Below are 138,758 nucleotides of genomic sequence, written 5' to 3' on the forward strand. Positions count from 1 at the left end.
TGCATGGGCTTCGGTCACATTCGTGGTCCTTTGGCAGCTGCTTCCCTTGAGTGTCGAAGGCATGGATGGGATGAATGGTTCCGGAGCTCAGGCAGCCCTCACTGAAGAATAAATACATCGGAGGAAACTGCAGCCTGATAGCAGACATTTCATAAACAGCAAAAGCGGCTCAATTTGTCAGCTTGATGCTCGGCTCTCTGAGGGATAAAAGAAGATCTGTTTGCTTGGGGGGGTTAGTTGTCTTTGGGAGGTGTGTTCCTTGGACCTGGCCATTAACAGAGGGATTATCAGACATGCCACATGCCTGGGTAAGACCTGAGAGGTAGAGCAGCGAATGTGCAGGAGCTCATTACAGGCTGGTGCAAAGCCCTACATGCACCTCCACACATGGCTCTTTCTTATCATGCAAGACACAGAGGGAATCACAGGGATTGGGCCAGAGGTTGATCCCAGTTACACCAGTGTGAATCCAGAGAAACTCCATTAGCCAGTTATCCCAGACGGACACCGGTACAGCTGCCAGGAGGGCCTGGCCGACTGTTGCCCCTACCTGTGTACTGTCACTGTGTGTGTGTATGTGTGTGTGTGTGTGTGTGTGTGATCCACCATGCAATATTACTGTGTGCATGTGTGCGTGATCCACTGTGCAATGTCACTGTGTACGTGTATGATCCACCATGCAATAACACTGTGCGTGTGTGTGCGTGATCCACTGTGCAATGTCACTGTGTGTGTGTGTGTGTGAGTGATCCACCATGCAATGTCACTGTGTGTGTTCACGTGATCCACTGTGCAATGTCACTGTGTGCGTGTATGATCCACCATGCAATAACACTGTGTGTGTCTGTGTGCATGATCCACTGTGCAATGTCACTGTGTGTGTGTGTGTGTGTGTGTGTGTGTGTGTGAGTGATCCACCATGCAATGTCACTGTGTGTGTGCACATGATCCACTGTGCAATGTCACTGTGTGTGTGTGTGTGTGTGTGTGTGTGTGTGTGTGTGATCCACCATGCAATGTCACTCTGGGTATGTCTACACTACCCCGCTAGTTCGAACTAGCGGGGTAGTGTAGACATACTCTCAGTGTGTGCGTTATTTGGGCGTGTGTGTAAATCCCACAGGAGTCCTGTCCTTTGGGTTATTATTGGAACAGCTCAGAGCATGAGCTAGAGTCCCCGTTCTTGTACCCTGGTCCTTTCTTTACTCCTCTTTCTTCCCAGTTCTCATTTCCTCTCTTTTCCCCATGCCCTCCCTCTCCCTCCACCTCTCCCTATGCCCCTCTCCTATTCATATGCCAAAGCCTTTTTTTAATAGAATGATGAAAAATAAAGCCCTTGTTCTGAGCGGCAGCGCGCCGGCTGCCCGAGAGGGGCCTTATTCATTAAAGTAATGGTCTCATATGCATTTGGGTCTCTTATCAGTAACACTCCAAAGGGAAATGGGCTACTTAAACCTATTATATCACTTCTTTATTCACCATGTGCTGCCATTTACTCCCACATGGCACTGGGCTCTAATAGCACCCGCTCGGAGAAACCCTACCCATTAGCCACAAGCAGCTCACTAATCCACTGGTTTTATTCTTGGGAAAATAGACTCCAACTGCACGAAAGCTCGGGCACCAAGTGCTCAGCTGGAAAAGAAATGCTTCCCTGTGCCAGAATATCCCAGTGCAGCCCTCTTCCCTCCCTGCATGGCACACAGGACGGAGGGTGCAGAGACCTAGGGTTGCCGGGTGTCCGGGTTTGAACCGCACTGTCCAATATTGGAGCTTTCTGTTCGGGAAACAAATTGAGAAAATAGCAATGCCCGGTATTTTCTAAATAAGATGTCGTGTCGATGGTGATGTCATGTCAAGTGTGTCCAGTATTTGTGTTGAAACCCTCTGGCAACCCTATAAGAATGAAAGAGATAGACGCTCGGGCAGCTTAGGAGGTGCAGGTTTGAACCTGGACCTGCAATGAGCGAGGCCCTACACAAACATAGGACAAAGAGAGGCTCTGCCCATATCTGTGACCCCCCCCACATTTCCTGGCTCAGTGCCACCCCACCCCCCTTTTACCATAGGACAGCTGTATCGGAGGCCTGGCGTTTAGAATGGGTCCCTTCCAAAGAGGGACAAACCTACCCTGGCCATGCTAAGGCCCAGCCGGGGAGCCCCAGCTGGTATTGGCAGAGCACTGTCCCTACAGGTTCAACGGTTGGGGAAAAGTGCATACTGGGAAACGCTGCTGTAGCTGCAGTTTGCACGGAGAGGGGCCCTCACTGTCTACAGGGGGCCGTGGCGGCAGCTCCTGTGCCTGGCACCAACATTGCCAGCTCCCTGGGGGGGGGGTGTACGTCCCGGAGACTTCAAGCCTTGCTCTCCCCACACCCACCACTCGCTTCCCACGCAGGTGAGGAGACCCTGCCGGCTGCAAAGGTCTCTGCCTGCTACTGCACCCCGCTCTGCTGTGTGTTTCCCAGTCGTAAACTGGGGGGCCAGGCGGCGGGATCGTCAGCTCGACGGATCGCAAGGGAGTGGCGCGGATTTACACCCGCTGAGGATCGGGCCCAGCAACGCGACTCCCGGGTAACCACGATTCGGCGCCGGCAGAGGCTGTTTGATGCAAAAAAGCTGGCCACCTTTTTTATCCCACGGCCCAGACTGAGACAGGCACAGGCCTCCCCTCCTCCCATCTCCCATAAGCGCCCCTGCTGGGGGTTACGAGCACTTGATCAGACAGAGAATTGAATGTTTCGATGATGGCAGAATTAATTCCAGGCAGGTACAATGAGCCCTTCCTGGAGAGCCCTTGAAGGAAATGAAAGGCCCCTCAGCCCAGCTCCGAGCCACAAACCTGTACGCGCTGCCACTTCTTTTCAAACACACACAGCCGCTCCAGCCTGAAAAAGCAGCCGCATCTGCTTCATCAAAGAGAAGGACTCCGCTGAGAGCCCCGGCTCCCTCGCCCGTCATTCTCCTGCCTGCGCCATGCCAAGAATGCCGCCATGCTCCTGGTGTGGGGCGCTCCCAGTCCCCGGCCTGGCTCCCCGACTCGGGGACGTGGCGTACTCTGGAGAGCATGCGAGCAGCTGTGTTCTGCCCTGGATTGCCAGCTCCTGCAAACCAGCCCCTTTGGATGCTCCTGCAAGGGAACTAGCCTGCAGCCAACAGCCGTCCAACCTTGGGGAACCTTTACACCCCTCTCCTCCGAAAAGACACTGACTCAAGACGAGCCCGGTCTAGCCAGAGAGAGGACCGCACTGGCTTTTAGGAGAGCTGGCAGCCTACTCTTGACTCTGCCACTGGCGTGCTGTCTGGCCTTGAGCAAGTCACTCATCCACTTGCCCTTTGCCCGTGTCTGTTTGGATTAGGAGCCGTTTCTGACAATGGTGCCTCGTATGGGAGGTGGCTGTCTAAGAAGGAGTCTTGCTGACAGAGATCTAGGGGTCGCAGTGGACCACAGTTTAAACATGAGTCAGCAGTGTGATGCTGTTGCAAAAAAAGCAAACATGATTCTGGGAGGCATGAACAGGAGCGTTGGGAGCACGACAGGAGAAGTCTCTTGTGCTCTACTCTGCGCTGATTAGGCCTCAACTGGAATAGTGTGTCCAGTTCTGGGCACCACATTTCAAGAAAGATGTGGAGAAATTGGAGCAGGTCTAGAGAAGAGCAACAAAAATGATGAAAAGGTCTAGAGAACATGAGCTATGAGGGCAGACTGAAAGAAATGGGCTTGTTTAGTTTAGAAAAGAGAAGACTGAGAGGGGACATGAGAGCGGTTTTCAAGTATCTAAAAGGATCTTACAAGGAGGAAAGAGAAAATTGTTCTCCTTGGCCTCTGAGGATAGGACAAGAAGCAATGGGCTTAAATTGCAGCAAGAGAGATTTAGGTTGGACATTAGGAAAAACTTCCTGTCGGGGTGGTTAAGCCCGGGAATAAATTGCTCCAGGAGGTTGTGGAATCTCCATCTCTGGAGATATTTAAGAGCAGGTTAGACAGACACCTGTCAGGGATGGTACCTGGTCCTGCCATGAGGGAAGGGGACTGGACTCGATGACCTTTCGAGGTCCCTTCCAGTTCTAGGATTCTATATACCATGCCTCTGTGCAGCGCCTGGCACAATGGGGCTTGGTTAGGATCACTAGCCGCTACTAATGCACATGGTGATGAGATATGGCTAAGCCAGGACCTGCCTCAGCGTTTGGTTGGTTCTTCTCCAGATCTGGATACTGGGCAAATGGCTCCCATGCCTCAAGGCTCAGCGACACCCAGCAAAACTCGGCCTGACGTGCATGATGCCACAGAGACTCGTCTACAACGTCAAATGCCACCATGCACTCTCCCTCCCCCGCTCTAAAGAGCAGCAAGTGTCAGAATAACCGAGGGTGACCGTATTTCCCATAGGGAGAATGGGACATAATACGGGGCTGTCCCAAGCCCCCTGCATGGGTCTGGCATCACTGCTCCTCCCTCCGCATTTCCCAACGCATGCCCCTCTTTGACCACAGTGGGCATTTGTCTGCTCTTGATCTCGTCAGCAGGAGCAAAAGGGGCAAATGCCGTTTTGCCAAAAAAGTCGGGACGGAGTTTAAAAAAGGGGCTATCCTGGCCCAACTGGTCACATTAGGCTTTGACACACGGCTGGGCCCCTTCCACTCAAAGCACTCTCCGGGCTGTTTCCCTTTCGCAGAGGGAAACAGAGACACAGAGAGGGCAGTCCTGGGCCATAGGCTCTGTGGCACAGCTGCAGCAGAATGCAGGACTCGGTGTAGCCCTTGTGCTAACCGCGAATGCTCCCTCTGCTCGTCTGCTCTGAACATGATCTCCAGCATCAGTGCTCCAGCTGTCCCTTCCCCTTTCTCCAGGAGCTGCGTGGAGAGAACAACCCGCTGCAGGTGCTTGCTATGGGGGCCTGGCATGTCCTGGGACCACCTGTGCCCATCTCCTGGCCACGGCAGTGCCCTGGCCTTGGAAAGACGGGCAGAGACGTTGAAAGCAAACAGGGAGGTTGGGTGTGGGACCCTCCCAGGATTAAACCCGAGAGGCTTCCTTTTTTGTTTCTGTAGTGACAGTGAGTGGTTTCTCCCCTCCCACCTCCAACCTGAATTCTGGCTGGTGCATCTGGCTAGCCAGCAAAAATGCCATCCATGACCTGCCTGCCAGATGTGCACGGCTGCATGCGTGCCTTGCATAAGCCTGCTGGAGCACCTCTAGTGCTGTGTGCCCATTGCGTTCCGGGGCGTGGCTGAACGAGCAAGTCCAAGCGTGTGCGGGAGGAGGGGAGCAGGGCGTGAGCCCAGTTCTCTGCAGCGATGGGGAGAGAGAGCGGGGGGGTGACCCACGGGAAGGCCCCGGAGATTTACCTCCTCGCGGCACATTGCATCTCTGCTTTCCAAAGGAAAGAGGCCATCACCTTCATAGAATCATACAATCATAGGACTGGAAGGGACCTCAAGAGGTCATCGAGTCCAGCCCCCCGCCCTCAAGGCAGGACCAAGCTCCGTCTACACCATCCCTGACAGATGTCTATCTAACCTGTTCTTAAATATCTCCAGAGAGGGAGATTCCACCACCTCCCTTGGCAATTTATTCCAATATTTGATCACCCTGACAGTTAGGAATTTTTTCCTAATGTCCAATCTAAACCTCCCCTGCTGCACTTTAAGCCCATTACTCCTTGTCCTGTCCTCAGAAACCAAGAGGAACAAATTTTCTCCTTCCTCCTTGTGACACCCTTTTAGATATTTAAAAACCGCTATCATGTCCCCCCTTAATCTTCTTTTTTCCAAACTAAACAAGCCCAGTTCATGAAGCCTGGCTTCATAGGTCATGTTCTCTAGACCTTTAATCATTCTTGTCGCTCTTCTCTGTACCCTTTCAAATTTCTCCACATCTTTCTTGAAATGTGGCGCCCAGAACTGGACACAGTACTCCAGCTGAGGCCTAACTAGTGCAGAGTAGAGCGGCACAATGACTTCACGAGTTTTGCTTACAACACACCTGGGCTGTGTCCAGACTCCATGCCTCCGTCGACGGAGGCATGTAGATTAGCCAGCTCGGAAGAGGGAAATGAAGCCGCGATTAAAATAATCGCGGCTTCATTTAAATTTAAATGGCTGCCCCGATCTGCCGATCAGCTGTTTGTCGGCAGATCGGGAGAGTCTGGACGCGATGCCCCGACAAAGAAGCCTTTCTTCATCGACACAGGTAAGCCTCGTGAAACCAGGTTTACCTGTGTCGATGAAGAAAGGCTTCTTTGTCGGGGCATCGCGTCCAGACTCTCCCGATCTGCCGACAAACAGCTGATCGGCAGATCGGGGCAGCCATTTAAATTTAAATGAAGCCGCGATTATTTTAATCGCGGCTTCATTTCCCTCTTCCGAGCTGGCTAATCTACATGCCTCCGTCGACGGAGGCATGGAGTCTGGACACAGCCCTGTTGATACAGCCTAGAATCGTATTTGCTTTTTTTGCAGCAGCATCACACTGTTGACTCATATTCAACTTGTGGTCCACTATGACCCCTAGATCCCTTTCCGCCATGCTCCTTCCTAGACAGTCGCTTCCCATCTTGTATGTATGGAACTGATTGTTCCTTCCTAAGTGGAGCACTTTGCATTTCTCTTTATTAAACTTAATCCTGTTTACCTCTGACCATTTCTCTAACTTGCTAAGGTCATTTTGAATTATGTCCCTATCCTCCAAAGAAGTTGCAACCCCACCCAGTTTGGTATCATCTGCAAACTTAATAAGCGTACTCTCTATCCCAATATCTACATCATTGATGAAGATATTGAACAGTACGGGTCCCAAAACAGACCCTTGCGGAACTCCACTTGTTATCCCTTTCCAGCAGGATTTAGCACCGTTAACAACAACTCTCTGACTACGGTTATCCAGCCAATTATGCACCCACCTTATCGTGGCCCTATCTAAGTTATATTTGCCTAGTTTATCAATAAGAATATCATGTGAGACCGTATCAAATGCCTTACTAAAGTCTAAGTATATGACATCCACCGCTTCTCCCTTATCCACAAGACTCGTTATCCTATCAAAGAAAGCTATCAGATTAGTTTGGCATGACTTGTTCTTCACAAACCCATGCTGGCTATTCCCTATCACTTTATTACCTTCCAAGTGATTGCATATGATTTCCTTAATTACCTGCTCCATTATCTTCCCTGGGACAGACGTTAAACTGACCGGTCTGTAGTTTCCTGGGTTGTTCTTATTCCCCTTTTTATAGATGGGCACAATATTTGCCCTTTTCCAGTCTTGCCTAACACCTTGCAAGGGCCAGAATAAATCCAGGCCGGGGAGGTGAGCGGAGCCCAGCAGCCGCACTGCACAAGCTGCCCAGGGAGACCAGGGCTGATACAGAGCCTGCTGCAGGAAGGAAAAACTGTTACCGGCCTCATCCTGCTTCCAACCCTTCCTTTTGCATCTAAACAGAGCAGGTGCACGGCCAAAAGGCTTGGATTGCACCCTCGCTGGGGGCATGTTCTCACCTGACCTCCAGCCAGCGCCTAACATCAACCGATTATTACTGCAGAATAATTGTTTCACCTCCGGGTGCCTGGCATGTTCTCCTGCTGGACCATGTCACGCTGGGCGTACGTGCGTGGGGAGGGAGGTCGTCACTGCTCCGCTGGGACCGGCTATCTTATAGCCGCATGGCTGCGCCCGCCCATCTCAGGCAAGAAGGCCTGTAAAGCCACCCTGCCCCATTACAGCATCCTCCGTTCTCTTCCCCTTGGCTCTCAAGTTTGCCCCTAGGCCTGTATTAAAGCCGAGGTATAAATGCCCCCCCCCCCCCCCCAGCTCCCTGTGGTGTCTAATTTCTCGGTCCCACCTGAGGCTTGTTTTCTCGTCCGATGCCTCTAATGACACTAAGTGGCTGCCACTTGAAAGTTTCCGTTTCCAGCCTCAGGGCTGATTGCTGTTGGACTGGCAGCGGCAGCTTCCCAGGCCCTGACCCCTGTGGAGGGCGACCCCCGGGGAAGGGGAGAAGCTAGTGATCCGTGCCCTCTGCTTACCAAGGGCCATTAGAGCACCGCCGGTCTGACCTAGGGGCCTAGGAGAAAGGGGGCTCGGAGGCCCGGCGCCTGGGGCCAGGGCTTAGGGGAAGCATGCGCTAGCGCACGGATGCATGATCTCCTTTGACAGCCTGCACGGCCCCGCTGCTGCGCCTGGGCCAAAGACGAAGCAGGGTTGCTTTGCCGGCTGTGCACTTTGCCAAGGGGGGACTCGTCTCTCTGCTGTTTGTGTGCTCGTGTCGCCCGGCTGCAGCCCTCTGGTTATCCAGCACGTTGGTGCAGAAGGGGCAGCTGCAGGGTGAGAGCTCGCTGCTTCCCTCCCACCCCCAACCGCCCTCCTCACATGCACCTTGGCCTGGAAGGACACGCTGCCTGCGGGAGAGACGCGTCCAGCAACCCTGGCCTAAGATGACTCGCAAGGAGGCGAGGACAGTCAGTGCCTCAGCGGCACTGGGTTTTGATTGCAGCCAGCCAGGTTGTAGTGGGGGGGGGGGGGGCATCGGTCCACCAGAGGGTGAACTGAGATGCTCCTTTTGTGCAACCCACCAAGCCAGCTGTCAGTGGCAGATCCCCTGGGGAGCTGCATCCACGAGGGATGGTTGCTAAGGGACGGAGGTGCCGTTTGCTCTGTTTGCCCCGGCCAGACGGGGTCAGACTCAGAGCGAAGGTCCATCTAGCCCCCTGTCCTCTCTCCCCACCGAGGCCAACGCCAGGTGCCCCAGAGGGGATGAACAGAACAGGCAACTGTGAAGTGACTGGTCCCCTAGGACCCATTCCCAGGTACCGGCACAATAGGGTGGCAGGTGCCTCTTGCCAAGGCTGAAGAGAAAGAGGAGGCAAGTCCGGGCCAAGGGCATCAAGGCAGAGGGAGCGAGAAGTGAAAGGCCAAAGAGAGAAACACGCACCCGTGATTATATCTAGCTGGTGGCGCGGGAAGATTTTGAGTAGTGGGGGTGCTGGAAGCGTCCTGTCCACCTTCCCCTGCTGGGCCTGGGAGCAGGGCTCGGTCGAGGAGAACCCAGGCAGGAGTAAGGGGCAGGCGTGTGGTCAGGAGCTGGGACCCCATGTGCAGGGCCAAAAGCCAGGAGGAACCGGCCGGGAGGGGGATGGGGCCAGCCAGGAGGAAGGGGGGTGGGAGGTAGGGCTGGGGGGGGGTAGTGGGGCTGACCGGGAGGAAGGGGAGTGGGAGGCAGAGCTGGGGAGATTGGGGGTCGGGGGAGGCTGGATGGGAGGAAGGGGGTGGGAGGCAGGGCTGGTGGGGGGGGGCCGCGGGGATGGCCGGGAGGAAGGGGGGTGGGAGGCGGGGCTGACGGGGGGAGTTGAGGGCCACAGGGCTGGCCGGGAGCAAGGGGGGGCGGGAAGCAGAGCTGGCGGGGGGGGGGGGGGTGCAGCCACTGGCTGCAGCCAGAGTCCAACAGGCCGCGCCCCCGGCAGGCACTCCCTCTAGTTGCTAGTAGAAGCCGGGCGGGGGCGGGGGCGGGGGCGGGGCTGAGAGCCACTCCCCCTGCCTGGCTTCTGCACCAACCAGAGGCTCCCAGCTGGGAGGCGGGGCCGCGATTGGCCTGCCCCTTACTCCTGCCTGGGTTCTCCCAGTCGCTCCCCTGCCCCCGCCAGGCTTCCGTCCGGCGCCCAGCCGGGAATTCAGAAAATACCAGAATTTGCACAGTGCACATTGCACGTGTCTGGTATTTTCTGAATTTTTCTACCGGACAGAGGGTGCAAAAACCGGACTGTCCAGTAGAATACCGGACACCTGGCAACCCATCACCTGTAGAGGGGTGGGCCCTGATTGTGGGGCAAGGGTTCAGCCATGGGACCGGCAGCTGAGCCCCGAGCCCCGGATACAGTGAGGGGTGGAGGATCTGAGTGTGGCTGTAGGGCCAGGAGCGGGGCATAGGCAGCTTTCCTGTGCTGAGCCAGTAGCTAGGGAGCTGGGTGCGGGGCCAGCAGCCCTGCATAAAACCCAGGAGAGCTGCAGCACCCTCCCCCCACACTTCTACTTTCCGCTTCGATGTAGCTAGCGCTGGTAGGGGTTTTATCATCACCACAGAGAACCCCGGGGCCTTCCAAAGGAAATGCCGACCAATAGCCAAGCCCTGGGGAGCTCTGCGTAATCTCTGGCACGTCTCCCGCTGCTGGGGGGGAGGATCAGATCCCTGCTTGGGGGGCAGGGGAGAGCCTCATTTCCATGGCGAGGTTTTATTCGTTCCCTTGACTTGGATTCATCCTTGTTGGCTGGGGAGTCGGGGGAGAGGGAGGGGCAGCATGGGGGCAGTGTGGGGGATCCACTGGCTAGCAGGGTGGCACTGCAGGGGACTTAGTGGTTAGCACGGGCAGTGTGGGGGCTCACTGGCTAATGGGGTAGTGCGGGGAACTCACTGGCTAGTGGGGGGCAGTACGGAGGACTCAGTGGCTAACAGGGGCAGTGTGGGGCACTCACTGTCTAGCAGAGGCAATGCAGGGGACTCGCTAGTGGGGGAGCAGTGCAGGGGACTCACTGGCTAGCAGGGGCAGTGCGGGGGACTCACTGGATAGCAGGGGCAGTGCGGGGGACTCACTGGCTAGAGGGAACAGTGCGGGGGACTCACTGGCTAGCAGGGGCAGTGCGGAGGACTCACTGGCTAGCAGGGGCAGTGCGGGGGACTCACTGGCTAGCAGGGGCAGTGTGGGGGACTCACTGGCTAGAGGGAACAGTGTGGGGGACTCACTGGCTAGCAGGGGCAGTGTGGGGGACTCACTGGCTAGAGGGAACAGTGTGGGGGACTCACTGGCTAGCAGGGGCAGTGTGGGGGACTCACTGGCTAGAGGGAACAGTGTGGGGGACTCACTGGCTAGCAGGGGCAGTGCGGGGGACTCACTGGCTAGCAGGGGCAGTGTGGGGGACTCACTGGCTAGAGGGAACAGTGTGGGGGACTCACTGGCTAGCAGGGGCAGTGTGGGGGACTCACTGGCTAGAGGGAACAGTGTGGGGGACTCACTGGCTAGCAGGGACAGTGCGGGGGACTCTGGCTAGCAGGGGCAGAGCGGGGGACTCACTGGCTAGAGGGAACAGTGCGGGGGACTCACTGGCTAGCAGGGACAGTGCGGGGGACTCACTGGCTAGGGGGCAGTGTGGGGGACTCACTGGCTGGGGGGCAGTGCTGGGGACTCACTGGCTGGGGGGCAGTGCGGGGGACTCATTGGCTAGGGGGCAGTGCGGGGGACTCACTGGCTGGGGGGGCAGTGCGGGGGACTCACTGGCTGGGGGGCAGTGCGGGGGACTCACTGGCTGGGGGGCAGTGCGGGGGACTCACTGGCTAGTGGCGGCGGGGTGGGGGAGAGCGTCACTGTGGTGTCATTCTGATGGCAGCAAGGTTCTTCCAAAGCAGAAGGTTTTGCAGCCTCCCCGAGGATGCCCAGAGTCTGGATTGTGCAGGGCCAAATTCAGCCCCAAATTCAGCAGCAGGGATGAGCTTGGCCCGTGGTTTTCAATTCCCTTTTCGCCAGCTCAGCACTGCTGGACAGTGACGCTCTATGAGATTATCGGCCTAGGTGTAAGTCAGGCCAGATTCACTGACCTCGGATTTAAACCCATCGGGGATTTGGCCCAAAGAGCCTCTCTTCATCAGCCTTTATTGGGGGAGGGGTCTGCAAGGGGCCTGGCTCCATAAGAGTTTTTCCATTGCCTTGGTGTGAGGTAGTGGGGGCTGTCTGCCCTGTAACCCGGGGTTCCCCTGCGCTGTGAGGTGATTCCCACGGACTCACCCACCTGTGGATTGGCCCAGACACCTAGTCCCAGCCTGAGCAGATGACGAGGCTCTTCCCAGGGGGAGAGACACAGGAAGGGAGACGGGCACGTGGCTGGGGGCAGGGCCTGGGAGCTGGGCAGTGTTGGCTGGAACAAATGAAAGGAAGAGACTAAGCTGAGTACCGAGGGTTCAGGGGCCCGTGGACCCCCACCCTAAGGGGTTTGAGGCAGCCTGGCCCTGACTCCTGTTACCACATCACGTCTGTGCTGTGCTGTATCCTGGAGAAGCAATAACCCCCCTCGATTCTACTGGCTGGCGGAGTCTCATCGTGCGGTGGACGGGGGTGCAGGATTGGGGGGTACCCAACGTGCTGCCACACTGGCCTAGGGCAGGATTCCCCCCGAGGGCTCTGGGAGCAAAGGCCCTTTTCCTAAGTGGCCACTAATTCTCCCTTTCAGGTTGTCCAGACATCATAGGCCGGATTCTGAGAGGGGCTCCAGATGAAATCACCTGACATGGTGGGTGCCTGGCACGTTCTGAAATCCAGCCCTCCAGGCCTCAGGCGGCTTCTGTCAGCTGCTGGCCTGTCTCCCCGTGTCCGGACTGAACACAGGCCTCATCCAGAATCTCTTCCAGCCTTTTCCTCCCGGCCTATAGATCAGTGGCACCAACCGTCTTCAGCAAAACTCTCCCGAAATCCAGCTGCAGAACAATTTCCTGGAGCCAGTGGCAGATTTAGAGTTACTAGGGCCCTGGGTACCCCTTCATTTTAGGGGCCCTTTCCTTGGGACCCAGCCTCTCTCATCTCCCCCCACTGTTTTTATTATATTTCTCTTCACCCTCCTCCTATAATATAAGTAAGTAATAGGAAATCAATGAAAATAAAGTGAGGGTATGTCTACACTACCCCGCTAGTTCGAACTAGGAGGGTAATGTAGGCATACCGCACTTGCAAATGAAGCCCGGGATTTGAATTTCCCGGGCTTCATTTGCATAAGCGGGGAGCCGCCATTTTTAAAACACCGCTGGTTCGAACTCCGTACAGCGCGGCTACACGGGGCTCGAACTAGGTAGTTTGAACTAGGCTTCCTGTTCCGAACTACCGGTACACCTCGTTCCACGAGGAGTACAGCTAGTTCGGATTAGGAAGCCTAATCCAAACTAGCTACTCCGTGCCGCGTGTAGCCGCGCGGCACGGGGTTCGAACTGCCGGCATTTAAAAATGGCACCGGCCGGCTTCATGCAAATGAAGCCCGGGAAATTCAAATCCCGGGCTTCATTTGCAAGTGCGGTATGCCTACATTACCCTCCTAGTTCGAATTAGGAGGGTAGTGTAGACATACCCTCTAGGATTAAACTCACAACCCTGGGATTAGCAGGCCAATGCTCAAACCACTGAGTTATCCCTTCCCCTCAGGGGCTATAGGGACATGCCGGATGCTTCCGGGAGCAGCATGGTACAGAGGCAGTGAGGCACAACAGGCTGGGAGCCGCCTTAGCCCTGCTTGCAAGGAAGGAGGGCAGCGAGTCTCCAGGCACTGCTGCCACCATAAGACAACGCTGTCTCTGGATCCGCTTTAGACCCAACTAGACTCTCCTTAAGATGGGGAGGTTGGGGGCGGGGGATGCACTAGAGCTCTCCGCTTAATTAGTAGCAATAGCTGAAGCACTTGAGAGACAAAGGCTCATCTCTCTCTGCCCCAATTTCACCAGCACTTGGGAGTCAGGGGTGGGGAGCAAAACGGCTCGGCAGCCAGAAAGCGCCCTGGATTCCGTCACCATGGCTGCACAAACAGCCTCCCTTATCTGCCGAGCGAGGAACAAAACCCTCCTCCCGCCCCCTTCCTGTCTCAGCTGCAGCTGATAAAAGAAAGAGAAATAAACTAAAACATCAGGAAACAAACACGCAGGGAATAAATCAGCCTTGTTCAACGCACGTCCTATTTACATGAAGGGCCTTGGACCCACTGGGCGTGCCTGATGCAGGCTGTCTAGCCAGACTTGCCAGTCACTGGCATTTCAACAGGCTGCAGCCAGCCCCCCCCCAAAATCATGAAATTGGCGTAAACTCAGGAGGGTTTTTAAAAAATACATATATGGGGTCATTTTTATTTGATGTCCAGTTTTGCAACCTTTGGGGTTCACATTTGTCTCCACAACCCCAAGGGATAGAAACGTGCTTGAAAAGCAAAAATGAGATTTTTGGTGAATTCATGTGACACCAGGGCTCCAAGAAAATCTCCAAATATTGCCTGGCTGGAGATAAAGCCGTGAAAACCAGCAACATTAGGGGGCTGGAGCATGTGACCTACGAGGAGAGGCTGAGGGAGTTGGGTCTATTTAGTCTGCAGAAGAGAAGAGTGAAGGGGGATTTGGTAGCAGCCTTCAACTTCCTGAAGGGAGGTTCCAAAAAGGCTGGAGAAAGGCTGTTCTCAGTAGTGACAGATGGCAGAACAAGGAGCAATGGTCTCAAGTTGTGGTGGGAGAGGTCCAGGTTGGATATTAGGAAAAACTATTTCCCTAGGAGGGTGGTGAAGCACTGGAATGGGTTCCCTAGGGAAGTAGTGGAGTCTCCATCCCTAGAGGTGTTTAAGTCTCAGCTTGACAAAGCCCTGGCCCGGTTGATTTAATTGGGATTGGTCCTGCCTTGGGCAGGGGGCTGGACTTGATGGCCTTCTAAGGTCTCTTCCAGCTCTACGGTTCTATGACTCTATGACACAGTTGCATCCAGTAACTCATGCTCCAAATTTAGCTTCTGGTTGAACTTAATCTAGCGCAGCTTTTAGTCTAGTCTCAAGAATTTGAGTGATGCAGGATCCACCAAATCCCAATGGCTTTCTTATGTTTAGTCTGTATGTCCTGACTCCGCCTAGGTATATTGACTCGTACTTCCATTACCTACCCTGAACGTCTAGCTATGAGATCCTTGCACATGTTAGACACCAGGATCGAGCCTTCCTGGGGTGAGAAGCCCCCTCCCTCCATGCGCACCTTCCCTTGGCTCAGCTAGTAATGCAACTTTTACCTCTGCTGTTCCAATCTGGGGCATGAGAGGCATCTCCTGGGAGATGTATTAATAGAGGTCACACGGGAGTGAGTGCATGGCTCTTCAAACTCCCCACTAGGAAGTGGACTCACCTACCTGCACTTGTTTAGTTTGCAGATTTCAGATCACGATAGCAGCTCCCCCAGGCCAGGCAGCCTTCACGGATCAGGTTCTTGTAAATATCTCTGACTGCCTTGATATTACCACAGAAACGGCCCCATTCTCTACCACCGGATAAACAGCCACAAAGGCATGGAACCACTAATAACACTCATTATTTGGGAACCGTGTCCAAGGCTGGAACCAAATTTCCAAGGCCCAAAAGCTGGATTCATGAGGCTATTTCAGGCCCATACATGGGGGGGAAGGGGTGCGAACCCCCTCCGCCATAGTCCCCTAAGTAAGCATGCTCCGTCAGGCCAGGGGAAGGCAGGAGCAGTGTGCTGCCTGAGCCTCTGTTCCTCATGCTGAGCCAGCCGGTGGAAGGCTGTGGCTGATTCCCCCGCTTACTTGGGGGACCATGGAGGTGCATTCACACCCTTGTGGTCCACATTTACAAAAAAGCAACCCCCCCCCCAAATTCCTGTGTATGGGCCTGTATTTTCACTGGATTGCTGATTCTCTCCAATGTCAGATGAGGTGGAAGACATCCCTGTACAGCGGGACCAGAACAAGATCTATCTATGGTCCAGATCCTCAAAGGCACCTCGCTCTCCCTGTTTTCAAAACACCTCTGAGGACCTGTCTGCTTGATTCATGGGAGACATGTACTTTGGTGCTTTTCTCCATACCACAACCATCTGCCAGTCAAGGCTGCACTGTGTGGCCATCTGTAGAGACTCAAAAGGTCCAGAGGGGAAGCCAAGTTATTCTGTAACTGGAAAAACTTAAAAAACAATGAATAGCCTAGCACAGTGGTTCCCAAACTTTTCGGCATCATGGCCCCTTTTTGATTTTTGAGAAACTTGTTGAGCAAAAAAAAAAAAAAAAAATTGCCCTTTTAAGAGCGGAGCAGGCATTGCCCTTTTAAGTTGGCCATTTTGAAGTCTGCCCAGGCTGCTCCATCCTCTCCTCCACCCCAGCCAGCCTGAGCTGCAGGGACGGGGCTCTTTCTTGGGCAGGGGATTGACTGGGGGGGGAGCTGGGTTGCCTTGTACCCCCCTGGAATTTCTTAATGCCACCCCAGGAGGGTGCGCCCTCCAGTTTGCGAATCTATGGTCTAGCAGCACCGTAAAGGCTAACAAAACATGTAGATGCCATCATGAACTTTCGTGGGCACAACCCACTTAGAATCATAGAATCATAGAACCATAGAGCTGGAAGAGACCTCAGAAGGTCACTTCTTCAGATGAATGGCACATTAAAAGTCTAGATGCAAGAATAAATAAGGGAAGGCGGGGGGAGAAGGGGGAAAATTAAAAAAATAAATAAAAAAGAGTGAATTAGATTGTTCAATTAGATTCTATTGACTCAGTTAGTCCTTGGCTACGCATGGGGAGGCGTGGGGTTGGCTTATCAAGGCACAGGGTGTATTTCTCACTAGCCTGTTTTGCGCAGTCCATGAAACCCCTTTTCTTCCTGTTAGAATGGTTTTTTTTATTTCAGTATCTCCCCCACGAACCTCCTGCCCCTTGCCGCTTGCCGGGTCTTCTTCCCTTTGCCTGCCCCTCTGTGGTTGCGCATCTGCTTCTGGGCAGCCCCTGCCACTCAAAAGCCAGCCTGACCTAATTGGAATCAGGGCTGTTGAATCTTTTCTTGCTTTATCTCCCTGCACAAGGGATGTGCTCTCTGTTCCAGGGGCAGGCCGAATGAATGGCTAATGGGGGGTATTGTGAAGACAGCTTTGTCTTTCAGCCCCGGCTGTCAACATCTCTGCTTGATGGGGCTCTGAGCTCCCCTGAATGTCTCTCCACTCTCTTGTCACAAATCATGTTAGGAGTGTTGGGGAGGGCAGCGATTTTGGACCCATTAGGGTTTGTCACCTAAACAAAGCAGAGCATGACACCCCTCATTTCAAAAAGCCAATTTAGAAGGGGGTAATTCAGTCCCTGCAGTGACTGGAGCAATACACGGGGTCATTACCCCTCACACTTAGCCCCTGCCTGCTCTTTTACTGTTGTTTATGCAACATTGAGAGGCTTGCAATATAAACAGGCCAAAGGCGGAGGGGGAACCACCTGCCCATGGTCACAGACAGCTGGAATAGATTCTAGGTCCCCTGATTGCCACGCCAATGCCCTAACCACTGGGCAGCACCACCCTCTCTATCTTACTCTTTACCGCCTAAGTTGTGAAACTGACCAGAGCGAAGCCTCTTTATGGAATGTGGCAACAATGTGGTGTTGGTCTTTGTGGTCATCTTGTGCTACTCTGGGGTTTTGCGGGGGGAGGGAGGGCCTGATTCTGGTCTTACGACTGCTGCCGGGGTCCACTTGCACCCTGCTGTTATCCGGGCTGCGTGAAGCGCAGCACAGACTCCGCCGTGTCCCTCCTCCAAAGTGTTCATTTATTCGTGGTGTTAATAGGGCTTTGGCGGTCAGGTCACAATTCTCCACCTGTGGTCTAGTGCTGTTGCGGCTGTGCTGGGGCGGGCAATGGGGGGAACACTCATGTAGACCGGTCTCTGGTTTTTCACCCCAAGGGACATGTCTACACTGGGGATTTACTTCGAAATAACAAGCGGAGCCTCCACACTGCCAAGCCCGTTATTTCGAAATAGTAACTCCTGCTTGTGAAGACGAAGAAGCTTATTTTGAAATAGTTATTTGGGGAGTTATTATTTCGAAATATCCTGGAAATGTAGAGGTAGCCTAGATGGGCTACGCCAGAGACACCTGACACCCATGGGGGTTCTGTGTGCGGATCAGATTCCGCTGCTTTCTGTCCACCAGAGGCGTAGCGAAGGTGTTATGCGCCCGGGGGCAAAAGCAAAATTTGTGCCCCCTCCCTGCCGCTGCTGTCAGATGGTGGGGCCCCGAACCCGGCGCACGGCTGAGCCCCACCCTTGGGAGGAGAGGGAGAGCTTATACCGTGTCTTCCTCCTCCCCCTCCAGTTTGGGGTCAGGTCCCCACACGCACTAACCTGTGGTGGAGGTGGAGGAGGGTGGGGTTGGAGAAGAGGCTCCAGCCAGCGGCGGAGGGCAGAGGAGGAGCAGCCAAGCCAAGAGACGACAAGGGCAGCAGAGGGGGTCTAAATTGGTGCCCCCCAGCGTGGCACCCGGGGGCAAAATTTGCGCCTCCCCCCGTCCCCTCCTCGCTACACCCCTGCTGTTCACGCAGGTTTTCCTACCGGATTTGGTAAAGTGACACGCACGTTAAGCAAGGGCATGTGAAGGGAGGTGCGTGCTGATTGCTCACAACATGGACTGTGAGGGCCGGGCTCCGCCTCCGCAGCCAATCAAAGTGCCGCTGCGGTGCAATCGGCCACCCCTGCATGCGCAGTGGGCAAAACTACTCTCCCCCGGGAGAGTATCTTGGTTACGATGGCCTAGCAGCTCATTGAGAGGGAGGAGGGCTGTTCCTGCCACCCACTCACTAGCCTAGGTTGCCCATCGCTGGCCCGCACTGTCGCTCTGACTGCTGTTTGCCCGGGAGGGAGGGGAGGGGGAGGCTATGCAGGCAGAGCAGTGGAATGCTGGGGCATTTTAACAACGATGCCAATGCAGACAAGATCCCATGACTTGAATTGAAGATTGAGAGCACACTGCAGCTATCCGCCAACCCCCGTCCCTCCCAGATGTAGGGAACGCTGTAATCTATCAGCTCTGTGTTCTTGGGGAACCAGGGTTTAGTATCCAAAGCTTGTCTGATTCATGAAAGACCCTCCCCCCCACATACACCTCCCTCAGCCTCTACCTGAACCAAAGTCAAAGCAATGCAAAGGCAGGGGAAGACACATGTAAACCCTCCGGACACGGGTGATAGGGTTAAGGAAACACCCCCTAGCTTCATCTGCATCAAAGACGGGACAGGGCGGAATTTCCATTAACGGAGGTTCCAAGAACCGCACTGAACTCTGGGACACAGAAAGCAGGAAAGCACTGCCTGATGGGAAATCTCTGTTCCTGATGGTAATGAGTCCATGCCTGCCTACCCCCAGATCAGTAATTATCAGGCCAATGCTTGTAATTTATCCTCGGTTGGTATGTAAAATACTACAACAGCCTAATTGCTTTATGAGCTCCCTGGAAGGAACACTGCCCATAGCCAGCAATGATCAGTCTCTACTGTCTAGCCTAAACAAAACAACTTTGAAATAGTCTCTTGAACCATTGGTTTACCCATAAACCAGTCCAGTGTCCCCTCTTTCCCAAACCATTGTGGCTTCCTTACAAAACACCCTACCCATGCTCAGGTGTTCTGGTTTTTGTTTGGCTTTCCCCTGGCATGGTTACTCTCTGGAAGTAAATTCCTTTCCCAGTTAAGCTGACGGCGTCTCTCTCTCTCAGCCCCCTTTGGGGGTGTTGTTTGTTGGCTTCCCCATTCGCTCTGCAACAACGTTCCTTGCACCTAAGCTAAAGGTCCCTGTAGCACCCAGAAATCCTGTGGGGTTTGCTCATGAAGCGGTCACTGGCAGAGCGGTTGTGGGGTGGAAGGGGGGATAGGGAGGTGCTGAACTTGGGCTGGCAGCTTAAAGTGCTGTTTAAACCCAGCCTACTGAGTCCAGAGCAGGCCTGCCGATGGGGGGAGGAGGGAACAGCCTGGGGGCCCAGTGATCCAAAGTGGCCCAGGACTCCCGGCCGTTGCTGCTACTGTGGCAATGGCGGAAGCCCAGGGCTCTTTAAATCGCTCCTGGAACACTACGCGATCTGGGGGAGTGGGGGAGGAGCCACAGTGAGGGACTGAGAGCTGACTGCTCAGGCTCCACCCTTTCTGCTTAAGGCTCCGCCCCTTTTGGGAGTGCATTGCTCCTCCCCCCCCCATACATCATGCTCAAGAGCCTGCGGAGGCTGTTGACACCCCTGAGGGGGATCAGCTTGAGAGTGCTGATAACTGGTCCTCTCAGCTCGTGAGTGCTGATAACCGGTCCTCTCAGATGTGCTCTGGGAATGAGTGTGAGCGTGTCTGTGTTCTTCTGATGCTAGGATGGGAAGAGCCCTGGGGAACCTACATCCTGCAGGAGAGCTCCATTGGGCTCTTTGGATTTCCCTTGGGATACGCTTGCCTGCCATTTGCAGCTTTTCTCAGCAGCCACCAGGGCGAGAAACGTAACTTTTTTTTTTTTTAACAGGGAAGCCAAGATCCTTATGTAACCCCAGGGCTCCAGGAGCGGAGGCGGCAAGAAAACCTCCAAATATGTGGTGAGACTCACCGTGAACTCATGAGAGCTGGTAAGGCTGGGTGTGTCACCGGCTCAGGGACCACGCCGGGTGACTGAGCTCCAGGACAAAGTCGTATTTATTGCCAGGTCCTTAGAGAACGGAGCTTTCTTCAGAAAAGTTGTTCAGGACAATGTTTGGGAGGGCAGCCCTGATGGCGGCACAGGCTCTGGTTTGGCCCTGGGCAGAGCTAGTCATTTGGCCTCAGACCCAGCCAGGAACATAAGGCATATTCAGCACATGACTAACCCCCCCTCAACTCCTAGGGGACTGCCTGCATGTTTGGAGTCATGCAAGTGTAAGTGTGTCCCTGGATCAGGGGGACTGAGGTGACTGTATGAGCCCAGGTACCATGGTGCCAGGTGAGACAGAAAAGCCTTGATAGACACATGGACATGTGAGTCTCTCTGATGAGTCACTTTCCAGCATATGGTTTTCTTTTCTAAAACCGTGCTGGCACTGGCTTCCTGCGCACATCGGAACATGTCCTTGAGGCGCAGAAAGCACAGAGACTGCCTGAGCTCCCATCTCACCCAGACCTCCCTGAATAGCTGTCCCTGGAGCTGGGTTCACGTTGAGATTACTGCTGGAAGGTGTTCAGATCTCCCGACTGCTCTGCAGGAAGAGCTGCACTTCCCTGCAGAGACACAGACCCCCTTCCTCCCCCAGTCTTACAACAAGAGCTGGGTTCCTTGTCTTGCCATAACTGTGTCCGCCTGCCGACTGTGTGTGTGCCCCGCATCACTTAGGGGTGCGGGTGTATGCTGCACATGCAGTGCGCTGTTTTGTGCACTCGCTGACTTCCAGCAGCAGGGATAGTTCTTGCGATGGATTGAGAGTCCAGAAGAGATCAAACTGACCGTGATGGGGTTGTGCCTACTTACACCCCGCACTGCGGCTGGTCCTTTGAACTATCAGCATTGATGGAGGTCGGAGTGGGCTGGATCTCAGCAATTCAGTGAGCTATTACTTTTCCTGGGATGGGGCTTCCCCTGGTGCACCAGAATCCAAGCTTAAATTATTATTAATAGCTTAATAATTAAAACTAATATATTGGAAGGGCTAGCTCAGTGGTTTGAGCACTGGTCTGCTGAACTGATGGTTATGAACTTAATCTTTGAGGTGGCCATTTAGGGATCTGGGGCAAATCTCTCAGGAATGGTACTTGGTCCTGCTGGGAGGGCAGGGGACTGGACGCGATGACTTCTCAAGGTCCCTTCCAGCTCTCTGAGTTAGGGATATCTCCATATATTATAAGGGACCTCTCCCAACTTGGTATCATCCACAGCCTCGCCCAGCTTGGTATCATCCACCTGCCTCAAAATAAGCTGGGCAAATTGAGCTACGTCAACTGTGCATCTTATTTCAAAATAGCTTATTTTGAAATCGGGCTTGTCTACACAGCACTTATTTCGAAATCGAGCTCTCTTCCGCCGACTTCCCTTACTCCTCGTACAATGAGGGTTACAGGCGTCGGAGTAAGAAGTCCTCCAGCTTGACAGTATTTCAACATTATTTCGAAATAACGGCCTGCTGTGTAGATGCAGACTAAGTTATTTCGAAACAACGTTTCTGTGTAGACGTACCCATAGCGTTCTCTTGATGCCATTGTCTAAATCAGTGGTTCCCAATCTTTTTTATATCGCAGACTGGCAAACCCATTCACAAACTTTTGGCGGACCGGTAGCATTTTATGTGCATATTTGCATATTCATTATGTAATAATGAATATGCAAACATGCACATCAAATGTTACCGGTCCACCAAGGGGCCACCGTGAACAGCCGTGAATTTGGTGGGGCCCTCGTTATGAAGAATGAATGACCTCTTGTTTTGGCCAGTTGAGTGGGCAGAGTTGGGCTGTGGGCGGAGCTTGGGAAAACACCTCCCCTTAGCACATGTTCGACGCTCAGTACTGCTAACTCCTTTAAACATGGATCCCCTTCCCCGCCCGACTAGAAGCATGAGGATTGACTTGAAAATAAATCATGAGATTTAAAAATTAAAATAACCTAAACAGTTGGAGTCCTTTAATTTCTCTTCAGATTTCTGAGCCTTTAGTTTCTGCAAGGGTGGTGATTTTGTTGTCAAGTAGCTAGCACACTAGTCTGGGATGCAGAGCCATGGTTCTTTTCTTGGCTTAACAGGGTGACCTTGGGTAAGTGATTGCCCTTCTCTGCCTCAGTTTCCCTATCTGTAAAACGTGGATAATGATGCCAAGCTGCTTGATGCTGCAATTTGAGATCTACTGATAGAAGGCACTATAGAAGAGCAAAGTTCAGTTTTTATTATTCACACTTTTCTTTGCAGCCATGAGGGCTAGGAACATCGTTTTGTTTATATATGGAAGTTGAGAGTCTCATATAGTTACATGATTCCAGCAGCTGGGGCTTTAATAGAAACATCAATTATCGTGAGACATGGTAAATGAATATGACAAGAGAGCTGGCAACGTTACACGTGCAACCCTGGGTGTACGAATAACCTGTTGGGTGACCTCTCTCAGCCTCAGTCTTCCCATCTGTAGAATGGGGATAGTGACAGTGACAAAAGCGCTTTGAGAACTACTGCTTGTGCTGAGGATCCCCCTTGTGGTGCTGTGTGGTGGCCACAGAGAGCAGATTCCCCCCCCCCCCCCCAAACACACACACCTGGTGTATCACAGCAGTTCTTGCCTGCAGGCAGGGACTTCTGCCTAAGAGTCTTGGAGCAGGCAAAGGACTTGGCTCAGCCCTCACTTTGATGCTCATGCCTGCTGAGTCTCAGATCTGGGGCACCACCTCCCCTATTCACCCCTCTGCAAGTCTTGCTCGGAAGTCCACGCCCAGCTCTCTTGTTGCTGCTGCTGTCCCTTGCTTGGAACACTCGTTCCTGGGCAACAGGGTCCCTGCTGTGCAAGGGGAGGCAGGAGGCCTGGCCTTATTTCTGCTCTTCTGCTGACACCTGGTGGCAGCTGCAACCACACTAGCCACGGCTTGGAGACAGACGGCTGGGGTAGCACCCAGGAGCTATACAGAATGCAAGTCAATCAAAGGCAATGCAAAGCTGAGACCCGCACCTCCCTCGGGCTGTCAGGCAAATTAATCCAGCTGCTGGAATAACATGATGGTCACCTCTTCTCGGGATGTTCACTCTCTCCTGACTGGCTCAGTGTGCGACTCCCAGGCCTAAGGCAAGGAGCTGGGGCCGATAGCGGAGTGGAGGATATGCATGGAAGATGCCTACTCCGGCCAAATTTACAAAGTGACCACTTACCCTCATTTTCAGAGGAGCCCAGCACGACGCAGCTCCCGGTTGCTTCCGTTGGAGCTTCTTTATTCTCAGCCATTCTGAAAATCGGGAGTCCCAGTGGGTGACTAGGGCTGAGGAGGCAAGCCGCCAGCCCCGTCCTGTGGCCTGAGGCCCCCCCCGGAGTCAAATCTCCCCCACACTGTAGGGACAGGCCACCCACTGGTGGGAGGCATGTGGCCCTAGCCCTCCCTGGCCCCAAGAGAAGAATATGCAGACCCAGTCTTCCCCGGCCCTGGGAGCACAGGGAGGGTGTGCGATCCCAACCTTCCCGGCCCTGGGAGCGAGGGAAGGAGGGCGGCATGCGGCCCCAGGCTCCCTGGCTCCAGGAGAACTAGCAGCACAGCCCCAGCCTTGACAGAGCTAGGAGGCTGCGGGAGCCACACTGAAGGGGGAGTCTGGGGGCAGAGTGTGGGCAGAGCCAGGCAGGCTGTTTGGGAAGGCATTACCTTCCCCTTCCTCTTATATCCGCCACCCATGGGTGGGACACCACAAATATGGAAGCACACCAAATCATTGTCCTCTGTCACTGGCCTCCAGGAGGGGGACAGACGCCTCTCTTCCTCCGCAGGTCAGCCTCCTCCCTTTAGGGTTAGTCACAAAAGGCCAAGAGGGAGATAGGCTGCCTTTGATCTGTGCATGGATCTGCAGATAACCGGCATTTTAACTCTTCTGCAACTGAGCAGTATTGGGTATTGAAAACTCCTGTGTAAACGTACGATCTGCCAATACCATGGGATGGATCCTGCAACACGTTGGTTTCCATTGATGTCAATGGGGATGGAATCCACACTGCACAAGGATATATTGCACTTTGTATTTGTTACTAACCTTTAATAGATGATACTACTAATTAATTGAGATGTAATTACGATGGCCCTGATTCAGCCAAACACTTACCCAAGTGCCTAGTGTTAAGCACGTGCTGTGTTGCCCACCATTGCAATTTTATCATGAGTCTTTGCAGTATTTGGTGGTGCTTATTTTTAAAGCACCCCCAGGTCCGGAAGACTCTTCGTTTTCATTTGAAAAAAATATAAGTTTCTAGCTTTCCTGATTGCAAAGGAAATCTGGAAACGTGAAGCAAGAACTCCCTAAAGGTTCTGAAATAAGAAGAAAATAACACCCGCCCCCAAGTTTTTTACTTTCTCTTTTTAATCTCATGATTTTGAGAGCCTATCTCATACATTTTCAGTGCTTAGGGTTGGCAAACAAGTGACATGAATCCGATACATGAATTAATACATGACTGGAAGGCCCTCAGGCCCAGATCCTTAAAAGTATTGAAGCTCATAACTGCCACTGAACATAGAAGCACCCATGGAGTAGAATAAGAATGAACAGAAAATACACTGAAATTCATCCCTTGGCCCTGATCCTGCAATTTTATATATATATATATATATATATATATATATATATGGACATAATTAAATTCATTATTTTAGTAAATTCACACTCTTGAAATTAAAACACAAACATTAGTGTTTGCTGGATTAGGGTTTCTTTTTCAGCAAACCAATATGAGATAAGCACATGCTTATGCTTAAGTACATGCTTAAGTACTTTGCAACATTGGTTCCAATAATACTTAGCACTTGGACTTCACTTTATAATATGTTCAAAGTGTTTTACTAACACTGACTAACAACCAAGCTAAGAGTGTAGTTTAATTGTTACTGATAATTAAAATTTATTTTAATAATCAGTAATGAATTTATAAACTTAATATTTAGGAGCCATGAAATTTCATTGCAGTGTTGAGATATTGTATTACTTTTAGTTATTTCCAAAGTGATTTGTGAATTTTTTACATACTATATTAACAGATTCACAGTTTTTGTATTTTATACAATTCATAATGAACATATTTTGGAATCAATCACAAATCTATACTATTTAGCATTGATATTACATCCTGTTTTCATTTTGTGAACTTAAACTTACGGTAAAAACATTAATACTAATGTGGTGTTAATTAATAACAAACCAACCATTAATTACTAAATTAAAAATAATTAGGGCTTACATTGCACATCACATTCCTAAAGTGATGCTGGCTTGTTCTTCTGTGTTTGCTCTGAGCAAAATAAATATCAAAACAACCTGTAAATTCTAATATTTGTATTAAATCTTATTAGTAAAAAAAAACAAAAAAAACCCCATTTGATACAACTTGTTATAGAAATATATTTATGTAAACTCTTACTGAGATAGGTTTCCGTAGTGTAGCGGTTATCACGTTCGCCTCACACGCGAAAGGTCCCCGGTTCGATCCCGGGCGGGAACAACATGGCTTTTTGAATTTAATATTCATCACATTTTATTAATCTATAAAAAAGTTGATTTTCATTTAAAATTAAATGCCATGACTCTGCAGAGAGAGATTCCTACCGGCTGCCCCTAGTGTTAAGCATTATTCATTCTTATTCGACTAAGGGTAGATGATTTAAAACAATTTACTAAAACAAATAATACAATTAAAAGGAATTTTAAAAATTAGCCAGACAGCTGCGTTGGCCGGGAATCGAACCCGGGTCAACTGCTTGGAAGGCAGCTATGCTAACCACTATACCACCAACGCGCTTGTGTGTACAAAATTCTCAGATCCCTATAGGAGAGTTCCAGGGAGGTGGGACTGTACCATTTCTCGACAATTAGAAGGGGGTACTTCCTACGAAAGGTATTCTGAGATGTAAACCAGTGTCAGTGTTGGAGAGAGGGAGGGCTGGTAGAGAGATCACCCAAGCTCCAGGAAGAGGACAGAACCCTCTCTTTCTCCGTGGCTCACCCTCCTCTCATTAGGGTTAATTCCCTTCATGGACCCTCCCTTTCCCTGTCGAATGGTTCCTTCCCTTCTGGGATAGCGACTACCCCTTCCCGACCGTGCAGTAGTTCCTCCCACGCCCCCCTATCCTCGAGAGTGGTTCCTCCTCAGCTCTTCTCCCTGATGCCCCTGCCGCGGTCGGGCTGGTCCTCTCGCCCAGACCGGGCACTTCCGCCTCCGGGTTAAAGGTCGCGCGCGAGCAGGCTGCCCCCCCTTTCCCCCTCCCCGTTTCCGGGGCTGCTGTCTGAGTGTCCGGGACATGGAAGCAGCCGCTGCCCCCCCTCCCCGCTGAGGAGCCGCCCCGGCCGGGGGAGGACGCCGAGCCCCGGGGTGAGTGGGGGGAGCCCCTTCCCCAGCCTGAGGCAGCGGGGGGGGCAACACCCCTGTGAGGGGCGGGGTCACGTCCCCTCCCGCAGGGACCCATGGCGCGCGGGGGGGGGAGGGGGAGCATCTCTGGCGCGAGCCTGGGTCCCCACCGCCCGGGGGGGGCGGCGGCTCCCCCTCCCCGAATGTCCCCGGGGTGATGGGGAGCCGCGACCCAGTCGCCTTGCGGTGGGGGAGGGGGGACATGTCGCTGCCCCCCCCCATTCTGCAGGGAGGGGGAGTCAGCTCCCCTGGGCTGCGGGTGGGGTGGGGGCGCCAGGGAGGGGCCGGAGTCGGCTCACGCTGCTGGCAGCCGGGGCGGAGGTTACGGCGACACACGCTGGGGCTTGGCATCGCCTGGGAGGCAGCCGGCTCCCTCTGACACAGGCCAACAGCCGCCTCCTGGGCCTTGCCCGTGACAGGCGCTCGGGCAGGGCTGCTCCCCCTCTGCGCTCAGGCCGGTGGCGGCTGCCAAACCGCTTCTCTCTCTGCACCAATTCTTACTGATTTGCCTGTTTGGGGGAGACGGGTCTGGGAGCTTCCAGCTCACGGCAGGTTAACATTTAAGGCTGTTGGGCCCGGAGGTGACTGCATCCTTGTGGGGCTTGTAAGCACAGCGGTAGTTGAGGATCTTGCTGACAGGACTAGAATTGTCCATGTCCTCCGCCTCTCAGTCAGGTTTCTGATTCCTTAGGTGCCATTAGTTTGGGTCATCTCCATGGGCACAGCTGTGTTTCTTCTGCATAGAATTTGGCCCTCTAAGGCAGTGATGTTCAGACTGCGGCTTGTAAGTAGCAAGTGGCTCTTTAAATGCCTCTCCTGCAGCTTTTTGCAGCAAAACATTGTATGGTTTAATTATTAACCAATCAGGATGCTTTTACTGTGTTATTAATCAGTTACGGTATCAAGTTTTTAATTTATTTGCTGTGAAAATTCTATAGCTATATGACCTAAGCATTTCCTCTTCAATAATGCTGTTAGAAATGAAACAATGAATTCACGCTACTGTGACTTTTTTGGGTAATGTTGATCCCTAATTTGGCTTTTGAAGCATGGAGGTCTGAGCATCACTGCCCTAAGAAATTGTAAAGGGGTATCCCTTAGGTCATTACCCAACGCCAATCATGGGGCGGTTCATGTGCACATCTAAAATTGTCACAAAATTACTGGATGTTTCTGCCTAGCCCCACTTTTGAGTTTTCGAGAACTGAGGGAACATTACTGCCTGCAGCTCTCCCTGATAGAGGGGGCAAATGAAATAGCCTTGGTACCTACTCTCCCCTGATGTACTGTTGGGTGGATAAATGGTGGTTGTTTGGATGGGCTCAGGGGTCTGTTAATGAAGGCTATTAATGCTCCAGATGTGGGGTGTGTCCACAATCCAAAGCTCTCTGAGGGCATGGGAAATGAGGGAGGTCCCACTGCACTTTGAGGATTTTGAGTGTAAGAGGAGTTAGGCATCAAGGACACATTCCACCTTATGGTCTTAAGGAACAAGAACATCTTGTAAAGGCCAGTGACCCTGGCCGTTCTGTCATCTCAGAAATCTGGGCATTAAAGATTGAGATCCCTCAGAAGAATTTAACTGGAAATTTGGCAGAAGAAAAAGCTACCGATTACCTGCATGGTTCACTGAGCTTCAGTGCTGAGGAACTAGGAAATCCACCTCTTAAAAATACCTTGATATGAATGTTCCCATATGTTAATTGGGGATGGAACTGGGCTGCTCAATAGGTCCCAGGCTGTGCTGGCAATATGATTGATGGAGGACTCTTAATGCCCATGGCTGGGGAAACTGTGGTTACATGAGGTCTGTTTTTTCTCTCTCCTCCTCTAGTTTTCTGTCCTGCCCAAGGTTTGCTGAGCAGTTAATGCAGAAGATAAAGAGGGTTCGTCTGGAAAACGAGACTGCAGGAAGTTGGAGAAGGTAACTTTCCTAGTCTCTATCTTGGCACATACGGCCTTTGGGGCTGAGTAATCAGAGGGCCACAATCAACATTATGAATGAGTGATGGTTGTGATAAACCAACACCTGTTAATTCTGCCCATGAAGTCCTAAATCCAGCTGTATCCATAGAGCCTGAAACACTGGAAGAAAACTAGCTCTTTGCTACTGAATTTAGATTCCAGGCTTTTAAATGCCTTTCTGTCTGCATTTTTTAAAATCCTAAATCCTTTTTGCTTCCGACCATTGCTGTCCTCTTCAGCCTAAATCTATTACATTTCCCTGCCCTTCCCAAAACCTGCAGCCATGTAACCTTGTCAGATGTAGTGGACTAGGCATGATGGTAAAAGAACATCTGGACATCTTCAGAGTTTTCTGTGTTGTGGTTGCAAAATTCTGAATGCAAGATTAAAGGTGGCCTGTTCTGCTTCTACTGTCATCATTTTGGACCATGTCTGTACAGCAGGGACTAGAGTAGGGATGTAACTGGTTAACCAGTACCTGGGAGCAGCCTGTGGCTTGCCACAGGTGGAAAGCTGCTCAGCCCCAGGATGAGGGCCAGCAGCACTGCGCACAAGGAGTAGAGGAGTAGGAGTGAGAGCCTGCTTAATCAGTTAACCAGTTAAACAGATTAACTGGGATTTTACATCCCTAGAGCAACGTATCTATGGTGCCATTCCATTGCCAGTTTAACCTCATTGTGTAGACACGTTCTGCGGTGATGGAAGGGTATTTCCTTTGCTGTGGGAAAACCACATTCCCCCAGTGACTGTAGTGAGTTTGACAGATACATTCTTCCATGGATCTAGCTGCAGCTATGCCAGGGGTTTGCTGTGGTTCTTGGGAATCTGGATTTTTCTTACCCCCGAATAGTATAGCTATGTCAACCTAAATTTTAAGTGTAGACCAGGCTGCAATCACTGTGTGTTCTCCAGACAAGATTCATCAGGCAGCAGATAAACCCAGGATCTTTTTGAGTGTCTTTTTCTACCCTCCTATTGTTAGCAGTGGTTTACTGTGGGTAGGGTGGCTGCAAATATGTATTTTCTGGGTGTGAATGGACTGTCCTGAATTTAGGTCACTGAAATCTGATCTGGCCTTGAAAGCCCTTCTTGTGAGGAGCAGTATTGTTTGAAGGATCATGTCACTAACCTTGAAGAGATTTCACCAATTGGATGGGAATTAGCTAAAGGGTGGAATGTGTTCAGTTGCATGGAAGTTGTTTCATTTTTCTAGCTGAATAAACTCTTAAGACCCAAGCTGCAGTGAGATTTGGGAAGGAAGGAGTGGGCCCAAATCACTGCTCTTTCTGGTTTTATATCCTGTGATGTGTTTTTGATAGGCAGCTGTTTGCCTTGAAACACAGTATTAGTTGTTTTGAAGGAGAAGGACATTAGACTGAATTTAATTCCTCCTGCCTGGTCCTGGGTGCATACACTGGATGGACTCAAGATCATTGACACATTGCAAAGTCTTAGGAGAATGTTCCTCAAATCTCGTTCCAATGTTTATGTGCTCCGCTGTCTCTGCTTCTGTGGCTTTCCTTGGGCTGCCTGCCGTGGTCTGATTGGAATGTACTTTTCTCTGTTTAATTTTCAAGCTGTGGTTTGTTTTGTTGTTTGGCTTCTGGAGCATGGATCTTAGGAGTCTTGGGAAGAGCTTTATTTTGAGACCCCCTTTCTGTAGCCTCTACGTTGTATTTTATGTTCTCTGCACTACTGAGAAACTCAGGAATTAGAAGCAGCCATTATATGCTCTATAGCTGTAACTAAAGGGAGCCATGCTGTATTTTAGTTCAGTTTTTGTGGCCTCATGTACTGTGGCCTGGTTTGGTAGTTATGCAGAGTCCATTCCACCCACTGGATCTCATGTTGCAGATTCTGTGTTACGTTTGGATTGTTACTTGCCTAATCTCAGGTCTGAGGATGAAATGAGGAAAATAACATTGGAGGAAGAACTGTGAAGACTCTTTCCCTTTGGTTACAGGAAAAGAGGTTTCTGTGTTTGACATCACGAGGTATTGTATTCACAAAGAAGGGAACTTGAGTTCTCATTGTGCTTCACCGTTGAAAGGCATAATTCTCTAGGATAGAATACATGTTTAATTGATGGATGAGATATCAAGACATAGGAAAGAGAACATTCTGAAAAGGCTATTGGTAGGTGTCAGGGAATTCTCCAGGTGTGTGTAGAGATTTCCTGGCAGATTCATTTGAGAGAGACATTGGATTGAGATGAAATGATCTAACACTGGTTTATACATTAACCACCCAACTGCTGCTGGAATCAAACTGAGAGAAGGGGCTTTTTGCAGTTCTGTATGGTACTAAAGCTGCACGGTCAGAGATTTAGTGTCTATTTCATGCAAATTAAATATTCCAGTCTGACAGGCATGTCTGTTCCGTCTGCATTCTGACAGCAGATCTCTAAATGGAAAGCTGCATTCATTCATTTAGAAACATGACTTTAAAATTGAAGCCTTGGTTAACTCAGGGGCCTCATTCTTTAATCCTATATAGACCTTATTTGCTACATTGCTATATTGATACAGAGTCCAAGATGGGGATTCTCTCAAGGTGATGAGATCCCTCTGGTTTCATTTATTTTCCAGCAAACTGAAATGTCCCAGAGGAGGAGCCGTAACTCCGTAAGATGACCATGAAGAAGAATGGTCCAGCGGTTAGGTTGCTAGGGGCTAGTGCTGCAGTGACTTGAGGGAGCCATTACAAGAATGTCAGCTTTTAGAAGAAAAACTCATCTTGCAAATTAACTTACTCTTGGCTCACCTGGATCTGTGCTCCCTGGGCCCGGGTTCCACTGAGAGTAAAGTCCCAACTCAAACTTGTGGGCCTTTGCCTCATCTGGAATAAGTCTGATCCAGGGTAGTGCAGTCTCCTTCATATACCAATGTTGGACTCATATGTTGTATACTTCATATTCAAACAGGCTGTGTGTTGTGGCTGTGCAGTTTTCCATTAGCCAACTCAGTGGCACTGGCATCTTCTTAATTTGTCATCTGTGCCACTTCACTCCTGGTTACTGCAGCACTTCCAGCAAGCCATGTCATGCCTTTACTTAGCCTGTTTAAGATGCTGATCTGATCTGTTTGCAAGACAGAAAGGAGACTTTGCTTCTGTATTCCCACAGGTCAGAAGTTTTTCCATGTGCTCACCTATACATTTGTTACCTTTGAATCAGCACCTATCCTATCTAAATGCCTGGAGTGTGTTTCAGTTAGATTAAATGATTAAGTAACTTGCTACAACAGATGTTCTCCTGCCCTGATTGATTCTAACACTTGGTCTTTTTTCTGGAAGAAGTCCTGGAGGTAAGTTTTGGGCTCAGCATCCTTTACTGAGCTGGGTGTTGTGGATGAAGTATTGCTTTCCATCTTGTACTGCTTATGTTTAATTCATAACCTTTATGAATGTGTTGGTAGCTTTAGGATCTGTGCATTCTCAAAGGGCTCTTGTCCTTAGACATCAGCTAACTGCTCAGAGCTCCCTGCGAGCAGCTGGAATGTGCCTAATCAGATCCCCCACATTAATTCACCTCCCCCACTTTCTTTCCCAGTTTCTTGACCAGTTCCGAGGGGGAAGAGAGGATGACTGCAGTGGACGAGCAGTCGGACAACACGGAAGTGATCGAGATGGAGGACGTGCCTTCCCAGTTCCTGGTGGAGAAGCATTCCTGGGATGGGCTGCGTGACATTATTCACAGCAGCAGGAAGTATTCAGGCATGATAGTGAATAAGGCTCCCCACGACTTCCAATTTGTCCAGAAAACAGAAGAGTCCAGTCCACATTCTCATCGCCTTTACTATCTGGGTAAGCCTTGCTTTAGTCAGCCACCTTGCTTAGTGGGTCACCTTGGTAGGCTTGGCTGTGCCAAAGAACTGTCTTTGTGGCAGTAGTATAATCTTTGTTCACTGATGTCTTTGTTGATCACTAGGTATCTAGGTGCCGGAGAAGAAGTGAAAAAGAAAGGATACTCTTGTGGCTAACGTGCTAGCTTGGGACTCAGGGGGTCTGGGTTCAGTTCCTGGCTCTAGCATGGGCTTCTTATATGATCTTGGCTTAGTTACTTAATTTCTTTGTTTCCTGGGTGTTAAATGGAGATAATCCTGCCTCTCTCCTACTTTTTTGGTTTTGGTTTATTTAGACTGGAAGTTATTCAGGGCAAGGAGTGTCTGACCCAAGAGGGCCCCATCTCAGAATCTTTGAGTGCCACTGTGATGCAAATAATCATCACAGAACACTAGAACTGAAAGGGACCAGAAGAGGTCATCAAGTCCTAGTCCCCTGCCCTCATGGTAGGGCCAAGCACCATATGGATCATCCCTGACAGGTGTCTGTCTAACCTCCTCTTAAATATCTCCAATGCTGGAGATTCCACAACCTTCCTAGGCAATTTATTCAAGTGCTTAACCACCCTGATGGTTAGGATCTTTTTCCTAGTATAGCAAGGGAGGTTTAGATGGGACAACTTAAGCCCATTGTTTCTTGTCCTATTATCAGAGGTTGAGGAGAATATTTTTTTCTCCCTCTGCCTTGTGACACACTTTTAGGTGCTTGAAGGATTCTATCACGTCCCCTTTCAGCCTTCTGTTTTCCAAACCAAACAAATTGAATTCTTGCAGTCTTCCCTGATAGGTCTAGAGAACATGACCTTTCATCATTTTTGTTGCTCTTCTCTGGACCCTCTCCAATTTCTCCACATCTTTGCTGAAATGTGGTGCCCAGAACTGGATACACTACTCCAGTTGAGGTCTAATCAACACAGAGTAGAGGAGAAGAATTACTTTTCATGTCTTACTCACAACATTCCTATTAATGCACCCCAGATTAATGTGTGTTTTTTCGTTGTTGGTGGGTTTTTTTGCAACAGTATCAAACTATTGACTCTCATTTAGCTTGTGGTCCACTATGACCCCTAGATCCCTTTCTGCAGTACTTCGTCCTAGACAGTCATTTCCTATTTTGTATGTGTGCAACTGATTGTTCCTTTATAAGTGGAGAACTTTGCCTTTGTTCTTATTGAACTTATTTACCTCAGATCCTTTCTCTAGTTTGTCCGGATTGTTTTGAATTGTGACCCTATCCTGCAAAGCATTTGCAAAACCTCCCAGCTTGGTATCATCTGCAAACTTAATGGCATAGGGAGTATGCTTATTATCTAAATTGTTGATGAAGATATTAAACAGAACCATTCCCAGAACTGACCCTTGCGGAACCCCACTTGTTATGCCCTTTTAGTGTGACTGTGAACCATTCATAACTACTCTCTGAGAATGATTATCCAACAGGTTATTCACCTACTTTATAGTAGCCCCATCTACATTGTGTTTCCCTAGTTTATTGATAAAGTAAAGTGAGACTGTATCATGCTTTACTAAAGTCTAGGTATATCACATCTACCTCTTCCCCCTTCACCACAAACCTTGTTATCTTGTCAAAGAAAGCTATCAGGTTGGTTTGACATGATTTGTTCTTGACAAATCCATGCTGACTGTTACTTATCACCTTATCACTTATCTTTCAAATGTTTGCAGATGGATTCCTTAACTATTTCTCCATTGTCTTTCCTGGCACAGAAGTTAAGCTCGCTGGTGTGTACTTTCCTGAGTTGTCCTTGTTTCCCTATTTATAGATGGGCACTAGATTTGCCCTTTTCCAGTCTTCTGGCGACTCCTATCTTCCATAACTTTTCAGAGATGCCTCCTTAGTCAGCTCCTTGAGTATTCTAGGAGGCATTTCATCAGGTCCTGGTAACTTGAAGATCTCTAACTTTTCCTAAGTAATTTTTAACTTGTTCTTTTCGTATTTTAACTTCTGAATCTACCCCATATTCACTGTGTTAGGTGCAAGGGATGTAAAATCCTGTTGAATTATTAACCAGTTAAACATTAAGTTTAACTGATTTACTGATTAAATGGGGGAAGGGGGAGCACTCCAGCCAGGCTGCTCTCGGCCCCTTGCAAGGCTGCCAGCTCCCGGCCGCATACGCAGGGAGCCAGCAGCCCCGCGGAAGGGCCCGGTGTTGCTGAAGCAGCCCTCCAGGTACTGGTTAACCATTGCCCCATAAGCATCACCTGTTAAGGTTCCCTATTAACCTCCCTATTAGGCATCCAATTGCCATCAACCTTCTTGGTGAAAACCGACAAAGTTTAAGCATCTCTGCCATTTCCACGCTTTCTGTTGTTTTTCCTTCACTGAGCAATGGCCCTAACCTGTCCTTGGTCTTCCTCTTGCTTCTAATGTATTTGTAGAATGTTTTATTTTATCACTTATGCCTGTAGCTAGATTGAGCTTGTTTTGTGCCTTTTCCTTTCTAATTTTGTCCCCTAAATACTTGTGGTGTTTATGTTCATCCTTTTTGCTTTGACCCAGTTTCCATTTTTATAGGATTCCATTTTGATTTTTAGATCATTCAAAATCTCCTGGCTAAGCCAAGGTGGTCTCTTCCTACCTTTTCTATGCGATGGATTGGTGTGCTCTTGAGCCCTTCATGCCTCTTTGAAAAACTGCCAACTATCTTCAATTGTTTTTCCTCTTAGTCTTGCTTCCCATGGGACCTTACCTACCAGCTCCCTGAGTTTACTAAAGTCTGCTTCCTTGAAATCCATTGTCTTTATTTTGCTGTTCTCTCTTCTACCATTCCTTAGAATCATGAACTCTATGATTTCATGATCGCTTTCACTCAAGCTGCCTTCCACTTTCAAACGCTCAGGCAGTTCCTCCCTATTTGCTAAAATCAAATCTAGAACAGCTTTCCCCCCTCCCCCAGTAGCTTTCTTCACCTTCTGAAGTAAAAAATTCTCCAGTACATACCAAAAACTTGTTGAATAATCTGTGTCCTGCTGTGTTGTTTTCCCCAACATATGTCTGGATAATGGAAGTCCCACATCATCACCAAGTCCTGTGCTTTGGATGATTTTGTTAGTTGGTTAAAAAAAAGCTTCATCCACCTCTTCTGCCTGACTAGGTGGTCTGTAGTAGACCCCTAGCATAACATCACCCTTGTTTTTACCCCTTTTAACTTTACCCAGAGACTCTCAACAAGTCTCCTATGTCCATCTCTATCTCAATCCAAGTATATACATTTTAATATATAAGGCAACACCTCCTCTCTGTTTTCCCTGCCTATCCTTCCTGAGCAAGCTGTACCCTTCTATGCCAATATTCCAATCATGTGTATTATCCCACCAAGTCTCTGCGATACTGTCATGGTTGTGTTTGTTTATTAGCACTTCAAGTTCTTTCTGCTTATTCCCCTTACTGCTTGCATTTGTATACAGACAAATAAGATATTGAATTGATTTTGCCCCCCAGTTCTGCTTTGTCTCCCCTTTATCCCTGCCATTATAACCCATGCTCCCCCCAGTTTCTGATCCATCTCCTTTACCTGTGGACTTTGATCACCAGTCTGCATCAAACCTAGTTTAAAGCCCTCCCCACTAGGTGAGCCAGTTTGTATCCAAATACTCTCTTCCCCTTCTTCAATAGGTGGACCCCATCTCTGTTTAGCAGCCCTTCTTCCAAGAGGAGCATCCTGTGGTGAAGGAAGCCAAAGATCTACTGGCAACACCATCTTTGCAGCCAGGCATTCACCTCCAGGATGCATCTGTCTCTGCCTGGGCCCCCTCTACCTTTTGACTGGAAGGATCAAAGAGAGCCCCACCAAAGCCCTAAGCTACCTCACCCACACTCCCAGAGCCCTGTAGTCACTTTTGATCTGCTCAGGGTCACACCTTGTAGTTTCATGAGTGCCCACATTGGGGAATAGAATAGCATGGGCAGTCGTCAGAGGGCTGGATAATCCTTGACAATCCCTTCATAATGTCTTGGATACTGGCCCCTGGCAGGCAGCATGCCTCCTGGGATGTTGTGTAAGTGTGACAGATGGGTGCCTCTGTCCCCCTCAGAGATTTTCCTATCACCACTACCCTATGTTTCCTCTTCACCGTGGTGGCTGCAGACCTCCTAGTATTGGGGGTACATGGCTCCTCCCCCTTAGAGGGTGATTCCTGATCTCTCGTATCCAGGGCAGCATAACTGTTCTCCAAAACTGTGGTGGGTGGGTTGGGAGCAGGGGTGGAGTACTGTCTGCTGCCAGAAGTAACCACCTTCCAGTGTGGTTCTTCCCCCCTCCTCCCCCCAAATCTCTCGTGTGGACTTGGTTGAGTCAGGTCTCCTATCTGGAGTATTACCTCAAAAAGAGCGGATGATTTGGTTCTTTTAAGGGACCTGATGATTCTACTTATGGTTATTCTATCCTTGCAAGCCCAATGCATATGATTGATTGGCCAGGTGAACAAATTTTTTTCACGGAGCAGCACATCAGTGAACTTTAAAAAAACACGTGTTGCTGTTTTTCCCAATAAACTGGAAGAGTCTTACCTCAATGCAGGTTGTGAGGATACTTGTAAAAAGAAAACAGTACTTGTAAATACTTTGCCAAGGGGAAAAATAACTGGATAAGTGTTGGGTATTAATGATTAACGATGGTTCCTAGAGAAATATTCTCTTCCTTGCTGAAGACATGAGAGAAGGCCAATTTTTGTGTTGTACCAGTTTATAGTTATAGACAGAACCGTGATGTCACTAGTAAGCAACAGTTAAATATAGTGGCTGGGTTTTAGAAGGGCTGGATAATTTTATGGTCAGTAATACTTAGCTGTACATACTGTGAAAGGGAACTATGTCCTGCACCAAGGCAAAGGCTGATCATTGCAGGATTTATTAAAGAAATTCCCTGTGTATGATATGCCACACAGCTGGCTGGGTTTCCTGCAGTGACCCCTTTTTCTTTTTAACCATTGGATATTGGGTTTGATGTGCTCTTTTGTGCCGGTCACTGCTATTTATTGGAGAAAGTAATGCACCAGATGTGTTTGGGGGTAGGGGAGAGGAAAGTATGTGGGTTCCTTAATGAGAGCATATGGACCATAATGGTTCTTCATTAATGAAGCTTGTCCATGTATGGAGCAGAATAGACAAGTTAGACCCCTTTGGTGTAAGTGATAAAAGGTAGCCAGATATTTATGTACAATAGAATCTCAGAGTTATGAATACAGGAGTTCTGGACTAACCAATGAACCATGCATTTCACTTGGCTTAGGAAGTACACAATCAGGCAGCGGCACGTGCACACACGACATACACGCACACAACACACAGTACAGTACTATGTTAAATGTGTAAACTACTTTAAAAATGGGAAGGTTTAAATATTTTTGACAAGCTAAGCAAACTTTCTGTACTTTCATTTAAGTGGCTAAAAGCAGCATTTTTGTTCTGTTTATTGAAGATTCAAAGTTGTTTTAAGTCAGTGTTCAAATGTAAACTTTTTTTGAAATAACAACCATGCCATTTGATTCAGAGTTATGAACAGTTTAGGGAAAACGAGAGTTCCTGTAGCACTTTAGAGACCAACATATTTATTGGAGCATAAGCAAATAAATTATAGTCTCTAAGGTGCCACAGGACTCCTCATTGTTCTTGCAGATACAGACTGACATAGCTACCCTTTTGGAACATTTTAGAGTTATGAATAACCTCCATTCCCAAGGTGTTTGTAAACCTAGGTTCTAGTATGAGGAGACTCTGATTCATCTTCCTGGTAGGGATGTTAAAGTGTTTGGGTTTTTTGTTTGTTTTGCACATGCGTAACTGCTGACATTTTCAGTGGTTACACGTTTACACACGGGGTGAGGAGGTGGCTCCCACGCCCGCAGCCGCTGCTGCCTCTCATGCAATCCACTTGCATGTAACTGGCGGTTAATGGATGAGTCTAGGATCATCTGTTAACCATTTAATTGTGTCCCCTATCACATCCCTACTTCCTAGCTGAAGTTATGCAGTAGAATGACAATGACTTGTCAGATGATGTTGAGCTTTTATTGCTCCAACAAAATGTGTGGAACACAGAGGCAGATAATAGTTGGTGTTGTCTATTAATAATATTCCTAATCCATTACAGCCCCATTAAGCTGGTGTTGAGTTGCCCCTTCAGTTGTGAAGAATTTGGTTCTCAGTTCAGGAATGTGCCTGATGATGTTTCACTTACATGCTTAAAAGCAGCGTGCCAGTTTTTTCCCAAGTTTTAAGTATTGCTTTCCAAGCTTCGATGTGGATCTTCTAGGTAGAGCCCTGTGTGGATACAAAATTTTGTATTCACATCCACAACTGTATACACAAAAATGAGTTGCAATGCACAAATACAAATATCCACAAATTTGCAGATTTCTAGGTGTGAAATTTGTATCCGCATCTGTATCAGCAAAAATGAGCTGTGAATATCTGCATCTTCAGATATGGACATCCTTGGTATAAAGTGGATATCTGCAAATTTGCAGGGCTCTACTTTTAGAGAGAGGGGAGAGAGAGTACTTTTTTTTTTTCTTAACCTTTCAAAATCTTTGATAGCAGATTTTGGGCATTTTTTCTACTTCACTTAGGGACCAAAATATAAAGTACTGAAAACCGGGGGACAATTCTTTTGCAGCTAGTTGTCATAGGCAATACGAGTACAGTACAAGACTATCCGTAGATGGATTATTGTAATCATGGCCTTAAGACTACATCTGTAGTAACATCTGTGTGTCTGACTGTAGCCTGTTTGTGTTTTGAACATGTTAGATCTTTCCTGGGCTGTTCTCATTGACTCTCATGTATCATGGCAGATGCTGCTTATATAAAACACCACATGCTCACCATTTCGTTGTCTCTGCGTCTCTGAAAATTGTATGCTTATATGTTGCTTTGATTCTTGAGTACTTATAAATACATTTAAATGTTAATTGTAGTAAAGTGAATTTGATAGGTTAACAGGCTTGGAGATGGAAGACTTTTTTTCCTGCACAGAATACATGAAAGAGGGGCAGTAGCATGGTCAGCCCCTCCCCCCGACACTCCATCCCATCAACGTACTGCAGCCTTGATCTAGAGCGCTCCTGCCAGCAAGGGTGAAAGACAAGTTCATTGTCTTGGGTACTTCTGCTGAATCTGCCAACAAACTTGCCTGCTGTGTTGGGGTTTTGATGTTACTACTGGAAACTGGACTGGCAGCAATAACTCATTTTACCACGGCCACTGAACAGCCATCCTGTAGCAATGCCTTTGGCCACCGTTAAACTTAGTCACATTCAAACCTGGTCTCTCGCACCAAAGACTTTGCATCCCTCCTAGTAGACTTACCGGCGTTCCCTGGTCCTTCCCCTTCTGCCCATTCCCCCACCCACCTAGAGCCATTTCTCTCTCTCTCCCCTAGCCTTGTTCTCTCCCCTCCCCCGCCCCCATCCTCCAGGCTAACAGCCCACTTGGGGCCTATTCTTGCCCCCCTGCCATCCCACTTGGACCTGTTCTCTCCCCCATTTCGGCGCTGTGGCCAGGGTTCGGGTAGGGGGCAGGTTTTGAGGCAGGAGGGGCTATTAGTGTGCTGGCAGGCAGGAAGCAGAGCCCCAGCCCTGCTGGGCACCCCTTGGTGGTACGAGTGCCCCAGTGGATAATCCGCAGGATGGCTCTCCCCTGCAGGCTCACTGCCTCTGACGGCCATCTCATAATGCGTCCCTCGGAACAGGAGCCCCTCGCTTTGCATGTTCTGGAAAACTGTCCCTTTCCCGGGGCTTCCGGTTCTCCTGGCACAACTGAACTTGCTTTAATTTAGGAGAAGAGGACACTGCTTACCAAATTTGGTGGCCCTAGCTCTTATGTTTAGGAGGTGTTCTTGAACAAATGGACTTGCAGTCGGACGCATTCTAGTACATATAGGTGTGTGTGTGTGTGTGTGTGTGTGTGTGTGTGTGTTGGAATGCACTATCTTGTTAGCAATGCTGCTAATGCAATCGTATGCTTCTACAGGGATCAGTTCTCTGGAGTGTGGCTCTAGGGTGGGGGCTGAGCAGAGTGTTTGAGGGACCCTAGGAGCAGCCAAATGTGGAGAAAGCTCGAGTACATCTTAATCCTGTTGAAAAATGTTGATGTTAATAAAATTCAAGTGTTTGGAGTAGGTGGATGGACTGTGTGAGTAGGTTGAGAAGCACCCTTAAAACGCCCCTGAGCCATTTAGTCTTCCTGAATAGTTAATAAATGGCCTTATCTGCCTTTACCTGGATTAGTCCTGGCTGATTGGCAGAGGCCCTGGAGGTTTTTTGCCTTCCTCTGTAGCATGGGGCACAGATCACAGCTGGAGGATTCTCTGCATCTTGGGGCCTTCAAAGTATTTGAAGGCTTCAATATCTGAGATATAGGTGAGAGGATTATTCTAAGAGGGGTGGGTGAGATTCTGTGGCCTGCACTGTGCAGGGGGTCAGACTAGATGATTATAATGGTCCCTTCTGACTTTAAAGTCTATGAGACTTCTCTGAAATTGCCATTTTTTTTGGCTTTGTTTTTCCAACAGGGATGCCGTATGGTAGCCGGGAGAATTCCCTTCTTTACTCAGAGATTCCCAAAAAGGTACGGAAAGAGGCCCTGCTACTCTTGTCATGGAAGCAGATGCTGGATCATTTTCAGGTGAGGAGAAGCAACATACCCTTTGCTGTGGTGATGCTTGGGGTCCCAGACTGACAGTCAGATGTTGGAGTGGTTGCTGGTATGTTGACTGCCACTCTGGGCTGTTGTAGAGGGGTGACGTGGCATGTAAGGCAGGAAAGTTGTGCCATGCTCATGGCACTGATGGAATAGCCATGTAGGGAGATCTCTTTGAAAGCAGCTGCCAAGTATGGTGGGGCACTGAGTATCAACCAACAGCTGATGGGGCAGGAACAGGTTTCACTGTACATAAATGTTCTGTAGCCGACAGTCGACCTCCAGGTATAAAAGAGTAAAATTAAACTGTTGTGGTCAGACTCCCTTTCCTCTCCCCCCCTCTCTGCCCTCCTTCCATTTATACCTTGATTACCATGTTTATTTTTGATAACTTTGTTTTTATCACGTGTGGAATATGGATCGATCTGCTGCCTACATTGCCAGTTACTTTCATAAACCGGATGGAATTAGGAAGAGGAACAGATTTCCCCCTTCCCTTTTTTCATAGTAGGTTGGTGTTCCGGTGCCATTAAGAATTAGCCAGCCTCAGCAACAAGAGGATGGAGGGTATTGGACTGACTTGTCACATCCCAGACCTTCTGTTAAGCAGATTTCAAGAGCTTGGAAGTACGCTTGGATCCTCTGAGTCCCTTTGAAACAAGCTCAAGATCCCTGGAATAGCAGTTGTTTGTGCTATCTGACTTGTAAGCTGTATGTGAAAAGACATGGATAATGTCATTAGGTTAATTGGCATATGCGTGTGGCAGTTGTTCCTCAGTTTTAAGATGGAGGTGCCATTTATAGACGATAGGTCCAAGCCTTTGGCTCCGATCTCATTGGGGGCAGTGCAGTTGGTCACAGGTCTTCGGGGCTACGCTTTCGCACTAAGAGGATGGTGGCTGCATTTGGCCAGTGCATTACATTCTGGTCAGTCCTGTATTAGCTGGTGTCATTTGTCGCCGTTCCTTCAGATATGCAGATTGTGTCTCTGTGTCCTTCACCACCAGGCTACGCCTCACCATGGGATGTACTCTAGGGAAGAGGAGCTCCTGAGGGAACGCAAGCGTCTTGGGGTCTTTGGAATCACGTCCTATGATTTTCACAGTGAGAGCGGCCTCTTTCTTTTCCAGGCCAGCAACAGCCTTTTCCACTGTCGAGATGGGGGCAAGAATGGCTTCATGGTAGGTCTGCTGGTGGCTCTGTGGGAGGTGTGTGTGTTTGGGGGGTGGGGGTCTCCAGCTGTGTGTGATGTTCGCATAGCAAAAGGCTTCATGTTTGATACTGTTTCATGCTTCTTGAGTTGGACCTTAGCAGTGGTCTGCCAATAAGTCCTGTTTGCTTGGGCTTGATTCCCTTGTGTGTGGGCTGGTTCCATTGAGAACTATGTGGCTTCGATTAGCAGGAAGTTGAAAACAGAATAGGGGGCACATAATGGGCTTTATTTCCCCAGGTCTCTCCAATGAAGCCGCTAGAGATCAAGACCCAGTGCACAGGACCTCGAATGGATCCCAAAATCTGTCCTGCTGATCCCTCCGTTTTTTCATTCATCAATAACAATGATCTGTGGGTAGCGAATATCGAGACAGGAGAGGAGAGACGGATGACTTATTGCCATAAAGGTAACCAGAGTTGCTCCTTCACATCTGGAGGAGACTCCTCTTACAGCTAGAGTCTGACCCGAAGGATTTACTCCTGTGTTGCTCTTCTCCCTCTCCCACCCCCCGCCCCATCTGAGTCTCATTCCCTTTCTGGATCAGCCTTTGCAGCAACTTCAACCGTTCTCTGCTCTCTTTCCTCTTCAGGTTTATCCAACGTGTTAGATGATCCCAAATCGGCAGGTGTAGCCACGTTTGTCATTCAGGAGGAGTTTGATCGATTCACAGGGTACTGGTGGTGCCCCACAGCCACCCTAGATGGTTAGTGTTCTGCTTGGCCATGCTGTGTTGTAACATAATTATTGGCCCCTTTAGGATGCTGAGTTCCAGGTTATTCATTAGGGGATGTGAGCTGCGTGCTGGTGAATATTTGTGTGAATGGTTAGGAGGTGCTGCCGGCCCTTAAAGGAAATGTGGAAAACTAGTCGGCCCATTATGTGCTGCTGAGGTGGTCCTGGCAGGCTGATACAGTTGGGAAACAGCGTGCTGGCAAACCTACCTACCATGTCTTGTCCTAGGGTCAGAGGGTTGGAAAACGCTGCGGATCTTGTATGAGGAAGTGGACGAGTCCAAAGTGGAGATAATTCATGTTCCTTCACCTGCCCTGGAGGAGAGAAAAACGGATTCCTATCGGTACCCCAGGACAGGTCAGTGAGGTGCAAGGGAGTGACCTAAATGTAGCTGCTGCCTCATGCAGGCTGAAGCAGCATCTGGTCACCATCGGCTTTACATTTTTAATCTAGACACGTCCCAGGATTTAGGAGAAGGTCCATAAATATTCAGGGCAATTTCAGAATCTGTTGGCACCAAGTTGATTGCAGGAAGACTGTCCAAAGTCACAAATTAAACCCCAGAAAGGCCAATACAGGTCTGTAGGAAGATGAAGGCCTAAAACATAAGCCAACTCAGCACAGGCCTGTCAGACCGACGGACCAACAAGCCCAGTATCCTGTCTTCTGACAGTGGCTAGTGCCAGGTGCCTCGGGGGGATGAACAGACCAGGTGATCATCAAGTGATTCATCCTCTGCTGCTCATTCCCAGCTTCTGGCAAACAGAGGCTAACCTTATGGAAGGGATTGCTGTTGTGAAATGGAGAAAGAGTAGCCCTTTGACACATTGCTCAATACGCTCGGAATCCCACCTTCTCCATGCTGGAAATGCTTGCACATGCATAGAGCCCTGCCCAAATACAGAGTTTGTATCGGCACCAGCACGGTTGTGGATGTCCAGTGGATAGCCACGAATTTGCAGAGCTCTACACCTGCATTCATTTGCATGGGCGAACCTATTTCCCCACCCATTGAATCTCTTGCATCCACGCCACCAACCTCTTCATTGCCATTCCACAGATCGCAGCAGGCTCAGACTCTGGTTCTTTGCAAATGTGGGAAGCACAGACCACTTGCCATCTGATAATGGCATTTTCTCTCTCTCTCTCTGCTGTTTCCTCTGCAGGTAGCAAAAATCCCAAAATCTCGTTAAAACTGGCAGAGTTTAAAATGGACAGCCAGGGAAAGGTGAGTATTGATCACTATAACGCCATGACTGCAGTAGGAGAGTTCTCCCCTGGGCATAAGTCATCCACCTCCCCACCGGGCAGTAGCTAGGTCAACAGAATTCTTCTTTCGTGAACCTAACTCTTGCCTAAACCCAGCATGTGTTTGGCATAACTCGGGGATGTGGGGTTTTCACACCCCAAGAGACATGGCTGTGCTGATACCAATTTTCATTGTAGGCCAGCCCACAGTGTTGGAACATCCTGGGTTTTTAAAATTCTCTTTTGGTCTTTGATTGCAGATTGTGTGCGCTCAGGACAAGGAGCTGGTACAGCCTTTTTCCTCATTGTTCCCTACGGTGGAGTACATCGCACGTGCTGGTTGGACCAGAGATGGCAAATAGTACATAGGTTTTTCTACCTTGCCTCACCCCCACCTAACCTGCCAGTTTACGGAGCTATTGCAGCCACTAAATGAAGCCCCACACTTTTCACAGTAGAGGCCTGGCTTTAAACTGAACAAAAGCCAGAAGTCTTGGCTGCACATGACTCAGCCCCTGCAGTAATACGACCTTATATAGCACATCTAGTAATTGCCCAAGTGGAGTACAGAGCAAGGGGCTTCACCTTTTCTGTCTTTTTTTGTGACTTTTGAGCAGCGTTCCCTCCAACTTTTTTATGTCCATGTACGGAAGGACTTTCATTATGTGCACCAATACGAAGGGAATGTAACATATAACAAGTCATCCTGCACATGAACATTGTGTGGTGGTGCTGAGAGGTTGGGGTGCAGGATGGAGCTCAGGGCAGGGGTAGAGGGTTGGGAATGAGAGGTTTGGGGTGCAAGCTGTCCCAGGGAGAGTGCTGTTTCTAGATCCCTCTCTCAGCAGCAGCTTGAGGACTAGGTGAGAGGCACTTCTCCGTGGCCGTCACAACTCCAGCAAGCACAGCCAGGGGGAGGTCCAGGCTGGGCTGGGGAAGGGACGCCTGTCCCCTGGCAGCAGCAGCTCCAGATTGGGCACTGTGGCTATGGGGGAGGTGCTCTCCTCCAGCCCTGGCATGGAGCTACTGCAGCTGTGGGAATAGGCGTCCCTTTCCTGGCTGTTGCCCAGCCTAGTTTGGACCTCCTCCCTGGCTGTGCTCGCTAGCCCTGTGGCAGCCATGGAGTGATGCCTCTCACTCGATCCTGACTAGGTGCAGTATGGGAGCTTTCCACCTTCCTCTATTGCATCCAGCATTGGTCAGAGGCAGGACAAATCCAGCCCCGGCGCAGAGCAGCTTAGCGGGCACGCAGGTTTTGAGCCAGAACCATGACGCTGCTGCAGTGTAAATGACATTGGTGCATGAAATGTATTTCCTCTCCCTCGGGGAATTCAATTAAAATGCACTGACTAGGACAGCCGGCCCCTGGGCACATGGACAAGACACTCCTGATAGGAAATGAAGACTTGATACAAGCTTACGCTGTTCAATGGAACAGTGATTTGCCCTGACCCGTCTGCGCCCAATGCCAGATGCATTAGAGGAAGATGGAAAATTCCCACAATAGTTTTGTGTGCGTTCTGTACATCGGGAGAATCCCGTTGTCCCCGTGGGGGCCCGGCAGCCACCTTCGGAACTTGAAGAGCTATAGAAGTTATTAATGATGGTCATAGCAGCCAGCTCTGAAGGACTGAGTGAATCCGCATTGGAGACCTTGTTGCTTGGCTCAGTGTAAGGGGCTCCTCTGCTAGGGTGTGTGCGTTTTCCATGGGATGCATGGTGGACTTAGCTACATGGTCCCTGACATGCGTTCCCTTGACAGTATATCTTTGTTTCCAAGGACAGCAGAAAAATCGTCCAGAGACCTTGGAGGGGAAGGTCCCAGCTTAGTGATTTGCTTTTCCAAGTACAAGAACCACGTCATGTTCATTTCCCCTTCCTTCACGCAAACCTGGATGATTCTCAGATGCGTTTTGATTTTTTTTTCTTTAAAATTGTTACAGGACCCCAAAATAGCTTCTGAAAAATCTTTCCTACTAAAATCTCTTTATTTGTGCTTGAAAAGCTTATTACGATTTTGGCAGGCATCAGTCCAGAGCATTTCTGTTTTGACTGTTGATAAATTGTTTCCAGAAGACCTAATTTTGTGGCTGATCAGTAAGTGGACTATGATGCTGCACTTTTCTTTGGGCCCGAGCACTGGGTTTACCCAGCTTTACATAGGATCCACAAGGCAGCCGTCCATTTAATGACACAACTGCCATGCATGAAGGCTCATGTAGGTAGATAGCATGTTCCATGTAAGCTGAGCACTTGTGTGGCCACCCAGGAGAGAGAAAAATGTCACCCAACAGAGCTCCCATGGCACCCATTGCCGGCAGCTTGTGTTTCTATGGGGTGGTGCATATCCGTCCATGCATCTGTGCACATAACAAAATTTATTCTGCATGTGAATGGAAAAAGTTAGAGGGAACATTGGGAGACAAAGCTCATTAGTTTATGAAATCAGGTCATGGTCGGCAGCATATTGGGTGTGTGTGTCCTGCTTCTTCAAGTTTCCTGGTTTTATAAACCTCTTCTGCTATGTGCACTGTCCTGAGGGGTGTCCAGACCACGCCGTGGTAACTTGCTTCCTCTGTAGCCAGGAGAGTTGCAATAGGGCACCACTCCTGATGAATCAGGTGTCTCCCTTGAGGGACATGAAGCTGAGACTGGAGCGACTCCTTCAGTTTGTGCTGATCTTGGGCCTTTTCCATTCCCCAATAGTCAGGCAACAAGGAACCTGCAAAGTGGCCATTTCAATTTCTTTTGTTTTAGGAGCTCGTAATGAAACAATTGGCCCTTGCTACCCGAGGAGAGGGCCTGCCCAATGAAAAGTAACATTCTAAAAGGCGAGCTCTGCTAATTGCGTGTATCTTTGTAAATGGCTGTTCTAGCAAATCTCCCAAGCAACCCGCCTGTATGTTACCCATGTACGTAGCATGGATGCCTTGGGACATATTTATTGGAAAGACTCCATGCAAGTATGAAAGGCAAGGATGGGGGAGAGGGGTCTAAATCCCTTCTTCAGCAGAGGGAAAGCAAGGATATTCTTGGCACAAGGAACCTTCTGTCTGCCATGCTGTCAGTTTCACCTTTGCTAACTTTCTTTTTTTCCCAGTGCCTGGGCCATGTTCCTAGACAGACCTCAGCAACGGCTCCAGCTAGTCCTCCTGCCTCCCGCACTCTTTATCCCAGCACCAGAAAGTGAGGAGCAACGTATCGAATTTGCCAAAGCCGTGCCAGAAAACATCCAGCCATATGTGATCTATGAAGAAGTCACAGATGTGTGGATAAATGTAAGGCCATGGAGCCGTCCAAAGTTAGGAACAGGACTCTGGGTTTTTCCCCATTTTCTTGAGTGTGGCTTGTGTATCTAGGTTGGCCTGTGGAGAAGCAGGTTGCCTAGGAGACGGTTAATGTCCATGGTTACTTTGGTGAGAGGACTGGTAGTGGAATCATCACAAACTTTTTCTTCTGGGTTACTGGTTTGAGCCTAGTTTGGAAGAGACATTTCGTGGCAATTCAGTGGTCAGAGTGAAATGAGTTAGTGGGTGTGAATAGGGACCCTTCCATGGAGCTGGAGCAGGGGGGAACCGGCTTTTAAGACGGTTCTGCCCAGGACCCCCTCTTCTCCCCCCCCCCCGCCTCATTGTGATAGTCGGTAAGGGGGGGAAAACAACTAGTCGACTAGCCTTTCCTTTTGCATTTGCTTATCGGATAGTCAATTAGTCACTTACACCCCTAGGTCTGAATCTTAGTAGACACAGCTCCAAGGTGGGTGCCTTAACTGTAGTGCTAATTGACTTCCTCGTGATGGCCTGAGCAGAGGGGTCAAGCAGTGAATGGATCTTGGAACATTAATTGTCCTCAGCCCTAGACTTGGTTCCCCTCTCAGGGTTTCGATAGTTGATGGACAGAGTTTGCTCTACCTGTGCTATGCTTGGTCTGTGGATAAACAGGACTTCAGTCCCTGCGGCTGCTGGTCTGATGCATCTTGGTTCCAAAAATGATGTGGGAGTCGTCTGGACATGGGCATTGTATGTTCACTTGTGTCCTGTGCTCTGTGGTTGGACGAAAAAGCTTCTGTGCCTGTTTTTTTTGAGCACTCTGGGCTTTCTTTGGTGAAACTGATAAGCAAGGACCGGGCTTTTCTCCATCTCTCATTTAGATTTCCCATGAAATCACGTGAGTTAGTGTTGACCCCCTAAGCTATGTCTCTGCTGCTCCAGCATTGATTGGCATACGGGCCTTGCAGGGGCGCTGCCTTGCTCATGGTGCTTTTGTCCGTCTCTTTCTGCTAGGTCCATGATATTTTTTATCCTTTTGCCCAACGGGCGGGTGAGGAAGAAGAGTTCTGCTTCATCCGAGCCAACGAATGCAAGACCGGTTTCTGTCACTTGTACAGAGTCACAGCCGTCCTAGGGCAGAGCAGCTACGACTGGACTCAGCCATATGTCTTTAGCGAGGGTGAGTGCAATCCCCTCCCGACTCTGAGGAATGTTCCCTGCCCTTTCTGCCTCACCCTGGTTAGGAGGGCATTTCTGAGTGTACTAGTCTTGTACGCTGTCGGATCGGTGTCTCATCCTTGCACTCCCCCTTTTCTAGAAGATTTCAAATGTCCTATCAAAGAGGAGGTCGCCCTGACCAGTGGGGAATGGGAAGTGTTGGCGAGGCATGGATCCAAGGTACTGGCTACTTTTATTGTCTCTTTATTGCTCTGCTTCTGTACTTTCTGTCCACAGTCCTGGCATGTACCTTGTGCTACAGGCTCTTGGGACCAGCTAAAACCACTTAGGCTTCATTTTATTTCTAGTTTCTTATTTTATTGCTGCCTTCGCTTTCCCCAGGAGCATTGTAGCTGGTTGCACAGGCAGCCGATTGCCTTCAGACGGGTCTCATATTGCTCCTTTCTGGGAAACCACGTGGGGCAGGCCATAAAAAGGTCTGAGTCTGAGGTGCCGTAGCCACAAGAAGACCTTCTGTGCCAACCCAAGAGGCATTTGAGAATCGGGGACATGACCTCGTGCTTGGAATGATCTGCTTCCGTCCAGCTCTAGCTGATCCCTCTGCAGTGTCTGAGGGGTAGACGTGTTAGGCTGTAAATTCAAAAACTGCCACGTGTTTAGAACCATTCTCGGCCTGGGCGTCATGAGCGATCAACCTTCACCTCCAGTGTTTATCAACTTACAATGTCTATCTTTATAAGAGGGGGTGTCCCCCTCCATGGCTTGCTCTGTGAAAGGGGTCACCGAAACAAAAATGTGAGAACCCACGTTTAGAGGTACTGTCTGGGGGATTTAGCGTAATGGGAACGTGGGGAGGAGGGACCTGTGGATCGCTTGCCAACAGAACAGCCAAAGCGTGGTGGTGGTAGCCTGCTATGGACTTGTAGCTGCCCAGTCCCTTTCTGCTTTAAGAATGAGGTGCCCTCAGCCTAATTTCTCTCACTTTGTCTGTTTCGGTGTTAATAACGAGCCCCTCTGCTCGGCTCCAATTAACTTGCATTTTCTCTCACCTCCAACTCTTGAGGGCAAGCAGCTTTTCTCCACTTGGGACTCAATCTTCTGTCCATCCCATGTGGATTCTCTGTTTGGCCACAGTACTGCTCCATCAAGCTATGGTTCACATTGTATTCGCGGCAATTATGTGCATGCATTTGTTACTCTGCAAGGTTCTATGCCGTTGTCTTGGCCAGTGTATGGGGATTTATTCTTTCCTGAGAGCCATGCTGGTCAAACTCAGCTGCAGACCCCCAACTACCGGGCTAGGAGCATCATTCACAGTTGAGGAATCTTCCATTCCACATGAAGTTTCTAAAACTGGCTAGCTAAGCTCTGCAGAACTACGCTTAAAAGTCCTATTCTGTCTAGTGTTACAGCTCTAACGTGGTGTGACCTCATCCATGCTGGCTGGCCCTGGAGAGTTTAAAAACTGCTTGAGCTGAACCTATGTTTAAACAGAGAGCTGCAGTTGAGTGGAATTTGGGACTCTGTCATGGGGTAGTGGCTATAGTCTCCCCTCCCCCTCTGAGTCCAGAGCATGAATGTTTGCATGGTTGTTAGAGATGTGTGTGGCCTCTCATCAGGGAAGCAGTATTGGAATGGGGGAGATGCATCTGTGGTTTTTGCTATAATGAACAGAGCCAGAATATCCTTTGTCTTGGCTTTATGCTCCTTAGCCAGCAGTCTAGTCTGTGCCTACGTGCTGTCTCCTCCAGCGGGAAGGGCTTGGCTTTGTCCTGCCCTTAACACACCAGATCAACAGACGTTGTATCTAAAAACCACAAGCACTTTGACGCGCTCCAACCTTTTTAAGCACAAGATCACCTTTTGAATTTGTCAGTCCAGGATCTACATCAAACCCAAATACCCTTGCGCCACCCCTTCGCTGAGGCCTTGCCCGCCTCACTCTGTGAAGATGGGATACAGGAGAGGGACAGACACATCAGTGCCCCCCTTTCTCTGCCTCCCCCATCCTGCAAAACAAGCAGGAGGCTCCCAGGAGCAGCTCTAAGGCTCTGGGCAGGAGCCAGCATGGCAGTGTGGAGAGGGGCAGATGAAGTGCCAGCACTTGACAACCTCCCAGCCAAACCAGTCAGGATCCCCTGTCAGAGGCTCCAAGATCTACCGGTAGATCCTGATCGACTGGTTGGTACCACTGATCTAAGCTGACTTTGCCTGGTGACAGATGGTTGGAGTGGGGGGAGGGAGCAGTCAGCTGTTTTCCTTTGGCACCGAGCCTTCTGTTCTCCTGGCAGATCTGGGTGAGCGAGGAGACGAAGCTGGTGTACTTCCAAGGCACGAAGGACACCCCATTGGAGCACCACCTCTATGTGGTCAGTTACGAGGCCCCTGGCGAGATTGTACGGCTCACCACACTGGGCTTCTCTCACAGCTGCTCGATGAGCCAGGTCTGTTTGCCCCGTCCATGTGGGCTTCCGACTAGTACGGGTCCCGTCAAGTAATGGTCCAGGAGGGCTCCCTTAGATGTCATGGCTACTGGGAACTCTGCTCTGCTGGACTCTGTGAGCCCTGAGGGGAGTGATCTAGTGCCTGCTGGAATCTCCTGATGGGAATCCAGAGGTGCCATCATGGGGAGTTGAGATCCAGGGCTGGGTGCATCGGGACGGCTTTGCAATGCACTTACTGCTCTGGAGGAGTAGTGTGATGTTAACAGGCTCCAGAGAGCCGTCCTGTCTGGCTCATGTGGCAGGGTGGGGACTGGACCATGAAGGTTTTGGAGCGAGGGGGTTTGGGATGGGGGGGAATAAGGCTTGGTTAGTTCTCAAGGCCCTGATAGAGATACAGAGCCCCCGCTGAAGCAGCTTGAGGGACTAGCCCTCTTCACGTACCCACGTCATCTGTTTCTTGCCTCTAGAACTTTGACATGTTCATCAGCCACTACAGCAGCGTCAGCACCCCGCCCTGCGTGCACGTCTATAAACTCAATGGCTCGGACGACGACCCACTCCACAAACAGCCCAAGTTCTGGGCCAGCATGATGGAGGCAGCCAGTAAGTCTTTCTCAGTCCCCTCTGAGCCAGGCGAGCGAGCCAAGAGAGCATCGCACGTGCCAGTAACTGCCCGGGATGGAAGGGGCAAGGTGAAGACCATCAGACAGCAAATGGCTGAATTCCACCCTGCTTGGTGAAGTTGCGAAGTCCTTGGGGGGGATCTCTTCAGTGGGTTGCATGTTTTAGTGGGATTCTTTACTGCGCTGGTCTGCAGAGATGGGATGGGTGGGGATTCACTGACCACTTCACCCAAGGAATGTGCAGCTCCTGCTTTGGGTGCCCATAAGGAATTATTTTCAGCCAGCAGCTGTAGCACCCTGCTGGGAAGGCTTTCTGCCTCCTCTTCCCTAGCAGGGTCGCACTAGAGTGACAGCGGGCTGTACATTGCACAAGGCGCTTGGCATGCAACTTGGTGGGGTTTTAGTGAGCTGTGGGAGGCTCAGTTCCCACGTAGCTTCTAGCGAGAGGGGCTCCTGTAGAGGAGAGTTTGCTGAGATCTAGGTTGGTCCCTGTATCCTGGGAAGGAAGGAAGGGAGGGAGGAACTGCAGGGCTGAGTCAGGGCTGTGGCTGGAGGGATTATGAAAGCATGTTGTCCTTAGCTTGGTAGCGAGCGTCTGAACTCGTTTCTCCCTCAGGCTGCCCTGCAGATTACATCCCCCCTGAGATCTTTCACTTCCAGACCCAGTCGGACATTGAGCTCTACGGGATGGTCTACAAACCTCATCACGTCCAGCCGGGGAAGAAACACCCCACGGTGCTGTTTGTCTACGGAGGCCCTCAGGTAACAGCCCAGAGCCAACAGCTGATTGGCTGGAGCCTTGCGGGACAGAGTGCTCCATAGCTCAGCGCTGCCTGGGGCCCGGCACGCTGCATGGCAGGCACTCGACAGCACTGCCTGGAGTTTGGTAAACCTGCTTTGGTGAACTGCGGCTGGCTTCTCCCATTTAGCCCAACCGGCATGCACCGTGGACTTCCGAGTCAGCGGCTTTTGCCCATCCGGCAAACTCAGTAGCCCCGCTCAGGACCCGGTGGAATGGCCGAGTCTGCTTTCTGCCAGCGCAGAACTCAGCCGTGCTCAGTTGCTACTGCGGGTGGCCTCTGCTAGCATGTGTAAAGTAAAAAGCAAAAGTTTCACCGGGGGACGTACCAGGTGACTTGCCCTTTCTCCTGTGCTAGGTGCAGTTAGTGAATAACTCCTTCAAAGGCATTAAATACCTCCGGCTCAACACGCTAGCGTCGCTAGGCTACGCTGTGGTGGTGATTGATGGAAGGGGGTCTTGCCAGCGAGGACTCAAATTCGAAGGGGCTCTTAAAAACCAGATGGTAATATTTCTCTTTTGCCTTGTCTCCCTTCGCGTCCTTTCCTCTTCCCCTTTCTTAACGCAGCTCGACTGCATTTGTGTCTATTTCCCTCGCTGCCTTGTTGGGTGACTCTTCAATGACCAAACCAACTCATGCGTTCCTGATCCCTCCTTCTAGGGTCAGGTGGAGATAGAGGACCAGGTGGAAGGTTTACATTATGTAGCAGAAAAATACGGGTTCATCGACCTGAGTCGGGTGGCCATACATGGCTGGTCTTACGGGGGCTTCCTCTCCCTCATGGGCCTTATCTGTAAGCCCCACATATTCAAGGTGAGTGTGGCGTGGGTCGGTGTCCTTCTCTAAGCCCCTGTTGTGTCGATGAGAATAATGCCGGGCAGGAAGGACGAGGGGTCTGCACTTAGCAGCCTTCGCTACAGCCTGGATCCCCAAGCCACTTAGGGCAAAAAGCCCCCTTGCTCAGGCAGTTGCTGCCCAGAATCAAGCAGGCACCTCACGCCGTCTGGGTTTGAGACCCGGCGTGGCATGCGGGGACCCAAGCAGACGGGGTTTAGGCACCGCGTAGAGGGAGACTCGTGTTTGGAGCCTGCCGAGCATGTCAGTTGAATGGTGCGATCGGGGCACGTAGGAGCCCCAGTCCCAGGCCGGGATCCCGTTGTGCCAGTTGCTGCACAAGCACAGAACATAGACCGTCCCTGTCCCAAAGAGGTGAATGAGTTTTGCATCCACCCTACACCTGACTGGAGCCTACCTTCCCGTGGGACGGGTACCACCAGCACTGCAGAGTGCTTTGAGGAGTTGAATGGGAAGGCAAATAGGAAATGGGGGAAGAAATGCACCAACTATCCAGACCTCTCAGTCCCTGCCTCCCTGGCTGTGGGATACTCCAGTGCATATGACCAGGGCTGGAAGGAGAGAAAGGCCATATGCAGGCACAAGTGGGCTGGTCCAAGAAAGAGAGCTTAACCCCCCCATACCTGTTTGGCAGGTTGCTATAGCAGGTGCCCCTGTCACCGTTTGGATGGCGTACGATACAGGATACACCGAGCGGTACATGGACGTCCCAGAGAACAACCAGCAAGGTTACGAGGCCGGCTCTGTGGCGCTGCATGTAGAAAAGCTCCCCAACGAGTGAGTACTGTGGGTTGGATTTTATAAGTAGGCCCTTGCGGTGTGAGGCATGATAGGGACTCTGTAGTGTAATGCTTTCTTTGGTGGGGGGGGGGGGGTGCACGGGTGTGGTTGACATTGTTAAAAAGCTCACGGGAATAATCCTTCCTGCTCTGTTGATTGGGCCTTGGATTCTCCTCCCTGGTTCCCGAAGCACAGCCAGCGCTGGCCTGCAGACGGCATGTCAGGGTGCTAGCCAGCAGTTAGCACGGTGGGGCCTAAGTCCTCCTGGGAGAAGAGTCCTGGCCAGAGCAAGGTACATCTGATGGTTGCCAGCCACCTGCCCTACTGGGCCGAGCTGCCTCACTGAGAAGGCAGATGAAGGTGCCAGAAGGAGAGCAAGGGGAGAAGGAGAGCAAGGGGGGCTGGTTGGGGAGGAGCCTGTTCAGCGCAGAGAACATCCGTCTGAATGTGGGGTAGTTCCAGGCTCTGGGTAGCCTGATCGCTGCTCGGCTTATCTGCCTTCTGCAGGTGGCCTTGTGCTCGCTGACCCTCCTCGCCCCTGCCTGGCAGAGCTCCCTGCCAAGTGGGCGAGGTGCTGGCTGGCAGCTCCCTGCTAAAGGGCTTCTGCTGGGCTTTGCTCTGACTCTCCTCCTGTCTCATCTCCAGGCCAAACCGCTTACTGATCCTCCATGGGTTCCTGGATGAAAATGTGCACTTTTTTCACACCAACTTCTTGGTCTCCCAGCTAATCCGGGCTGGAAAGCCTTACCAGCTGCAGGTAGGGGGCACTGGCTTGACGGGGGAGGGGGAGGTCTCGTTAGCCTGGAGGCAGTGGGAAAACTTCCCCCTCCCTGACACGTGGAGTGTGGATGTTGCTAAACCTGGAGAAGCCGTTCCTGCCTGTGGGAGACTTTGGCAGCTGACGGCACAGGCCCGGCCAGTAGGTGGCGCTCTGACACCGCTTGAGCGGCCCTGTGTTCCCATACGGAAGAGTGGTTTGCAATCTGGACTCACCCTCTTGCCTCCTGTTCGGCCTCCTCTGCTGGGAATTATTTCCCCAGGTGGCCTCTGCCCCCTGGCTGCTCTGACCACTGAGTGGGCTTCTCAGGCCTTTGGCTTGCAGCTAGCCTGCCGCAGTAAGGGAGCGCGGGGTCTCTCCAGACCTTCTCCTCCAATGGACTCAGCCCTGAGCATCGAGAGGCAGGCTGACGGGGGGGAAGCCACAAACGCCGTGTTCCTAGCTAACTGCCGCACCTTTGCTTCTGCGCAGATCTACCCCAACGAGAGACACAGTATTCGGTGCCCCGAGTCCGGAGAGCATTATGAAATCACGCTGCTGCACTTTCTACAAGAATACCTCTGAGCGCACAGGCCTCTGCAAACTGGACACTGACAGTTCAGCTCTGCCCTGCCACTCCCCTCCGAAAGCCTCCTCATCCGGGGCACATACCACCGAGTGCCCATCTCCAACGAGGGGGGAAGGGGAGGGCACCCAACCTATTTCCTCTGGACAGTGTCCCCTTCCTTCACTTTCCAGGTTGGAGCTCTGCTCAGCCACTCACCTCTCTGGCCTGGCTGTTAATTGCTTTTTTTTGCTGCTACTCCCCCTCTGCTGGGATTTCAGCGGACAGTGGCCTGTCTCTGGAGGCAGAGCTCTGCGTCTCTCCCTTTTCCTTCCGCCGCACCTCAGCTGACCCTGTGCACTCACCTGCGAGCCCTCCAGACCTGGGCTGGAGATGGAAGAGCCGCATCAACCAGCTGCCTTAAGCCAGGAGGGAGAGGGGAGAGAATTACCCACTGCCACGTCCTACGGGGTTTGATCACTGCTGCTGCTTCGTGGCCCGTATGTGATGAGCGTAGGAGCTCTGGGATCTGAGGAGAGCTCCGCGGAAGCATGCAACACTAGTCGTTCGTTGTTGGTTTTTTATTTAATTTTTTTGCAGAGCAGATAGGAGGAAGCAGCCGGGGCTGGCAACAGCATCCTCTGGCACCTTTCTCCGCTGCTCCTGGGCAGAGTTGTGCCAACAGGTAGCATGGCAGCCGAAGCAGCTGGCTACAACCAGATCAGCACTCTCCTGTACAGAAACTGCAGCGTCTGGATTTTGCCCCCCACGATGGATATTTATGCAACTATTTACTCCCCCTTCTCCCTCCTTCCCTCCCCTCTACCCTTCTTTGTGCTGTGTCCCCGCCCCTGCTTTCCTCCCCAGTGCCCTGAGCTTTCAGACATGCACTGAAATTGGCTGTGCTTCAGTTCTCTGCGGGTCAGTGACTGTTTCCCTCGCGCATCTATTTGGCGAACACTCTCCTCTGGTTTTTATTTTCCTGCTCAACAGGAACTGCAGTTCCAGAGAGAGGGGGTCGAGCAATTGCACCTCAGGGGAGCCACCCCCCCCCCCCACGCCAAGGGTTCTGTCAGGGGCAAAGCAAAAGAGAAACCCACCCTAATGAACCACATGGATTTGCCCTCGAGTATTTTAAGTGCGTATTATGAAAAGAAAATATTTTTATGGATTCTTATTCTTTTATAATTATGAGTGTACGAGGTAGCGACTCATTAAAATATTGGAAGCAGACCCAGCTGTGCTCTCTCTGGTCTTTGAGCTCCCCGGAAGGGGGAGCAGCAGGATCTCGCCTCCTATGGCCTGACTGCAAGAGGAGCTCAGCCCCCGGCATCTCCCACCGATGGCTGTTCGCAGGCCATGTAAGCACTTCCCATTTGATATCTGAGGCCTGGTACTGCCATGAGAGGTGGGCAGATGGGGAGCACGGGCCTGTCTCTGCTCATCTCGCTGCGCAATTGGGGCAGCGAGTCTGAGAAGGCGGCCCTTCATCCCTCAGTCTGACCCTCTGTTCAAGGGAGCAGCGGGTTAATTAACCTGAGAGCGCGAGCCACAGCTCCTGGGTAAGTGCGAAGCATCATCTGCCTGAGCTTTGAAGCACCTCCTGCCCATGGCTATTCACCCGTTGTTCCCCTTCGCTTCTGCCTTGCCTGCCTGTGCTGTAATCGCGTTCTCGCTGCTCCCGGAAGTCCTGTTGGGTAAGAGGCTGAGCAGCACTGGTGGGGGAGGGTGGTGTGATGAAGGAAGTTGCACACATCTACACTTCTCGGAGTGAAGGCGCTGGCTGCCTCCTAGCGCAGTGAGAAGAGGACTGGAGTTGCTTGCTTTCTCCTAGCCGCCGGAGACCCAGGTACGTGAGAGTCCATCGAGAACAAAGCCCTTGTGCACTGCCAGGATAGTTCCTTTCCCCTCTTTAATCCGAACAGCTTCCTCACTCTTGAAAGAGCAACGGATTGCAGAACACTTTGGATTGGTCCTGCCTTGGGCAGGGGCTCTGGACTTGATGACCTGCTGAGGTCTCTTCCAGCTCTGATTCTATGACAGATCCGAGCCCGTCAGGCCCTTATTCCCAGCCTGCTGCATCCTTTCCTTTTCCTCCTGACTCTTTAGACTGTGTGGTAGGAAACCAGCAATGTCCAACCTGCCTCGTAAGCTCTCTAGCGCTCAGAGCCCAAGGCAGTTTGTCATATTGTGCGCTAAGTGGACTTAATGCTTCTGCAGCATTTTTTTTTTAAAGTCCTTCTGCAGCGTTTCCAAATCTCTCCGCTGTTGTGATCATCCAAGTTCACTCCTTGAATTTGTAAGATTCTTCCATGCCATGAAGAGGGGCTCGCGTGTGCTCTCTCTCTCTCTCTCTGTCTCTCTCTACAAGAGGGATTGAGAACTTGCAGTAGCTGGGAGATTGACCGTCTCCAATCTGTTACTAGAGCCTATTGGGCTCTATGGACAAATTAGGTAGCGTTCCCACCGTATTCCTCTCAGCGGCCCCTCACCTCATCCCTACCTCTGTGATGCTGAGGCCAGGTTGTGCCTCTCTTCCTGTATCTCATGAGGTGTGGCTGGCGTGTTCAAATGAATTGCACCTGGAAGCACGTGGTACTCGTGGACCGAGTGTGGATAATATTCCACGAGAACAGAACTGCTCTCCAGAGCTGGTTGGGAAAGGAATTATTTCCTTATGGGAAAAATAGGAAAGTCATTTTCTCCCTGTTTTTTCTTTCTTTGTTTAAAATGTTCTGCTCTGAGGGGCCAGAATGTTGGTTTTTAAAATCACACTTTTTTGTTCCAGTGTTGGGGTTTGAAAAGTATCTACTGGGGAGGAGTTCACAAAAAATTCAGCTTAATCCAAAAGCCACTTTCTGCCCACCCCCCATGGAAAACTTTCTAGCATCTCCCTTGATTACTGCACCGTGTTTTATTAGTCTCAAGTGATGGGCAGCCATGAGGGTCCCTAGAGATTGAGACAAGCTGCGTGAGATAATGAAAGATCTCGAAAGATTACATCTTCCATCTTGACTCTAATGCTTAGTGGCCCGACGGCGATGGGTCTTTGAAAGCCATTAGACAATGCTACGTTAATGGGAGGGTGTGTGTGTGTTCAGGGGCTAGAAACTGTCTGTCTGTCTTCTTTCAGGGGCTAAAAACTTTGTGCCCTTTGCTTACTCTTTCATGACTGAGCTATGTTGGAACAATATTGCCACATTCTGAAGAGCTGTGTTGCTGTGACGCACAACCCCCGGCGCTGCATTATTTACAACACTGCAGTAGTTTAAGGGGGAAAGAAAAGGGCCCTCAGTGTGGTGTCTGGAAGACAGATGCCTAGGGGCAGAGCTCTTGTTGCATCGTTGGGGAAAATTATAAAGTATCAAATGCACCAGAAAATTCTCCCAAAGGGAGTTCGCCGAAACCTACCTGCCAGCTTCTAACGTTCAGCGAGCCCCCTCCCACCCACGGCACAGCTATGTTTAGCCCTCACATTTGTTCTCCATTAACACAGTGGCATTACAGTGCCTTACAGTTCCTTCCCCCTAACTGGTAACCCTTCCACTCTTTCTAGGCTGTTAGGCTGGCAGCCTTTGTCCGATAGACTCACTGTTTTGTAGAAATTCTGCCGCAGCCCCAGATCTAACCTACGAACTCGATGGCTGATGTGGCTGCTGCAGCTGTCCTAGCCAGACACGTGGCCTCACACACCTGTTGCAGCCTTCGCTTGCTTCAGGGTGTAGGCTCCTTCAGGCCGAGGGGCTGGACTGGCCAGCACATGCAGTCGTTTGCCCAGTGCCACACGTGTATCCTCATTCTGAGCTGGTGCCATCTTACACTGGCTTGGCCTTGGGGTAAAGGATGCACAGAGGGAAATGGAGAATCGAACCCACTTCCCAAAGGGCGTGCTATGGAGTCGTGTGTGTTGTTTCCGCCCACCAACAGCAACACTTACATAGATCAAGGGGCAGAACCAATTCAGGGAGGGCAGCTTGCTGGAGTGACAGATCCAGGGTGTCCCTGACCAGCCCAGCCCTATATGCTCTGGGAGGAAGTGGGAGAGGAAATCCTGTTCCTGTGAAGCTGACACAGGAGTAATGGGCTCTTGGGGGGTGTCGGTACTAAAGATGCATCACATGGGGTAGGGGGAGAGGTGGGAGAGCTGGATTTTAGCTCTGTCACGGGCTTCCCAGTGTGAGACGTGCCTCAGTTTCCTCTCTCTGAAATGGGCCTCACTGATATTGCAACAAAGCCAGGAGGCCTCCAGCTAGGGAACAGGCTTGGAGCTGTAGGCAGGATGGTCTTCCAGATCCTTTGCCTGCTTAAGTAATTGGAGGGAGGGGACTGTTCGATCTGCCTCCCCTTAACCCTAGGCATTAGCCACCACCTTCCTGCTCTCCTCCTGAGCTCCTGTGGGAAGGGCCCTGAGCTTAGAACCCAAGGAGCAGTGCCTCACACACAGCTCTGCGATCGCCCACGCCTTGCGATAAACCTTGATGCAAAGTAACAGCCTTCTCTCTTCCTCCCCCGGTTTCTCTGACCTTATCCATCACACATGCGATTTCTGCCTCCCGTCATGCTGCTCACAAACAGCTCTACTTATCAGCACTGCGGGAGGATGTGTGAGAGTCTGCGGCAGCCACAGCCCAGGGAGAGAAGGGAGGGGCTGAATGCTGAGAGAAGACGCCTGCAATATTTTCAGTCATTTTCAAATGGGTCTTGAGGTTGGGCTGGACTGTGGCTTACTGGCCAACAGGAAAACCAGCTTCCTAGAGAAACAAGAACATAATGGCCGTACTGGGTCAGACCAAAGGTCCATCTAGCCCAGGAGCCTGTCTGCCGACAGTGGCCAGCACCAGGTGCCCCAGAGAGGGTGGATCGAAGATAATGATCAAGCGATTTGTTTCCTGACATCCCTCTCCAGCCTCTGACAAATAGAGGCCAAGGACACCATTTTATCCCCTGGCTAATAGCCTTTTATGGACCTAACCTCTACGAAATTATCTAGCTTCTCTTTGAACTCTATTATAGTCCTAGCCTTCACAGCCTCCTCTGGCAAGGAGTTCCACAGGTTGACTACACGGTGTGTGAAGAAGAACTTTCTTTTATTAGTTTTAAACCTGCTACCCATTAATTTCATTTGGTGTCCTCTAGTTCTTCTATTTAGGGAACTCATAAATAACTTTTCTTTATCTGCCCTCGCCACTCCACTCATGATTTTATAGATCTCTATCATATCCCCCCTCAGTCGCCTCTTTTCTAAACTGAAAAGTCCCAGTCGCTTTAACCTCTCCTCATATGGGACCCGTTCCAAACCCCTAATCATTTTAGTTGCCCTTTTCTGAACCCTTTCCAAGGCCAAAATATCTTTTTTGAGGTGAGGAGACCACATCTGTACACAGTATTCAAGATGTGGGCGTACCATAGTTTTATACAGGGGCAGTAAGATATTCTGGGTCTTATTTTCTATCCCTTTCTTAATAATTCCTAGCATACTATTTGCTTTTTTGACCACCGCTGCACACTGTGTGGAAGTTTTCAGAGAACTGTCCACGATAACTCCAAGATCTCTTTTCTGATTTGTCATAGCCAAATTAGCCCCCATCATACTGTACGTATAGTTGGGGTTATTTTTCCCGATGTGCATTACTTTACACTTATCCACATTAAATTTCATTTGCCATTTTGTTGCCCAATCACTCAGTTTGGTGAGATCTTCTTGGAGTCCCTCACAGTCTGCTTCTGTCTTGACTATCCTAAACAGTTTGGTATCATCTGCAAACTTTACTACCTCACTGCTTACCCCTTTCTCCAGATCATTTATGAATAAGTTGAAAAGGATTGGTCCCAGGACTGACCCTTGGGGTACACCACTAGTTACCCCTCTCCAATCTGAAAATTTACCATTTATTCCTACCCTTTGTTTTCTGTCTTTTAACCAGTTCTCAATCCAAGAAAGGACCTTCCCTCTTATCCCATGGCCATGTAATTTATATAAGAGCCTTTGGTGAGGGACCTTGTCAAAGGCTTTCTGAAAATCCAAGTATACTATATCTACTGGATCCCTCTTGTCTGCATGTTTGTTAATCCCTTCAAAGAACTCCAAGGCTATGTCTAGACCGGCATGATTTTCCGGAAATGCTTTTAACAGAAAAGTTTTCCGTTAAAAGCATTTTCGGAAAAGAGCGTCTAGATTGGCACGGATGCTTTTCTGCAAAAGCACTTTTTGCAGAAAAGCGTCCGTGGCCAATCTAGACACGCTTTTCTGCAAAAAAGCCCCGATCGCCATTTTCATGATCGGGGCTTTTTTGCAGAAAACAAATCTGAGCTGTCTACACTGGCCCTTCTGTGCAAAAGGGACTTTTGCCCAAACGGGTGCAGCATAGTATTTCCGCAAGAAGCACTGATTTCTTACAGTAGGAAGTCAGTGCTTTTGCGGAAATTCAAGCGGCCAGTGTAGACAGCTGGCAAGCTTTTCCAGAAAAGCGGCTGATTTTCCGGAAAAACTGGCCAGTCTAGACACAGTCCAATAGATTAGTAAGACAGGATTTCCCTTTACAGAAACCGCGTTAACTTTTGTCCAACAAATTTATGTTCTTCTACATGCTTCACAATTTTATTCTCTACTATTGTTTCGACTAATTTGCCCGGTACTGAAGTTACTTACGGGTCTGTAATTGCCAGGATCGCCTCTAGAGCCCTTTTTAAATATTGGTGTCATAGACATTTGTCCATGATGCGTCTAGACTCTTGCTCATGAGGAGGCTTGGAAAGGTACATTAATAAATGTCGGTAATTGTAGATTTCATCCCAGACACACACTGATCCAAAACCATCCCACAGATGATGATGGAGATGGACAAAGCTTGTTCGTGTCTCAGCACAGAAAGCTCTTGACTTTGGGTATCATTTCACAGGTCTTGTTGCCACTGGGTGTTTGAACAGTTCTAAGAACATAGCTGCCATGCGGGTCAGATTATCCTGTCTTCTAGCAGTGGCCAGTGCTTTGTGGCCCAGAAAGGACGAGTAGAACAAGCAATAAGTGATCCAACACCTGGTGCCCATTCCTAGCGTCTTGCGAACGGAGGTGGGCGCATGTCATCCCTGCCCATGCTGGCTAATAGCCATTGAGGGACCAGCCTCCATGAACTTGTCTGGCTCTTTTTATGAAGCGTTCACTTGTGGAAGCTTAAGTTATCGGTTGAGGGAAACAAAGCGAGTGGTACGAGCTGAGTTGTGACCTCTGCAGTTTGCAGCATCAGGCCCTGGGAGGCCAGTACTGAACCCCCAACCTCTTTGTAACCAACAGAGCTGCCAGTGCAGGCTGTGGGGCAGGGACTGTGCCCCTAGAAGCTGCTGCAGCGGAACGGGAGTGCCTCTCCCCCGAGCTTGGATCCCAGCGGACAAACAGGCTTGGCTGCTCAAGCTAAGTGAGTGGGAGTTCGGCTGCTCGCCCTGGGAAGCCTGCCCCTCCTCCATGCAGTGTAGACATACCCTTCGAGTTTGGCCAAAGGAGCTGGTCCTAGAGGGGAACCAAGGTCAAGGCTTCTGTGACACCTCCCAGCAGCCTGGGCAAGAAGTGAGAGTGCTAGTTGGGCAGCTGACCCGAAGGAGGCAGCCCCAAGATCAAAGAACTGTTGGTAAGAAGGGGTGCAGAGGAGAGCCAAGGCACTGGCGTAGCGATGTGTGTTAAAGATGAGGCAGAAATGAGGAGTGATGGGATGCATGAAACAGTCGGGGCTGAAATCCCTTGGGGAAAGCAAGCTACTCGAGGTTCCTCTGCACTGGTGGCTCCAGGATCTGCATTGGACATGGCAGTGAAATCAAGACCGCCGGGAATTGTGTGTTTCTGGGCGATTTTAACTTCCCAGACAAGTGCTAGCAGGGCCCATGTTTACCTGGGTGTGATCGCTGACCTTCACCAAGTAGGCCCTGAGCCAACAGCAGGAGAAGCCTTTTCCAGCCTGGTCTTGGTGAGCAGTGAGGACCTCCGAGAAGAACTGGTTGTAGGGGACCGCCTCGGTTGCTGCTGAAACTAAATGGAAGGATCCACCAAGCTGGACCTGCAAGTAGGCTCCTTGATTTCCAAAGGGCTAACTTGAGCAAATGAAGGGGGTTAGGGCAGTGGATCGGACTGAGCAGCTCCAGGATCTGAGACCCACTAAATGGAACTCGGGAAGATCCAGCGCGGCAGCATCGATTTTCCACGTAGTGAAGAAAACAACACGGCTGCTGTCTATGGGGGCAGTAAGGAAAGAGCTGGGAGAGGCAGAACCTCCTAGAGTGGGGAAAGAGGGTCTCTGTTTCCTACCTACTCCCAGCCCCTCAAGGGGCCTTGCCCCTGCTCCCCAGTGACTGCTCCCACCCATCTGGCTCCCACTGTTGCCTCTGCATCCCGCCCCCCAGCTGTGCCCAAGCTTACATGGGGGCAGAGCCCCCTGAACAGTCCCATTGCTGCTTTGCTTCCCGCTCTCTTCCGACTGCTGCCACTGCCCTGGGCTGCAGCTGTGGCAGCAGCGACCCTGCCTGGCCGGCACCTCGCTTTGGCAGCCGCGTTTCCTGTTGATCTCGGGCAGTGGCGAGGTGCCCATCGCTGGGCAGCCCTGGCGCTACGGTGTCCGCACAAACCGGGCTAGCCCCGGGGAGAGCTACCGGGCAGTGCGGCGTTGCCAGAGTGGATCAGGCGGTCCTGTCTCCCAGCTCCGATGATGGTCAGTGAGCGCCGGCCCCACGCTGCACCCTGGAGAAAGCCAAAGTGCAAATGCAGCTCCGGGCCCAGGGAGCCTGGAGTGCAAAGGGCACGTGGACAGGGCCGGCTGCCCCCACGCTCTGCTGTGATGCAGGGCGGCGACGCCGTGCTGGAGAGCCAGAGCTCCAGCCTGCTGCACCGCGCTGTCTAACCCTGGGTTGAATACGGGGCAGGCAGGGGCCCAGGTGTAATCAGTAACCTTGCAGCTGGTGCAGGGGTGAGGGAAAGGGCTCAGCTCTTGGCCCTGAGCTTGGATTCCCGTCTGCCCGCCAGACCTCAGCAGGACCGGCCGACCTGGGGGAGGGCTTGGTTATGGGTTTGCTGAGACGGCACGCAAGGGGATCCTGGGCAACGGCTCCATCGCTGGGGTGTAACCAGCTAGGAGCTGGACCGAGAGCCCCCACTGCCTCCTGGGAGCCACTCGGTGGCTGTTCCAGCGCCAGCACTTTTCAGCCTGGCCTGGAGAGGAGCTGCCGGGCAGAGGGGGCTTTTAAATGAGTTTCCTGGGATTCGGTTGCCAGGATCGCGGGAAGGGGAGGGACGTCCTGGCCCATGTTACACCGGGGACTGAAGGCAACTTGCTGCTGCGGAGCCAGGAGCCAGGAAGAGCAGCCGGGATTAAACTCTAACGGGCGCGTTTTAACCCACCAGCCTGGGAGCGATGCAGCCACCGCTGCTGCTGGTGAGGGCCCTGGCGGTCCTGCTGGGCGTGGTTGGGGCACTGGATCCGGCCCTGGAGGAAATCTGGAGGGGCTGGAAGAGCTTCCATGGGAAGGAGTATCCCGACGTAAGTCCCGCAGCCCCGGTGGCTCCGACCACAGGGAACAGCTCCAGCTGGCAGTCTGGAGGTTGGGGGGAGGGAATTAGCCAGCAGGGCCCCCTTGCAATCCCATGCACCCAGCCTCAGCTGCCTGAGAGCAGCAGCCGCCGCCGGGCCATGGGGCGAGGCCGGGGCGCAGCCAGGCTGCCTGTGAGTCGGCTTGGCCAAGAGGCTCTGGGTCTGGCTGCCGATTGCCCCTGTGGGAGTGTGTGTGTGTGGGGGGGGGGGTTTTCTTCTTTCCTTCCTTGCTGGGTGGTGGGTTGAGCCTCAACAGGTGCAGGACTGTGGTCCCCTCCCCTCTCCCCCGGCTCCTGGAGGGATTTGTGCCCCTCGGGGGGATCCAGCTTCTTTGGCTAGATTTTGCCACAGCTGCTCCCAGCTGGAAATAGGGAGACTTGGGGGTTAATGGAGACGGGGGAAGGGGGAGTTTTCAGGGGTGCCCTGTTTCGCCAGGCCTGGGATAGGAGGGGACGTCAGCCCCTGGAAGCAGCGGTGGAGAATTGGTGAGGGCTGGCAGGGGGGGAAAAGCCCCACGTTCCCCAGCACCTCACACCATACGCTTGAGGTGACGGGGTCGCTGCTATCCCCTAACCTCACTGCTCTGCCCTCCCCGCCCCCGGTCAGGCTGGTACCAAGAACAGCTCCCATCGCGGCCCACCCCGCTGGGCGTCGGCTTCCAGGGAGCTGGGGCCGTGGCCACGCGTAACCACGCTGTCGCTCTGTCCCCGGGCAGGAGGCGGAAGCTTTCCGCAGGGCCGTCTGGGAGAAGAACCTGCGGCGGATTGAGCACCACAACCTGGAGGAGGCTCTGGGCAAACACGGCTACCGCCTGGAAATGAACCACTTCGGGGACCTGGTAACCTGCCCCCGGTGCAGAGCCTGGGGCTGGGCTGTAGGGCAAGGCACCCGCAGGGCCGAACCCGAATCTTCCTCCCCTGCTTCGTGCGGCTCCTTGCTGGGCCTGGCACATGCTACGTCGCAGCCTCCCTCCTTCCCAGGATGCCCACTTGTGACCCTGCTCCTCTGGCCCCATCCCCCTCCATACCCACTGCTGCCCCCACTGGCTCCAGAGCCCCACGGTTTTATAACTTGCCCTCCTTCTGCACCTGCCTCTTCATCCCCCTCCTGGCTGCTGTCGGTGCAAGAGCCGCCTCCTGTGCAGCTCCTTGCTCATGGGCCTGGCTCCTTTCTGAGCACCATTGACTGTCCCCTCTGTTTGTCCTCCCAGGGGTCGGGTACCAGGGGCAGGCCTGGTTTGCAATGGGTCCGGGACCTACCCCTGCTGCAGTTCTGCATTTAAAGTGTCTTAGGAGCCGGGTGGGCAGGCAGCCCGGCTCAGTTCTGGCTCATGCTGGGTCGGGGAGCTCAAACCACCCCCCAGACAGGGGCTGCCGCCACCCCACCCTGCTGCCTCTTTCTCCGAGGCAGCAGCACAGGGCAAGAGGCAGCCGGTCCGCAGGGGGAGCTGTTTTTTCAACTGACTCCCCTCACAGATGCAGGTCTCCTGTCGGCCAGTGGTTCTCCGTGACACTGGCTAGGCGTTCTGTCACCCGCTTTCCGGATTGAAGTTTTCCTTGCTCCCTGCAGACGGACGAAGAGTTTAACCAGCAGCTGAACGGTTTCCTTGCCGACGCCCCCGAGCGACACGGCGGGAAGGCGGCTCTTTTCCACGAGTCGGCTGCTCGGGAGACTCCCAAGGAGGTGGACTGGCGTGCCAAAGGTTACGTCACGCCTGTGAAAAACCAGGTGGGCGGAGCAGAGAGCACCCTGATGGAGACCTAACCCCTCCTCCCAGCCTCCAGCCATAGCAACCCCCTAGCCCTGAGCTCCTGGCCGTTGGCCCCTGAGGCTGGGACACGACAACCCTCAGGCAGGCCTGGCCACTGTCAGGACGGCACCGCTGCCTGCGGCTTGCAGCTGCCCCTCTGGAAAACGAGCTCAGCCCAGGGCCCTAGCGCCCAGCCAGGTCGACGGGGCAGGGATGTAACAGTGTAACCGTCGATTAACCGAGAAGTAAAAGTTTATAGGCTAATGCTATAGACTCCATGTATTTCTCTCCCCTTCCCCCCCACCAGTACGTTTTTTAGCAGGCTGGCCCCCTCCTAGCTGCTGTCGGTGCAAGAGCCTCCTCCTATGCAGCTCCCTGCACGTGGGCCTGTCTCCCCTCTGAGCACCATTGACTGTCCCCTCTGTCTGTCCTCTCAGGGGTTGGGTACCAGGGGCAGGCCTGGCTCAGCCCCGGTTTGCAATGAATCCCGGACCTACTCCTGCTGCGGCTCTGCATTTGAAGTGTCTTAGGAGCCGGGCAGGCAGCCTGGCTCGATTCTGGCTCATGCTGGGTCCGGGAGCTCAAACCGCCCCCCAGACGGGCAGCAGGCAGCCAGTCCGCGAGGGGAGCTGGTTTTGAAACCGGCTCCCTTCACAGACCAGCTCCCGCCTGGCGCCCTGAGGCAGAGGCGGCAGCACGGAGTGGCGGGGGCCCCGTGGGTGTGAGGCCGGAGCGCGCTGGCTGCCAGCCCCGCCCCCAGGGCCTATAGACGAGTCGACTAACCAATAAGAATTCATGAGGTTACTCGACTGTTCAATTAACCGAGATTTAACATCCCTCCGACGGGGCGGTGGCAACTAACCTGCGTGGAGCTGGTAGGCCCTTGGCCTGCCCCAGTTTTCATGAAGCGCCCTGGAATGGGCCTTCGCCCCCCTGCTTCTGCCTGGGTGCAGGCAGCCCCAAGTGCCACGCCTGGTCGAGCAGCAACCCCCAGAGGGAGGCGAAGTGAGTCCCCCGCCCCCGCTCTGCCACACCAGAGCACCCCGGCTGCTCCCTGCGGGTGCTGCAGCTACTCCAGTGTCCCTGGTGCGAGGCCCCGACGATTCTCTAGCCCGCCCTCCCACGTAGCCTGGGGAACTCCCGGAGACTCCTGCACTTCATCTGGAGCAGGGGTTCTCTGCCGGCCGGCCAGTCAGCACACAGCACCTGCCCGTGGGACACCCTTAGGCCACACACTTTGGCTATGTCTACACAGCTTCCCTCTTCCGCAAAAGCCTATGCAAATGAAGCACAGATTCGCATATTACTGCACTTCATTTGCATAATTAATTAGGAGCCGCTTTTGCATAAAAAGGTGCCATCTACACAGAGCCTTTTTGCGCAAAAAGCCTCTCCTGCGCGTGAGCCGTTCTTTTGTAAAAAAGAGGAAGAACGGTTCTTGTGCAAGAGGGTTTTTGCACAAAAAGGGCTCCTAATTAATTATGCAAAATGACGTGTGGCAATATGCTAATTTGTGCTTCATTTGCATAGGCTTTTGCGGCAGAGGGACGCTGTGTAGACATAGCCATTGTGTGGCTATGGCCCAGGTCATGCAGCGAGCGGTAAACAGGTTCCAGCTGAGCGGTTCTCCACCTCTCCCCGCCTCCCTCCCCTGCAGGGCCACTGCGGGTCCTGCTGGGCTTTCAGCGCCACTGGAGCCCTGGAGGGCTTGGTCTTCAAGAAGATGGGCAAACTGGTGTCGCTGAGCGAGCAGAACCTCATGGACTGCTCCAGGAGGCTGGGGAACAGCGGCTGCCACGGGGGCTACATCACCCGGGCCTTCCAGTACGTGCGGGACAACGGGGGCATCAACTCGGAGCTCGTCTACCCCTACCTGGAGAAGGTAACATAGGCAAGCGCGGGCTGCGGGACTGGGCAGCTCCCAGGAGCAGTGCGGGAGCTCCCGTGTCGTCCTCTTTCTGTCCACGCAGGATGTATTCAGCTGCCATTACAACCCCCAGGACAAAGCCGCCAACTGCACCTCTTTCCTGCTGGTCCCTCAGGGCAACGAGACGGCTCTGGAGCAGGCGGTGGGCACCGTCGGCCCCGTCTCTGTTGCCGTGGATGCCAACAACTTCGCCTTCCACTTCTACAAGTCAGGTGCCAGAGGGCCTCGGGGGGCTGTGGCTAGAAAGCGTCGCTGCGATGATCGAGTTCAGTGCCTTCCAACCTGGTTTCGTTCGCAGACTCTGAACCTTTTGAAGAGAGGCCCCTTTGGAAATCGTAGGCCTAGTCTGCAGACCGCATGTTGGAAACCACTGACCTAATCTTCTGTCATAAGAACGGGTCGCACTGGGTCAGACCAAAGGTCCATCTAGCCTGTATCCTGTCTTCTGACAGCAGCCCATGCCAGATGGCCCAGAGGGTGTGAACAGACCTAGGGAATCAAGCGACCCCTCCCCTGTCATCCATTTCCAGCCTCTGACAGAGGCGAGGGACACCATTCCTATCCACCCTGGCTAATAGCCCTGGATGGATCTAACCTCTGTGAATGGATCTAGTTCCTGTTTGAACCCTGTTAAAGTCCTGACCTTCACAGCATCCCCTGGCAAGGAGTTCCACAGGTTGACTGTGCACTGTATGAAGAAAAACTTCCTTTTGTTTGTTTTAAGCCTGCTACCTATTAATTTCATTCGGTGACCCCTAGTTCTTATGCTATGGGAGAACACAGGCTGAATGAATTGCTAGCACGGCTCTTTTAAGAAACCTTGATTTTAAAAAAAACTGCCAGTGAGGGAGAATCCACTGTGACTCCTGATTAAAACTGTCCCAATGGTTAATTGCCCTCCCTGGGAAAAGTCTCCCCCTTATTTCCAGTCCAAATTTGTTTAACTTTCTCTCCCAGCCATTAGCTTGTGTTATGCCTCTGTCGACTAGACTCGGGCGCCCATTATCAAATATTCATTCCCGTATAGGTACTTAGCTTGCACTTGAAGCTAAATAAATTGAGCTCCTTGAGTTGATTGCCCCGGGAAAGTGTAATCTCTCTCACCTCCCCCCCGCCGTATGGGGGCCTGACTATGGGGCAGGTTTTCTGCGCAGCGGCGTTATATCAACATAGCCCCCAGCATACCCAGCGCTGCCCCGACAGGAGGGCTTCTCCCATTGACAGGGCTGCCACGTCCCAGGGAGGAGGAGTGCCTACGCCAGCGGAGAGCCTCTCCCAGGGACATGGGAAGTGTCATTGCAAAGAGCTGCAGTGGCAGAGCTAGAGACAAGCCCCAATTCTTTTATCGTGGTGTCGGCTCTTCTCTGAGCCCTCCAGATTGACATCCCTCTGGGACAGTGGGCACAGAATTCCAGCCCTTCGGCTCAGGGCTTTTTCACTGAGCCGGAGCTGGGCTGTCCGGATTCCCACCCAGAACAACTCGCCTTGCCTCCCAGGGGGCCTTTATTTCCTCCTTCCACAGCTGGGCATGCTGAGAGCTCCTGGGACCTCGTGTCTCACAGCCTGCAGGGACAAAGCAGCCTTGGCGGCATCAGTCCAGTGCCCTACGGGAGTTTTCCCCTCTTAGCTTCTGGGACCTTCCTCCAGAGTCTGTTTCTACTCCGAGGGGGAGTGACACCGCCTCCCTCCCCCCCCCCCCAGTCCATCTCACTCCTGCTTTGCTCTTCCCAGGTGTCTTCGCCAGCAGCCAGTGCAGCAACATCGTGAACCACGCGATGCTCGCTGTTGGCTACGGCACGTCCCAGGAGAATGGGAAGAGCGTTGCCTACTGGCTCCTAAAGAACAGGTGAGGGGGAGGAGCTGGGCGAGAGAGAACTCTTCCCGAGACACTGTTGGGGCACACGCACGTCGGGCTGCACCTGACCTGCTCCCACTGTGACTGTGCTTACCCCGCTCCCATCCCACCCCCAACGGTGTGCGCAAAGGCATCAAAACGCCCTCCCCGGATGTGCTGAACAAGCCTCAGTACTACCGTGCCACTTAGCTACTTTCTCTGCCTGCTCCCTGGCCACTCCTGAAAGGAGAAGGCCAGGCTTGCTAGACAGGTCATTCTGGAGCAAGGTCTTGGTGGAAGCTGCCAGATTTAGTCCATCTGGGTACATCTACACAGCAGGGCTAAAGCTGGAATAAGCTGAGCCACTTGCGTGACGTCAATCGCGCCGCTTAAGTCAAAATAGCTTTTATTGACTTTTGGCGCTGTCTACACAGCAGGAAGTCTGAGAGCTCGTCCCTCCACTCCCCTGACTCCTCGTAAAACGAGGGTTACAGGCAGGGGCGGCCCATGAGCCTAGGCGAGCTAGGCAGCTGCCTAGGGTGCTGCTGGCCCGGGCACCTGATGATGACGTCACGGCTATTGATGGCTTTGCAGGCAGGGGCGCCGATTATGCTGCCCTGCCTAGGGCACCAGCTGCTGCAGCCGGCCTCACGCCGCTCCTGGTTACAGGAATCGGTGTACGAAATCCTCTGGCTCACCGTTATTTTGAAAAAACTGCTTGTAGTGTAGACGTGGACTTTATTTCGGAATAACGTCAGTTACTCTGAAGTAACACTGCTGTGTAGCCAGACCCTTTGTGACCAAGGCAGAGGGCAATTCAAAACGACAGAAGGGAAAGACCCAATGCATATCTGCCCAATGCAGCCGTGTTTGGCCCTGCCAGGCCAGCCAATAAAGAGACCAGATTAAGTCCTGTTGAGGCCCTAAGCTATGTCAAGTTTCAAGAGGCCCCATAGCATTACCAAAAAAAGTATTGTAATAAAAAAGACAATGAACATAGAAATAATAAAGCTTTATATTTGCATAGATACTGGTACGCAGGCGAGGCTGCAACTAAAGACTAGTGATAGTTTGTATTCAGAGGCCCCTAATAATCTGAGGTCCTCAGATAAACAAGCTTCCTTGGCTTGTGCATAAATCCGGCACGATAGCCTGGAGGTCCCAAAATCAGTTGGGTAGAACAGCTGCCCGATGCATCCTTGCCGCTGGCCTCTAGCATATTGGGGCAACTCTTTGGTTTTTTTTTTTCCTCGTGACAATGTTCAAAATTCCTTCTGTTCCCACCCAGATTCTCTCACTTTGACTTTATCTTCCTGCAGCTGGTCTGAGCAATGGGGCGAAAAAGGTTACATCCGCCTGGCGAAAGGAGTCGACAATCACTGTGGCGTGGCCAATCAAGCAAGCTACCCTGTCTGGTAGCCAGTGCTGGGTTTTCCTCCTGCCGCAGGCCTACATACCCGACGGGCTCACGTGTGTGGTTTTGGTTTTTTTTTCTTGATCTTCATCTGCCGGCTGGAGATTCTTCTGCTTCCTGGCAGTAGTTTCTAGGCCTTTCCTTAGCTGCCAAGGACTATGATTTACCTGGGTTTAGAAGCCATTAAAAATGGTGCAGCAAATTGCTCTTGCACGCCTGGGTAAGTCATGCTCAGGTCACGCAGCAGCATGGTGGAAGGTGGCTCAGTGCCCTGTCCGAAGTGTTCCTAAAATAAAGAATGTTTTCCTCTCAGTGGGAAAAGCAGACTTCTTGGGGGTTTGAAAGACGATTTTAAAGACACTTCTCCAGAGGAGCTTGCTATAGATCTTACAAGTTTAGCTCCTGCGCTCTGTCCCATTCATCTCTTTAACTGAAGCCTTCGGAGCCGGTGCCAAATGGGCTGGTGCCAAACCACAGTGACAGGCCTGAGAGGTGTAGCAGTATCTGTGACCTGAGTCGGTCGCTATTATCTGAGCACTGGCTTAAGGGCAGGCCCTGTCCCACATGCCCTGTGGAGCTGGCTTTCCTGAAAAGATGCATTTACATAGCAACCAAAGGGGAACAAATCAAGAAGCAGCATAAATAGCTTCCGTTATGTGTACTCTTGGGCTGTGTGTGCTGTAGCTGTGGAGAAAGGAAGTGATTAGAAGCCCATCACATTCGCTCTCTAATTTTTCATTTGCTTTGTGGGGGACAGGGTAGTTTGCAGTGCAAGTCTACCCCATGCACACAGTGTGGCAGGGCTACTCGGTTCTAGGGTTGCCAAGTGTTCTGTATTCACGTCCCCCATCCAGTAAACCCCCCCCCCCCGAAAATACCAAATACAGGACTATGCAGCACTTTAAAGACTAACAAGATGGTTTAATAGGTGATGAGCTTTCGTGGGCCAGACCCACTTCCTCAGATCAAATAGTGGAAGAAAATAGTCACAACCATATATACCAAAGGACTATTTTCTTTTTTTTTATTGTTACTATTTTCTTCTGGCCCACGAAAGCTCATCATCTAATAAACCATCTTGTTAGTCTTTAAAGTGCTACATAGTCCTGTATTTTGTTTCAGCTACCCTAGACTAACACGGCTACATTTCTATCACCAGAAAATACCAGACATGTAAAATGTCCGGTATTTCCTGTTTCCCTAGGACAGAAGCCTGGTGGGGACAATTTTTTTTCCCTGCTGTGTCGGGGAAGAGCAGGGGAATGAGGCGCGTGGGGTCATTTAAAGGCGCAGCGTGGTTATATTGGTTTTTTTTTTTGCTCAACTTTAGTCCCCCACTCCCTTTTTTTCCTCAACAGAATTGTGTGTGTGTGTGTGTGCGCGCGCGCGGTATTTGGGGTTAAACCATCAGGCAACCCTACTCAGGTCTGGTCCAGCTGCCCCTCTGGCAGGATGACAAGAGCTGGCAGGCCAAAGTTGAGGGAGCGGCATTACCGCTTTGTCTGCCAGCCTGCAATGCTAGTGGCTTAGATTTGGCTCACCTGCTTCCTGCAACAGCCGGACAGAGGAACGGCAGGGCCCAGCCTGAGTGCTGCTGCCACAGGGTCCCCTGGCTCAGTGCTGCAAGCGGTAGCTGCCATGGTGTGTGGGGGAGGAAGGCGAGGGGTGGTTGTTTTACACTGTGTTTTTACCTAGCAATGGTAATGTCTGAGTAAGGCAAAAGGAGAGTGCTGTCCGTGGCTGGAACTGGAAGGCAGAAGACCAGAGCACCTTGGGCTGGTCAGAGACTTGTTCTATGCCTCAGTTTCCTGTCCCCAGCAGGTGGATGCTAATACTGGCCAAACTCCCCCCAGCTCCTGTTGCAGTGAGGTCTCATGCTCCGATCCCTTTCCCATCAGCCTCCTGTCACTCCCCACCCATTGATTGTGCTTGGGCCAAGGCCAGAGATGCCTCTGTTCGAGAGAGAGTTCTCGGCTGAAAGCTGGACTCGGGGACGGAGCCCCCCTGGGGAGGGCAGTGCCAGGGAACACCAATGAAGCCAGCAAGTCTAGTGCTGTGTGCCTGAGCCTGTTCCTGGCTGTCAGTGCCCCCAAGGAGCAAACGGCTGACACCCTCCGCACCCGCCCATGCAAATGGCAGCCGTCCGCCCGGATCCAGGCAATCTGAACAGCATCAGCATGTGTGAAGGGCAAGGGGAGCCACACTGCTGCTCAATGAGCCTTTTTATGGCTGTGAAGTTGTTCCAGCCCATTCTCAGGCCGCGGTCGAAGCTGCCCTGCTCCTCCGCAGCCGCGTTGGACAATTTGCTTTTGCAGCACGACTCTCAGCCCAGCTGGTGTCCTTCATGCTAAGCCTCCGGAGATTTATGAGCGAATTAGCAGCTCCTTCAGCTTTATTTGCCCCGCACTCTATGAAATCGCAAGCTGCACTTCGGGTATAAATCAAGCATTGCGCAGCTGGCGGCAGGAACAGCGAGGAGATTGATTTCTGCGCTTCCAGCCAGGAGAGCTACTCTCCACCGCACCTCTGTCAAAGAGCAGCCAGTCCTGCAGGTTTAGCAGGGGGCCTGGGCTAGTTAAGCTTGTTGTATGAGCCGGAGCCAATGGACAGTCACCTGAAAGCGGTGAAGGGGAATGGAGGGAAGAGAGAGGGTTTTTTTATGATTGTTTTATGGCTTTGGGACAGTTGTGGAAATGAAGTGTCACCAGCCCTGCAGAATGAAAGCTTCTCTTTACAAAACACTAGAGCAGGGGTTCCCAACCTTTTTCGGTCCCTGTACCACCTTGGCTTTTGGTAAACCTGCCCGTACGCCCCATTCAATTTGAAAGGAAATACATTCTACACTCTAGAATCCACAACTTTTTTCACTAACACTACTACTTTTGGACTAATTCAATTAGGATAATTAGTTATTTACCAAATATTCCCCGTACCCCCTTGACAAGCTTCTCGTACCCCCTGGGGGTACGCGTAGCCCAGGTTGGGAACCCCTGCACTTGAGGATTTACCCGGCTTTGCGTCCTTAGTAGGGATGTTAAATTGTGAGTAATCAGCTAATGGAGTAGCTCATGGAATTTCCATCAACTACTCAATTAGTTGATAAGGGGGAAAACTGCAGCACCGCAGAGGGGTTAGCTCCCGGCCCGGGTGCTGACCCTGCTGTGGCTCTGCCTTTTAAATGTATTAAGAGCTGCCAGGCGGCTCTTAATACATTTAAAAAGCAGACGTGCAGCGAGGGGACTGGGAGCTAGCTGGGAATCAGCTGATTCCCAGCTCATGCCTGGTCCCCTGCTACACTTCTGCCTCCCCTGTCAGCCCGGAGACGGTGCTCGGGGGAGCCAGCTTGTCCCCTGCTTTCCCCCCCCCCCTTGTTGCCTCTTGGATAGACAGCAAGGGCGGGGGAAGTGACTAGTATATGCTTATCGGCTAGTCGCTTACTTCCCTAGTCATTGGAAAAAAAGCAAAGCTTATTTAGCTATTTCAATCATTGCACTAGGGTGAGGCTGAGGATTTCAGTGGGGGAGAGAACAACCCCAGCCCTCCCACCGCAGCGGTTCGGGGACTACTGAGAAGTGCCTGTCCATTACCGCTGCAGCAGGTACAGCCGGGGCAGAGGGACATGTCCCCTAGCTGGGAGACAGTCAAACTCTCTTGCCAGACCCCTTCCTTTCCATGTTATGAGCAACATACCATGGTCCTGGGCCAACCAAACCCTGACCTTGCTTTAAGTTATGCAAAGAGGAAAGCGGCACACAGAATTTGGTGGTCCTAGCTTGTACTGTTTAGGAGGAGGTTTTTAAACAAAGGACTCAGAGACAGATACACATTTCTAAAATCTACAGTAAGAAGCTTCTCTTCTGGTGTATGGCCAACATCCTGACCTGCGGGGTGAAAAGGTATGCAGTTCAATCCCCGCATGTAGTGTTTTCATAGCTGTATTGGTCTCAGAAAATTAGGGCGAGAAGCTGGGTGAGGTAATATTTATTGGACTTCTGTTTGTCCAGAATCTCACCCATTCACACCCTGATATCTTGCAGGTCCTGTGACATTCCCGAAGGGCATCATGGCACTGACTAAACCCGTGGCATTCCTATGGTATTGTTCCTAGAATAAGATCAATGTCACGATGCCCCAGGCCACCTCCTGTGTGCTTGGTGCCAGTGCTGGCAAAGAAAGTAGTCACTGTGGCAGACGGAAAACGCCGTCCCTGCTGCACGTAGGGTGCCGCTGCTCTACAATGGTGCACGCATTGCTGAAGAAAAGCTGTCCCCATGTCTCCGCTTCACACCAGGCAAACATTGTGGCCATTCTGGTGCTGCACAAGCCCTTCATGGTGCCGCTAAGCAAACAGCGCCCCACCCCCGTAGCCCCTTCCAATGTGCTACTACAAGCGGCCATTGCTGCTGCAGAACCACACCGAAGTGCCTCTGTGCAAACACTGCTGTGCAAAGTCGCACACCTGCCACACTGCAGTGTCAGTTGTGCACCTAGTATGCAAACGCCACCACCCTTGTGCTTGCCCTGGGTCACCACCCTCATGCACACGTAATCCCCCTCACACCACGCAGGTGGGGATTGTGGGAGGGGGCCCTGGCCTCCCCTTGCTCCCCTGAGGCCTGCAGGGAGTAGAGAGAGAAGATCCCCCAAAGGGTTAATCTGCCACCCTGGCACCTCTGCCCACATCCAAGATGGCGGCTTGAGGATGCTGCTCACGTGGTCAGGCTCGCCCTCGTTCTGAATTGACCCCTCCGGCTCGCCGTAGGCAGGCTGCTCTTCCAAGATGGCGGCGCCCACCGGAGCAGGCACCCGGTGGCTCTGGGCCGGGCTGGTCCCCGTTCTCTTCCTGTTCGCCGCGGCCGACGAGGGGCCCAGCACGGCCGAGTTCGACGTGCGGCCCGGCGGGATGGTCCATTCCTTCTCCCGGAGTCTGGTGAGGGGGAGGGGGGTGGGCGCGGCGTCCTGATTGGCTGAGCCCCACGTCGTTCAAACAGTCCGCTGCTTGGATTGGCTGAGAACCAGGGCGGGATGATGAGGCGATGTGAGGGACACGAGGGCGGGGCGGGCCGCTTCCGGCCAAGTGGCGCCCAGGAGGCAGGCTGAAGGGGGCGGGGCATGGGGCTTGTAGCCCCGCCCCCATGCCTTAGTCTGCAGCCCCTCCCCCAACTCCAGTGGAGGGGTTTGCTGCATGCCCCCCCACAGGGGATGCTGGCACTGGGGGTGCTGGGGGGGGGGCAGCTGCACCCCTTGATTGACGTGGCTTCCATCCTAGAGGGGTTCACACTCAGCACCCCACTTAGCGTTGCCCCGACAACCAAACACGCGGCCCCTGCCCTTTCCCCGCAGTCCCAGCCCTGCCTGGGCTCCTCGTCCGAGTCCCCTGGTGCCCCTGCACCCGCCCTGCTGCTCGGCAGCGTCTCTGCTCTGATCGCCAACCACCAGCAAGGGCCTGTCCCCACTCACATCCTCCTGTGGCTGAGCCCTGCAGGGGCTGGGGGGGCCCAGCCTGCAGAGCGGAACTCCCACTGCATGGAATGGTAGAACCCCAGGGCTGGAAGAGACCTCGGGAGTCCTACCCCAAAGCAGGACCTACCCCAACTCAATCAGCAGAGTCGCCACGTTGAACTGGACTATACAAATCAGCTGCAGCGCCCAGATGACTTGCAGTAAGGCCCCTGCTTGGGCATAAACCCAAATAATCTTAATCTTGTACATGTGGGAAACGGGGACAATGCCACGATTAACTGATAACCAGTAAGCCTAGGCTTAATCTTGTTGACACACATCCGCCCCTTGCTGCCTCAGTATCTAATAGAGGCAGCAGCATGGGGGGAAGCTACCAGGAAGACGCTTCTGTCCGTTGTGGGCCCGAGCTCTACACAAACAGAGGCTGCTCCGCAGTTCACGGAGCAGCAGTCCGAGGTCCCCGTGGACAGAAGCTGCTCCACAGTGGGGGCTTCTGCTGCTGCAGAGCAGTCTCTCAGACCCGCCTAGCCCCCCGTGGACAGGGACTGCTGCCACCCTGTACTGCTGCCTCTATATTGGAGACAGCAGTGCGGCGTGGCAAACAGCTGAAGCTGGTTTTGAAACTGGCTCCCCTTGCAGACCAGCTCTTGCCTCTGTATCAGAGACAGCAGCGCAGGGTGGCAGGGGGCTCCCTGGGAGTGGGGCCAGGAGCTCACTGGCTGCCAGCCCCGAGGAACTATCGAATAGTTGTGTAACTGATAAGATTTCATGCAGTTTTGCAGCTATTCAATTACATGATATCTTACATCCCTAGAAACAATTATAGCCACGTTCGGGGGGAACTGTAAGTACTTCACGACTTCTCACGCTTGGAAAGAAAATGTAAGGGCTTTTGGCAGCTCAGAACCTAAATTCCCCCAGCTTCCTCAAGTGAGATACGTTTTGTACAAAGCCAAGCAAATTGCTTATGCTCTACAAATAGCTAGTAACATTGTATATCCTGTTTGAGAGAGACTGCTGACTTTTCTCTGCTGTTTTCAAGGGGGATTACACCTGCTCATTCACATATGCTTCTCAGGGAGGGACCAATGAGGTGAGTTATTTGAACACTTGGTTTAAGAAATCCTGACACAGACTCCATGACAGTAGAACAAGAAACCTCCCAAGAGGTCTGTATGTCAAATGACTTTGTTCATCATTTTTCGGAGACTCTAGTGAATAGTAGATTTTGTCTACGCTTGTAAGTTTGAAGCGCAGCCGCGGCAGCACTTTAACGTGGCAGTGTAGTCACAGCACTTGGGCTGGGAGAGAGTTCTCCCAGCACTGTGGGTAAATCACCACTACGGGGGGAGCAGCTAACAGTGCTGGGAGCCTGTTTATACTGGCGCTTTCCAGCGTTCACAACCCTAAGCAAGAAAGTTACAGCCTGGTAAAGTGGCAGTGTAGACAAGCCCTGGTGTATTTAGATTCCTAGATCTTACAGTGTAGGAATAAGGAACGATTGCATCTCTCTTCCTGTATGTAGAAACTCTCTTATAAGAAACCTGTATCACAGCAACCCAAAGTGTTTAAAAATCTTGAGAAGCCCTGTGAAGAAATTACAGGCGTAAATTAATAAGTGTTGGGCCTTTTTCATTGCCTTCTGGTGGTTGTGCCTTTAGGATTTGGCTTTTCTCCACAACCACAAGGACTAGAAACTTGCCTAAAAAAAAGAAAAAGCCAAGAATCTCTGGTAATTCCCTGACTCAAGGAGCTGGAGCTTTAAAAGATCAAACAAATATCATGAGTTAGAAACACTGCATGTCTGCATAAGAGGTTTGTCTGTTTTAGCCTCACCTACGGACGAGGGCTGGGTGTGCTACACTAAGGCTTTGTTTAGTAAGTCCTGGCTACCTATAAAGCTTATATCACTTGTAGTTTGTTTTTCTATTTTTGGATAACGGTTGGTGTCTCCCTAGAATAGCATGGCATTTTCAACCTCCTTACTGGTGCTGGGGGAAGCTATGTGCAAATAACCAGCAAGCTCCCTGCTCTTAAAGGGCATGTCAATGCTAGGAAACTCTTTTGAAATAACTACATTTGAAATAACGTGTGATTTAACAACATTGAAATAGCGTGTCCCTACTATGGGAGAGCCTCAACATGAGTCCGAGGCAGGCTCTGTTATTGTGGACACGGTACTTTGACTTAGAGACCCAGGAAGCACTGGGGAGTAATTACTTCAAATGACTCTGGGGAGTTGTTATTTTGAAACAGCAGCAGCAGAGCGTCTACATTACCGCCATTTTGAAATAACTATTTCAAAGTAAGCGTTATTCCCCAAGGAAAGCGGGAGTACAGATTTTGAAATGACCAACTTGTTATTTCGAAATAACGGGCTTGGTAGTGTGGACGCTCCGCTTATTATTTCAAAATGGGGGTTATTTCAGAATCACTCCCTAGTGTAGATCAGAGTAAAGAGACTTGAAGACTTTGTGATTGTTTATATTGCAGTAGTACATAGGCCTAACTCAGATCAAGGCCCCATTGTGCTAGGTCCTGTACAAACAGAACAAAATGACTTTCAATTCGTGTGCAGCTTCCTCTGGAGAAGGATCAGCCCCAGGCCCTCTTCCTGTAGCATGAACAGGGTCGTTGCTTTTTCAAAGGGGGGAGGCTTCTGCTGCTCCATCCAATTATTGGTTCTGATAAGCAGCGGAGCTAGAGGAAAGAGTGTTTCCTGAGCCATGGGCAGTTAAATGGCAAACGGTGTGTAATTGTGTATGTGCTGTTGTACATGTTGAATTTGTAATGAACAAGATGTCAGGGCTCACGCAATTTTACTTTCATATCTGATGTTCATAGCCCAGAGGTATCAGGGCTGTGAACTGCCAGGCCCAGAAGTGCCTTGGCTGAAGCACAAAGTAAGCACGGTCTTTTGTTTGACAATCATATTGGGCCCTTCTCAAGTTTTTTCTCCTCATGCAATAAAATTGCAATCTGAAGAAAGTGACTTTCAAGTTTACAAGGTTCACCTTTCTAATGAGATCCCTCCCCTGGAATGTCGGTTGTGTTGGTGAAACAAAATGCAGGACTATGTAGCACTTTAAAGACTAACAAGATGGTTTATTAGATGATGAGCTTTCGTGGGCCAGACCCACTTCCTCAGATCAAATAGTGGAAGAAAATAGTCACAACCATATATACCAAAGGATACAATTACAAAAAATGAACACATGTGAAAAGGACAAATCAAATTTCAGAACAGAAGGAGGATGGGGGGGTGGGGAGGCAAATGTCTGTGAGCTATAGAGGTGATAATTGGGGAAGCTATCTTTGTAATGGGTAAGATAGCTAGATCCTTTGTTCAGACTCAGGTGTAAAGTAGAGAGGCTTGTGATGTGCTTAGCTAGTACCATTGCTTTGGGCATGACTGTAACTGCCACCCAGGTTTACTGTTCAGACCTCTTCTCTCCACAGCGGTGGCAGATGAGCACTGGAGTCAGTGAAGACAACAAGCTCTTCTCCTGTTCAGTGTGGAGGTGTGTGGAGCCTTTTAAGAGTGTGCCTTGTTCTCTGTACCTCAGCCCTTGAATTCCCTCGGCTCTCCGTCTTCAGTTCTCCACAGACCCGCTCTGTTTGGAAGACTCGTTCCCACTTTACACTCTCGTGCAGAAGTCTGAAGGTTTGGGGGTAGTTAGGTAACAGGTTTGCATCTGTTAGGGCCTATTTTAATGCCAACTGTGGCCCTTCTTGTGCGGTAGCTGGGATCTTCTGTGCCAAGGCCTGGTTTACACTAAAAAGTTAAGTCAACCTAGTTACATTGCTCAGGGCCCGTAGCAACTTAGCTATGCCGACCTAACCCCCAGTGCAGAGATGCTGGAAGTAGGGGTGCTGCAGCACCCCCTGGCTTGAAGTGGTGTCCGTTAAGTACATGGTTTATAGTTTAGTTCAAGGGCTCTCAGCACCCCCACTACGCACATTGTTCCAGCACCCCTGCCCCAGCGTAGACACTGCTAAGCCGACAGAAGAATTCTTTTGTCGACCTAGCTGCTGTCTCTCGAGATGGATTGCCTATCCCCTCCCCTCGGCACAGGTAACGTCTGCACTGAAGCACTCAAGTCCACATGAGCCTTCAGACTTATCTGGGAGCCAGGATTCAAGGTGTAGATAAACCAGTCTGGAGATCACACACTTTCATGCCAGATGGTATTTCCCCTTTTCAGTCCCTCCCTAGTGTGATGAGGCCATGAACCCCTGGATATTACTGTCCCGGTTAAATAAATACACTGGTAGCTGGTAGGGATGTTACATATCGGTTAACTGAATAGTCGAGTAACCTCATGAATTCTTATTGGCTAGTCAACTATTCTATAGTCCCGGGGGACAGGGCTGGCAGCCAGTGTGCGCCGGCTCCACTCCCGAGGAGCCCTCTGCCAGTCTGTGCGGGGTACCAGGCGAGAGCTGGTTCACGAGGAGAGCCAGTTTAAAAACCAGCTCCCCCCATGGATCGGCTGCCTGTCACCCTGTGCTACTGCCTCTGATACAGAGGCAGCAGTGCAGGTGTCCAGGGGAGTGGGGGGTGGAAATGGGTGTAGTCTATAGCATTAACCTATACGCTTTTGCTTATGGGATAATCGGTTAATCGACTACACTAGTACATCCCTAGTAGCTGGTTTGCAGAATGACCATTCTTGGAGTCCTTGGTCCCAGATTAGCCTCGCTGGATTCAGGTTAAACCCTGTGCCCGTTATTAAGGGGCATTTGTTCCCAAAGGAATCTGCGGGCTTCCGGCAGCCTCCTTAGATTGGGGGCAGTTTGTAAACTCCACCATCTCCCAGCCTTTTCCCACTCGCCGAGATACAGGAGAAAGGTGAGGTCCCTTCCTGAAGGGACAGTACATGCTGTGATCACTCTCCTCGTATCTCTGTCCTTTCTTGTGCTGTCCCAATTCACATCAGGGACAACCAGCCCCCAGCAGACTGCTGCTTCCTTTCAGAGCCCCGATTGGCCGGTAAGAGAGACACCCTTGTCCGGGAGCCTGAGCGTGATGTCTGTAATGCTCCCACCTTGTGCTAGCTGCGAAAGCCGCAAACACAATTCCGATCCCTGTGCCCCCAAGTGTCAGTGATGGTCTAATCGCCGGGCCAGCAGCGTGCTCCTGTTCTGTCTCTGCACGACCTTTTCCTTCTTTCAAAGTCAAAGACTGTGCTCTTCCTTTGCAGGCCCCAGGGAAAGTCTTATCTCTTCTTTACCCAGTTTAAAGCTGAAGTGAAAGGAGCAAAGATAGAGTACGGCATGGCTTATGTAAGTCCTGGCTGATTACTTTGAATGGGCATGTGGGAGAGGGGCTGCAAAATAAGAACGATCAGACAGCTGTACTATAAAATGTGTACGACGAGGTCATTGCTCTGTGGCGCACTTAAAGCGAGGGTCTGGTCAGAAACATGGCTACAAAGGGGCCCTCGCACAGCGTAAAGTACCTGCTCCCGGAATGGTTTTGTCTGGTTGCTGGACGCCAGTTGGTACTTTTGTCAGTAGCTCAGAAGCACTGCTCTTCTGCATAGGGAGGGGGAGGGGACTTGTGAGCCAATCCATCCACTCATCCATTGTGCGGTAGGTAAAGCCTCTGATGGACCCGCTAAGAGATGCAGACGGTTTCTAGGGAACCATAGAAATTAGAGCGAGAAAAGACCTTTCAGTTCGGTGATTTGCAGTTGCTCCGATATTGGCAGCCCATTTTCCAACAGAAACAAAGTTCCTTCCCTCCCCCGCCTCTTTTTATGCAGCCATAGAGCAGTGGCCTTTTTAAGCATGAGATCACTTTTTGAATTTAAGTGCAATGCAGGATCTACCTCAGTCCCAATACCCCTGCCCCGCCTCCTTCCCGCCCCGTCTCCGAGGCCCCGCCCCTGCTCACTCCTCCCCCAGCCTCACTCACTTTTATCAGGCTGGGGACAGGAATTTGGGGTGCAGGAGGGGTTCAGGACTGGGGCCAGGGTTCGGAATGCAGGCTCCAGCTGGGTACCACTTATCACAGGAGGATTCTGGGTGGTGATGCAGGGGGCTAAGGCAGGCTTACTCCTACCCTGCCACTGCACCACTCACAAAAGCAGCCAGCAAACTCTTTCTATTCCTGCCCTCCTCTGGTCTATGGAGATGGGGTACAAGGTGGAGGGAAGGGCACCCTGTGATCAGCACCCCCCCTTCCTCCTGCACAGCAAGCAGGAGGCTCCCACAGGTGGAGGGCAGCTCCAAGGCAGAGGGCAGGAGCAGCACGGCAGTGCTGAGAGGGGCAGATGAAGTGCCGGCACTTAATAGTCTCCCGGCCAAACCTATAGGATCACCTGACAAAGGCTCCAAGATCTACCAGTAGAGCCTGATCTACTGGTTGGTGACCCCTGCCATAGAGAAAGGAAGGGTGTGCATGAACCCCCTGTCCAGTCCATTCCTCACAGCGCACTCCTGGCCAGGCAGAATTGTCCCTCTCCCAATTCTCAATGACTCAAATCACGCGGCTTCCCATCGCCTCCCCAGGGGGAAAATTGTAATAGGAGCGAGGACAGATTCCCAGAGATTGGCCTTTAAATGTGCTTTGCCAATGTAATCCCTTTCCTCTAGTTGTTATAAGCTGCAGGAGCCCAGGCAGTCTTTGGCAGCGAAGCCAGTTGATGGGTTTGTTTGTTTGTTTAACATGGTTGCTCTCTGGATTAGCTCATAGGGTAAAAATTCTTCCTTCCCATTTCAGTCCCAGGCTGCAACCGGTGGGCAGAGCGACGTTCCCTTAAAGGCAGAGGAATTTGAAATCACGGAAACCACAGGTCTGTAGCATCTAAAGAGAAGAGTGTGAGAGGGATTCCTGTGGGGGATGAGATCACTTAGCCAACAGGAGAGAAAGCTCTGTGTCTTTGGGGAACGGGCATCTAGACTAAATGCAAATAGGCAGCAGGAGTCGGGAAAGAATGCCTCCGCTACCCAGGTGGATGGGAAGTCTCCCGACTCCTGGAGGATTCAGAGTCCCAGGTGGCGTATTAATAGCAACAGTGGATCATGAACTCTTTGGGGAAGGAACAGTCTTTTTGGTGGTTGGCTGTCTGGCAACTAACAAAACGAGACCCCGACCCGTAGCTGGATCACTCTCTGTATGTGCCGTGGGACTGATTTATTAATAACCTCTGGCACTCTCCACATGTTGAAGGTGATCAGTGCAGCTCAGTTTTCGATTTACCCCCTCGATCTCTTGGAAGGAAGCAGGGATTCAAACCATCCACTGACTCCCTGCTTGTGTGTTTTCTCTTTCTAGTGGCTCACAAAGAAGGCAAGTTCCGCTCCGAATTGTCCAAACTAGTGATTGTAGCGAAAACGCTCCATGACGAGTTGTGATCCGGAGACCAAGAGATGGGGCTTGTCTTTCGGCTGGAGATGTGTGATGGATAAAGGGGACTTTTTTCTTAATTGCTGGGTGTCTAGGGTGTTCTTTCCTCTTTCCCACCTAGGAGTATGTCAGGGTCCAAATATGAGCTGGACTCGGAGGTGTTAAGATAGACACCCTCTGTCTTGTGTCAGAGTAACCATGTGCCTGAGGTGCTGGAGGGCTTTGCAGCTGGAGACCTCCGATATTCTTGATTTGTAGCCAGCCATTCTGTTGCCTGCTTTCTGCTCCAATGATTAGCTGAATACAGCAAAGCTCTCCTCCAGCAGTGTCTTCTTATCTTCCTCGCTAAGCAGAGCAATGCAGAAAGATAAGGAGCGGGATTTAAGCAAGACTTGCTCAAGGAACGTAGTTAACGCTTTGGATTTCTGTCCAGGAGTGGGACAAGGACTGATTCAAGGGGTAGCAGGAGGGGGGGTGCAGAACCAGCCAACCCCATTCACTTTCCTGCTTTGGTCACCAAAGAATAGCATTTGGTGAGCTGAAAAGGAAACTGTCCCTGTTGCCCGGGTCTGAATTTGGCACCTTGGCATAAGAAAAGCAGAGCTATGGAGGCCACATGGGCCTTGTTTATTCTGATACGACACGGATATCCATCCAGTGAGGCAGCCGTTATTCTGTACAGTTCCAGGCCTATTTTCGTATCTACTGAAGTGATTTTCTTATTTAGTCTAATAACTGTGAAGGAATCGAGAATTCCCTTCATGTGTATAAAAACCAATAAAGCATCATGTCTCCAAGTTGGCTTTGATCTGTCCCTCCTGCTGTTCCAGCTTCTTACTGTCTCTGAGTAGGAGCCCAGAGTGTGGAATAGCCTTTGCTCTTCAGTTTGACATCCAATCAGCAGACGCCTGCAGATCCTTACGCTGGATCTCCGTGGTTGGGAGGACATAAGAACGGCCACGCTGAGTCAGAGCTAAGGTCCATCTAGCCCAGGGGTGGGCAATAATGTTTTACCGGGGGCCACTTTAGAAATTTTTGAAGTGGCTCTGGGCTGCACAGGATGGGGCGGGGCCTCAGGCGGAAGGGGCGGGGCAAGGACACTTCCCTGGTTCCCCACCCACAGACCATAATTGGTCTGGCGGTGGGGGAGCACGAGAAGTCTTTGCCCCCCCCACAAGTTCCCCCTAGGCGCCCATGCCCCTGGTGGTGGGAGGAGACTTCGTGCACTCTCCCTTCAGCCCTCAAGCCAATCAGTGCTTAGAGGTGGGAGAGCGCGCAAAGTCTTCTCCTGCCCTGCCAGGAGCGCGTGAAGTGCCACGCTCTCCTTGTGGGGCAGAGAAAACTTCATGTGCTTCCCCCCCACCCCCAGACCCTGATTGGCTTGGAGGCAGGGGAGTGGCAGGGCCTCTGCAGGCTGGATGCACCTGCTTGGGACAGATCCAGCCCACGGAGGCCCTTTTGCCCACCCCTCTCTAGCCCAGTATCCTGTCCTCCGACAGCGGCCAGTGCCAGCTGCCCCAGAGGGAGGGACCGAATAGGCCACCATCAAGCGATCCCTCCCGCCGCTCATTCCCCGATTCTCACACCCTCCCTGCCCATCCTGATTAATAGCCATTGATGGGCCTAACCGCCACAATCCTATCTAGGGAGCGGCTGATGTGTCACAAGAGAAAGGCCACTGAAGATCACCTGCTTCTATGCCCAAGGAGCCCAGCAGTTAGCAATGCAGGGCATCTATTGCAGCCCCAAATCCATCCTCCTGCGAGAAGCTGTATCTGACATTTTGTCCTCTGTTGTAGTCCCCAGCCGTGCTGCCGACGATCTATGAATTTGCTCCATCCTTCTAGTAGCTGTTGCTGGCTCACTTGTCTGTTGGGCAGTAGTTAGGGGCTGGTTGGCCTACCTTCTGTAGAGTCCACGTGGCCTTTGGAAGTCTGTTGCTCCTTGCACTTGAGGTTTTTAGACGCCTACCTGATTTCCAGAGGTGCTGGGAACCCATGGCTCTTAGAGACAGAAAAGGGAAAATTTGGGGGGCAAAGGGAGGTTTCAGGCAAGGCCCAGGTCTGAGAGGAACCTCCTTGTATGGTTCCTCCAGATACTTTCCTGTTGCATTCTGAGGTCTGCTACCTCACGCGCTCTGACTCATGCTTAAGGACACTTGCTGGGTCCCGAGAACGTTACACCAGAGATGTGCCAGGTACTCTCATAAATGGTGCCAAGACCAGAGCAGCAAAGCATTTCTCTGTCAGCGCTGCAGCCCTCCGCGGCCACATCCGTCGGACCTGTTCTGCTTTGGTTTTTGGATATCGACAGGCTGTTCCAGGCCTGGGCCGCTCGTCAGCGCAGACTGGCCGGGGCCGGAAGGTAGAATAAGAGGGATTCAGCTTCTACAACTTTAACTGCGGTCCCGGGAGTTCTCAGCAGGCTCTGGGCTGTCTCTTCTACTCTGCAGCTGTAGCCACCACTTTCCGCTGCATCCCCTGCGGCTTCCTGCAATTCAATTAGCTGCGCTAGTTTGGAATAAGACCAATTGAACACAGGAGACTGGGGCTTTGCAATTTTAAAAGGCTGAAGCTTATCAGCACCTCGACCCACCAGCAGCAGAGCTGGTATCAGAGGGGCACAGAAGCTCTCTGCTCTCAGGCTACAGGGTTCGCAAGCCCCGACAGCCAGAGCTGCTGCTCCTGGGGACGTCCCTCCGAAGCGGAGGCACGCGGGCAGCGAGAGAAGGCACGGCTGCCTTTTGGGAGGCTTAAAGGACAATTTTCAAAGCACAACACAGCATCCGGAGTGTGGGAGCCAGGCCCTGAGCGCGTGCTCCGAGAGAACGGTGCGCTCACCCTCCACCTTTATTCCAGCCTTGCAGCGAGACAGCAGCGTTCAGGGGCTGCGCTCTCAGCTCACGCATCCAGGCAGAGTTCCAGTGGCGGGGTCTGCTGGCTCTCGGCCCCGGCGAGGGGCAGTGGGCGCTATCTGGGGCGCTCTGCGTGGTGTCCCTGTCCAGTTCCCTCGTTCCTTTGACCCTCGCACCTACCCCTGTTTTGCTTTGATTTGTCCCCTGGAATTACAGTAAAACTCCAATTGTCCGGCATCCAGTGGTCCGGCACTCCTGATAGTCCGGCACCAACAACCCAGAATGCTCCAGCCAGCCGGACAATTGGAGCTGCTCTGCTCCTGGCTTCCCAAAGGCTACCGCTGGTCAGTTTCAGCAGCGATGGACTTGGGGAAGCCCTGGGGCAGAGCACCCCTGCTTCCCCCAGTCCACTGTTGCTGAAACTGACCAGCGGCAGACTTGGGGAAGCCGGGGGCAGAGCTGCTGGGGTGCTGCCAGGTTGGTCCCACAGTGCTGCCCTCTCCCACGCTTCATAGTTCCCCGCCAAGCCCCCCACCCCCACCCCAGACCCCTCATAGCTCCCTTTCCAGTACTCCAGCATATCTGATAATCCAGCACCCTCCTGGGTCCTAAAGATGCCGGATTATTGGAAGTTTACTGTATTTGGTGTCTGGGGCTCTGTGACTTCTCTCTGTAGGCTGGGGTGGGGCCTTCAGGCATGGACAGGTTTATGCCGGCCCACCTGGACCCCAATAGGATGAGGGGCTGTGCTCGATCTCTTCTGGGGCATGGCAGCGGGACTCCGGCAATACCACTGCAGAAGGCAGGCCCTGTAATGCCTCCCCCTGCTCCCAGAACCCCTCTGCCGAAATGTTCTCGTTTGCACTGAAAGTCCGGCCCCTGAGTCGTTGCTGGCAGCATGACCAACGCTGCCAAACTTCACTTCAAGGAAGAAGGGTGGCTGGCTGGCAACGGGATTATGGAATCCCCTAATTAACTGGAATGCAATGGCCTGTGCCCAACAAACTGGTGTCAGAGCTAATTGCCCAGTTATTAGGTGACCAGCTCACCCCCCCCCCCCCACACAACTGGAATCATTTTTGCATGTTTAACCAGTTAGCAGGGGGTGAAGACCCCACCACCTCTCCCCCCAGAACCAGCCCCTCCTCATTGGGTGGCAGTGGGAGGACAAAGGAAGCTCGCCCTGCCACGGCCCACCAGCTACCTGCTCTGTGGACACCCGTGGATGGTTAAGGGCTGGTGCGATGGGAGGGACTGTGGCTTTATGAATAGCGCAGTGGCCTGGGATGCAGTAGAGCTGGGCTCTTGTCTCAGCTCTGTTGGTGCCCTTGGGCAGTTCACGTCCCAGTCCGTTGCCTCAGTTTCCCTGTCTCTAACATACTAACAGTGATACTGACCTCCTTTGAAGACATGCAGCCAAAAAGTGCGAGGTGGAAGACTAGGCGTTGTCAGCAGGGTTGTGGTTCAGTTTCACACATGCCCTGGAGGGGAGGGGTCAGCAGTGACCCAAGAAAAGCCTGATCTCAGCTCCTGTGGGGGGATTAAATGCCCTCCACTCACATGAACTAGAACTGCACCGTGGTCACCTGCAGGTCACCTGGGGTACAACTTTATTTCAGTAACTCACCAGGGCTACATGGCTGTGTGATGAACTGTGGGTTTTATTTACCTTGTTATGTTGCATGTGAGTTCCACTGTCCTTTAGTAACCCTCTCTCTGTGCCTCAGTTTCCCAAGGCACTGCACCAACACCTAGGGCAGGGGTGGGCAACCCGTTACAGACAAAGAGCCAAAATAGTGATAGATACAGTGCAAAGAGCCAGGGGAAAGAAGTTGTTGAGACCCCCCCGCTGTCCCTTTAAGAGCTGCATGTGGCCCAAGCAGGCTTCTGTAGGCCGCAGTGTCAGATCTCTTTGTCCCAACAGGCATGCTGACCAGACAAAGTAAAAAGGTCAGCGCAGGGGAACGCAGAACAGGTGCGGGAGCTGAACTGCGGGCGGGGGAGCCACAATTTTTCCTTTGAAGAGCCGCATGTGGCTTGTGAGCCGCGGGTTGGCCACCCTTGACCTAGAGGGTGATGGGAATTTTGGGTGCGACGCGCATGGAGGGAAGCCACCCCAGCAGCCTGCACGTACACACTGGCCGATGCTCTTTGCAACCAGCGTGGGGGGGTTCGGCCAGGTGACACCTTTTGCTTGGGAAGCAAGACAAAGGCTGGAGAAGGGGCCTGGGACGAGGCTGCTGGGGGGTGGGTGGGTTAGTCTTGGCTGGCTTGGGATGCAGGGAGGGGGTCGGAGCGCTGGCTCTGGGTCCCTCCTCGCCCAAGGATGGACTGTACTGACTGCTTCTGGTTACTGTGCTGACAAGTCTTCTATGCTGTTTCTGTCGACTAATAAACCTTCTCTTCCACCTGCTAGCTGAGCGTCTCCTCAGACTGCGGATGGGTTTGCCGGGCCCAGGGATTCCCCCATACTTCAGTGACGCTGGTGGCAGCAGTGGGATATGCCCCATGGCTGGCGCAGTAAGTGACTGGGGTGCAGTAGAAAGAAGGGGAACTAGCAAGAGCCAGGTATATGGAAGCCCAATGAGGTGCAGTTCCAAGAGGTGGAGGAGTCTGTGGCTTAACCTGAGTGAAAATGTGGTCCTCGAGAATGGCGGAGGGGTTCACATCCAAGGAGGGTTCCTCCTGGGGGCCATGGGAATCGGTCCCAGGAGGCAGAGGGGCCTACGATCTAACCTCCAGGAGGGGCCGTGACTCTCAAGGAGGCTGGCAGACTGAAGGGATTTTTCCTGGGGTACTACAAGCACAGGCCTGTGAGGCTGCAGGCCCTGGGGAGCAGCAGGGAGATGGCCTATAACCATGGCCTATAAGGAGGACATTGTTGAAATGTGCAAGGAGAATGGGCTAACTGGGAAGTTCACCAGACCCCAATTAATTGCCCATCAGGAAGAGAACGATCACTCCACAGAGCTGGTTCCTGTCCCAAAGGGGAGCCACTAGACAGCCCCTGAGGGCACCTCAGGCTCCCACCTGGCTGAGGATGGGGAAGGGGCTAAAGGCAACCAGCTGATCCTATGGACCACTAGGACCCACTTGGCCAGCAGAGGCTCATCACGGCCGCGTTTCCCCTTGGGGAAGCAGAGGCGGCTGCAAATCAGAAGAGAGCAAAGGGTAAAGGAACGGGAAGATTCTGAGAAGGGTTGTCAGAGACAGCGGCAGCATGAGCTGGCCATGGTGGAGCTGAGAGGCAAAAATACCCCCTGCTGAGTGGGAAGGGAGTGCATGGAATGGGGGGGGGGGGGGAAGGAGGTGCATAAATGCATTCCTTTCTACCTTTGAGAGAGCCTGCAGGCTGCACCCGATTGGCCCTGCAGACAGACTCCAGCATCTCACCCTCCTATTGGATCCCAAGGCCACAGGGATGCTCAGCAAGACGGACAGGGTGGATGCGGGGAAATATGCAGAGGTCATTGCGGAGAAACTAAATGAATTCTTTGCTTGGGTCCTCACGGCTGAGAATGTCGAGGAGATTCCCAAACCTGAGTCATTCTTTTTAGGTGACAAATCTGAGGACTTGTCACAGATTGAAGTGTCATTAGGAGGAGGTTTTGGAATTAACTGATAAACTTAACAGTAATAAGTCACCAGGACCAGATGGCCTTCACACAAGAGTTCTGAAAGAACTTAAATGTGAAATTGCAGACCTATTAACTATGGTTTGTAACCCAGCCTTTAAATCAGCTGCTGTACCAAATAACTGGAAGATAGCTAACATGACTAGAAAGGGCTCTAGAGGTGATCCTGGCAATTACAGACCGGTAAGTCTAATGTCAGTACCGGGCAAATTACTTGAAACTATAGTAAAGAATAAAATTGTTAGACACACAGACAAACAATTTATTGGGAAAAAGTCAACATGGTTTCTGTATAGAGAAATCATGCCTTACTAATCTACTAGTTTTTTGAGGGGAGTCAACAAACATGTGGACAAAGAGGATCCAGTGGATACAGTGTACTTAGATTTAGAATCATAGAATACTAGGACTGGAAGGGACCTCGAGAGGTCATTGAGTCCAGTCCCCTGCCCTCATGGCAGGACCAAATACTGTCTAAACCATCCCTGATAGACATTTATCTAACCTCCTCTTAAATATCTCCAGAGATGGAGATTCCTCCCTGGGCAATTTATTCCAGTGTTTGACCACCCTGACAGTTAGGAAGTTTTTCCTAATGTCCAACCTAAACCTCCCTTGCTGCAGTTTAAGCCCATTGCTTCTTGTTCTATCCTCAGAGGCCAAGATGAACAAGTTTTCTCCCTCTTCCTTATGACACCCTTTTAGATACCTGAAAACTGCTATCATGTCCCCTCTTAATCTTCTCTTTTCTAAACTAAACAGACCCAATAACTTCAGCCTTCCCTCAGGTCATGTTCTCTAGATCTTTAATCATTCTCATTGCTCTTCTCTGGACCCTCTCCAATTTCTCCACAGAAATGTGGTGCCCAGAACTGGACACAATACTCCAATTGAGGTCTAACCAGTGCAGAGTAGAGCGGAAGAATGACTTCTCATGTCTTGCTCACAATACACCTGTTAATGCATCCCAGAATCATGTTTGCTTTCTTTGCAACAGCATCACACTGCTGACTCATATTTAACTTGTGGTCCACTATAACCCCTAGATCCCTTTCTGCCGTACTCCTTCCCAGACCGTCTCTTCCCATTCTGTATGTGTGAAACTGATTGTTCCTTCCTAAGTGGAGCACTTTGCATTTGTCTTTATTAAACTTCATCCTGTTTACCTCAGGCCATTTCTCCAATTTGTCCAGGTCATTTTGAATTATGACCCTATCCTTCAGATTAGTCACAACCCCTCCCAGCTTGGTGGTATCTGCAAACTTCATACACATATTTTCTATACCACTATCTAAATTGTTGATTTCCAGAAAGCCTTTGACAAGGTCCCTCACAAAAGGCTCTTAAGTAAAGTAAGTTGCCATGGGATAAGAGGGAAGGTCCTTTCATGGACTGAGAACTGGTTAAAAGACAGGAAACAATTGTAGGAATAAATGGTCAGTTTTCAGAATGGAGAGGTAACTAGTGATGTCTCCCAAGGGACCAATCTTATTCAACCTATTTATAAATGATCTAGAGAAAGGGGTAAACAGTGAGGTGGCAAAATTTGCTGATGATACTAAACTGCTCAAGATAGTTAAGACCAAAGCAGACTGTGAAGAGCTTCAAAAAGATCTCGCCAAACTAAGTGGCTACGTCTAGACTGGCATGATTTTCCGCAAATACTTTTAACGGAAAAGTTTTCTGTTAAAAGCATTTGCGGAAAAGAGCGTCTAGATTGGCACGGACGCTTTTCCGCAAAAGCACTTTTTGAGGAAAAGCGTCCATGCCAATCTAGATGCGCTTTTGCACAAAAAAGCCCCGATCGCCAGTTTCGTGATTGGGGCTTTTTTGTGCAAAACAAATCTGAGCTGTCTACACTGGCCCTTTTGTGCTAAAGCATTTCTGGAAAAGGGCTGTTGCCTGAATGGGAGCAACATAGCATTTCTGCAAGAAGCACTGATTTCTTACATGAGATCGTCATGTTCTTGCGGAAATTCAAGCGGCCAGTGTAGACAGCTGGCAAGTTTTTTGCTTTTGCGGAAAAACTTGCCAGTCTAGACACAGCCCCTGATTGGGCAACAAAATGGGAAATTAAATTTAATGTTGAAAATATAAAGTAATGCACATTGGAAAAAATATACATACAAACGAATGGGGACTAATTTAGCTATAACTACTCAAGAGCCATTGGAGTCATTGTGGTCTTGGAGTCATTGTGGATAGTTCTTTGAAAACATCCACTCAATGTGCAGCAGCAGTCAAAAAAGCAAACAATGTTGAGAATCATTAAAAAAAGGATAGAGAATAAGACCAAGAGTATCTCATTGCTTCTATATAAATCCATGGTGCGCCCACATTTTGAACACTGTGTACAGATGTGGTCACCTCATCTCAAAAAAGATACATTGGCATTGGAAAAGGTTCAGAAAAGAGCAACAAAAATGATTAGGTGTTTGGAAGCGGACCCATATGAAGAGATTAAAAAGACTGGGACTTTTCAACTTAGAAAAGAGGAGACTAAGGGAGAATATGACAGAGGTCTATAAAATCATGACTAGTGTGGAAAAAGCGAATAAGGAAAAGTTATTTACTTGTTCCCATCACATAAGAACTAAGGGGTCACCAATGAAATTAAAAGGCAGCAGGTTTAAAACAAACAAAAGGAAGTTTTTCGTCACACAGCGCACAGGCAACCTGTGGAACTCCTCGCCAGAGGATGTTTTGAAGACAAGGACTTTAATAGGGTTCAAAAAAGAATTAGCTAAATTCATGGAGGATAGGTCCATCAATGGCTATTAGCCAGAATGGGTAGGGATGTGTCCCTAGCCCCTGTTTATCAGAAGCTGGAAATGGGTGACAGGAGAGGGATCACTTGATGTTTCCCTGTTCTGCTCATTCCCTCTGGAGTTGCACTGGCCACTGTCGGAAGACAGGATACTGGGTTAGATGGACCTTTGGTCTGACCCAAAGTGGCCATTCTTATGTGCTGGGCAAACAAGCCGTACTGCACAAATTTGGGGGGATCCCCCAAGGCAAACAGGAGAAAGCGCAAGAGTTTGCAGAAGGCCCCAGGGGAGATGTGCCTGGAACTGGCCCTCGAGGGGCGGGGGGGGGGGGGCTGACAAGCCTGCAAGTGGGCAGATGGGCAGGGGGTCCAGCCCAAGGAGGAAATGGTTGAGCTGGTGATGCTGGACCAGCTGTATGAATGCTGCCCCCATGACCCGAGAATGAGTCTGGGGGACAAGAAGCCGAAAGCCCTGCCCAGCACAGGGCAGCTGGCTGACAAGTTTACAGACAGCTGGGCCAGGTGTGGAGGGGAATCCCAGAGGGACCGGCTCACAACAGCGCAGAAAGGGGACTCCAGGAGAGGACAGCCAATGCCAGGGCAGACCAACCAGGCCAAGGGACCCAACAGGACCTGACTGGTCATTCCTGCCAGTGGAGGGGCCACAAGTGGGCCCAGTGCCCCAAGACCCAGGACAGGCGGAGCAAACCGAGACCTCACAAGGCTAACTGGGTGGGGCCCAGCTGGAGGAGGGACAGGCTGAGCGGGTGCCTCATTCCCTTGCCGGTGGCTGGGAGGAAGGCCACGGCGCTGAGGTGACGCCGGCCCGTCCTGAAGTGGTGGCACTAGACGGGAAAGTGCCCAGCACCCACCTGACCCTGATGGGCATAGACAGGGCCCTATTCAAGGTGCCTGTGATGAGTACATCTGAAATGAGGGGGCCCTCCTGGGACATGGTGGAACAGGGATACTGAGGGGGGTGACCTGGAGGATTGGTCAGCTGGACCCCGAAGCCAGAGCCAGCAAGGGGCACTCTGCCGTGGCCTGGGGAGGGCTGCGTGCAGGGCCCTAGCTTGGCAGGGCTATCCCTCCAGATCCAGGCAGTCCCAACCCCTTCCCCGGCTGCTGACTTCCAGGCCACGTTGCAGAACGTTCCCTCCTTGCAGAAGCTGAGGGATGTGGCTGGCCCCAGAGCAACCCCACCCCGGGGGGGAGGCTGCCAGGAGAGGTTCCTGTGGGAGAAGAGATTCCTGTACCGGGACTGGGTCCCCCCAGGGACAGTGGAGTTGCGGGGGTGGGATGGGGGGCTGGAGGTAGCTGGTGGTTCCTCAAAAGTACCACTGCAGGTCTTTGATGCCGTCCAACGCCACGGCAGGGCCTGGCCCCCGGCCAGAAGGTGGGGAAGGCTCAGGACAAGGGGAAAGCCACCTTGAAACCACTGCCCACCATAGAGGAGCCTTCCCAGAAGGTGCCTATGGATATAGTGGGGCCCAATCTGGGAAGCAATACATCCCGGGGGTGGTAGATTTTGCTACTTTCTACCCCCTGGGGGGGGGGGGGGGGCTCTGTCCTCTATTGAGGCAGACCAAGTGCAAGGTGGGGATGACAGAGGTGTCTTGCCTAAGTCATACTGTGGGGAGTGGTGTTTAAAGCTGACCAAAGTGGAGCCCATGGGAGATTGGCCAGTCCCCCAGAGGAAGCAGCGGGCGCAGGCCTTCATTGGGATGGCGGGGAACGACCGGAGGGTTGTGCCTCTCTTCAGCTCCATCACTGAGCTGTCAGAGGGGTGAGCCAGGCATGACGGTCTGGACCGAGCAGTGCTCCGTGGTCGGGCCCCTGTGCCGGTAAACCCAGCCTGCGACAAGCCCTTTAGGGACTTCCCGGATAAACACGGCTGGGCGCGGTGCTAGTGCAGGGACAAGGGGAGCGACACCCCATTGTGCACTGGAGCAAGACGCTGCTCCCTCAGGAAGAGCGCCGCCGCCTGAGGGGAGGATTCCCGGCTCTGGTGCGGGCCCGTAGGAAGCTGGGGGACACTGACCCCTCTCCCCTGAGCTGGCTGCCCCAAACGGAAGGGCCAATGCCCAGCTCTGGAGGTGGAGCCTGCTCCTAAAGGTATACCACACGGGGTAGGTCCATGTTAAGGGGAGCGCTGCTGAGACAGCCCACACCTCATCACGGAGCAGAGTCCAGAGACCACCGGCTAAACGGGAGAGAGGTGACAAACTAGGGGCGTTTATTCACCTTGTTGTGCTGCATGTGAGTTCTACTAGCCCAGAGTAACCCTCCCTCCCACCCCCTGTGCCTCAGTTTCCCAGGGCACTGCACCAACTCCTAGATGGCGATGGGAGCTTTGGGTGCGACTCTCCCTGAGGGGGGCTATCCCAGCTAGCGGCCCGTCCACATTGGCTGATGCCTGTTGCAACCTGCACAGGGAGGGGGTGCAGCCAGGTGACACCTTTTGGCTGGGAAACAGGACTAAAGCCAGGGAGGGGCCAGGCTGGCAACTAGGATGAGCCTCCTGCGGAGAGTTCTTGGGGGGGGGGGGGGGAGGGCAGGGCGCTGGCTCTGAGCCCCCCCCCCCAAGACAGGCTGAACTGACTACTGCTGGTTCCGGTGCGGACAAGCCTGTTCCATGCTGTGTCCCCGTCTAATGCGCCCTGTGTTCTACCTGCTGGCTGAGAATCCCTTGACTGCAGAAGGGGGGGCCTGGCGACCCCCCCCCCCCCAGTTACCAAGTTGGTTTTGTGTTTTGTTTTTTAATGTAAATGAATCCAAGACATTTCACGCCTACAACACGCATGCCAGCCTCCGAGGGCCACAGCTGGCCGAGTCCAGTGATGTGAGCGGCCGGAGCAGCCGGGGACAGAGAAATTCAGCGTGGCTGTCAGCGGCGGAGGAAAGTGCACATCTGGTTTGAAACTACACAGCCACGCACGCCCCACGCCTCTCTGCTGGGGGAGGGGGAGAGGCTGCCTCTAAGTGGCCCACACTGCCCACTGGGCTGAGCGGGTTAGCGGTACCTGGCGCACACCCACTTCTCGCTCCTGCCCTGGGTTAGGCCTGACTCGCATTAGGCGTCAAACTACACTGGGATCGCCCTCTCTGCCGCCTCTCCGCCATTCAGGAGTCCCCCTTGGGAGCTGGTGGATGGAGCCGGCAAATCGACAGTGGGACCATATTTGCGGATGCAGGTACAAAGACTGTATCGGTGCAAGGCTCAGGTTCTGGGATGATCCATCCATAGGGGGAGCCTATTTCTCTATGCCCAATACGGGACCAAGGTGGGTAGCTGCCGGCACTCAGGGCTTCAGCCCCATATTCGAGGGGAAGGGGGAAATGGGATGCCAAGCTTTAGTCCCAAGGCAAGGGACACCCCAGACCAGGGATGAGCTCCATGGTGGGGCCACCCTGGAATGGGGCTTCAGCCCCCCACTGAGGGCTGCCCAGGAACGGGCTGATCATCACAAGCAGGGGGAGGGAGTCCGAGAATGGGGCTGAGCCCCATGACAGGTGGGGGTCGCCCGGGACCAAGGCTGTTTGCTGCAGGAGGGTGGAGGTGGGGAGAGCTGGAGACTGAGAATGGGGCTGGTGGGGGCTGCCCAGGAACAGAGCTTGAGCCCTGCCACAGGTGGGGGCTGCCCAGGAACTGATCTGAGCCCCATGGCGGGTGGGGGCTGCCCAGGAACCGGTCTGAGCCCCATGGCGGGTGGGGGCTGCCCAGGATCGGGGCTTCAGCCCCACGGGGAGGGTCGCTGGGGAACGAGGCTGCAGCCCGCAGTGGGGGCGCTTGAGAAAGGGCTTTCAGCCCAAGGGGAGGGGTACCAGCAGGGGCTTTAGCCCCATATTCCTGGAAGGCTGGCAGACACCCCTCCTTCTTTAGGGTGCACAGGGAGGGACATTACTACCTGGTTTCTCTCTCAGCTTCCTGCCTGACTCCACCCAACACACCACCGGGGCTGGGGCCTGCTTCACTGCCAGCCACACAGAGGAGGCTGCTGCAGCTGCACTTGGCTGGGGGACTCGAGGACCAGCAGGGGGCGTGCAAATATGGGACATTTTGCCCCTTTTAAGAAAAAAATGTCAGGACACCTGGGAGACCACTTAAATACGGGTCAGACCCGGTTAAAACGGGACAGATGGTCACCCTATACAGTACGCTGTACAGTTCCTGGCCTCCAAGGAGACAACAAATATTAGTAACCTCCGCTATCCAATTCTTGCTTGCAAGGGACGAATATACTTTCCCTGGCCTAGGGGGCGCTAGACCATGCTAGACGCGGGCCAGAGAAACTAGATTTAAACACAGCCATCCTGGATTGACCTCAGGCTAGACCGCCTTGTATCTTGGCAGAGGCAGAGCATCTAAACGACTCTTCCATGCTCTCGGCTTGAGTCCATCTCACTCGAGAAAATTAAAAGTTACACACAAAGAGGTAGTGGGTTCCCCCTGCCAGGATTAAGATAGATTTAGGAGCGAGAGACATTTACAAGTGGGTTTAAGAGCACTTGGTGGTTAAGAATATATACAGCAAGCCCAAGGAACTTTAAACAGCGAGCTCATGGATTCAGAGGGGCTGGCCTGCGCTGAGTTAGACGCTGGATTGGCTTCCGAAGCGGAGCTATCACGCTGGGGCTCAGCGGGAGCATTTTCTCCAGTCTCGCTCCTACAAACAAGCCCTCCTTCGGTGGGATGGTGCCCCAGCAGGGTAGAGACGGAAGCGGCTTGCCTCATTTTCATTTCTGGAGGGAGCTAACGCGAGGGGAAGAGATTCCAGCTACCAAGACAAGCAGCAGATTGCAAAATCGTGTAGCCAGAAATGTCCCAGGTCTTTATGAAAAGAGAAGGGAACCAGAAGTTTAGCACCGTGGAGAGAGCGTAAGGCCAGGTCCTACTGACAGCGGATGTCTTGCTGTTGAATTCACGGCTAGCAGAATGCAGCCTGGGCAGTCCCGGTGGAAGAGAACCAGGCGAAGAGCCAAACAGTTGCTCTCAGACCTTGTCTTTGCGGGTTCATATGTTGTCCTCATCTAGCATTTTGTTGACCCCTTCGCAGATCCTCTGCAGGTGGGTGCGATAGGGCTCGGAAGGTCCGTACAGTGCCGAGAGGAACTCGTAGTCCGCAAAGTGGTTGAAGACGTGGTTGATCCGGGAGTGGGACTTGGCCGTCAAGTGGGTGTTGATGGCCTGGTGGAGCAGGTCCCGGCACTCGTTGAGCACGCTGGACATGACCCTGCGGTCGAAGGTGAAGTCTATCTGGTAGAAGCTGACGGCGGTCATGGCCAAGGTGTGCACTTTCTTGCGGAAGAGCTCCATCAGCCGCAGCTCGTCGGCATTGAACTGCCGGTTGCGGTACAGCACCCCCAGCTTCATGACGATCTTGATCAGGTTCTTGATGATCTTCTGGGCCTCCCTGCGGTTGCGGGTGAACTCTTTGGTGACCCGGTACAGCTCATCCAGGACCTCGCTGCTGGTGTCATCGATGAAGACGCTGGCCATGGTCTTGGAGGCCATCTTGCTCAGGAGCTTCTTCTGAGCCTGCAGAACCAAGTTCTTGGTGCTGAAGGTGTCCATCTTCTCTGGAAGGGGGGAAAGAGAACATGACGATGTGATTCAGCCCTGGCCATGCAGTCATGAGCCCTCCCCTCCCGGGCGCACACCTGCCAAAAAGCACCCTGCTCTAATAGAGCCAAGACTCCTGGGTTCACAGAATCCTAGAGCTGGAAGAGACCTTAGAAGGCCATCAAGTCCAGCCCCCTGCCCAAGGCAGGACCAATCCCAACTAAATCAACCCGGCCAGGGCTTTGTCAAGTTGGGACTTAAAAACCTCTAGGGATGGAGATTCCACCCCCTCCCTAGGGAACCCATCCCAGTGCTTCCCTCCCCTCCTACGGAAACAGTTTTTCCTAATATCCAACCTGGACCTCTCCCACCCCAACTTGAGCCCATTGCTCCTCGTTCTGCCATCTGTCACTACTGAGAACAGCCTCTCTCCATCCTCTTCGAAACCTCCCTTCAGGAAGTTGAAGGCTGCTCCCAAATCCCCCCTCGCTCTTCTCTTCTGCAGACTAAACAGACCCAACTCTCTCAGCCTCTCCTCATAGGTCATATGCTCCAGCCCCCTAATCATTTTGGTTGCCCTCCGCTGGACCCTCCCCAATGTATCCACACCCTTCCTGTAGCTGGGGGCCCAGAACTGGACACAATACTCCAGATACGGCCTCACCAGAGGGTTCCTTCTCCCTTTCTGGGAACAGGTGTAACTGAGTATTCTAGCGGGGCAGAAGGAAGGCAGGGGCACCGAAAAGGCCGAGTTGGCTCGCATTGCTCTCTTCCCACCTGGGATCGGTACGGCTGCCTCTGCAGCGGAAGGCCCATCACCCTGCCATTTTAACGAGCCCTCCTTAAAATGGGGCTCATTTCCGCGAGAGTACAAGGGGGCGTTTGTTGGTCAGTGTGTGGCCGGTGAGAGACCCTTTAGCACAGCAGAATCCACACCACAACCAGCGTGATTTTGTTCCGTCCCTGCCAGAGAGCAGCTCTACGGCTGCTTCGCTTTTTTGTTTGTCAGAGCACCTCAAAGCCGCCTATTTCTCCAGCCCCCTGCTATGCCAGGGAGGTCTGGGCTCTGGAACCGAGTCAGTTTCCTGGCCGGATGAGACGCTCCCCTCTATGCAGGGACCAATCCTCTTGCCACATCCCACCTGGGAGGGAACTGGATTCTTGCAGATCCGCCAAGGAAGGAAGGGGGAGGGGGGTTCATAAACTTGGTTACCAGCATCACCAAAGGCTGCACATTGCTAACTACAGAACGTCAGGAGAGAGAAAGGGCTGGAAGGTCACATAGCCTCCTAGTACTCACTAGCACAAAGCGAGCCACTTAGCCAGCGACTGTTAAAGGCCGAAACGAGCGAATGAAACAGCACGGCTGGTGGAATAGCAACACGCAACAGGGGACTGCAATAACAACGCGCTCCCATGCTAAGGCGGAGGGGGGCGAAAAGCGGGCTGGCGATGCAGCCGTCTGCATTATGCTACGTTTGGACACATTTACTCTGGCGCTTTCATTGGCTCAAGAGATCGGCATTTAAGTCCCAGCTGGGCCACAGGCTCCCTACGTGATCGTGGGCAAGTCACTGACTTGCTCCAGGCCTCACTTTCCCCATTGGAACAATCCTTCCTGTCGCCCACCCTTGGTCTGTCATGTCTGTTGGATGTTAGTGCTTCAGGGCAACTTAGAGGGGAGTTGCAGCCACTTAGAGGAGGGTTGTGGAATCACAAAGTTTGAGACCCCTGGGTTAATAGAATCCTAGGGCTGGAAGAGACCTCAGGAGTCATCAAGTCCAGCCCCCTGCCCGAGGCAGGACCAATCCCAACTCAATCAACCCGGCCAGGGCTGTGTCAGGTTGGGACTTAAAAACCTTGGGGGATGGAGATTCCAACGCCTCCCTAGGGAACCCATCCCAGAGCTTCCCTCCCCTCCTAGGGAAATAATTTTTCCTAATATCCAACCTAGACCTCCCCCGCTGCAACTTGAGCCCATTGCTCCTTGTTCTGTCTTCTGCCACCCCTGAGAACAGCCTCTCTCCATCCTCTTTGGAACCTCCCTTCAAGGAGTTGAAGGCTGCAATCAAATCCCCCCTCATGCTTCTCTTCTGCAGGCTAAATAAGCCCAAATCCTTCAGTCTCTCCTCATAAATCCAGTCTCCTAGCCATTTTTGTTGCCCTCCGCTGGACCCTCTCCAATGTGTCCACATCCTTTGTGTAATGGGGGGCCCAGAATTGGACACAGTACTGCAGATGTGGCCTCACCCTGCTAATGCACCCCAATATGCCGTTAGCTTTCTTGGCTACAAGGGCGCCCTGTGGACTCAACCAGTTAACTGGTAGGAGCTGGACTAGCTCCTCGCCTGTGGCAGACAGGGGCTGCTCTGGTTGTCTGGAGCAGCCTCTGTCTGTGGCGGCCGCCCCCCCTCGCCCCCGACCCCTCTCCCTTTACTAAGTTAACTGCTTAAAACAGGGGCGGAGAACCTAAGGCTGGATCCAGCCCCAGATTTGCATGAATCCAGCCCATGAGGCTCCCCCCCCCCAGCATCAGGGAGCCGGTGCTAGGGCTCTAGCCCTGTGGCCCCACTGCAGCCCTCCCCTGTGGGGCTGAAGCGTGGGTGGGAGCCAGGCAAGCGGGGACCGGATCCAATAGGAGCAGCAGGGGGCAGTATTTGGGAGCGGCAGGGTACACGGAGCCATGGTCATCGCCGGGGGCTGTGCCAAGTAAGTGCCCCCCCTCATTGCCCAGACTCCACCCCCCCCAGCCCGCTCCTGCACCCTACCATCCTCCCAGATCCACCTACCCCCAACCCAGCCCTCCCATCCCAGCTCACCACTGCGCCCTTCCATCCTCACCTACCCCCAACCCTGCACCCCTCCCTCCCACCTGATTCCCAGCAGTCCCCTCCCACACACTGACCTCCTCATTTTGACCCCACCCAAGAGCCGAGGGGGCCAGCAAAATCTGTTAGCCTGGCCCCCCCAGGCTCTGGTGCGTGAGCGGAATGTGAGGAGTGGCCTTCTGCTTCTCAGCCCCCCCCTGATTTTCCTGTGGGTCAGTGGCTCCTGACCCCAAACGGGTTCCCCACCCCTGGGTTAAACAATACTGACCTACCTGACATGGGGGGAAGGGCGTGAGCTCCCGTTTCTAAAGCGCTGAGACGCTCCAGTGGGAGGCGCTGTAGACCGGCCACAGCACAAGGTCGCCTTATCCTAGGGTTTAGAGAACATCTCTCTGGCTAGTACAACTGCTGACACAGGATGCTGCAAAGGTGCCAGGGGACAGAGCCCTGCACATCCTTGGATTAGGGATGTAAAATCCTGTTTAACCGGTGAATCAGTTAAACTTTATGTGTAACCAGTTAACCACGTAAAGGGGGGCAGGGAGCCACGAACAAAGGCTGCTCCGGCTGGCTGGTCGGAGCAGCGCCTGCCTGCAGTGGGGCTGAAACAACCCCCTGCTCACAGCCTGCTACAGACCCTGCTGGTTAACGAGTCACATCCCTGCCATGGATATCCACTCAGTATCTGCCGGTGTCTGCATGCACGGCTACCGATGCAGGTATCAGCAGCTCATTTCTGGGGAGGCAGATACCAATTCTGTATCTAGATCCCTGCAAATTTGCAGCTATCCACTTTGCATCTGCGAGTATCCGCATCCGTGGATGTGCATACCAGCAGCTCAGTTTTGTGGCGACAGATTCAAATTCCGTTCCCGCGCCGGGCTCTACCGGTGGGAGCCAGCGCATGGAGCTCCGGCACGGGCAAGTTCTAAACCCCTGCCAACAGGGGGCCATGGCAGACAGGCCAGCCGGGCTCACCTAGGCTATAAATTAAGCGAGCAGTAATAGAGCAGTCAAACCCCGGCCTCTGCAAGATGTACCACGCGGCGTTATTTACAGCCCTTGGGAAACGCAAAGGTTTGCAAGTATTTCCTTTTATGCGAAAACATTGATTGTAACAGCATGAGCCTGGAGCTGGAGGGCTCTCTCTGCACTAATAAAGCCAACGGAAAAAATACAGCCGGAGCTGTGGGCATCCTCCTAACAGGACAGATGCCTTTGCTGCCCGGCTGGCCTACGGGAGAGAGGCCGCTTCCGAGCGAGGAAGCTGGGGAAGAGAAACAGAGCTGCTCCGTCAGGGTGTGGGTGGCAGTGCAGGAGTTCCGATGTCGCATCTGTTTTTCAGAAAGTGAACTCTCCCTGCTCGTGGGAATCTGCAATTAGCTTTGCAGGGGCAGCTTCACCGTCTGCCGGTGCCTTTTTGCCCAGGGATCTTTCTAAATACTACAAGAAGTTCTGTGGCACCTTATAGACTAACAGATTTATCAGAGCATAAGCTTTCATGGGCAAAGACCCACCCCGTCAGATGCATGTAGTGGAAATTCCAGAGGCAGGTATAAATATACCTGTATATTTGCCTGTATATTTATACCTGCCTCTGGAATTTTCACTACATGCATCTGACGAAGTGGGTCTTTGCCCACGAAAGCTTATGCTCCAATAAATTTAACAAAACATGTAGATGGTATCATGAGCTTTCGTGGGCACATCTCATGATACCATCTACACGTTTTGTTAGCCTATGAAGTGCTACCAGACCATTTGCTTGCTGTTTTTTTTCTGAAAGGGTATGTCATGCAGCAGTGAAACGGGCATTCGAAATAAAGCCCTAGTTCAAACTACCTGTTAAACCTCATTGCAGGAGGAATAACAGGTACTTTGAAATAGGGCTTTGTTTCGAACGCCCGTTTCACTGCCGCGTGTAGATGTAGGCAGTTATTCCGGGCTTGTAAATTTCAAAAAAGTGGCGCCCAGCTGGGAAGATGCAAATCAAGCACGGGATATTTAAATCCCGAGCTTGATTTGCAATTCCAAATGCCTACATTTGCAGCCCTATTCCGAAATAGGCTGCAAGTGTAGACATACCCTAACAGACTAACTCGGCTACCCCCTGAAGCTCCAATGAATCTGTTAGTCTAGAAGGTGCCACACGACTTCTCATTGTTTTGGCAGATTCAGACTAACACGGCTACCCCTCTGATACTTTCTAAATACTGACACCCCAAGCTGGGTGGGCAAGCGCGGTGCTGTGACAGCTACAAGGACCTGCCTTTGGAGATAATGCGGTGCGTAGATGTTGGCTTGGCAGCTCTTTCCCCTCCATGGTGGAACCTTCATACCCTGCTCTGCTGCCCATTTCACAGATGGGGGAACTGAGACTTGGAAACTGCCGGGAACTAATTTACCAGAGCGGTGCCTGGTTTGGAAGAGCAATAATTTGAGGCAAGTTGGGCATCTCCCCGCTCCCAATCAATATTCAGAACTTCAGATCAATCAAGCCCCTTTATGGTGTCCCTGACTGAGCCCCCCCAAAAACGGGGGCTTCCAAAATCTTTGGTCACATCTCACAGCCTTGGCCTAAACACTGGGAGGCTGACTCATCCATTTGGCCCACCAGAGCAAGCTGACGCAGAGCTCTGAGAAACACCAATTGATAATCAAGCTCAACTTCCTGCAGAGCCCAATGCGCCCCGCAGAAGAGAAAATGAATCTCACACATTTTTGAACAGGTGACCTTAAACACGGTCGTCCTCTGTGCTCTGCAGGGATGTTAAACTTCCCAGGGTCTTCTCGGGGAGAATCACGCTTTGCCTCCCTGCCCTGGTCCAAAATGTCCATCCCTTCCAACCCATGGATGCTTTATCCCTCTCCCGCTCGTGGCTCCACCCCAGAGGTGGCTGCATGTCAGTGCGGTTTGTAGGCCCGCAGTTTGCAAAGTGCCTTGAGATCGTAGCAATGAAAGGCAGCCGTATAAATAGCAATTCCCACGCGTTAAAGCTGTGTCAGCTGAGGTTGGCTAAGTACAATCCCTACCCACACGATCCTTTCAAAACAAGGAAATGCCCAGGAAAGAGAAGCTTTTTTAAAGAGCCCACAGCACCCACGCATCCCTGCGAGCAACCATGGCAACAGGTGTCAAACAACACTCCCTCGTCTTATTAATTGAACAATGCCTGGTTCTCCCAGAGCGCAGTTCAGCCGGAGATCTCGAGGTAAGTACCATTGATAGAATCATTGTACTAGAGCGGGGGTGGGCAATAATTTTTTTTATAGGGGGCCACTTAAGAAATTTTTGAAGTGGCCCCGGGCTGCACCAGAAGGGGCGGAGCCTCAGGTGGAAGGGGCGGGGCCAGGACACTTCACTACCCACAGATCCTGACTGGTCTGGCGGTGGGGGAGCATGTGAAGTCTTTGCCCCCCACAAAAGTCCTCCCTAGGCACCCAGGCCTCTGATGGTGGGAGGAGACTTCACACGCTCCGCCTTCTGCCCACAGGCCAATCAGGGCTTAGAGGCAGAGGAGTGCGCAAAGTCTCCTTCCGCCTTGCCAGGAGCGCGTGAAGCTTCTAAGTGCCACGTGCTTCTTACTGGGCGGAGGAAACTTTACGCACTCCCCCGCCCCCACCCGATTGGACTGGGGGCGGAGGAGCAGCCGGCCTGCGGAGACCCTGATCAACCCGTTTGGCGGGCCAGATCCGACCCACAGAGGCCTTTTTACCCACCTCTGTACTAGAGGGCTAGGAAGAGATGTCAGGGGGAGGGATAGCTCAGTGATTTGAGCATTGGCCTGCTAAACCCAGGGTTGAGAGTTCAATCCTTGCAGAGGCCATTTAGGGATTGGGGGCAAAAATTTGTCAGGGATGGTAGTTGGTCCTGCTGTGAAGGCAGGCGGCTGGACTCGATGACCTTTCAAAGTCCCTTCCAGTTCTAGGAGATAGGCAATCTCCATTAATTTTAGGTCCAGGGGCTTGCACGGAGGAAGGATCAGTTACCCTGACAGATTGTCCGCCCTGTTCTTAAAAACCTACAGTGCCAGGGATCCTGGGACCCCTTTGGTCACCCGTTCCAGAGCCTGATCACCCTCAGAGTTAGGAAGTTTATCTTAATTACCAAACCTCAGTCTCCCTGCCACACATTGAGCCAACACCTTCTTGTCCTGCCCTCGGTGGACACGGAGAACAATCAGTCCCTGTCCTCCCGACAGCAATCTTTCACATATTTGACGACTGTTGCCACCCCCTCCTCCCACGGTCTCGCCTCTTCTCATTTCTGTTGCTCCTGGTTGCAAAGCCAGGAACTCACAGCTCTCCAGTGCCAGTGTAATCACCTCGCCGGAAAGCCATCCTGCTTCATTCGTTCGAATGCTCACTCCACGCTGCTCCAGGGGACTCGGGGCAGAAGGGGATGAATTCGGGCTCCTTCCCTCCGTGCCGAACCCTCTCCCGCTCATCTCTGCCCATCCTCTCCCCCCGCTCCCCCACATGGCTCACTTCCCCTGGGGCAGATGCTACCGTTTGGCGAGTGCCTGGAGATTTCCCTCGCGTGAGACATTTTCCTGCTCAGACAGCGCCTCCGGCGCGGCCCATTGTTCACCACGGCGCTGCTCGATCAGCCGGTGGCGGAAGAAGCAGTTTTGCCCCAGCACAAGTTAGAGACGGAAACAAACCAGCAGATTTCCTTCCTGTAGCTCACGCTCCCAGCCCGGCTGGAGTTTGAAAACACCTCTTCAAAACCAGCCCCGGGTGCTGAAAGCGCAGCTCGCTCTGGGACAGGGGCGCAGAGAAAGGAGCCAAGCCTGGGAAGGGGGGTGAAGCGGCTGGAGAAGGCAGCGCCCAAGACAGCAAACCCGCTCTGCCTTCCCTTCTTCTTCCAGACACTTTCCGAGCTCTCTCCGGAAGCCAGGAGCCTTGGCCCCACAATGTACCCCTGAGGGAGGAGGGCCTAGTGGTTAGATTGCTCTCCGAGGCAGCAGGAGACCAAAATTCAATTCTCCGCTCTGCTGCCGACGTCCTGCGTGAGCTTGGGCAAGTCACTTCAGGGGGAGCTCCGCGGCTCCCCAAGGGGTTGCAGAAAGGGTGTATATGGGGGGGGGGGGTCACAGGTCCGGTGTGGAGGTATCACACCCAGGTTGCAATGGCCAGAGCAGGGACCCAGGGTGATAGTACCTAGGGCTCTGGGTGGCTACTGCAGCTACACTGCTCCCTTTCTCCAGCTAGCTCAATAGGCAGTCCTGGGACTTTTGCGATGGCTACCAATACAACAATAGCAGAAGCCCCCCAGCACTTCTCTGACACGCCTACCCCATGCTGCAGTCGCAGCCCCCATCACCCTGTGCCTCAGTTTGCCCAGAGACCCAATGGGAAATGGCGAGTCCCTCCATTGCAGGGCTGCCGGGAGGGCAACTAAAGATCGTGCTGTGCTCAGATGCCACGGGGACCAGGACCAGACAGAGCCCTTCGTACACAGACAGATCTCCCCAGGGAAGATGGAGCCAGCTGGGTGACGTGAGCCAAGTTCTCTGGTCACGGACGCTGATCCAGCCGCATGACTCTGCAGCGAAGCAGCCTTTGCTTTTATTGCCCCGAGTTAGCGCGGAAGGACTGGGCAGAAGCTGCTTTGTGCAAAGCCTTACAGGGGAGACCGAGAAGCGTGAACTAGACGTGGGGAGCAGGGAGAAGCCAGCACGCCCCGCGCTGTGGGCAAAGACGAGTCCAGTGAACACGTTTCTGATTTCCCCGTTCATCTATAGTATCCCACGCCTCTGGGCCCCACAACCCTGCAAGCCCCTTCCCAGCTCTAGGGCCGGGGCTTGGAATACGAGGCCCGGTGCAGCGTTTGCAGCTCTGGGGCGAGGGCAGCTTGCAGGGAGGGCGAACACAAGGGCGGAGACAGCATCCCCGAACGCCACCCCCAGAGATCAAGCGACAGCAATGACCCGGCCCGTGGAGCACTGAGCCTCCAGCTTCAAAACCAGCCGTCTCTGGTGGATCCAGCCCAGAGGGAAAACTGGGCTTGGGTGGGGGAGGGAGAACTCAGGCTGGCAGTGTAGACCCGGCCTGAGTTTTCACCCTTTCACTGGGGAGGACTCACTGCGCAGGACACAAGCCATTTTCACCCTTAACCAACACGGCACGTGGGAACCGCTGCACATCCAGTGACAGCTTCACAACCCTGGTCCGGCAGCCCCGCCTGCTCCTGAGGGGGCATCTCTGTGCTGACGCAAGCCTTCCCCCACAGAGGTGATGCCCGCTTGCCCCTCCCCCACCGCAGCGGGGTACATGGGGAAGAACTCCCGCGGCGACCAGAATCAGGCCCGAGCATTGAAACGCATCTCTCTGCGATGAACCAGACAGCAGGCGCGGCGTGCACGCCGGCGGAACCCGCAACGCTGTCATCCTGCCAGCCCCCGGCGGAGCCTGGTGACATTTCAAAGGGACCAGGCAAAACTGACACATACAGGTGTCTGCCGAAAGCTAATTTGCAGCACCGCATCCAGCTCTGGGCTCCTGCTATCACCGAGGACGGGGGGGGGGGGGGGGGGGGGGGGGGGGGGAGGGGGGAGGGAGGGAAATCAGGCTTCAGAAGCTAAGCCAGTCCCCCCCACTACCATTCCACAAGCTGGATTACTTCTTATTTCCCATTCTGCTCCTCGCTTCTCTCTTCCACCCCCCCCCCCCCGCCGGTGCGTTCCAGACGCCGCACACCTGCGCGCTTCCACCAGCCACGATCCTGCTCTCAATTACTGGCGCAACTGTCAGCCGCTCCCCTTCTCCCGCCGAACCCCCACCCACCGCTCCCTTGATGGGGGGGATGAATATTTCATACGGCAGCACAAAGGCACTTGAATAATGTATGGGGCAGCCTGGAGAGGGAGCAGGCAGCATGCGGAAAGAGGAGCCGAGAGCAGGCAGGCGCCTCCTCCTCCTGGCCCTCGTTAGCCCACAGTCATACGCCCCTCGAAACACCCGCCCCCCACAACGTTTCGTCTCGATTTAGAACTTGCCGGAAAAGTTTCCTCCAGCGCGAAAGTTCTCCATGCAGCGGGTGCATTAAATGGGGGGGAGGGGGGGGGGCGGCGCATCTGTCCAGCTGGCTGGGAAACTAGCTGAATGCAGAATGGGTCTAGAAGTGCCCCAGAACTCGGCTGTTCTATGCTCTCCCTGCCAGCGCGAAGCCTCGCCGCCCGAGTGCCTCATCTCCTTTCTGGAGAGCAGTCTGCCATGCCGGGGTACATCTACACTCTGCCACGTCCAGGGAATGCGTTTGGTCTTCTGCGTTATTTTGCGGAAGAGCAAACGCGCTCTTTCAGAAGCTCTGTCTTCCTTGTTCTGCAAGGAAGAAGGGATCTTCCGAAAGAGGAGGATTTTCCAAAATTTGGCCCGGTGTAGATGGGCCAAATTTCGGAGAAGCCTCTTCCGAAAGAAAAATCGGAAAAAGGTGTAGTGTAGACCTAGCCCAGATCTAGACAGGATTCTTCCCTGCATCATTATCTTGTCTACATTGGGCAAGGCACCCTGCTTGGATCCGGTTCTCCGTTACACCCTTTACGCCAGAGCCCCGGCTTGCCTGGATCTGGCCCCCGAGGTTTAGGGCTCCCACCCCCACATGGGCGCTCCAGCCCCTCTGTCCACCCACCATGGGGTTGGGGCACACAAAATCTACCTGCCTGGGCTCCCCATGCTCTGGCACGCATGGGGAACGTTGTGGGAAGTGTCTTTTTCTTCTCCAGTCGGGGGTCACATCAGCGAGGGCTTGTTGGTTTTTTTTGCTTCTCACTTATGTGCGGCCCCTGGATGATTTTTCGGTGGGTCAGCAGCCCCCCACCCAAAAAAGATTCCTCGCCCCTGGTTTATGCCACCCTGGCAGTACAAAGGGGTCTTGAGTTAAGTGGACAGAGTCCGTCAGGGAATAGCCCTTCAGCACCGGGGGACGGAGCAGCACAACCCCTTTCACACACATTTAAGCTTCTGCCTGAGTTTGCGGCAAGCCAGCTTGTCTCTATAAAGGAGGTTCAAAGATTTGCAACAACTCTCCTTCCTTTGCGCTTCTCTTTGTCAGGCTCTGCCCTGTAGTACCGCCCAGCGGGGCTCGGCTTCTAACAGACGTTCATTTAATTAAGCTGCATCCCCGCTCCCCCCCAGGGAAGCCTTAACATGACCATGAAAGAATGGGAAAGAGAAGGAGCGAAGTGCTTGGTCATACAGAGCAAGACCTGGAGTCACCTGCTCTAACCGCTAGGTAACACTCCTTACAGCAGCCATCTCCAGATGCCCTTGCCATGACAGCTGTCTGTGTCTTTCTCCCTTCCGGGCCTGATTTTTACCGGCATTCGTGTGTGTGGGGAGGATAAATAATTAAAGAGGCACCTTATCCTCCCCCTGACGGCTGTTTGTTACCTGTTGCCATGGGCGCAAATAGCCTCGCTAGCGACTCCCTCGCCAGCAGCCCCATTGCTAACATTTACCGGCTGCTGGAGAAACAAGCCGGGCTCCTTGCAGGAGTTCTCCATGCCAGTAACCAAGTGGAAGAGTTGATCAGTAGCCAAGCAACCTGGATCTCAGAGGCAGGCGTGTGTACAGAGCGGGGAGGGTGTCCGAGGTGGCGGCAGAAGCCGCGGCGTCAAGCCCCTCTCCCCGGAGAAGGAAGCAGGAATCCGGCGAGCCATCCAACGTGTACACACAGCAGTGGCCTGTGCCAGAGTGCGCCCTGCGCCGATACAACATTCTGCATCCACATTGGCAGCCACAAACGTGGGCCGCGGCGATAAAGCCGATATCCACGGATTGGCTGGGGCACTAGGACACCCCCCCCCCCCGAGTCACTGTTACTGCCATCTATGTGGGGGAGGTGGGTGGCGTACAGGGCCTGGAGTCGGGGACCAGACCTCTGAGGTGTCTGGCGCTGTTCGGACATGGAACAAAGGGTTAGTGGGCCAGGACTGGGGGGAGAAGATGTGGGATTCCTCTATTCTGGGAACACAGGCTGCTTTGCCTCCTAGGCCTGGCGTCAGCTGGGCCCCTCACAGCTCCAAAGCCAAAACCGGTCAGTGGATGCTGTGAAATGGGTTCAGCAGGCCTCAGTCCTGAGCCCTGGAGCATAGAATTATGACAGGGGGAGCCTGGCCTGCTTTGGCCAGGCCTCCTACTGCTCACCCTGGCTGTGGCTTTGCCCCCAAAGGGCCGACGTGCAGGCTCCAGCCAGGCGGCAGGGGACTGATTAGGGTACCGGTGGCTATTCTGCAGCAGCACAAAGGGAAGCGCTAATCTGTGATTATAAAAGGTCCTTGAGGTTCCCGGCCCTTTGCTGAGCCCCTTTAATTAGCCCCCAGCAGTGGCAATGGGAGCCCCTCCCCCCACCATGGCTTGGGGCTCATTCTGGGATTCCCCATGTCCAGGATGTCCTTTGGTTTCCTGTTGCTCAGGCAGCAAGGGGCCAGTTACTCCAGCAGCGAACGGGCCGGACTGCTCAGGGCCGGACTGAGAACTCACCAACTCATTTCACACAAGCCCCCAGACGGCCTGTCTTCACACTCGCGCCGTTCCTGCCACCGGCTCGTCAGCCCCTGCTCTGGGCGTGGAGCGGATTAGAAGTGGCAGGAAGCCAGCGGACACAGCAGGGCGGAAACCAAACGCCATCTGAAACAGTTCTGAGGGTTTCTTCTTTGTAACAGCCCACAGCCCTGCTCCATCTGGTAAACAGGCAACCGAGAGCAAAACCCAGCGGTGGGCGTGGACCCCTGGAGCCGGCTGTGGGCTTGAAGCTCCAATGTATCCCCATAAAGAGACCATCCTCCTAAATGAAATGCTCCGCTATAACCCTGCACAGATCCGACCGTGTCATGAAGCACCCAGGCGAGACACAGCCGGGACCCCCAATCAACTGCACCAGGGAGAAGGCTGATTGGGGGAGGTGCAGGCTAATTAGCTGATCTGGCCGGGAAGCTGGAAGTCCATCAGCCGAGGGATGGAAGGACACAAGAAGGAAGTCACGGGGCTGGCCAGAATGGAGATCCCAGCTCGCGTAGCCCCCGGTGTGGGCCGAGAGTTCAAGGACTGCCCCTGCCCCAGCGTTGCAATATTATGGCAACCGGGCCTGGGACTGGCCATCGATCACACAAAGCTGCCACTCCACAGAGGGAGTCGGAGACGCTCCGGGGGCATCCGAGGCTGGGGGAAGGGGGGGGGGGCAGATCACGCCTGGTGACAGCCTGAGTCTCAGTTACTCCTGCCCTTGGAATAGGGATGCTTTCCGTCAGCACTGCGCTCTCTTCTGGGACTAGGGATGTTACATTTCAATTAATCTGACTAATTGAACAGTCGATACAATTTGCATCGACTCCTCGATTAGCGGATAAGGGCACCTCTGCCTCCGAAGTGTAGAAACAGCCCCAGGGCTCTTGCGACACTTCAAAGGCGAAAGTGCTGCGGGGAGCACGGGGCCAGCAGGGCAGTCCCTCACTGGCCCTGTGCTCCCCGTGGTGTTTCAAAGCGGCAGCCCCACGTGGAGCCTGGAGTCAGCGGGGGACCCCCCCCTCCCACACTGACCCTGGGCTGCGTCTGCCGCTTTGAAATGCTGCAGGGAGCCTGGTGTCAGACTCCATGCGGCATTTCAATGTGGCAGTGCCCTGTGAAGCCCGGGGTCAGCAGAGGACTCCCCCATTGACCCCAGGCTCCATGTGGCACTGCTGCTTTGAAACGCCACATACAGCCTGGGGACTCTCCAGCTGGCCCTGTGCTCCCCGCGGAGTTTCAAAGCGGCAGCGCTGCATGGAGCCCAGGGTCAGCGGGGGAGTCCCCAGCTGATCCCGGGCTCCACAGGGCACTGCCACTTTGAAACACTGCGCGGAGTCTGCTGATAGAAACAGCAAAGGGCAGGGGGAAATGACTAGTTAGCTACTGTGGTGACTAGCCTAGAAGCATTTGCTTCTCGGATTAGTCGTTCACATCCCTATCTGGGACTAGAGGATCCTGCTCAGTCCTGGTAGAAGAGCCCTGGGGCTGCTCTGATTTACACTCCCCATCCCACAGCCTTCATGGGCTCCGAGAAAGAGAGATCAGCTGGGACGCAGGGCACTTGGCTGTGCCCCCAACCACAGGGCCAGGGAGCAGGATCAGCCTCCTGCTTTCAGGCCAGTCCCACGCAGCCCGCCGGCGACAGGGAGAGGAGATCCTTGTCGGGAAGGGGTGCTTCCTTTCACCTTACGATCCCTTTCCACCAGCCTTCTTGTTAATATCACAGGGGCACCCTTCCAGCTTTGGGCAGAACTCCCTGGGCAGGAAGTAGGACAGGATGGCTCAAGCTCTGTCGCAGAACGGAGGGAGGAAAAGGAGGGGCGGGTTATTCCGAGGCATTTCTCTTGCCTTCGGCTTCCTCCCTTCCTTGTGGAGCTCAGATCAGCAGTTCTCTCTTCTGGAGCAACTTCCTCTCTCCCTTGCTCAGGAGGATGGTGATTAAGGAGGCTCATTAGGAAGAAGGAGCTTTTAAGCTTCTACCTCCCCCAGGCAGGGAAGCTTCAACTGACTGGCACCCTGCACGCCCCGGGCTGAGCGGGTCTGTGCCTTTGAAAGGAGCATTGTGAAAATGAAGCCATTTAAAAAGCAATGTGGCGGGGGGGGGGGGGAGGGCGGGGGCTTCTACTAGGTGCACCCTAAGTCGGGTGTAATGGGGGGCTGGCTGGGCGGGGGGGGGAGAGCAATCAGCATGGCTCATGGTGCAACTCCTGCCGATTTCACTGTTCCCCGCTGGTTCTTGGCTGTGCCCCCAACCTGCAGAAGCTGGTCAGGGCCCGGTCTGTGTAGCTGGCCTGTTCAGGGCCTCTAGCTGAGACTATCTTGCAAATAATGAGCAACAACATTACAGGTTGTATTCTGGGCTTGCTGCATTTGTAGGCTTGCTTTTAAGCCAACTGATGGTCTAGGAATTATTAGGGAACGGGTCTCTGCAGCCCCAAGGGTCTATTCCCAGTTCTGCCACTGTCCTGCTGCCTGACCTCACTGCCCCCTTTATACCTCAGTTTTGCTGTCTGTAAAATGGGGTGATACAGCTCAGGGGGACTGAGAAGGTTAGTTCTTTGAAAAGAGCTTTCATGTCCCTGAATGGAAGCTGCTGGAGACACAGGACCACAGAAACTGACAGACTGGATAAGACCCAAGGTCCGTCGTACCCAGTATCTTCTCTCTCACAGTGGCCGGCACCAGACCCTTCACCGAAAGACTCAAAGAACCCACAGGAGCAGCCATGGGGAAATTTGGCTCTCACAGCAGATCTCACCCTATAATCTCTAATAGCTAGAGGTCGTCTTAAATCCGGAAATGAATGATGCCTTCCAAAATGATTAGCAGTAATGATGATCACTCATATACACTTATCTCCTTCTGAATCTTGTGAAGTTCTCGGTCCCCATGAAGGATGTTAAACTGCAGTTATCTGGCTGATCGTGACTACACGATTGGTCTATAAGGGCCACTCTGCAGAGTCGCAGTGGGGGTAGCTTCAAGAACTCGCTCAAGCCGGGAACGGGCAGTCCCAGCTCGTGTCGATTCCAGGAGCCACCCACACTGTGTCTCTGCATTTTAAATGTAGTAAGAGCCGCCGGGCTCTTACCATATTTAAAATGCACAAGCGCAGCATCCTGGACCAGCACTAGCCAGGACTGCTCGGTCCCAGCTCATGCTGAGTCCATCAGCCCCTGTTCAAGGCCAGCCTGGGCCACTGTGAACAGGGGCTGCTTGGGGGCACCAGCCCCCAGCTACGGAGGGGCCAGCTCCCCACTGGGACCCCTGTGGACAGTATCGGCTCCTGTCCCCCTCCCCCGCTGCTTCTCATAGAGGCAGCAAGGGGGGGAGGGAGGTGAGTAGTCGATTAGTTGACGAGCCGATAAACATAAGCTTGTCTCCATGACTCCTTGTGGGAATGAGTTCCACAGTCTAATTACGCATGGCGGAAGAAAGTAGCTCCATCTGTCTGTTTTGAATTTACCACCTTTTAATTTCTGTGAGTATCCCCTAAGTCTTGTGTTACAAAGACCAGGATAAGAGATCCTTAGTCCAGGGCTACTCAACTCTGGGAGTCCCGGGGGCCACAATGACACTTACAGCATATGCTGAAGGCTGCAACTTAAGAGTGGTTGCATATACGTGCACATATATATGCAAATCACTTCTTTCACGCTGACTGCAGGAATACAAAGATTAAGGCAAGACTACACAACACACAGGCCTCATTTAAGTCAGTTCTGCTGATATTAATAAAATGCAATTTTTCCCTGATTTCTACCCATGTGACAGCACTTTTAATGAGCAAAGATAGTCCAGGAATTTAACTATGAAAACACCTATCAACAGAAGACCATTATATGGACTACTTTTTTGTTCTGGTTCCCACCCGCAGGCACATGTTGAGCCCCGTCTAAACCCGAACAACATCATGGGCTGCAAACAGACGGGCTGTGGGCCACGTGCTGAGAAGTCCTACCCTAGACCGCTCATTATTTTATAGGACCTTATAACATCCCCTCTTATACAGTGGTAGTTATAATAATCCCCAGCTCGAATAGAGATTTTCATGGTTGTACATCTCCATGAGCTTTTAAAGCTCAACATCATGATCCCTGTTTTACAGATGGGGAAACTGAGGCACAGAGCTGGGAAGTGACATGCCCACGGTCACCCGAGGGGCCAGTGACAAGGCTGGGAATAGAGTCAGTGCCAGTCTAATGCTCCCTTCACCAAACAATCCCAAACTTTTCAGTAATAGTTTCAGCCAAACTCTTCAATCTCTCTTCACAGGAAAGACTTTCTAGGCCAGTGGTGGGCAACCTGCGACCCCCTGGGGTTCTATGTGTGGCCCACAAGACATTTTGTTGACCACTGCCCGTGCACAAGCCTGACCGATTCTGCTGGTGTTCATCCGTGTAAGATTTTTTTCCTACCTGTATTACAAAAGCGACATGCATGTCAAGCCAGGGCAATCGGCACTCCCTGCAAATTCTAGGCATGCCAGCAACGTTAGCAAAACTACCTTATCCCATGAGGCCATCTTGGTTATGCTGCGGCCCACCGAGGTGAAGGAGGGGCCACTCACTAAGCTAGGTTGCCCATTGCTGTTCTAGGCCATTCATCATTTGTGTTGGCTCCCTGAGCCCCTTTTAATTCTGCAATACCCTTTCAGAGAGGCGTTAAATGGCTCTTTTTCCCCTCTCCTGCTGAGCTACTTTTTTTCACTGGGTGCACACGACTTCAGAAGACAAATCATGCCACCCGGTCCCCCGTTCCAGGAGAATCCACTGATTCCGAACAAGGAGCCAGCGTTCTGTTCTCTTCTTTGATCCTATCAAGCCAGCCAGGGCACGGGGCAAGAAGTTACACGGATTCCGAACAATCACGGCCTCCTCACATCCTGCGGACAGGCTAGCTTCTTCTTGGTCTGGAGTCCCACCTCTGTGCTCTCCCCGGAGCCGGATCAGTTTACTCCCCCGGGAGCCGGATCATCCACAGAATGCCGCTCCCCTTCAGGTGCCCACGTACGTAGCCAGGTGCTCGGAGGAGTGCAGCATGGTGGGAGGGGGGGGCTAGCCCCACGGGGAGCTGCGGAATGCCAAGCCCTTTGGCAAACCCAACCCCCCAGTGCACGGTAGTGAGCCCTTGACAAACGTGGGCAGGAGAGCTGAGCTGGTTGGGGGATGCCACGGGGAAAGCTCTGTAGGAAGGCCGGGCCCTGAAGGATCATCAACCGTCCCGCCGATCCCTTTAGTCACCCCGGGCCAGGGAAATATTAGCAGATTGGGTGATACCTCAGGAGAACAAGGCAGCTTCCCATATTATCCCCGCTAGCACCACACAAGGGAATGCGTTATCGGGGGCCGTATCCGGGCATGATGGAGGGAGCCATCCAAGGGGCTTTCCACTCTCTGATTCCTAGGAGGGGAGCGACGGCCCTCTGGAACCCACTGGCAGGAACAGGGAGAGAAAGCCCCTTTGCCTGCCCTGGAAAGCTGCCAGCACTGACCGGAGATAAGTGCCCAGTGGCCCCAGAGGCTGGGCTGAGGGTCTCCTGCCATGGGGGAAGAAAGAAAACGGAACTGGGGCACAGGCCCTGGCGGCCAGGGATGGACTGGAGGGTGATGCCTGGTGGGCAGGTCCCCCTGGAGAGGGTGATGCCCGATGGGCGTCACGGGGAGGAAAACATGGCCAAGCCCTGGCATCAAGGGGCAGACAGGAGGCTGATGCCGGGCGGGGGGAGGATCTGGCGGCACAGTAAGAGGGCAGAGCTCGGGGGAACAGGGTGATGCCTGGCAGGGGAGAAGGGGTAATGCCCAGTAGGGGCAGAGGGAGGAAAGGGGTAGGCAGCAGGCCCCAGTGTAGGTTCAGGGGCGATGCCCGGCGGATGGCCCGTGGAGGGGGGCAGGGTAATAACCCTAGGGGGGTCGCTAGCAGGAGGGAAAGGAAGAGGGGTAGGCCTTGGCGGGGGGGGGGGGGCAGGGGCAATGCCCGGCAGATGGCCCGTGGAGGGGGGCAGGGTAATAACCCTAGGGGGGGGTCTCTAGCAGGGGGAAAGGAAGAGGGGTAGGCCTTGGCGGGGGGGGGGGGGGGAGGTACGGGGGCGATGCCCGGCAGATGGCCCGTGGAGGGGGGCAGGGTAATAACCCTAGGGGGGGTCGCTAGCAGGAGGGAAAGGAAGAGGGGTAGGCCTTGGCGGGGGGGGGGGGGAGGTACGGGGGCGATGCCCGGCAGATGGCCCGTGGAGGGGGGCAGGGTAACAACCCTGGGGGGGGTCTCTAGCAGGGGGAAAGGAAGAGGGGTAGGCCTTGGCGGGGGGGGGGGGGGGGGGGGGTGGGAGGGGGGCGGGGGGGGGGGGGGGGGCGGGGGGGGTGCGGGGGGAGGGCGGGGCGGGGGGAGGGGTTGGAGGGGGCGGGCTGACCCTGGGGGCCCTGGCGGGGCACGGGACGATGCCCGGCCCGGGGGGGGGGGGGAATGTCCCAGACTCCCGTCGCGTGGCCCGGGGCTGCGCCTGGCGATCGCGGGTTCGGGTCTCCAGGCGGCCCCGCTCCCCCCGCGCGGCGCCCGCACTCACCCTCCGCCAGCGAGGAGCCGGCTCCGGCCGGGCGGGGCAGCGCGTCCCTGGGCGGCGGGCTCGGCTCCGGAGCGGGGAGCCCCACGCGGCGCTGCGGGTCCCGCTCCCCCCGCGCGTGAAACCCGACCCGGCGCTGCGCGAAGTTTCAAATTCAAGGAGAAGTCGAGGCCGTGCGGGGGGGGCGGGGGGGTGACGGAGCCGCCAGCCAATGGCCGCGCAGGGCTAGCTACAAAGTAACCAATGGGGCAGGGCGTGGGGAGGCCAGCCCGGGTCTGTGGGGGCCCAGCCCCCTTGGTCCCCTGTCCCGTAGGGGTCTCTGGCCCCAGGCCCTGCCCCACCTGGGGGGTCTCTGGCCCCAGGCCCGGCCCCACCCCACCTGGGGGGGGGGTCTCTGGCCCCAGGCCCTGCCCCACCTGGGGGGGGGCTCTGCACATAGAGGCTGGCTTGGCAGGGGTCCCATCATACCCAGGGTTTGCAATTGTGTCCACTGGCTCTCAGCACCCCCCCGGCCCTGCAGATGGACCCTGAGAGCCAGGGGCCCCTACTAAGGCCTTGGCCTCAGCTGTCTCCCCGCCTGTGGCTTTTCCTTGCTCTTCCCTCTGGATTGACGGCCCTGGTTTGCGTCCGCCCGCAACTCCCAGGGCGCTTGGCAGCTCCCGGCCTGGCCCGGTTCCCGCCTTCCCCGCGAAGCGGCGGAGGCAGCAATAATCATCCTAATTACCCGCCAGGAGCTTGCTCGGCCCTCGGCCGCACCTTGTCTCTGTGGGGCCCCAGCAAGAGCCAGGAGCTGGAGAGAAAGGCCTTGCTGAGCCCCATTTCACAGCTGGGGAAACGGGGAGGCAGAAAGTCCCCGGCCTTGCCATGTGTCCAGGGCAGAGCCGCCCCCCGGAATCCTCATTGTCATTCGCCCTCTCCAGCCACCAAATTACATTGTGTCCCACAGCTGGAAAGGACCCCAAATAGCCCCTCTGACCCATCCACCAAGGCCTGGGCTAGAAGTGAGTCAGGGTAGGCCAGTTCTATGCTGGCCCAGGAGGCCCTGTGCACACGGGGCCATTTCAGCCCCCTTTAAGGCCACGTTATGCTGCCAGGATGTTTGGGCCTAGAAGAAGAGTTGGGACAGCTGGAGGGAAGTAACCCAGCTTTACCCCGCCAGCGTGGGGCATGCCTGCAGGCAGACCTACCCAAGCCAGCTTGCCTCCTGGAGCTGTGAAAATGCAGCCCACCCAGAAGCCAGGGGAATCGCTTAGGCACTTGGCCCACGCTGCTGCTGCGGCTTCGCTGCTCCGGGACCCGAGCTGGCTGGAGTAACGCTAGCACGGGCAGACCCTCAGCTTGGTGAAGCAGCCGTCCCAAAAGCCTTTTCTGCGGGCAGGCCACTGCAGGGAGATGAACGGGAGTGTTCTGGCGGGAGCGGCACCAACACCTCTGAACAGCAGGACCTAGCGTTCCCTGTTCCCTCCTCCAGCACATCATCTCTGCGACCTACCTACCTCGGGTCACCCCGGCTCCTAGAGCCGCCCTGTCACCAGATGGGGAATCACCCCAGAGAGTCCCCTCAGACATAGACTGCTAGGTCAGAAGTGACCATCACAGGAGAGGCCACAGACCTTCAGGCCCCTGGGCAAAGGGGTGGGTGGGCTGGGAGGCATCTCCGTGTTCCCAGATGGGGTGGGATCTCAGGTTGAAGGATGGTTTTAAGACTTCACCCTTTGCCCTCCCTGTTGGCAGGTCTGGACCATCACGATCGTCTAGTGCATGGGTTCCCAAACTGAGGGGGTGTGAAGAAATTCCAGGGGTGTGTGCAAGATGACCCAGCCCCCCCCCTCCCCCCCGGTTAATCCCCCTCCCTCCGTAAGTTTTCCTGCTATTTTTGTTTTTCGGCCTCAGTCAGTTTTTTTTTTCTCAAGTTTTGCTGCTATTTGGGGGGGGGGGGGTGAGGGTTTCTCAAAAATCAAAAAAAAAGGGGGCGTGATGCCAAAAAGTTTGGGAACCACTGGTCTAGTGTGACTTCCTGCACATCACGGGCCATGGAATCTCAGCTACCCGCTCCTGTAACAGACCCCTAACCTCTGGCTGAGTGACTGAAGTCCTCCAATCACGGTTTAAGGAGAATCCACTATTGACACTAATTTAAACCTGTAAATGTCCCGCATCCAGTGTCCCATGCTGCAGAAGGAGGCAAATATCCTCAGGATATCTGCCAATCCCACGTGGGGGAAATCCCTTCCTGACCCCATATATGGCAACCAATTAGACCCACGTGGGCAAGGCCCCCGCAGCCAGACACCTGGTAGGTTTGCCCTGGCCTAGATTTTGACCCCAGGAGCTTTTCTCCATATCCATTGGGTCCCCTGAAGAAACCTTCCCTGCGTTCACCATTCCACGCCTGAAGTTTAATCACCTCTTTCTCTGCTGGTAAATTCAAATGTTTGGGGTTTGTTTGTTTTTTTCAACTTTCATCTTTTATTTTAACTCCTCAGATTAACTTCACCAAAGCAGCCGCTCCCTGGAAGTTGGGTCTGAAGCCAGTTCAAATCCAGAGAAGAGAGCTTTGTTACTTTGTGGTAGTTGGGCCAGAGGGCAGGATGCAGCTGGAATATTTAGAATCACAGCTGTAGACAATGTTCTGACCACTCCTGGTGCCTAGAGGAACAACAATATTCCCTGGCCAGGTCATGTACATCCAGTACTGGGCAAGTTACCCCAAGGAGCAAGAGAATTTTCATTGACTTTAGAGCACAACACATGCTTGTGTTTGTGGGTGTCTTGTATGCACGTGCATGTATGTTTAAGTTATGTGCTTGTATCTCGGCAAGTGTGTATATGTACACGTGTGTGACTATATCTGTGCATGTGCATGCACAGGGGTGTGTGTCAAAGGGTGTATGTGTGTAGGTGTGTGGGAACCAATGTCAGTGAGAGTATATATTTATATGGGCTCCCAGGGTGTGCGTAGCTGTGTAATTATGTGGAGGGGTGTGAACAGGAGGGTGTGTGCATATGGAGGTGGATACACGTTTGTGTGTGCACATGTGTGGGAAGAGCATTTAGATATTTCTAACATTGTGCCTGCCTGTGTGTGTTTGTATGGGCTGTGTCTGTATCAGAATGTTTGTGCATGTAGAGAAGTATGTACATAGAAGGTGTACACAGATAGCGCTGTTTACGTGTGTTTGTGACTAGAGGGGGTGTGGCTGGGTTGCCTTTAGATTTGGGAGGGGATGTATGTACATTTAGGTGTATGTGTGCTTCAGGGGTTGTGCCTGTGTGTGTGTGTGTGTGTGTGTGTGTGTGTGTTTATATGTGACTATAGAAGGGCCCATGTGTATGTGTGTGTTTCACGCATGAGTGTACAGGGATGTCTACGCAGGTGAATGGACACATGGGAATTCGAGTTACCAGTGTGCCCAGAAGTAGCACGGACATGGCTTGGGTCAGCTGCCTGAGAACACACCACATGGACCCCATGGGTGCTGACTGTGGGTGCTTGCCTGAGATCCCGGCCAACTAGCCAGAGCTGTCTCCAGTTCTGCTCCCAGCAACACGGCTGTGTTTACCATGCTAGCTCCCAGACGGGGCGCCAATGTACTTTGTGGCTGTGTCTAGACTGGCCAGTTTTTCCAGAAAATCAGCTGCTTTTCCGGAAAAACTTGCCAGCTGTCTACACTGGCCGCTTGAATTTCCGCAAAAGCACTGATTTCCTACTGAAAGAAATCAGTGCTTTTTGTGGAAATACTATGCTGCTCCCGTTCGGGAAAAAGTCCCTTTTTCACAAAACTTTTGCGCAAAAAGGCCAGTGTAGACAGCTCAGATTTGTTTTGCGCAAAAAAGCCCCGATGGCGAAAATGGCGATCGGGGCTTTTTTGCAGAAAAGCGCGTCTACATTGGCCACAGACGCTTTTCCACAAAAAGTGCTTTTGCGGAAAAGCGTCCGTGCCAATCTAGACGCTCTTTTCCAAAAATGCTTTTAACAGAAAACTTTTCTGTTAAAAGCATTTCTGGAAAATCATGTCAGTCTAGACGTAGCCTGTGTGTGTCCCTGAGTGTTGGGTGTGGGGGCGTGTGTGTTTGCACATATGAGTGTGTGTATTGACGTGTGAGCGTGTGTGTGTTCACAATGTGTGACTGCACTTGTGTGCGGGGCGGGGGTGTATTTGTATGTGTGCGTGTGCCTGTGCAGAGGAGTGTCTGGAGCTCTGGAGTGGAGCCAATGGGCATGGAGAGGTGCACCTTTTGCCCTGCTTTTCCCAGGGTGGCACTAATAGGCTGTCAGGCTAACCTGGACACCCTCCCTGAACAGGGCCCCTTTCCGGCCGGCTCACAGAGGATCATTCAGCCAGTCAGTAGGGTGCAGACTGGTATGCTGGGAGCCGGAGTCCGCTTTGCGCTCCTCCGCCTTTGCAGGAATGTCAGACACCATCTCCAGGGGGTAGCTAACCGGGCGGCATCTCTCCAGCGTGCAGAGAACCTGATCTCCCATGGACGGATCACACGGTAACAAACGTCCTTGCTGCAAAGGGCGCCATATGTAGAACAGCCCCGATTCACGTCTCCGGCTCAGTGGCGAGCGATAAAAAATAGATGATCTTGCATTACAAAGCTGGCTTGATCCCTCCACGCTGGCCTCAGAGACGCTGATGCCCTGAGCAAGATTAAATCAGAGAACTCCACATGGGGTCAGAGAGAGAGGGTTTAGGTGGAATATCTTAAAGGACGGTTTTAAGACTTCACCTAGCTTCAGAGGAAGGAGGCCAATAGCAGCACATCACTGTCTTCTTGTGCTGTGCTAGACACGGACCCCTCTGGCTGCTTACAGCCAGTTCCAAGTTCCTTGTGGTTTTCTTTGCCACTCGTAGTTCCTGTCCTGCAGCTCTAGCTAGCTATCCGTTCCAAAGACAAGACATCACAACATTTCATTAAAAAAGCCCGACCCGGTTGCTAGGTGACTGCCAGTGTGCTTACCTTTCACATCACTTACAAAACTGTAGTACATAAATGAATCAGCGAGGAAATCATAAACCTCACGCTGCTCACATGAGAAACACAAACACCCTGACATCAGACGCCCAGCAGATGTAAATCAATCTAACTCCACTGAGCTTCATAATAACACCTCGCTCGCTCCAGATCTCAAAGCACTTTGCAAATTAGGTCAGCATCATTATCTCCGTTTTACAACTGGGGAAACTGAGTCAGAGGGTGGGGAGGTGACTTGCCCAAGATCACCTAGCAGGCCAGTGGCAGGGCCAGGAATAGAACCTACTAGGCTAAGTCCCAGGCTAACCACTAGGCAACACTTCTGGAGCAGGCTGGGTTTATGTGCAAGTACAAGGAGATGCTTCTCCTACCAGAGCATATCTTCCAGCATATGTTGGACTGGACAACCCTAGGCATCTCTAGTCCTGGCAGGTAAGTTCCATTTGTGGTTGTAGCCAAGTGCCAGCCAAGCCAAGGCTCTTTGGCCCCTAAGCCTTCCTCTCGTGCGGGGGACAGGGACTGCTGCTGGCCCCTGGATTCATTGCTATGGAGCAGAATCAGAGACTGAAAAGACCTTTAGGCTCTCCCCCAGGCAGGTGCTGTGCCGAGCTTTGGTTTCCCACCTCAGGCTATGGGCCTGGGCAGATGACCTCACGGCCTAGCTAGTCTCAGGAGCTGGAGACACGTTCCTGCCATTTCACCCACGTTTCCCTTTTCTTAACTGTGTCCTGTCGCCCTACCTGGAGTCGCCTTTAGCATCCCCCGGCCTGAGGCTCCACCTCGCGGCAGACCTCGCTGCGTCCCTTCTCTCCCCATCGCGGCCTGTGCACCCAAGCACCCGCCGGCCCCAGGCCATCCTTAGCCAGTCGCAAGGGAGCCAATAGTCGCAGGGTTGCTGGCTGTGGCTGTGAAACGGGCAAGAGCTCGGCCCAGCGCTCAGCCAGCTTGCCGTGGCCACAGCTCTGGTTGGCAAGGACCCAAAAAGGCAGGGTTGCCAGATGGTGTAACTAAAAATACCAAAACCCTCCCCCCCAAAAAAACAATTGACGGGGCGGGGTTCCAATGGAGCCAGCGGGCGGGACCAACGGCACAATGTGACCCCTTAACGGACGTGTCTCCTGTGAGGGCCCGGTGCCTCTTTCAGAGCTGCTCAGCTTTGATGCCCATCGTTAGGTGCATCAGCCTAAGGGGGCTGGCTCTTTCTGGCACTAGACAGACAGCTGGTCTGGTTCAGCCTGGCAGTTCCTGGGCACCGAAGCTGGGAAAAGGGAGATTGCTCCGCCCAGGGGAGAGCAGCAGTGGAAGCTCAGTTGTCCACAGGCTGGTGTGACTTCCGTGACACAGTGGTTAGAAAGTGCCTGAGCCCTGCAGTTCCCCCGCCTGCTTTGTTCCCCCCGGCAGGTTCTGCTTTTGCCCAGGCAAGGCCCACATGAGTCAGGCAGGGCAGGTTTCCCGGGGTGGGCATCTCTGGGCTGTGTGTGGCTAATCAGGGTAGCTGCCGGGAGCGTGGCCGCTAGGAAGCAGTTGAACCAAATCCAATCGCCTTGCAATTGTTCTGGGTGATTTTGTTGATTCTCAAATGACTGAGCCCCAGCGGGTCCTGGTGCGTTGCTGAATGCTGATTGCTCGCCGGCAGCTGAGCTGAACGGCAGCGAGGGTGCATTGTCTCAGCTCCTGGTCAGCGTACACGGCCGCTTTGCCCCCCGCTGGCCGGCTGTCGGCCCCCTCTGTCTGCAGGGAGGCTGGCAGAACCGTGGCAGGGTCCAACGGGGGAACCCAAGCCTGGGTCTAACCTCCTTGACTACGCTGCCTGGGGAATTTTCAAAGCTGGTTCTTTGCCTAGGGTGGTGGGTCTCAAACTTTTTGGCCTGTGGCCCATCCCGTTCAACGCAGACTTTTCCGTGGGCCACCAGCCAACCACCCGTGATGACAAAATGGGTGCAGGTGGGGCTGGGGGGGTCTGACTGGGAGGTTGGGTGCAGGAGCAGGTTATGGGTGGGGGCTCTAGGAGAGAGGGTGCAAGAGGGGGATGGGGTGCAGGGTCTAGGCATGAGGGTGATGGGGGACACTTACCTAGCTCTGTGCCTGCCGTTGCTCGCAGGCACCACCCCCTGCTGCTCCCATTGGCTGTGATTCTGGCCAATGGGAGCAGTGGGGAACGCCTCCAGGTGAGTGGTTTCCTGCACTACTGTGGTGGGGGGAGGAGGCGCAGAAGCATGCAAGCTGGATCCGGCCCGTGAGGCTCACCCCCCGCCCCTGCAGTGGGAAGCCGGCACTGGCGCTCCAACCTGGCAGGGTGGGGTGGGGCTGGATCGCTAGTGCAGCCCCCCTCTGCAGGGGGGTGAGCCCGGAGTCCACAGCCCACCTGCAAGATGGTCATGGACCACTAGTGAGAACCCCTAGCCTAGGGGAAGGGAATGTTTCCCCCATCTCGTCCCTCTGAGCCGGTCTAGCTGGGTGTCCCAGCTTGGTGCCGGCAGGAAAGAAGGGGTGGGAAAAGCAAGGGGAAGGATGCGTGTGAAAGCCTCTGCCATGCTTGGCTGGAAGGAGAGCCCTCTTTGAAGAGACCAGCATGGCAGCTAGGGGAGGCTGGACCTGCCTATGATCCTGGATTTGGGGTCCATCCTCTCCCAGCCTCTTCTCCCCACTCACTGTTGAGAATATAAACCTGGGAGATGCCCGCCCCTGGAGCTGGTGGGGCTTCTAAGAAATGGGGCTGGGGCGCACGTCTGCAGCCATTCAGGTGCGCGAGGATCCCAGGGATCCAGGATGGAGCTCTAGCAACTCTGCGAGTGTCGGGATGCCCCAGCTGCCTGGCTATAAAGGGCCTCCATTCGCAGAGCCAGGAGGGGGAACACACAGCCCTGGGAAACACACCGAGAGGACATTCAGCTGCTTGGGTCCCCCTCTGCCTCCTGTCCGTTTGCTTTTTGCTCCGCCCTTGGGAAGAGGTGGGAGTGGAGGGCTTGTATCCTGCCCCTCTGTGAATCACTCTCCCAGCCAGAGGTTTTGGGGACCCCCAGTTTCACGGAGGAGGTTCAATTGACTCCCCCTCCCCCCGTCATTCTGAGGTCTGTGCAACATCATCTCGTGAGGCAATGGTGCAAGGGGACAAGCCAAACCCAGAATCACCTGGATTCTGTGCACTAGCTGCACTAATTCCCCCAACGATCACCTTGGACTCTGCCTTTTTGTGTGATGTCACCACGTGGCCCCACAGTACAGCCTCGGCCACGGGGGAAGTTTTTCCCCTTCTCTGGTTGCAGGGAGGAGAGGCCTTTTACAAAGCCGGAGGCGAGCCAGACCTGCCGGCAGCTGGCCCAGGAGGGATGCTCCTGTCATTGTGCTTCCATCAATACCCCTCGGGGGGCTATTTCGGGGGAATGGATTGTTGTCTGATGTCGTCTCAGCTCCTTCCGTGTACTGTTCAGACGCTGGGGTTTCTCTGCTGGGTCTCACCTTGCAGGCAATGCAGAAGAGTAACAACTTTGCAGCTGAAGCCTGGGAGAGTCAGGGCTTCCTGTCTGGGACGTAACAAGGGCATCCTGAGGGTCACTTTAGGCTCCGACAGGAGGCAATGGCTGGAACTGTGCATAGAGGATCCGGTCTCCAGGAAAGCCACACCACTTCCTATTGGGTGAAATTCTCTGGTCAGTGTCATGATGGAGCTGAGGCTGGATGATTAGTGTGGTCCAATCCAGCCTGGAAATCAACGGGTCAGACCCTTGGCTGGCAGACATCAGCCTAGGCTGGTGAATTTCAGGGGGCGGGGGAGCGTGTTGAGCTAGACCAGCTAAAGCTTTGGGCCTCGGAAGCCAGAAAAAGTTACCCTTGGGTACGTAACCCTGAGCACCACACTGTGCTTTGCTTCCAGAGAGTTCAACAGAGGATCCAGCTGGGGAAACTGAGTCGCACAGCAGGAAAGTGATTTGCCCAAGGCTGCGGAAGGAGGCAATAGCAGAACTCAGCCCAGGTCTCCTGACTTCCACATGTCGCCTGTTGCTGCTTGTGTGGCTGCTGATTGCAATGCACTGCAGGCCGGCACGTGCGTGGGATTGTTGGCTGGCACGTCCATGGCATTGCCAGCTCACAGCCTCTCGGGAACTATATAGCCCTGCTTCAGAAGCAGCTTGGAACGACGCAGAGACCTCAGCCCATTTGAGAAGCACTCGTCCCCCTTCCAACGCTCCTTTTTGGCCCTGAAGGGGGTGGCACCCGATGGGGGCAGGGGCCGAGGCATCGTTTGTGAGAGCCAGAAGGTTGGCAGGGAGACTCCTGGCTATTGGGTGGGGGCAGGGAGTTGATTCAGAGGTGCCCAGAGTAGCAGGTGTAACATCCCTGTCAATACTAGAATGAGCCATGAGACCGTGGGCGAGATCAGTGCCCGGCTGCGCTAGGTGCTGTACAAACTTGGGTGGGAGCAGGCCGGCGGGGTGTCTCATGCACATCCTGCCTTAGCGGCAGCCGGAAGCCTGGGAGTGGAGCATGCCTGTGATTTGAGAAGGGAGGGCTGGCTGCAGTGTGCAGGACAGGGAAGAGTGTCCCCGACCTCTACCCCCTGCATCGAGGTCGGCCCAGGCCACGCGCCCCGACTGAGTCCTTGCAATGGAAGAACTTGGGCGCTGTCTTATGGCCCCTGGACGGGAAACAGCGCTGGGCACGGGCTCTGCCCTTCCTCGCAGAGCAGGGGAGGGATGTGCTCGCTCCGGTCCGGCTGGCCGGGAGGACAGAATTCACCTGGGCTGCCGAGGCAGAGGGGGATGGATCACACCCCAGGGCTGGTTCTCCAGGGGCGACGTTCTCCAGGTTTCTGCCTGGCTTGTGGAGCTGCACCCAGCCCCCACCCCGAATGAGTCTGTCCCATCCTGAGGCCCACGTCTCCGCAGCCTGGGGCAGCCTCGTGATACCCCCGTGGCCCCGCTAGAGCATGAGCTCCCCCGCCTTGATCCGCAGCTGGGCTTTGCCTCTGGCCCATCTCCCGTCTGGGCCCTGCCCCACTGGGGCTCCGTGGCGCTAGGGCAGCGTGTGGCCAGGTTGATAGAAGGGGCAGGAGTCACGTGCCAGCTCCAGAAGTAACACTGGCTGGCAGGCCCGTTCCTCTCTCCCCCAGGCCCTGTTGTGCCCTATTAGCCGGGGGAAATCTCGCACACGCTCTTTCCGCCTATTAGGTCCATGCTCCCTGGAGATCCGGCCATGAGGCTGGGAGAGCCGGACTGCCCGGCTGGCCCCCACCCGGCAGCACCCTTCCTCTGAGCTGTTGATTTGCGGGCGTGACTGTGGGGCCGGAAGACCAGCCCCAGGTCTCTGCTAAGTTGGAGCAAGGCCTAGTGCAAGGGAACCTTCCCCCTCGTCGCGCCAGTCTCTGCAGACCTGTCTGTGCATGGCCTCTCTGTGGGGCACGGCCAGTGGTCATGGCAGCTTGGTATGGTGGAGACCTAGCCAGTGAGACCAGCAAGCTCCTGCCCGGGACCCCGAGAGGCCCTCTAGTCCGGCCCTCTGCACTCCCAGCCAGTCTGTGTGTTTTCTAGGTCATCCCTGACCGGTGCTTGTCAAACCCGCTCTTAAACATCTCCAGCCATAGAGATTCCACAACCTCCCCAGGCAATTTGTCCCAGTGCGTCACACCCCGGACGGGAAGTTTTCCCTTGTGTCCAACCTAACCCTCCCTTGCTGCAGTTTAAGCCCCTTGCTTAGTGTCCTATCCACAGAGAACAATTTTTCTCCCTCCTCCTTGTCACAAGCTTTTCAGTACTTGAATCTATTTTGCTGTCACCCAGCCATCGCCCAAAGAGCCCCGGAGCTAAGAACACAGAACCCTTCCCCCTCGCCTGCCTGCCGGAGGGGGCAGCCACGCCGGAGCCTAATGCTGAAGGGCGGCATTAAACGGATTACAGTCGGGATTTAGAACAGAGCAAAGGCGGGATTAAACGGATCCTTGAACGGAACCTCAGCATCGCGCGGAGTTGGGGAAGCAGGCAAGCGCCTTGCGGGAATTGTCGCTTTTCTTGTGAGGTACCGGAGGCCGCCGCCAACTCCACGCAAGGACACAGCGGGCATGACCCCACTCGTGGCCTCGTCTTTGACTTGCATTGGGGCATTATCTCCGGCAGAGGGCATCCTCCCCCTGTGATTAGCTCACGAGGCTACAGCCACAAAGAGGCACCTTCTGGAGCGCTCACTCCAGGTACCACAGCCCAGCATCTCCTCTTGCTCCCGGGCGGCTGTCTCTTTGCTGTCAGTTTAATACAGACATTTCTCCCACCTGTGTGCCTTCCACCTGTCTCCGCTGCTGCACTGTACAGCTGCAAACGCGTCGACAATTCCGGGGGAGGCAAGGAAAGAGGCAAAAGTCAGAGCGATAGCTTGATTAGGGGGATAAAAGCAACCAAGCCAGCTTCAGGGAGGTGGTACCTCTGCTCTGGCAGCCCTACAGCTGTACTGCAGGCACCATCCCCTTGTGGCCACAAGCTCAGCCAGGCTATGCTGGGCTAAGACCTAGATGGGAGATGGCCGTGTTCCTGCTCTGACCTGTGTCCTGGCCCGGAGAGGAGGGATGCTGCTTCTTTCAGTCCCGGGAGTGCCTGGAAGTCAGTACTTGGACTGGGTTTTGATTCACAGAGTTTAAGGCCAGAAGGGATCATCTGATCCTCTCGATTCCAGGCCTTCCAGTGACACCGTTACAGAGCCCAGCAACTCGGGTTTGGCTAAAGCCTAGAGGACACCCAGAGCTGGAGGCTTCACCGCCTCCTGGGAAGGTTTCTTGCCATGGTTAATTACATTCTGCCCTCACTCTCACGTTTGTGCCTGCAAGAGGCTACGCCTGGAGTCCTCGGTGGTTGTTGATGCCAGTGCCCTATAGTGCTGTTCCCATCGGGGAGCGTGCGACACTCACTTTGCACAGCCACCCGTGACGGCCCAAGACGCAGGGCCCGGCTCCTGTCCCGACTGATCGGGCATGGTCGCGCCGTGCGGCAGAGACAGATGCTTTGCTCGCCACGCTGGTATTAGGCTTGCGAGCCGTGTTCCCTCCTTCGGAACAGGGGGCCTTATTGAAGTGGGAGGGAGCTCCAGGCGGCCCCTCTCTTCATGCTGATGGAGAGTGAGGTGCTCCAGGGACTATAACCTGGGCATTTCTCTCTTCTTCCAGGAGCGGGGAGGCAGCACCCCCCTCCCCAGCTTTACCTACACTGGCATTCTCCCCCCCCCCCCCCCCCGTCTCGTTCGCACTGTTGCACAGCTGCACCGGTGGCAGACCCAAGAGCCCTCGTCTTGACAGATTCCCCGTGTTTTAACCCAGGGCTGCTAAGGAGGCCAGAAGCTGGTCTACACAGCGCTACCACGAGGGGGTGCTGCCCCAGAACAGGAGGGGGGTGTGGAAGAAACAGACCAGTGTAGACGAGGCCTCGATGAGAACTCGGTGCCCAGTGTCTCAGGGGAAGGCTGTGTGGCCGGGCAGTTCTAGGGGAGGGGAGTTAGTAAGGAGAAAAGAGCAGGTGGGGGATGGGGTGTGGGGCTGGAATCCTGCCTTCTTTGTGCCCCCCTCCCCCCCCCGCATTGCCTTCGCAAGGAGAGCAGGCTGCCTGCAGCCCTTCCCACTCCTCGAGGCTGCAAGGTGAAAGCTGCCTTACCCAGCCACGGTCCCCTCAAAGCCCCTGCAATTTATGAGCTCCGGTCCCTCCGAAGGGCCCCTCACCCCGCTCAGATCCCAGCTCAGAACCTCCGCCCCCCCCTCCCCCGGAGGCCAGTGCAGAGGCTGAGGGGGCCGGTCCGTGGGGCGTTTGCTTCCCTCGTCCCGTTGCACAGTAACAGGAGCGGCAGCTGCCACCCAGCTCCGGAACAGTTGCCGCGCCAACCTGCGCCGCATAAATCACCCGCGCGCTCATCTGTTGCGTTTGGCCACGTGCGGTGATGCAACCCCCCGCGCCCGAGACAGACCGGCACACGCGGGAAGCCCGAGGAGCCGGTGATAGATCGTCTTGCAGCTGGTACCGGGGCCCAGGAAGTGTCAGCGAAATGCAGCTTTTTTCCGCCAACAAAGGCGGCTTTTCCTGGTGCCTCAAGAGCCCTCGTCTTGACAGCAGCGTGGGGAGCGTTCACCGGTTCTCGTCTCCCGGTTACGCGCTGCGCCGCCCCGGCGTGCTGCGGGCAGGACGCAGAGTTTCTGGTGATATAGGGACAGGGGGGCAGCGACACCCAGCCTGTCAGTGCATGTGGGGCCGCGTTCCCACTGCCATCCAGTGCAGCCGGCACGTGGGGCCACGTTCCCACTGCCATCCAGTGCAGCCGGCACGTGGGGCCGCGTTCCCACTGCCATCCAGTGCAGCCAGCATGTGGGCCGCGTTCCCACTGCCATCCAGTGCAGCCGGCACGTGGGGCCACGTTCCCACTGCCATCCAGTGCAGCCGGCACGTGGGGCTGCGTTCCCACTGCCATCCAGTGCAGCCGGCACGTGGGGCTGCGTTCCCACTGCCATCCAGTGCAGCCAGCACGTGGGGCCGCGTTCCCACTGCCATTCAGTGCAGCCAGCACGTGGGGCTGCGTTCCCACTGCCATCCAGTGCAGCCGGCACGTGGGGCTGCGTTCCCACTGCCATCCAGTGCAGCCGGCACGTGGGGCTGCGTTCCCACTGCCATCCAGTGCAGCCGGCACATGGGGCCACGTTCCCACTGCCATCCAGTGCAGCCGGCACGTGGGGCCGCGTTCCCACTGCCATCCAGTGCAGCCAGCATGTGGGCCGCGTTCCCACTGCCATTCAGTGCAGCCAGCACGTGGGGCCGCGTTCCCACTGCCATTCAGTGCAGCCAGCACGTGGGGCCGCGTTCCCACTGCCATCCAGTGCAGCCAGCACGTGGGGCTGCGTTCCCACTGCCATCCAATGCAGCCAGCACGTGGGGCTGTGTTCCCACTGCCATCCAGTGCAGCCGGCACGTGGGGCCGCGTTCCCACTGCCATCCAATGCAGCCAGCACGTGGGGCCACGTTCCCACTGCCATCCAGTGCAGCCGGCACGTGGGGCCGCGTTCCCACTGCCATCCAGTGCAGCCGGCACGTGGGGCCGCGTTCCCACTGCCATCCAGTGCAGCCGGCACGTGGGGCCGCGTTCCCACTGCCATCCAGTGCAGCCAGCATGTGGGGCTGCGTTCCCACTGCCGTCCAGTGCAGCCAGCACGTGGGGCCGCGTTCCCACTGCCATCCAGTGCAGCCGTCACGTGGGGCCGCGTTCCCACTGCCATCCAGTGCAGCCGGCACGTGGGGCCGCGTTCCCACTGCCATCCAGTGCAGCCGGCACGTGGGGCCGCGTTCCCACTGCCATCCAGTGCAGCCGGCACGTGAGGCCGCGTTCCCACTGCCATCCAGTGCAGCCGGCACGTGGGGCCGCGTTCCCACTGCCATCCAATGCAGCCGGCACATGGGGCTGCGTTCCCATTGCCGTCCAGTGCAGCCAGCACGTGGGGCTGCGTTCCCACTGCCGTCCAGTGCAGCCGGCACGTGGGGCTGCGTTCCCACTGCCATCCAGTGCAGCCAGCACATGGGGCTGCGTTCCCACTGCCATCCAGTGCAGTCAGCACGTGGGGCTGCGTTCCCACTGCCATCCAGTGCAGCCGGCACGTGGGGCTGCGTTCCCACTGCCATCCAGTGCAGCCAGCACGTGGGGCTGCGTTCCCACTGCCATCCAGTGCAGCCAGCACGTGGGGCTGCGTTCCCACTGCCATCCAGTGCAGCCAGCACGTGGGGCCGCGTTCCCACTGCCATCCAGTGCAGCCAGCACATGGGGCTGCGTTCCCACTGCCATCCAGTGCAGTCAGCACGTGGGGCTGCGTTCCCACTGCCATCCAGTGCAGCCGGCACGTGGGGCTGCGTTCCCACTGCCGTCCAGTGCAGCCAGCACGTGGGGCTGTGTTCCCACTGCCGTCCAGTGCAGCCAGCACGTGGGGCTGCGTTCCCACTGCCATCCAGTGCAGCCAGCACGTGGGGCCGCGTTCCCATTGCCATCCAGTGCAGCCGGCACGTGGGGCCGCGTTCCCACTGCCATCCAGTGCAGCCGGCACGTGGGGCCACGTTCCCACTGCCATCCAGTGCAGCCAGCACGTGGGGCCGCGTTCCCATTGCCATCCAGTGCAGCCGGCACGTGGGGCCACGTTCCCACTGCCATCCAGTGCAGTCGGCACGTGGGGCTGTGTTCCCACTGCCATCCAGTGCAGTCAGCACGTGGGGCTGCGTTCCCACTGCCATCCAGTGCAGTCAGCACGTGGGGCTGCGTTCCCACTGCCGTCCAGTGCAGCCGGCACGTGGGGCTGCGTTCCCACTGCCATCCAGTGCAGCCAGCACATGGGGCTGCGTTCCCACTGCCATCCAGTGCAGTCAGCACGTGGGGCTGCGTTCCCACTGCCATCCAGTGCAGCCAGCACGTGGGGCCGCGTTCCCACTGCCATCCAGTGCAGCCAGCACGTGGGGCTGCGTTCCCACTGCCATTCAGTGCAGCCAGCACGTGGGGCTGCGTTCCCACTGCCATCCAGTGCAGTCAGCACGTGGGGCCGCGTTCCCACTGCCATCCAGTGCAGTCAGCACGTGGGGCTGCGTTCCCACTGCCATCCAGTGCAGTCAGCACGTGGGGCTGCGTTCCCACTGCCATCCAGTGCAGTCAGCACGTGGGGCCGCGTTCCCACTGCCATTCAGTGCAGCCGGCACGTGGGGGTGCGTTCCCACTGCCATTCAGTGCAGCCGGCACGTGGGGGTGCGTTCCCACTGCCATTCAGTGCAGCCGGCACGTGGGGCTGTGTTCCCACTGCCATCCAGTGCAGCCAGCATGTGGGGCCGCGTTCCCACTGCTATCCAGTGCAGCCGGCACGTGGGGCCGCGTTCCCACTGATTGGGGCAGGGTCACCACCCAGTCTTAAACCCAGTGCAGCCAGGGTGCTACAGGCAGAATTTTCCCTGCCAGCCAGTAGCTGAGCACAGGAGTCCCATTAAGCTCCTGTGAATGCAGGAGGATCTAGATATCAAATCCAGGTGGTAGTCAGACCTATGACAGCCGGGCCCTCTCCCTCCACCCCTCCACCGTCCCCCATCCTTTACCCTCCCTGGCGGCACAGCCACATCTCCACGCACCCTCCGGCTCGCTGTCCATTCCACCAGCTGGCTGATCAGCAGTTGGCCCATACACCAGCAGAAGGGCCCTCTTCCCCTCCCCCTCCCAATTCAGCCTCCCACGGCCCCCTCTTTGTGTGAAGGAAATTGGATCCCCTCGGAAGCAAGCCTTGTCTTTGAGGAGGAAGCCTGCCAGTCAATATTAAATGAAAGCTGTGCCGCATGAAAGCAGAGAACAGAAAAGACAAATGGCATCTGGGCCACAGAGATTCTTTCTTTCTTTCTTTCTTTCTTTCTTTCTTTCTTTCTTTCTTTCTTTCTTTCTTTCTTTCTTTCTTTCTTTCTTTCTTTCTTTCTTTCTTTCTTTCTTTCTTTCTTTCTTTCTTTCTTTTCACTAATATCTGGTGCCTCATGCAGTTTCCCAGCTCTCCGGTGCCCCCGGAAATAGGTCAGGGTGCTGCTCCCGCCTTGCCATCTCTCACCGTGTGTTTGAAGACTGTTATTTTTAATCTGTAAAAAATTCCTTCCCTGCCTCTGCAGACCTGGGCTCGGCCCCTGATTAACTAGGCTCTGCCGGCACGGGAGACCAGCCGCGGCCCATTAATGCACAGCTCCAGGCTTGCTGCATGTCTTGCTAACGGCAAAGAAGCGATGAGCCCCACGGCTCGGCCGGTGGATCCGAGCGAGGGGAGGGCGGGTCCGGGCGAGGGCGGTGGAACAGCATGGGCCTGGAGCCCAAGGTGGAGCCAAGGATGCTGAGCTGTTATCTCCCAAGGGAAGTTACTCTCCGGAACACTCGCTGGCCAGGGCTCCCAAGTTCCCGAAACTGACCTCAGCACTTTGCCAGCTGCACAAACCGGAGCAGCCTCGTCTGCCAAGGAGCCCCCGCAGCAGGGGAGGTGAGGGATGGAGGAGAGAACCCGTTTCCCTGTTGCCATTGGCTACAAGCCACCGCCCTGGGAGCTAACCCAGTTCACAGCTGGGCCAGGCCAACCGAGCGCACTTTGCCCTTTGGTCACCGACACCTGAAACGCCGAGTCAGGAGTCAGCGTTTCTTCGGGAGCATTCGCCATAGATGGAGGATACTGTCTCTGGTGCCCTTTGAAGCCCACGCGCTCTGGTTGCTCTGCCTGCTGCTTGTTGCCCTTCCAAGCTCTCCTCTTCTGCCACCAACTTGTCTCCAGGCCTCGGGCAAGTCCCTTAACCCCTCTGCCTGGGTCGCCCCATCTCTGGAATGGTCTCGGGAGAGGTAGGGCACAAGCCACCCTGTGGCCTCGGAGAAGGCCCCTGATGCAGGGAGGCCTCCGGCCACTAGCAGGGATCCCGGTTAAAGGCTGGTTTGGAGCTATAGGTGCAACATGGAGCAAGAGCAGCCAAGTCTGGGCAGATTGGTTCAGTCCGTCACCCTGGGGGCGTTGCTGGGGGAGGGGGGAGGACTGAAGCTCTCCAGGACTGAAGAGTCCCACCACACATTCCACAGGATCAGGCTTTGGCCCTGGGTGTCCTCTCATTGTCAAGGAGGTGGCTCTGTGCCCGCTGCCAGCCCACACCAGAGGTGGCTGCCTTTCCGTGGGAGGTGAGGATGGAGCGTGACTTCCTGAAGCTCTTAATCTTTGGGATCCTTCAAGGTGACTCTGGCATGCACTTGCCACCCATACATCCACAGTGAGCCACCAAGCTGCGGGACAGGTGCCTTCGCTAAAGCTCTCCTCCTCAAGCTAACGAAACTGCTAGCAGTAGTAGGCTGTTATCCTCCAGCAGAGAAGGGCACTGCACCATCTTAGCCGACAGGCTGTGCATCTGCCTCTGGGATAAGGAAGCTCCCCGCCCTTAGTCCTGTTTTGGCTCCATGTGCAGGACAACTGCGAGAGGAGGCCAAATGTTTTCTGGACAGTTGGCCAACAGATCCCTCCGACGTGATTAAGCTCGGAGCTCAGCACAGCCAGAGCCTTCCTCGCTCACCTCCTTCGTCTCACAATCTCCCTATTGTGCCCAGATGGAGCATGGGGCCAGGATGCGTGCTGGGAGGTATGAGTACACAGGCCCTGCAGGGAGGGGTTTGTACTTTCGCTTGGGTTGGGTGCGGATTTTGTTTCACATTTTTCTGGGCTTTCCCAGCACTGTTCCCCACCAAGCAAAACAAACAAAGCTGCTTCCCCCCGCCAGTCGTGCAGCTGCGCGGTGGCCTCACAATGGAGCTTTCTTGCCAGAGTGATGAATGTCGGGAGGAGGAGGTCACACAATCCCCCCAGCGACCGCTTTCCCCGTTCGCGGGAAGGCCTAGCCTTCCCCGGCTGGAGAGCTGGCAGGAAAAGACATTCCTGTAACCACTTCCGGAAGCTGTCAGCGATGGAAAGCAACAGGCATCCGAATAGCTGTGTCCAGTAGCAGCCGGGGATGGAATGGCTCCAGCCAACCGGCATCGGAGCAGCTGTGTCCTGTAGGACAGGGGTGGGCAATCATATTTGATGGGGGGCCACTCCAAGATTTTGGAAGGTGGTCGAGGGCCACACTCTTGCATGAATGGAGGAATTCCGGGGTCTGGGATGGAGGTTGGGTGCAGAAGGGAGCTTGGGGGAAGGGAGTGAGGTGCAGGAGGGAGAATGGGGTCTGGGATGGAGTTTGGGTGAAGGATGCAGTTGTGAGCTAGGGCAGCGGACTGGGATGCAGGATTTTGGGATGTGACCTAGGGTAGGAGGGGATTGTGATCGGGCAGGGGATTGGGGTACTAGATCTGGGAGGGGGTTTGGGTGTAGGAGGGGGCAGAGGGTTGGGGAAGGGAGGGGCTAGGATGCCAGAGTCAGGGAGACGATTATCAGCAGAAATCTGAGGCAGACTGTCGTCTGCAGGCTGCTCCAAGTGGCTCTGCTTTGGGCATGAGAGGGAGGAGGAGGGGGTCAAGGAGGAAAGGAGAAGGCTTTCTACACTGCCCCTGCTCCCTGCACAAATTCTCAGCTCCTATTGGCTGGAAACTGAGAGCTTGGCCAATGGGAGCTAAGAGATTTTGCTAGGGGGTGAGAACAACATGAGAAGTCTCTCTCCTCCCTCCCCAGTCATCTGGAGCAGAGAACAGCTGGCTTTTTAACGTGTGAGCTGTTCTCTGCCTAAGGGTTCCAGCGAGGTGGCCGTGGGCCGGATCTCGTGGCTTGGTTACTATTAGAGGGTCCCAGCCAGCACATGCACAGAATTCCTGCCAGGAGCCCAAGCTAGGCCAAGGGTAGGAGAAAGGAATTATCCCCATTTTACAGCTGAGACACTGAGGTCCTGGGAGGTGACATGACCTAGTGGCTGTCCGTGGGAAATCAGGGAACTCCGCTCAGTTCTCTGCTGCCCTTCCCCACTCTCTAGCTATGGCCTGATGGTGTCTATCAGGCAGCAGCCAGAGCGCCTGTGTCATCATTCCATTTCCCTTGTCAACTAGCTCCAATGAAGCTAGACAGAACACCGGCTCAGCCTGAAAATCAGCTGTATCGTTGGGGGTGGGGTGCGTACCGACTGTACCAAACAACAGCAGAGATGGAGTGTCCAATCCCTACGGGTTAGGAGACAGCCGTACCTAGCGGGTGTGGGACCCTGAGCAAACAGAGCTGAGTCTGTGCTCCCTTGGCACCGGTTTCCCCTGTGTCTAGCCCCACTGGCCTTGCACCCCGTGCAGCCACGAGCCACCAGGCGCAGGGCAAGAACGAGGCTGTTTCTAGCAGGCATCATGTGCAGAACATCTCTTCCACAAGTGCTGCTTGAAGCAGGTGTCCGGCAGCGGCTAAAGATGACCTGGGAGGTCCGGCAGGAACATCTGCCAGCCCAGCTGTGCGTTGCAAAGGCTACACCCAGGAGTGGGCAGTTTGGAGGGTGTCACAGCCAATCCAACCCCCACCCCCCATCATAACCTGGCCTGGCCACACCCCTGGGGTCCAAGAGCCATTCGTGATGCACTGAATGTGAGCTGGCATCTTCGAGGGGGCTGGAAGGGTTGCTCCATGCATGTCATGGCGGGGGGCGGGGGAGTAGGTGGCCGTCAGTCAGCGAGCTACAGCTGGGGAGTGGGGGGGCAGCCATCTCTTTCTGGGAGTGCCCGGGAGCCTTTCTGTGCAGCCCCCCCTACCAGGCCCCTTAATCCCTGCAGCCA

At 53.6% G+C, this 138,758-nt stretch overlaps 4 protein-coding genes, 1 long non-coding RNA gene and 2 other non-coding genes across 11 annotated transcripts; 4 read left to right on the forward strand and 3 right to left on the reverse strand.

The window, feature by feature from the left end:
- The first annotated feature begins 25,625 nt into the window (after positions 1 to 25,625).
- On the forward strand, positions 25,626 to 25,698 carry TRNAV-CAC (transfer RNA valine (anticodon CAC)). The gene has a single exon. It is a non-coding gene; the product is annotated as a tRNA-Val (tRNA).
- Positions 25,699 to 25,920: 222 nt separating this feature from the next.
- Positions 25,921 to 25,992, reverse strand: TRNAG-UCC (transfer RNA glycine (anticodon UCC)). The gene has a single exon. It is a non-coding gene; the product is annotated as a tRNA-Gly (tRNA).
- A 388-nt stretch (positions 25,993 to 26,380) lies between these two features.
- DPP9 (dipeptidyl peptidase 9) lies at positions 26,381 to 56,771 on the forward strand. Of its 3 annotated transcripts, XM_075903055.2 has the most exons (22): positions 26,381 to 26,565; positions 27,293 to 27,385; positions 28,436 to 28,525; positions 32,117 to 32,370; positions 40,946 to 41,058; positions 42,081 to 42,254; positions 42,524 to 42,692; positions 42,876 to 42,989; positions 43,247 to 43,375; positions 44,185 to 44,246; positions 44,527 to 44,627; positions 47,367 to 47,544; positions 48,550 to 48,715; positions 48,854 to 48,933; positions 51,006 to 51,158; positions 51,626 to 51,761; positions 52,398 to 52,543; positions 52,939 to 53,085; positions 53,242 to 53,394; positions 54,071 to 54,213; positions 54,862 to 54,973; positions 55,466 to 56,771. In XM_075903055.2, exons 3-22 carry the CDS (start codon positions 28,470 to 28,472, stop codon positions 55,556 to 55,558), a joined length of 2,679 nt encoding a protein of 892 aa, XP_075759170.2. In that variant the 5' UTR covers positions 26,381 to 26,565; positions 27,293 to 27,385; positions 28,436 to 28,469; the 3' UTR covers positions 55,559 to 56,771. The 3 variants fall into 3 exon arrangements, with proteins under 3 accessions (XP_075759170.2, XP_075759169.2, XP_075759171.2); XM_075903054.2 differs by lacking the exon at positions 27,293 to 27,385; XM_075903056.2 differs by lacking the exon at positions 27,293 to 27,385 and having other exon boundaries at positions 42,204 to 42,254.
- Positions 56,772 to 56,952: 181 nt separating this feature from the next.
- LOC102463027 (procathepsin L-like) lies at positions 56,953 to 72,344 on the forward strand. The gene is made up of 8 exons (XM_075903061.2): positions 56,953 to 57,387; positions 64,921 to 65,056; positions 65,823 to 65,945; positions 66,677 to 66,835; positions 68,515 to 68,739; positions 68,828 to 68,996; positions 70,516 to 70,630; positions 71,938 to 72,344. The coding sequence occupies exons 2-8, from the start codon at positions 64,931 to 64,933 to the stop codon at positions 72,035 to 72,037; spliced, it is 1,017 nt and encodes a 338-aa protein (XP_075759176.2). The 5' UTR covers positions 56,953 to 57,387; positions 64,921 to 64,930; the 3' UTR covers positions 72,038 to 72,344.
- On the reverse strand, positions 71,612 to 76,884 carry LOC112544295 (uncharacterized). Its single transcript, XR_003087632.3, has 2 exons — positions 76,746 to 76,884; positions 71,612 to 72,716 (listed from the first exon to the last, which is right to left on the reverse strand). It is a non-coding gene; the product is annotated as an uncharacterized LOC112544295 (long non-coding RNA).
- Positions 76,773 to 85,646, forward strand: MYDGF (myeloid derived growth factor). The gene is made up of 6 exons (XM_006110521.5): positions 76,773 to 76,962; positions 78,538 to 78,588; positions 80,955 to 81,016; positions 82,700 to 82,781; positions 84,223 to 84,295; positions 84,778 to 85,646. Exons 1-6 carry the CDS (start codon positions 76,813 to 76,815, stop codon positions 84,855 to 84,857), a joined length of 498 nt encoding a protein of 165 aa, XP_006110583.2. The 5' UTR covers positions 76,773 to 76,812; the 3' UTR covers positions 84,858 to 85,646.
- Positions 85,647 to 95,761: 10,115 nt separating this feature from the next.
- TIPE1 (TNF alpha induced protein 8 like 1) lies at positions 95,762 to 118,724 on the reverse strand. Of its 3 annotated transcripts, none has more exons than XM_075903062.2 (2): positions 118,566 to 118,724; positions 95,762 to 99,685 (listed from the first exon to the last, which is right to left on the reverse strand). In XM_075903062.2, the coding sequence occupies exon 2, from the start codon at positions 99,678 to 99,680 to the stop codon at positions 99,120 to 99,122; it is 561 nt and encodes a 186-aa protein (XP_075759177.1). In that variant the 5' UTR covers positions 99,681 to 99,685; positions 118,566 to 118,724; the 3' UTR covers positions 95,762 to 99,119. The 3 variants fall into 3 exon arrangements, with proteins under 3 accessions (XP_075759177.1, XP_006110584.3, XP_006110585.3); XM_006110522.5 differs by lacking the exon at positions 118,566 to 118,724 and adding an exon at positions 107,006 to 107,188; XM_006110523.5 differs by lacking the exon at positions 118,566 to 118,724 and adding an exon at positions 106,822 to 106,972.
- Positions 118,725 to 138,758: the final 20,034 nt, after the last annotated feature.

Source organism: Pelodiscus sinensis, chromosome 32, assembly GCF_052426305.1.
Source record: "Pelodiscus sinensis isolate ZL-2025 chromosome 32, ASM5242630v1, whole genome shotgun sequence".
Taxonomy (NCBI): Eukaryota; Metazoa; Chordata; order Testudines; family Trionychidae; genus Pelodiscus; species Pelodiscus sinensis.

Bases quoted from the DNA above. Each gene is read 5' to 3' on its own strand.
- DPP9 (XM_075903055.2), top strand. From the start codon at position 28,470: ATGCAGAAGATAAAGAGGGTTCGTCTGGAAAACGAGACTGCAGGAAGT. The intron at 53,086-53,241 runs GTAATATTTCTC...CCCTCCTTCTAG, and splicing joins GGGCTCTTAAAAACCAGATG to GGTCAGGTGGAGATAGAGGA. The intron at 54,214-54,861 runs GTGAGTACTGTG...TCTCATCTCCAG, and splicing joins GTAGAAAAGCTCCCCAACGA to GCCAAACCGCTTACTGATCC.
- LOC102463027 (XM_075903061.2), top strand. From the start codon at position 64,931: ATGCAGCCACCGCTGCTGCTGGTGAGGGCCCTGGCGGTCCTGCTGGGC. The intron at 65,946-66,676 runs GTAACCTGCCCC...TGCTCCCTGCAG, and splicing joins TGAACCACTTCGGGGACCTG to ACGGACGAAGAGTTTAACCA. The intron at 66,836-68,514 runs GTGGGCGGAGCA...CCTCCCCTGCAG, and splicing joins TCACGCCTGTGAAAAACCAG to GGCCACTGCGGGTCCTGCTG.
- MYDGF (XM_006110521.5), top strand. From the start codon at position 76,813: ATGGCGGCGCCCACCGGAGCAGGCACCCGGTGGCTCTGGGCCGGGCTG. The intron at 81,017-82,699 runs GTGTGTGGAGCC...CTTCCTTTGCAG, and splicing joins TTCTCCTGTTCAGTGTGGAG to GCCCCAGGGAAAGTCTTATC. The intron at 82,782-84,222 runs GTAAGTCCTGGC...TTCCCATTTCAG, and splicing joins TAGAGTACGGCATGGCTTAT to TCCCAGGCTGCAACCGGTGG.
- TIPE1 (XM_006110522.5), bottom strand. From the start codon at position 107,045: ATGTCTCACGCGAGGGAAATCTCCAGGCACTCGCCAAACG. The intron at 99,686-107,005 runs GTAGCATCTGCC...CCCCCCTTCCAG, and splicing joins CTCCAGGCACTCGCCAAACG to AGAAGATGGACACCTTCAGC.